The 138516-nt window shown below is 36.9% G+C and overlaps 3 protein-coding genes across 7 annotated transcripts; 2 read left to right on the forward strand and 1 right to left on the reverse strand.

Moving 5' to 3' along the window:
• Nucleotides 1–1864: 1864 nt before the first annotated feature.
• Nucleotides 1865–62795, reverse strand: LOC149804098 (uncharacterized). Of its 5 annotated transcripts, none has more exons than XM_089954062.1 (8): nucleotides 31891–32186; nucleotides 18640–18880; nucleotides 17874–18157; nucleotides 16797–16943; nucleotides 15035–15378; nucleotides 13171–14427; nucleotides 12717–12779; nucleotides 1865–2281 (listed from the first exon to the last, which is right to left on the reverse strand). In XM_089954062.1, exons 1-7 carry the CDS (start codon nucleotides 32077–32079, stop codon nucleotides 12764–12766), a joined length of 2478 nt encoding a protein of 825 aa, XP_089810188.1. In that variant the 5' UTR covers nucleotides 32080–32186; the 3' UTR covers nucleotides 1865–2281; nucleotides 12717–12763. The 5 variants fall into 5 exon arrangements, with proteins under 5 accessions (XP_089810188.1, XP_089810185.1, XP_089810186.1 ...); XM_089954059.1 differs by lacking the exons at nucleotides 1865–2281; nucleotides 12717–12779; nucleotides 31891–32186 and adding exons at nucleotides 9558–11664; nucleotides 12453–12690; nucleotides 62165–62795; XM_089954060.1 differs by lacking the exons at nucleotides 1865–2281; nucleotides 12717–12779; nucleotides 31891–32186 and adding exons at nucleotides 9558–11664; nucleotides 12453–12690; nucleotides 32685–32776.
• LOC149804099 (uncharacterized) lies at nucleotides 40029–47210 on the forward strand. The gene is made up of 2 exons (XM_089951479.1): nucleotides 40029–40218; nucleotides 46600–47210. Exons 1-2 carry the CDS (start codon nucleotides 40103–40105, stop codon nucleotides 46874–46876), a joined length of 393 nt encoding a protein of 130 aa, XP_089807605.1. The 5' UTR covers nucleotides 40029–40102; the 3' UTR covers nucleotides 46877–47210.
• Nucleotides 62796–96709: 33914 nt separating the features above from the next.
• Nucleotides 96710–120367, forward strand: LOC149804100 (uncharacterized). The gene is made up of 12 exons (XM_089954064.1): nucleotides 96710–96958; nucleotides 101340–101478; nucleotides 102076–102144; nucleotides 102685–103004; nucleotides 103274–103414; nucleotides 105230–105430; nucleotides 106196–106308; nucleotides 107541–107772; nucleotides 110881–111097; nucleotides 112795–113524; nucleotides 113854–114151; nucleotides 114775–120367. Exons 1-12 carry the CDS (start codon nucleotides 96755–96757, stop codon nucleotides 115168–115170), a joined length of 3060 nt encoding a protein of 1019 aa, XP_089810190.1. The 5' UTR covers nucleotides 96710–96754; the 3' UTR covers nucleotides 115171–120367.
• Nucleotides 120368–138516: the final 18149 nt, after the last annotated feature.

Raw genomic sequence — 138516 nt, forward strand, 5'->3', positions numbered from 1 at the left:
TTGAGTATTCGTTTCGGATTCTGTCTTGTATTTTGATATCGTATTCAGGGATGACTACGGATGCTCCTGTTCTATTTAACAATTTTGATTTGGAACCGTCCATATATATTTTAACATGTGTTGGATACGTTTCCGAAATAATCTTTTTGACTTCCGCTAAGATGCCTATTGGATTATGATATTTGGATCCAAGTTTTTGTACTGTTAGAATGATGTTTGGGGTGTTGTTTTTCCATGGGGTAGTATAAGTTAGCTGGAGTTGTTCAGCTTGTATTCCCCTTTGACCTATTTCGGCACATACTGTGTGTACCTTACTAGCTGCGGGGGGATTCGGGACAAATTTTGTCCTAAATGGTTTCTGGCATTTGTCAATTATAATTTTAGTAGGGTTACTATAGCGCAAATGATGGACGCTTGACTTTATAATTGTCAAGCACGGACGTGAAGGAAAACATACTTTACGCCAACTCATGCAAACACACTTCAGATATTATCTACTATCCACACAGAATAGAAGGGTGAAAAACCCAAATATGCTATCAAAAACCACAATATGTACTATCCACACAAACTTACGCCAACTCACACCAACCCAAAATCTACTTGCCACACACGGGAAAAAAACCCACCACAATATCTACTATCCACACACGAGAAGGAGAAAAAACAAACCCAATATCTACTATCCACACACGGGAAGAAAACAACAAAAAACAAAAATATACTATCCACACACAGGAAGAAGAAAAACTATTATATACTATCCACAAACCCAAAATCTACTATCCACACACGGGAAGTAGAAAAAACACCACAATATCTACTATCCACACAAACGTACGCCAACTCATACAAAAACACATTGCACTATCCACTCAAAAGGAAAGGGAAAAACCACACACTTTACTTACCACATACACTTACCCTAACACACACAGAAACACAATAATACACACACACACACACACACACACACACACACAAAACTCACAAATACATACAAACACACACACCACAGAAGGGAGAAGAAAAACAAACCCAACATATTCTATCCACACAGAAGGGAAGGGTAAAAAAAAAAACAAATTTCTACAAACTAATATACCCCAATATTTACTATAAAAAAATATCTACTATCTACACAAACGTACGCGCACTGATACAAACACAATATCTACTATCCACACAAACGTACACACACACAAATACACACACACCCCTAAGAGGGAAGAAGAAAAAACAAACCCAAATCGTACTATCGACACAGAAGGGAGGGAAGACAAACCCCAAATATACTATCCACACACGGGAAAGAGAAAAGAAAAACCCCATACCTACTATCCACACAGAGGCAAGAAACAAAAGACCCAATATACACTATCGACTCAGAGGGAAGAAGAAAAAAACATAATATACTAACCATACAGAGTGAAGAAGAAAACCTTTATATACTATCCACACAGAGTGAAGAAATAACTCATTATACATACTATCCACACAGGGTGAAGAAATAACTCATTATATATACTCTCAACACAGAGTGAAGAAAATAATCCATTATATACATCAACACAGAGTGAAGAAAATAACTCATTATACATACTATCCACACAGGCTCAAGAAATAACTCTTTCTATATACTATCAACACAGAGTGAAGAAAATAACCCATTATATACTATCAACACAGAGTGAAGAAGAAAAAGGTTTTTGAAAGCACCTAAACCCTCACATACAATGACCAACACTACCAATCACCCACACCCACACATGCACATGCACACAGTCCAAAACCAATTTAACCCGTTATTCTATGGCGTCAGTGTGTGATTTTAGAAAAATCAAGACACAAAATGATGGATGAACAGACTGACTATTTTTCACCCACTTGCATGCCTAATGTGCGTGCGTGAAGGAACACATCCATTCCATTTCAGTTCTAACTAAAACATCACCCAGAGGGATAGAGAGAGGTGAAAGAGCACATATTCATGCAGTGTCAATCAAAACAAAGTACACCATCCTTATTATAAAAAGTCAAGACCAAGAGACACATGCGTTTTCTTTCTGGTCTATTCTCTTTTAGAAGGTAGCATGAAATTTCACATCAGGGCCAACGCATTGGCTCAAATTGTCAATTTTTCCATTTCCATCTCTTCACTGGCACATGTTCTTCCTCATCATCAATTTCTTCTTCTTCTTCTAAACTCCGCTCCACATTCTCCTCTTGTTTCTGTGTCTTCTTCTTTCTCTTGGGGCACTCTGAAGCCGTGTCCTTTCTCCTGAAAACGATAACAGGTATTTTGACTTTTGTCTCTTTTCTTTGACGAAGTAGGTATTCTGGAGACTTGTTGTTGTGGGGTTTAACGCCATTTTTCAGCACGATAGGCTATACATGGCGGCCAGTATTAATGGTGGAGGAAGAACCCGGAAAACCCCGGAAAGAACCACCGACCCACGAGAAGCTACTGGCAGGCTTTCTCACATGCCCACATTGGCTGAATCTTAGACTCGAACCGCCGCAGACAGAGGTGAGGTGGCAGTGATCCGTAACGAAGAGCGCTTTAGACCACTCGGCCACTCGGGGCCCCATTCTGGAGACAATTACTCATTTACCTTGCAGATATAGCAAAGTTCATCAGCACTTATACACTTTCGTATGACTCTCATCAAATCAACGACCAGAAGAGTAAATTTTGTTGACACTTTCGCCTGTGAATTATGCCTTCTTATGACTCTTAGCAAATCTTTGACCATTAGGTCTATCTGTGCTGACTATTCCATCTTCTTGATCGTTTGAGTTGAATGAATACTCTAAATCTAAGACAGTCTGCCTATATACAGGGACCTACTGCGTATGAAACCTAGTCAAATGAAATTTTGCAATAAGATGGTATTTGTTCCGTTTGAAGATACCTCTCCAAAACTGTGATCAGTATTTACCATAAATAAGTGAACTGTTCCGGTTGTCATGTATTGTTTTCTCCAAAACTTACACCCTAACAATTGTAGAAGGATGTTTCTCTTCTATCAGTAAATAGTTAGATGAAATAAAATCTTGAGTTGACAATCTTGTACATTTCAGGTATCTTAGCTTTATCTTTATTTTGTCACTGCAATGTGTCACGGTAAAAGTTCATAATATAAGATCTCCCGTTTTTATTTTCAGAAAGGCAACAAACACACTGCTTTTTTCAAGAAAGACGCGAGTGGCATTTCACTGTATAACCCTGCCTATGGTTAACTCTGACTTGTAAAGCAAAACATGCGTTCAGAAAATGTTCTTTTTCTTTTTTTTTTTGGAGGGTGCTCTCACCTGTTTGATCTTCTCAGACCAGTTAGGGAGGTCCTCATGCCCTACTTGTAAATGTTTGCTCTATTGTATATTTGATTGTGTGGTAAATGTTTGCTCTATTGTATATTTGATTGTGTGGTAAATGTTTGCTCTTTTGTATATTTGATTGTGTGGTAAATGTTTGCTCTATTGTATATTTGATTGTGTGGTAAATGTTTGCTCTATTGTATATTTGATTGTGTGGTAAATGTTTGCTCTATTGTATATTTGATTGTGTGGTAAATGTTTGCTCTATTGTATATTTGATTGTGTGGTAAATGTTTGCTCTATTGTATATTTGATTGTGTGGTATATTTTTTATATTTATTTTTTTTCTCGTATTTTTCTAAATAATGTTTTTGTTTTATAATTTTTGTTTTCAAACTAAACATTCATCTTTTTGTAGAAAAAGAAACATTCTTCTGCCATCCTTGCGTTTTCTTCCTCTATCTGCTTTCTTCTTTTCTCTTTCCTCCTAATTATGTCCTTTTCTCTTTTTGTGGTCTGAAGTTACTGTAATTGCCGTTGTTGATAATTCGGGTGTCTGCTCTTTCCTATTTTGTTCGCCTTGTGCCATTCTCTTTGATAATTGTCTTTCTGCATCTTGGTCCTGTGCACTAGTATGTTGCTTTTATTTAACTATATCTCTACTCTCTGTCATTTGTCCTGTCGATTTTATTGATACTGTTGGTTCAAAGTTTGATTTCCTTGCTGTTCCAGTCTCTATTGTTGTTGTTGTTTTTGGGGCTTGTACCTTTTGTTGTTTCTATTGTTCCCATTGTTGGTCATTTTGTCTCGTTTGCTGTTGTTGCTGTTGGTTCCCTTGTTGTTATTGTTGTGAGTGATGTATTTGATGTATTTGATCCCTCTGTCTGGTTGGTGTTTCTTGCTCTGGTTGTAATCAGGTTGTTGTTGGTGTAATGGATTTATTGTTTGTAGTAACCCTCGATTTTCCTCTCGTGCTGGTTGTATTTGTTCTGAGATTATTATTGATGGTTGGGCTTGTAAAGATTTTTCTTTTCTTTTTTGCTGGTGCTGTTGACATTGTTGTTTTGGATATTGGAAATTTTGCAGTTTTGCTGTTGCTTGTTGTTCTTGTCTTTCTTGACTTTCTTTGGATTGTTCCTGTTGCCGTTCTACTTGTTGTTGTTGTGGTTTCCATTGTTGGCGGTTTGGTTCTTTTATTTGATCTTCTTGTTGTCTTTGTTGTTGCTGTTGTACCTTCTGCCTTTGATTTGAAGTTGTTTGTTCTTGCTGCTGTTGGATTTGTACTGTCTGTTCAGTGTGGATTTGTTTCTCTTTTCGTTGGTGTTTCTCTTTTCGTTGGTAGCTTTGTTGTTGTTGTTGTTGTTGTTTTGGTCTGTGCATTTCCTCTATTTGTTCGTCTATGGATATTTGTTGTTTTTGTTGTCGTCTTTGTATTCCCTGTTCATTTATCCTTGTCGTAGTCTCTTGGTTTTGGGGGCATTTGTGTGTTGTATGTCCAGTTTGTTGGCATCTAACAATGTTCGATCTATTTTCTCTATGTTTAAACTGTCGATAGAACAAGGCGCCTTGTGGTGCTGCTTTTGTTCCCCTGCCCTTAGATTTGTAAAAACTTTGCAACATTTTTGGTAGCGTAAGCGAAACACATGACATCTCTTAAATTTAGGATATATAGCAAAATGTTAAGCAGTCAGTCGACAATACATATCACACTACCCTTTGTATATGATTGATGAATGAATGAATGAAAACAATGATTATTTCTTACACAGAATGTGTGGTTGTCTTAATTATCTTTGTCATATAGTACCGCAAAAAATAACAACCTAAAATGGTGTCCTACGTTGTTTTTTTTTACCATTCTTTCTTTCTCTCTCTAATATAATGTTAAGTCTCTCAGCCAATCTCTAAAAACACTCAAGGTTAAAGTACTGCCCGTTCTATTGTCACCCAATGTAGTAACAATTGTGTGCGTGTGCGTGTGCGTATGTGTGTGTGTGCTTTCGCTTACACACATGTCGTTTGCACAAAAATTAAAATACGAAGATATAGCAACCATTGACGTAAACCATTTAATTTAATCGTGTAGATCGCTAGCACAAACCTCTACCAAATCGGTTTTAAAGGTGTTGTGTGACACGGATCGCCATAGTCGCTTGGTGTCTGCGTTCTCCATGGAAAATAGATCGTTTTGTCTAGATTATAAAAAATTAATTTGACTAAGCTTTACACACTACTTGAACTCTTTTTATTTTATGGAAGTTCATTTCTGCGTTTCTCAAATGTGGTAATATGTTTAATGGACCTTATGAATTTCTTTTGGCGTGAATCAGGACTCTTGGTTTTGTGACATAAATGGAGAGCGTTGATTCAAGCTCACTTATGTTGTCTTCGAAATCGCTGATACGGATTTGAGCTAACACTTCAGCTTTTGTGTGAGGCGACACGGCACGTCGTTGCCTCTTACTTTCTCAGTAAAATCGTTTCTTCTTATTGCAAAATTTTATTTGACTAGGTTTCATACGCAGCAGGTCCCTGTATATAGGGAGACTCTCTTAGAGTCAGAGTATTCATTCAACTCTCTAACGATCAAGAAGATGGAAGAGTCAGCACAGATCGACCTGATGGTCAAAGATTTGCTAAGAGTTATACGAAAGCTTAATTTACAGACGAAAGTGGCCAGAAAACATACTCTTTTGGTCGTTGATTTGATGAGAGTCATACGAAAGTGTATAAGTGCTGATGAACTTTGCTATATCTGCAAGGAAAATGGGTATTTGTCTCCAGAATACCTGCTTCATCCACGAAAGAGAAACAAACGGCAAGATGTTATTGTTGTCAGGAGAAAGGACACGGCTTCAAAGTGCCTTAAGAGAAAGGAGAAGAAACAAAAACAAGAAGAGAAAGTGGAGAGGGGTTAAGACGAAGAAGAAGAAATTGATGATGAGGAAGAACTTGTGCCAGTGAAGAGATGGAAATGGAAATATTGACAATATGAGCCAATGCGTTGTCCCTGATGTGAAATTTTATGCTAACTTCTAAAAGAGAATAGGCCAGAAAGAAAACGTAAGTGTCTCTTGGTCTTGACATTTTATAATAAAAATGATGTGTTTGATTTTGATTGACACTGCATGAATATGTGCTCTTTCATCTCTCTCTCTCTCTCTCTCTCTCTCTCTCTCTACTCCTCTGGGTCATTTTTAGTTAGAATTGAAATGGAATGGATGTGTTTCTTCACGCACGTGCTTTAGGCATGCAAGTGGGTAAAAACTAGTCAGTCTGTTCATCCATCATTTTGTGTCTTGATTTTTCTAAACTCACACACTGACGCCATAGAAGAACGGGTCAAATGCGTTTTGGAGTGTGTGTATGTGTACGTGTGGGTGTGGGTGATTGGTAGAGTTGGTCATTGTAGGTGAAGGTTGAGGTGCTTTCAAAAAACTTTTTCTTCTTTACTCTATGTTGATAGTGTATATATAATGGGTTATTTTCTTCACTCTGTGTTGATAGTATATATAATGGGTTATTTTCTTCACTCTGTGTTGATAGTATATATAATGAGTTATTTCTTCACTCTGTGTTGATAGTATATATAATGGGTTATTTCTTTACTCTCTGTTGATAGTATATATAATGAGTTATTTCTTCACTCTGTGTTGATAGTATATATAATGGGTTATTTCTTTACTCTGTGCGTATAGTATATAATGGTTTTCTTTTCCTTCTGTGTGGTCAGTATATTATGTTTTTTTTGTTTCTCTTCCCTCTGTTTGAATAGTATATATTGGGTTATTTTTTCTTCGTCCCTCTGTGTGTGGATAGTATATATGGGGTTTGTTTTTTTCCTTTTTCCCGTGTGTGGATAGTATATTTTGGGTTTGTTTTCCCTCCCTTCTGTGTGGATAGCATACTTTGGGTTTGCTTCTTCTTCTTCCCGCTGTGGTGTGTGTGTGTGTGTATTTATGTGTGTGTATTCGTGTGTTTGTATGCGTTCGCTAGGGTTTGTGTGGATAGTAGATATTGTATTTGTATGCGTGCGTGTACGTTTGTGTGGATAGTATATATTGTTTTTTTTTTTAGAGTAACTACTGGCTTATTTTTGATGGTAGATATTGGGTTTTTACCCTTCCCTTCTGTGTCGATAGTATATTTTGGGTATGTTTTTTCTTCTTCTCTCTGTGGTGTGTGTGTGTGTGTGTGTGTGTGTGTGTGTGTGTGTGTAATTGTGTCTTTGAATGCGTTCGCGTACGTTTGTGTGGATAGTAGATTTTGTGTTTGTATGCGTGCGCGTACGTTGTGTGGGTAGTATATATTGGGGTATTTTTCATAGTAGATATTGGGTTTTGCCCTTCCCTTCTGTGTGGATACTATATTTGGTTTGTTTTTTCTTCTTCCCTTTGGTGTGTGTGTTTCTTTGTGTGTGTGTGTGTGTGTGTGTTCGGGTACGTTTGTGTGGATAGTAGAGTTTGTGTTTTCTTCCCTTTCCTTCTGTGTAGATAGTACAGTGTGTGTTTGTATGAGTTGGCTTATGTTTGTGTGGATAGTAGATATTTTGGTGTTTTTTCTTCTTCCCGTGTGTGGGTAGTAGCTTTTGGGTTTGTGGTTAGTATATAATAGTTTTTCTTCTTCCCGTGTGTGGATAGTATATTTTTTTGTTTCTCTTTTCCTGTATGGATAGTAGATATTATGGTTGGGTTTTTTCTTCTCTTCCCGTCTTTGGAAAGTAGATTTTGTGTTTGTGAGTTGGCGTAAATTTGTGTGGATAGTAGATATTGTGGATTTTGATAATATATTTGGATTTTTCACCCTTCCCTTCTGGGTGGATAGTAGATAATATCGGAAGTGTGTGTTTGTATTAGTTGGCGTAAGGGATGTTTTTCTTCACATCCATGCTTGACAAATATAAAATCAAGCGTCCGTCATTCGCGCCATTCAACATTGAATAAACCAAGATGGCAAGTAACTACCCTGAGAAAATGAAGAACCTGCAACATGTTGTGGATAATTGGGGCATGATTGAAGAAATGCTGGTCAATCCTAATGACAATTTTTACCCTTATAGTCCCCATTGAGTCAAGATGGAAATCAACAACTTGGGAAAGTCAAAGGACATGTTAAAGGAGAGGATGAAATAAGAAAATGAGGAGAAGGAGGATGAAGAGAATAGAATAAGAATGAGGGCATAGAATAAAAAGATCGAAAAGGAAGAGAAGAATGAGAAGAGGAAGAAAGAGGAAGAGGAGAAGGAAAACAGGAGGAGGAGAAAGAAGAGAAGAAAAAGAAGAAAACAACAATAATGAAACTCAGAAGATGGTGGAAGAAAAGAAGAAATTAGAAGAACAAGAAGAAGAAACACAAAGGCCCTTTTCAGGCCACTCGTATGCCTCGAAAATATTTGCTTTCTTGCCTAATTTGTTTTAGTCGGTTGTATAGTTGTTTGTGTCATAGACTGATGTTCATCAATCTACGTCTGTATGTTGTATGCGTTATATATGTATTTTTCTCTGTCTGTCTTTACTGTATGATCCGCCAGTCCCGCCCCCGCCAAGCGCTGTTTTATTGGTATTGATATGAACTAGCTCAACATACCCGTCAAACCGTACCCGCTATCCGTTGAACTAGCTGAACCTACCCGACACCAGCTGAACTAGCTTAACTTGCCCGCTAACCTCTGTTACTGTTTGCTGTTCGAACCGATTGAATTCAGTCCCTTCCAGCATTGTTACCAATTTTGAGTACCGTGACGTCACCTGAGCTGTTCCATTCCTATTGTCCCTATACAACAACCCTACTTTCACTTGTCCGCATACAGTTCCAATATTCCCCATGTTAAATTCCCGTTGTCCGTATATCGTCAGGGCGTGTGTGTGTCTGAAAAATCTTGACCGTATATCGACCCAGGGGGGGTCTTGTAATGTATTTTTCCGATGTCCGTATATAGTCCCATATTACTACTACTAGTATATATATATATATATATATATATATATATATATATATATATATATATATATATATATATATATATATATATATATATATATATATATATATCCATTGAATTAATGCCTGAAAAAGAAATTTGGGTCAAGAATAAATCATTTCAGTTTGAGTCACCCATGACGAACACTTTGATGGCGTATAATTTGCTCTTCACAAAAATGGCTCTTAAAGTGCTTTTATGTATAGCACTTGTTGTGAACGAGTTTGGATTATGAAAAAGCTATGTACACAACATGTTTACTTGTATTACTGAATACCATTTATTTAAGATGACTAGAGTCATACGGGTGTAAGCACTTACTACGTAACTTTCTGTATGTAATTTAAAAGTAATTAATATTGTTAGCACTGTCCGGGTTAGCACTGTACGTTCGTAATCAACACAGCATTGATTATAATAACAGTACTTTGTACAGGTTTCCTTAAGTACATTATGATTATAAACATGTCCTGAAATGTAATTATAAACACATATTAGACCTTCTTTCAACCTACATAAACATGTACCTTTTCACCCAGGCAAACCAGTATCCTTTTAAAAAATTTTTTAACCACTTTGCGTAACTTCACAATCTGATTAAAATCAGATTTTCACTGTTATACATGAAGGTCTGACAGCGACCGCTTAGGGGTCATGTTTCCTTAACGTGTGTTATTACCATAATCGCTAATTTTATCAGCAAATCAGCTGAAGTCTTACATCTTCGCATTTGTAGACTGAGCAGTGTGATGAAGAGCGTGAATGTGTACCGAACGATTTGATTCATTTTCAGATTTTTGAAAGCTGCATTTCCATTGGCTAATTCAAACGTCACCAGGACATGACCCCTAAGCGTTCGTCGTACGAAACGGAAATCTGAATTTAATCAGCTTGTGTAATTCATTCTACATTCCACATGGCTATGTTGTGGATAGATATATCGCACTGATTTATGCAGTAGTTATTATTATGCATTGCACGTCATATTATATTTCTGTAAAATAAATTATAAACTCGTGTCCCAGGCAATTGTTAGACAGTACGCTAATGCATTTACATCTTCTATTTGGATGTGTTGGTGTATGCATGCTGCTTAGAAATTGCAGCTTTTGCAGCCAATCGACTTGAGAGAAAAAAGAATAAATAAGCAATTTACAATAAACACATAGTCATGGTCAGATAATGACCACAAACTTAATCTCGCACAAAATTAGTGATATTCGTCCCTGTAATACTGAAGGGTGATTGTGCATTTTAAATCACTGTTGTACCTTAATATTCATTTAAGATTCATTGTTTCACGAAACCGGACGGTTTCTAGTCCATAGCTTCTTATATAATATAACGGTCAGTTGATCGCATGGCGATTGACCGTGTCAAAACAGCCCTCATGTACAAGCGATCTTTTAAGTTGGAAATGATAATGCTTTAATTATAATACACATAATCCCTTGAACAGTTTACGCAAGGGATCTGGGTTCCGTGTCTGTCTTGCGACTCGGGTTATTATTAAATCTCTCTATCTGACTTGGAAAACCCTAACACAAAACATGATATAGATTCTTAACGTTGATTTGGCTTTCTGTGGTCATCTTAGATAAATTAAAACTGGTGTCTTGCCAGCAGGACAATGACACTAGCTGGTAGGCATAAACAAGACTCTCTTTAAATTTCCGGACATTCAAAGCATATGCGTTATCTCTGCAAAGAACTACTGACATTACACTGCGAAGAAACCATCCAATCCAAGAAAAAACACCATTAAATGTCACTATTATTTGTCCACTCAGATATCAGACTTTCTTGAGAGTGCAATCGAACTACCATACGTTGTAATCATTCAAAATAACTGTGGTCATCAGGATTTATCAAGAAACTTGCTTATCTTGCGATTTGCGCTTAAACGCTCGCAATCGATTTCTGGCAGTCTCATAGTTCTTGAAAGCCTGATCCTCACTCTTAACGTGCGGTATAAAGTCATACACTTCATTTGCAGTCGGACGTCTATCCTCATCACGGAACAAAAGCCTAGATACCATATATAATGTCTCTTTGCTGACAGTATTGCAACGTTTGTCTATCTCAAGCATTGAGGATGCATCCACTTTGCTAATAAATTCGCTCAAAGTCCATTTCTTTTGTGGCCCAAAGACGCCCTGTTCAAAGCTGTTCCGGGCCAGCACTTCCAGAATAAAAAGGCCAAAAGAATACATATCGCTGGAGCTGATGTACAGATCTCCGGTAAGGACCTCTGGTGGTAGATAGACAAAGTCTCCAGCCTGAATAATGTCCCTCTCAAGTGGTAGAGTCGCCAGCCTCGGCAAGCATGCACCTGTAAGTTTGACGTCCCCGTCTTCATCGATCTGAAATTACCCATTAATATAGCGGATATATGGCGTTTTGTTTTGCACAGATAAAAACCTATTGACTGCATTTTTTATTTGTTTTTCAGCCATCATTTGTCCTTGGCTATTTTATATAACATATATGTGTCTAATATATCATTTCTTTTTGCTAAATAACGAATTCAGTAGACAGAAGCAACAAAACAAAATAATAAAAAAATATGTTTTGTCAGCTCATTCTCAGTATTTTGGCATAAGATGACAAAGAAAACTGGTGGGATTCGGTCGGGAAGGTCTGCTGCACTAAATACGTATCATACAAATGCAAATATTATCACCATGCAGTATGTCCTATGCTGATAGTTTGGATATGTAACGTTCCTTTCAGCGTCAAATATAAATATGATCGTCTTAACTAATACATTGAATTTCTTAAGAATATGATAATATGAAGGTATTACACAACTGAAAATGACATGAGTTCAAGTTAACACGTGACGAAATAACAGATTATTGACAATGAACCTGAACATTAAGGAATAATTGACAATCAGCCTTAAAAACCGAAACAATCCAAACAAAATAGTGAATAGTTATTGATTTCAGCTGTAGTCTGTACTTATAGCAAGTGTGGAGGTGATAACATTAATAGTAGTAGTCGTTGTAACTATAACGGAATGAATAGAGATAATAGTAATACATAAAGGATGGGTGGAGAAAAGAATGATAACGAAAGAGAAAATGGAAGTGTGTCTTACATGGAAGTTTATGTATGTTTGAGTACATAGTGCAGCCCTGTTACTAACCGTGACTGTGTCCTGTGTGAGCTCCATATGAACTAGACCTTTCTGATGCAGGTAAATCAGCCCGATGACCGTGCCTATAAGGATGCTTGGAATTATTTCTTTAGGCTTCTGAATAGCGTTAAAAAGGTAGCGACGGACAGACCGAAGAGGACCTCCGTATATATAGGCCGGGACGTTAGAGTCGGAGTGATGTATTCCAAGAAAATTGGCTAGGTTCGTTTCAGATATATTTAAACATCTGGAACAAAAGAACAAAGAGCTTACCATAAGACAAGACGATCTCTCAGCGAAGTATGTACCTGAGCAGGATTCTAAAGTCGGAACATGCTGGAAAAATAGTGGATATTTCAAATATGTGAATAATAAAGGGAAAAATGATCAGGTTAAAGTTCGCACAAATTACAGTTAACAAAATAGGAGAACACAAATACAAGAACGACGCATGGCCTAGTTAGTTTACAAAAATAATACTATTCAAAACGAAATATCTGAGACAGGATGTTTTGTTGCTCCATCTTTGTTGCATTTATCTGAACATTAAATTAGTCTGTGCTTCTTCTAAACTTAAAGATGCCAAGACAAAACAGTTTAAAGATGTTGAAGAATCGATATTCCGATAACTTATTATGTATAATGAATGTCTGTTATGACGACCAGTAGATGGGAAATATGAGAAGCAGATCTTCGTTTTACGCAGATGTAATCAGAGGTAACCTACCTAAGCTTTGCAACTTCTTGGAATGTTTCATGGACACCAGAGGAAGGAAGGTACATTCTGAGCACTATGGCGGTCTCGTATCCTGCTTTACACAAAAAAGCGTTATGGGTGATGGTCCACAGTCCTCCTGGTTCCCTGCCCTTCGACCTGTCTGTTCTTGAAGTACTCTCATGGATAATATCGGAAACCTTGAAAGTCTTGCTTATACTTGCTCCTTCTCTAGTTGTTTCCTTGATAACGATTTCCTCGGTTTTGAAGTCAGCAACAAAAATGTTACCTTCCCCGTAATCCATCAATGTCCGCCTGAGTCTTTCGATTTGTGTCATCATTTCAATGTATTGGCTCTGAAATTTTCTTTCTTCCCTGGTCGATTCCTCAAAGCGTTTAAGCATAAGTTCATTTGCTAGAATCATATTCGGTATCTTTTCTTCCAACCGACGGATGTATTCCTGTGGTCGTTCTAAGAGTTTCTCTGCAAAATGCAGTAATACATCCTCGAAGTGACTATTCTCATTAACTGCGCTTTCTGATTTGAATAATACCTTGAGAAGTTTTTTTGATCTTTCGGTGGCATATTTCGAAGGATTATCTTTGTATTCATTCAGACGATTCTTTTCAAGCATTGCCTGCAGCTTTGGTACAAGTCGGACTGCCATTCTAATGGGAAGCTTTGGTGTGTCAATTCTGTCTCTGATCTTAAATGGTGCAAACGATAAGAGAGATTGTGGTAACAGACTAGATCTTCTAGAGCTGGACAATATATTGCTTCCAGTGGATGAACTATCATCCTGGATATCTCTCTCCAAATCAGCCAATTCATGTTGAAGCGAACTAAGCCGCATCCGAGCGTCTTCAATCATTTTCTCCTCGATCCTTTTTATTACACCATTTTTCTCATCCCACTCTTCGACCAAAGAGCCCATCCTGTCAAAGAACGCGTCGTCAATCTTCTCTTTAATCCATAACCAATTACCGTCCTCCGATGATGGGAGTTCATCTAGTGTCCAACAGGTTGTCAGTCTCATACGTGGTATTGTATCGTTCAAGTACATCCGGATGTTTCCAGATACAGTCTTAGCAGCAATTTCTAGATCTGCCCTCAAAGTCATAATGACGTCATCAGCCCTATTTCGAAGGACTGCAAGTTTATTTCTAGTCTGGGCTGATCTTTCCCTATTTTCACATTCCGATCTGTCTAGACGTCTCACCATCCCACGCAGATGATGAACACATCTTCGAAGAACACTCTCGATCCATCTGCACAAAATAAAGTCCATATTACTATTTGTAGTAGCACATAAAACAGGTGCAAACCGATATGTTTACTTAGTACAGTGTATAGATTGCTTCTGCGATTTCGTTGCGATGGTGGGGTTGTTACATATTTATATCACACTTTTAGTTTTCCTACTTATCGTATCATAACATGAAAAATGTATGCGAGAATAAACAATTGAATTGAATTGATTCGGACACAGAAATATCGATCCTTTACTACACACTAATGCATATGGGTTCACATTTTACGCATGAAGTTATTTGTAATGTAGCTGAAAGATATGCATTTTTTTTCATCATTTGACACTTTTTTGATTTAATCAATTATACCTTCAAACCGAAATCCATACAGTAAAATGATTTTATAAATGAATCATATCGGCATATAATTTGTTTGCTTTAAATTTACTCTAGAAAAGAAGGTTACCGACCATAAATATTTGACTTCTATACATTTGCCAAACTCGACATCTTTTAAGTTTTTAATATCTAAGATGCATAGTTATTCTGTGAATGCCAATTGTGCCGTCGAAAACGTTCTCCAAACGCCTGCAAATGGTCACAAATGGAAATCATCTTCACTTACCGATAAGTGGATTTAATTTTGTTCTCCAGGGCATGTACATACAATTTTCTTAATGTTTCCATCAGCAGTATGTAGTTTTCATTGATATATTCCGGATCTGCTTCAAGATCATCTTGGACTTTCATTGTAGAAAAGAATATAACCTGTGATGGATGCAAGTCTGGCCAACATTTTGAAAGCTGGGATATAACGTGTTGCTTCACCATTTCTCGTTCATCTTCCTTTACTAGGTCAAAGCGATTGCAAACAAATATGGCCGACTTGGGATCGTATTTCATAGTCTCAGAATCAACCGAATTGTCCATTTTGCGATGTTCCAGAACAATCCTCAAGAGATTCATCAACTGAAAGATGATACGGTAAACTTGCTGAAATCCAACAATGCTAGTCTCTTTCTCTCTTTGTTATATACAGATATATATATATATATATATATATATATATATATATATATATATATATATATATATATATATATATATATAGATGGATGGATGGATGGATAGATAGATAGATAGATAGATAGATAGATAGATAGATAGATAGATAGATAGATAAGAAGATAAAATTGTTAATTTTTAACTGGCTCCAGATTACACGGGAAATCGAAAGAAATAATATCGAAATGCATGCTATCAGCACAAATATTTTAGAATGGCGTAAAACTGGAAAATGACGTTTCCGACATCGGAAGGTCTTCCTCGGAGAAAATTAAGATAAGACAAATGCTACGTTTGGAGTAAAATTGCCGATGGACTGACACAGACTTTGGCCACGACAATAAATTCGGATATTAGAAATAAAAAGACATGCTGAAATTGATTTGAATGAACAACTCTAGTCCGAAAAGTGTCCGCTTTAACCCACGGCGGGTACGATTCGTCCCGGTCAGTTTGCATCTCTCTCTCTCTCTCTCTCTCACACACACACACACACACACACACACATATCAATTCAATTTTTGTGTTTGTTAGTATGAATTGTATTACTTTCCCTATTATTATTTCTTTGTCATCAGGTCTTTACATTTGTTCTCTCATCTTGTCGAACATCATGTTTACGCTTATTTTGGAAGAAGTCATCATTTTAAAGTCTTCTGTAATCCTTTACACTTAAAATGTTTATAACATATATTTTATCTTGTAATACGTCGTGTTTAGGTTTCTTTGGAAGGTTTCATCTCCATGGCTTGTTTTTGCATTTATATGTAATATCTTTACGTTTGATCGGCGCCATATGGCCGTTGCTGTGCTGAAGTACGTTGGACGTTGTATATATATACATACGTACCTAGCTAGCTACCTGCCTACCTACCTACTTACCTACCTACCTAACTACCTACCTACCTACATACATACATACGAACGAACGGACGGACGGACGAACAGACAGACAGACAATCACCGTTATCAAGGACATATAAGTTATAGTATTACCAATACCATTAATTACAAGCCTGAATAGTCAATGCCTCGTTTTTACTGTTACTATTGTTATTTCTATTACTATTGTTATTTCTATTACTATTGCTAATGCTGCTGTTAAAGTCATTTCTAGCTCAGCTATTAAAAACGCCGCTGATGGTGCAGCTGCTCCGTGTTTTTTTATGTAGGACCATCATCGCCATCATCATCAGCTGCAACATTACCTCTGCTATCTAGTATGGATGCGCTTGTGGATGCTATTTCTTCTAATATCATATTTGTTTTAAAAAATAATATAACGCTAGTTATATTTTGGTCCGAACAATACAAATACTCACGCGGTCTTCTTGGACACCACCGGCAGCATCAGTTTTTATGACGTACATAAATCCCTGAATTTCAGTCTTGGCTATGTAGTCAATCACTAGGTTTTCGAGAAATTCATTCTCCCCTATACCTGGAGAATCCACCAATACGAGCCCTGCCTTAAAAATAAAGTAAGTACAACATGCATGCAATCCTCACAAGATAGCTATTTGTTGGTACATTTCTTAAAACGTTGTGTTATGGAGAATTTACGCGAATTATAATTAATTTGCTACACAATTGCAGTATCCTGAACCAAAGAAATAGCAGTGAATTGATACAGAAGCCAAGCAATATTTAAGTCCACGGAAATAGCAGTGAGCTGGTACAGAACCCAAGCAATATTAAATGCCAAGGAAATAACAGTGGGTGCTTACAGATGCCTAGCAATAATAGGATCAAGAAGAAAACAGTGAATTGGTATAGACGTCTAGCAATACTAAACTCAAACGAAATATCAGTGAATTGCTACAGAAGCCTAGCTATATTAAAATCCTGTTAAATAAATGTAAGTACCAGCGACTAGGGTAGATTTTTCAAGAGTCCAATTTTCAATCAAACGAGAAATACATCGTACTAGCTCTAATAATAATTATATCAGTTTGTTTTACGGCTACGGCCTGACGCTAGTGCATCTAACTCTTGAATCTTGTGTTTTGAATCCTACTTATGAAATTATAGGTTTGAGTTTATTTCACTTATGTGCTTATCTTTTTAGCAAAGGTACTTCCAACGATTTCTTCGAATTAGTGGGTTTTTTGAAGTTCAAACACTGGTAAATTTTTCTTTTAAGATATATTAGAAACATTGTGTATAGTCAATCTAGAACTTATGTAATACAGAATACTGATCACAATATTGATACTAGCTCAACTTTGACCTATTCAAGCCATGACATTTCAGTCAAGAAACCTTTCGATGATAATAATATCGAATTTCATTCTCCTTCAGCAAGTAAAATGAAACGGATCAATTCGCATTAGAGTCATTTAGTATTGTTTAGTAAGAAGTAGATTACCGCGTTTCCTCAAATATATTGTACAACCTACCTTTGTTAAGGGGATCGGTAAGCTGACCTGTACTTCACTGATGTCGTGTTTTTGCCTTGATGAATCGTCTTCCATGAATGCAACCTCTTTTAGTCTTTTAATTCCATATTCATCGAGAACAGGAATGCTTTCTACTTTTCCAGATTTGTACAGGATTTTTGCGCAATTCCGCCGCCTGTTTCCTATTGTTGTGATTACAGAGGTGGAACTTCTTGTGTCGGTAGGTAGAAGATCGCTCCCCATAAGGAGATTTAAAACTGATGATTTCCCCGCTGATGTTTCGCCTGAAATATTAAGAGAATCTTGTTCTTAATGGAAAAAAAGCAATATACATTCTAGTGTAGTAATTTTTTGGAAACAATGACAAATATTTCCGTTGAAAGAAGATCTTGTCTTTATATCTAATATGAAACCAAAGTGTTGCAATTTCATACCAGTGTACTGTTTACATTGTTAGTGTCCAAGATTAATATTTGTTTATTCTTCTAACTGTAATTATTTATTCCTCGTGGTACCCCAGGCGAAGATTGTAATTTGTATCCTGCATATTCATCAGCATTTTGAGTAATTGGCGAAAACGACAAGAGTTCATCTTTGTTGAAATTCTTTGAGAAAATAGAGATAAATATTTCCTTTCTGAAGTTTCATTTCGTAACGTCTGTTTTAAAATGAAGGATACACTTGTATCGTGTGGTCTTCACTCATCTTGATTTTAATCGAATATCATCACTTTAACCTTTATCACGTGACGCTTAACTTTACTGACCTGAAACAAGAATTGTAAAGTGTCCTTTCTGTAAGTTCTTCATCATATCGTCACAGTCTGTTATAATATTCATAGTGGTCCCTTCTGTCTTGAGGAGATCTTCCACCAAACTGCTGTGCCGATCTCTAGGAAGATCCAGGTTCCCCTCAATGAAACATTTCTTCAGATCGTCAATCATCTCAATCAACTTCATTCGCTTCTTCTCGTTCTCCTTCGCTATCTCTTGGATTGACTTCTCAAACTATTTTTAAAACATGTGATGTTTTAATTTGCCAGGAAGAAATTAAAAAGTACTAATTAGCTATGTCTTACAAAATAATTATAATTATAATGGTATGCCACATTAAATGTTGTTGTGTGTGTGTGTGTGGAGGGGGAACATAACACCAATGACACAAACATGTAACTAACCAGCTCGTAAAATATAATCAGCTCTTTTACATTTCACATGTATACCATACAAAAAGAAAACCGTACTGTATCATGTTTAGTGACTGTTTTGCGTTCATGTTAAAGATGCTATCTTTTCAACATTTGTACTTCTGGAACTCTGCAAAACTAAATGTGTTTTAATATCTTTGCATGCGGCTTCAGGACGAATTTTTTTGTATTATTAGACCTTTATTTAAATATTGATATTTTAATATTTACAAACCCAGTACAATGGTTTTAGCCACAAAAAAACATTCAACTGAATCATTTGGATGTTACTAGGTCTATAACGGTTAAATCCCTTTTTAAAAGCATTATTCCGATGTTATTTGTTTTGAAGATCATTTAGCTTTGCCCTTTGATGTAGACACAATCTTCGAAAAACAAAAAAACAAAATGTGCATACTATCCATTACAAACAATTTTCATGTCGTTTAGCCAAATTTTAATGTTTTCTTTTAATGGACAAAATACTTCCGAGATTTCAAATTTTCAAAACGCATCTAATTTGTTATGTATTATTTGAAAAATAACTCTTTATTGAGACTGAAAATTAGATTGATGAAATTTCTCAAATGTATGACTTTATTAGTTCTTCGATAAAAAATTCCGAGGTATATTACAACATAAAGGTTTTTGTGATGAATGGTACGGATGAAGAAATATCGGCTTGCCGAGATATAAACCAATCACTTCAAAGTAATTATTTATTTAACATGTGAGAAAAACTATCAACCTTAAAATTGATCTACATGAAGACAACACTACATATATAGTATAATCGTTTACATAAGGCCAATTTTTACATGAGCTGCTAACGTTCGTGCGTGCCTAACGACACTGAGTGAATCTAATTATTATATGCTAAGCTTATTATCCATTAACATTGCAGTGTAAGAATGGTGCAGTATTTCGCCATGCTGCACGACACGTGTATCTAAAACAGTATCGTGGGATAAAAGTATTGTTCTTTATATCGTTCTAGTTTTCTGGGGGATTCTTCACGAGTTTTAATACCATTGGTGATATTCATCTGTAAATCTGTGTTACGGTTTATATAATGAATTACAAGCTAATTAATAACAATAATTAAAGCCTACGATACAATAATGTATCAAGTAGGCCTTTCATAGAAAGTTTTCTCTATATTTAAAGCAAGCAGGGTCGAAAAATCAATGAACAGCTTAAAGTAGGGCATAATTTGTTGCACCTATACAATTTCTGCATTCATTAATGTAGCTACCTGTGTGGGTTTAATGTTTTTATATCCGTTTCTGCTTTGTAGTCAGTTCTAGCTGATACGGGTACCTCAATTCTATTACAACAGTTATCAGTAGGCAACACTGATTAATCAATTGCCATTAGAATAAACATATCGTGTTTGTTTTTTTAAGTTTCAAAAACTTCACTGAAAATCAACCAAGTTCCAAACACTGAAATAAGTTTTTGAATTTACTCATTTAAAAGGTTAATTGCACGCAACATCAGTGACCGCTAAGAAATGAATATATAACCAATGAGGGGTTTAAAAATCGTTTCGAAATGTTTTGTATTTTGTCAAGTTTTAGTGAAGTTTTAGATACTACGCAAATACAAAAGATCTGTTATTATTGTGGCAGTTTGTTAAATAGTTTAACCTGTTAATAATTACCATCCTATAAATTTAAGTACTCCATTATCTTAGAATTATTTACAATGTATAATTTCTACCGTGCACATTTGAAGTCCCGTGACCCAAATGCCAATATGGGTATATAACCTTTATTCATCCTTCTATAATTTGTTAAAACCTTCAGCAACTTTATCCAGGGCTTTGTCTTATTTTACCGAACATGCATCGTAAATTCTAACAATAATCCTTTTATCTCCCTTAACAAAGCACGAATAAAGGCATTTTTATCGTGCAATGCATACCACTTTTAGAGGCGCAAATAATGATCAACATTTCATATCATCACAGGTCTACACAGCCAATGGTTGAGCAAGACGATTGCGTGCTGTAGTAACAGCTAAATGGAATGAACTGGATGTAAATAACTATTAATGTAACCACATTTATATATTGGAATACCTTTAACAGATATTACCTATTTCAGAGATAATACCTGCGTTTTCCAACTGCAGTTCGTTTTACATAGTCCATTCAAACTGGTGTGCTCAAGGATAATTTAATATTCTAACAAAAAAGTTATTTCTCTGTTGAAATCGATGAAAAAAGTAGTAACTCTTTTGTAGTCATTATTCCTTAAGAACATTATCAAATTTTATTTACTGAGGCACTCCTTTTGAAAAGATGAAATGAAGATTGCGTCATTTTCTCCATGTGACACTTGACTTAGATAAACTAAATTTAATAAGTAAGTTTTTTTTATTTCGAAGTAACAATTAAATAAAAGCTACAAATACTTTCACATTTCAAAGAAAACGCTATCTTCATTGTGCCTTGCAAAACATACGTGTTTCTTTGTTTAAGTAGATTAGATAAACAGCTCACAACAATGACGTAGTGCAATAGCTGGACTCTATAACCAAAATATTACGTCATCTGCGATGGTAGGCTGTTTGTGATGACATTAGATACGTGACCAGCTTATTTGCACGTGCACGTGGACGTGAATTTACCGCATATACATGAACTTAGGACAAAATAAAAAACAATGATTCACAGTAGTGTACGTTCTTGGAAAACTATGTCTGTACGATACATTTTCTACAAGGTATTTCTTTTCTCTGTTTAAACTCAAACGATCTGACTTTCACTTGGGTACTCTCCTCCATTCACAGAACCTTTTCCTCTTTAAAAGCCCAACAGTGCAGTGCATAGATGCGCGAGTGTGTGTATATATATATATATATATATATATATATATATATATATATATATATATATATATATATATATATATATATATATAAGGTGTTTGACTGGCAGGTAATTGACAAATATATTAAGTACAGTCAGCCTCTTGCCAATTTGTCAAATAACAGCACTACTGTGCAAACATAAAACTACATGAATATTTTGTTAAATTGGTGGAAACTTGAGTGGGTGTCAGTCTTGAATAGTCCTATGTTGATAAAGTACATATTGTCAGTCCGTAGGGATGATTGTAATTACAACATAAATTCAGGAAGTATAATTTTAGTCAGCTTTTGTATTTGTTTCAACAGTCGAACAACGGTAATGTTAAACATGCTGTAGCACGCAGTACGCTTACCTAAGCTGATATGTAATCATTTACTTATACCCACCAGAAGTAAGGTCATATGACCATTTACTTATACCCACCAGAAGTAAGAAATTATCTTTAAATCCAATATTTTAATTTTGTCTTCTCAAATGAACGAAGTTAATAATTTTCATTCTTTGTAGAATCTTGACGTGATTCATAATTTGTTTCTTCTAAATTATAAATGAGACAAAGTCGTATTAATACGATTGATTTCGATGAACGAAATAAATATTTACATTTAGTGGCAGGGTTGCAAAAAGAATAACCTACTAAAATGGTGTAGCTGTGAGCTTTTTGCAGTGCTGTCGACCGTTATTTAGTGTAAACTTCATTGTTGTCTACAACTAAGCTCATTTTTTATTCAAATTCTCCAGATACAGGCCTAATTTTTGCGAGTCAAGTTTTTTTTATATGCATTGATAATTGAAAATATTATCGAAGTTATTTCGATTTGTTTTCACTACCTTTTTGTTTCTGACATTTCTAAACTAGTTATGAAGAAATCCTATGACTAAATGGGAACAACATTAGGTAAGACAGTCTGAATTTGGAAAGCTTTGTTGTGTTCCAACACTAAGCGGGTTGAAAAATGTTTCAACGGTTCAATACGTGTTCTGTATTAGCTTTCTATCAGAGAATACTTACATACGCTTTGTGTCTTGAAATAGTTACGTACTCTTTATGTCAGAGAATATTTATATATGTTTTTGTCACAGAATAATTATACACGCTTTGCATCAGAAAATAATTGTATATGCTTTGTCTATGACAATAATTGTATGCAAGAATGTTGGTTACAAAGCGTGAAGTGAACTTTCTGAAGATACACAAGTCCTTGTCTAGAGGCTATTTTAGAAAAAATTCGAAATGATAGAATTATGCCACAATTACGTTTTTAATACGAAACAGGTACATGCAACACTGGGATTTTAATGAGACGCAGATGCATGCCACATTAACATTTGTAGCGACGTGGATGCCGCAGTGACATTTTTATGAGACGCAGATGAATACTGCATTTACATTTGTAACGATATGGATACCGCGTTGACATTTTTATGCAACGCAGATGAAAGCCGCATTAACATTTGTAATGACGTCGATGCCGCTGTGAGATTTTTATGCGACACAGATGCATGCCGCATTAACATTTTTAGCAACGTGGATGCAGCAGTGAGGTTTTTTATGCGACGCAGATGCACGCCGAATCAACATTTGTAACGATGTGGATGCCGCAGTGACATTTTTATTCGTCGCAGATGAATGCCGCATTAACATTTGTAATGACGTCGATGCCGCTGTGACATTTTTATGCGACACAGATGCATGCCGCATTAACATTTGTAAGGATGTGGATGCTGCAGCGCCATTTTTATGCGACGTAGATGCAACATTAGATACATAGATTGATATGTTGTGATGATTTCTCATAAAATAAATCAGTGCAGTTCAATGATTTAGCTGACTGTCCCAATTTAGTGCTGACAAATTGCTGACAAAATACCATTTCACTACAATAAATATCCAACAATAGAAGACTGCAGGTGCTTTGTTTTAAATTATCTTTCTATTTTTTGCATAGATTTGTGAATTTGAATATGTTGTCAATAAGAAGTAGGTAAATTTGAGGCTATCTATCTTGATTTCTACCTTAACGCTATTAAAATTACACCTGTTCTTTCTACCAAGCAAGTGTTCCCTGACAATCATTTCTTTAACTGTTCATCTTCATTTAATTCAGCGTCGCCTTAAGTCGCTTTTGTGGTGCCGCCAATACTCTAGTATATGCAACTTACATACTGTGAACTTGCAAAGACCTGAGAGCCAGTCTATTTTTCAGTCTCGGCCTATATACCTATCTGTGTGTCCGACTGTCTGTTTGTCGAGTCGGGAGTTTTTAGAACTTGCACCTCGGTGCTATCAAAGATATTATAAGTCTATATTCTTAATTTATTTTCATTTAATAAAAAAATGCAAAAGAACTGTGCATCAAAACATCTTCAGGAATTCACTGATGTATTTCAAATACACGTAGATGGAAGTAGTATTATATTATATTATATTATATTATATTATTAATAGAAAGCATAAGTTATGAATATGATGAACATTACAGATACACAAACTGCTCACACAATTAATTCCAATTAAGTCACTACACCGATGGTTGATCGCCCACGAATTATGAGGTGACAAATCAATACCTACATTATCAAATTCTAATATAAGTACAAAAATAATGGTCATCCATGTGTAATTCGAAAATGAATAAATCGAAAAGGAAGAGCACACACACAGACATTATGGTTGGCATCCATTAGTCTCGAGAGACGATGGAACTGCGTCCATGAGAGATGTCCCGGTTGGTGGTTGTGCAGCGTCTACTGTGACTATGTAGCCCAACACGGAAGTGGCAGTAGCGTAGCTTGTCTTCGCCGACTTTCAGACCAATTATCAGAGCGTGTCGCCAGCTGAACCTGTCAAGAGCAAGCTCTTCCCAGTTGTCGACATCGATGTCAAGGGCTTTCATGTCACGCATGCAGACATCCTTGAGCGGAGATGTGGCAGTCCGATCGACCTTTGGCCAAAGGCAAGTTTCGAATAAAGAATGTCTTTGGGGATCCATCCGTCATCCATCCGACGTGCAGGGCCCAGCCATCTGATGCGACGTTGGCGGAGGAGTGTGACCATGCTGGGAATCTTGGTATGTTCAACCACCTTGTTGTTCGTTACTCGATCGCTCCAGGTAATCTCGAGTATGCGTCGGAGGCATCGCATGTGAAAGGCGCTCCGTTTTTTCTCTTGTGAGGCGTAGTGAGTCCAGGTTTCACTGGCGTTCAGGAGAGTGCTTAGCACGCAGGCACGGTACACGGAGATCTTAGTGTTCAGGATCAGCATGCTGTTGTTCCATACTCTATGCGACAACCTGGAGAGAGTTGTTGATGCCTTTCCATCCGCTTGTTGAGCTCAACATCGAGCGAGAGGTTGTTGTTGATGGTTGAGCCTAGGTACGTGAACTGACAACTGACTACCTCAAGTTCGTAGTTACTGATGATGATGTTTGGAGGGTCCGCGTCCTGAGACATCACGTTTGTTTTCCTTAGGCTGATGGTAGGCCAAAACTTATCGCATTCTTTAGCAAAGCGGTTCATCAGGCGCTGCAGCTCAGATTCTGTGTGAGTGGCTAGAGCAGCATCGTTTGGCGTCAACTCGTTATCCACGAGTAGCGGGTTCGATACCCGCAGAGTCCAGCCTGGCTTGACTGCCTATGTATGTCCTTAGATAGCACTTAGCTAACATTTCCCCTGCGTGATGAAGCCAGCAATACGTTAAAGTAATGTTGAAATCAAGAAAAATAAAATCGAAGAACTGAAGTAATAATTTACAACGGATTTATAGCTGCCCGAATAGTGTATACTTGTGTCATCAAGAAATATGTTTGGAATCTGAGTATTTAAGATGTAGAGGTGAATCATTCTTAAATCATAATAGGGCAGGTCCTAAGATGGAGCCTGGCACGATGCCAGATTTGACAGTTCTAATTGGCTACCAATAGCGACACTCTGCGAATTTTTTGTTGAGAAGAGATTGCGTAATTGTTGAAAATGTACAGCCTGTTCATTTCTTCAACACTATCAACAACAACAACAACAACAACTCCATAAAGATACTATATGTGTAACCAGATGATAGCCATTTGTGCATTAATTAGTCTGGGTATTTTCACGGGAATGATTTTATCTCAATCCAGTTGAGATCGATATAAAATATTATAAGAATTGAGATCTTGAAATAAGTGCTTAAAATGTGTTTCTCAATTATTTTTAAACGACCTGCACGATAGAAACAGGTATATAATTTGATGGATAATTCTTGGGTCAGTCTTTATGAACAGAAAATCGTTTGTTTTGCTACAAGTGTTTTTAAAAAATTAAAAAATCGTAGAAAAGATCAGTGAGACAAGGAGATATAATATGTGCAGAAAACTTAATTAATTCCTTTGCGATTTAGGTGTTTGTGTGTGTGTGATTTGGATTTTTAACGTAGCTTTAATACTTATTCAGTCATATCGCTACGATATCTATAGTGTCTCAGTTTAAAGTGATGTCTAGCACTGGGGCATCATGCCGCGGACATGCAGCATGATGTCCTACCCAGTCACATTATCCTGACACCAGGCCGACCAGTCCTAACACTAACTTCTTAATGCTGAGCGCCAAGCGAGGCAGCTGTTAGTACCATTTTTGTCTTTGATATGACTCGGCCGGGGTTCAAACCCGCGAACCCCCGCATCCGAGGCGGACGCTCTAACAATAAGGCCAAATGAGCGGTAGTTAACGATTTAGGACCTGCCGTGAATATTAGACAGATGGCTCATGCAATATCAATTCAAGTTATTTAGAATAAATAGATTTTAGGAGTGCAAATAAATAACAAGCATCAATGTGCGGATGGAGTAAACAATAATTCAACCACTGAGAATTGAGCAGATCGCAAGAGAGCAATTATGGTGAGGGGGATGGGGCATTTCATATAAATACAGATAACGCCAGGTCCGCGGACAGGATTTGTAGGCCTTAGGCTACTTTCTTATGTAGACCCCTATGAATTACAAAAACATTTTGTATCTCTTCGTCGGTGTAACTCCTGACCGTTGTGGGTCCCTAGTGGTCCGAACTTATCTGCTGCTCTGGATAATCCTAAAGCATTCAATACAATCTAGTATTAGTCATGTTATTCCAAGTCAAGATGAAACTATCTGAACAGGAAATCTGGAATTAGGGGATGTCTTGAGTGACTTAACAAATATTCATTTAGAAATCAAGCAAAGAATCACGTGGTTTCTTGGACGTAAATTAACATCGGTGTTATGGCCTCTGTCTGAAATATTGAAACCTTTTGATAAACCAGTAAACTTCGACGACAGGGCGAACATCTTTTTTGTGAGTTCAAAGAAGCATCTTTTTTGTTTTGCGAGAAAACACTTGCAGAACACAGTCATTTTCTTGAGAGTGTGATTGACACTTTAGAGGTTGAGGGCGGGATTAATTATTCATTCAGAAAGATGGTGTTTAGATAGAGACACTTCTTGAAATCAGGCCTGATGATGATTCCTTGAATCGATTAATGTTGGTGACAGCAGGTGGTAGATCCCACTTGTACAGTAAAATGCATGTCCTTTAACACCCAAAATGCTTTAGCATGGTAGGAAAATGATGATGTGTGTTGTCTTTTTATATAAACCAAACCTTTGCAAAAACTATTGATAAAAAAGAGTGAATCTATTTGTTTAACAAGTCATGGATGTGTTCTTTCCATATATATATATATATATATATATATATATATATATATATATATATATATATATATATATATATATATATATATATATGCGCTACACTGTTCCTACATTTCGTCAGGTAGCCGCGAATGCTCCATGGTAAGCGTGCCAGACTCACAACCAGAAGGGGGCGGGCTCAAATCCGACCATCGGAACCGCCTGTGTCCTTGGGTAAGGCACTTGACTGCGATTACCTGGGCACTAAATAACCTACTACAGACATCAGTGGGTCAAAACACCCAAACAAAACCAAGCCATGCTTTGTTTCCGTATCTATGGTTTCTTCTCTGATTCCTAGTCAGATTAAACGTTTTTTAGTTTTTCGTATTAATTTTGTCACTGTTTATTATTTAGAAATCATTCACATTTAACGACCTCATCATACTTATACGCATGGTTCGTTTGCGGCACAGAGTTTGATTTACGACTCTTGCATTTTTGCTGCACCTTTGTCCAAATGTGATCAACCCTGATCAAAGTTTTTCATAAATTGAACAATTTAAATGGCCAATTAAAGGCACAATTTTCCCTTATTTGAACTAAATACTGCCTTAAGTGTAAACCCAGTCAATATGCGATTTAATAAATACTTGCTCTCAATATATACATACCAACAAAAAGACACACAATTAGACAGACAAACGAATGCATACATTATGGGTTACTTTGGCACCGCATGCATATTTCTTGCAAGAGTTTAACACGTATTGCTAACTAACTATTCTTGTATAAAAATTATTGTATTACAAACTAAACCTCACAAATAAATATGCACATTTATCATACAACTAGAAAGACACGTACGTTGCCATACCATCCATATGAACTTTCCTTTTAACTTGTTTTCATATTTTGTCAAACTCTGTGATGCGATGACTAATTATACCAGACGTACCTTGCAGTGTATATATATATATATATATATATATATATATATATATATATATATATATATATCCGTTATTCACTCGTTTAAAGCAAATATCCTCTCTCTCTCTCTCTCTCTCTATATATATATATATATATATATATATATATATATATAGAGAGAGAGAGAGAGAGAGAGAGAGAGAGAGAGAGAGGGAGCATAAATCTGCTTTTAAATCAATAATCGAACTCAAGAAAAGATACACTAGATGAGCAAATTAACTCAAGCGAGGAGAAACCGTCGAAAATGTTGGCATATTTTGAAACGGGAACCACATTATTGTCAACATGAAATGAAACGTATATCCCCGAAAAACTGGTATAAATACTTTACATGTTTATTGAAGAAGCCTCTGGCCGAGTTATATGACTCTGAAAATATTGTTAATGAAGTACTACCTCAGTTATAGGTTGATGACTTAAATACTCCAATTACAAATGATGGGATTATGAGAAGTTAACGTAAAACGAAAAACAAATCCCCTGGACCTGATATGATATGTACTCGTTTTTCTCAGTACGCGAATGAAACGATCTTAATATTCCTTAACGCTCTATTCAACAAAATCTTTGAATCCGGGTATTTTACTAAACAATAGTATTAGAGCATTATCTGTCCTATACATAAATGCGGTGTCAAGAGCGGTCCAAACAAGCACAGAGGATAATGCTCTACTGATACTTTATGCAAGATCTTTACTGACATAGTGAATAATCGTATAAACACGCAGGCGGAAGACAATGGTCACATAGACAAAGCACAAGCAGTGTTTAGGAACAAAATATACTCCGCATGCGAAAATATGTTTATTACTTCAGGCTTTTGCTCAAAAATATATATCCAAATTAAAAGGTAGATTTTATTGCCCTTTTGTCGATTAAAAACAATCTTTTAATAAAATACAGCATGATACATTATGGTCGTCATTAATACGCATGGGTATGAATGTCAAAACAGTAAACATTTTAATACATATGTACAGAAATATGAAAACTGTGTCCGAACTCCTAAATGTTAAACTGCTTACTTCGAATAAACATTGGGTACAAGGCAAGCTTGTGTTTTAAGCCCTATCATGTTTTCGCTTGTCATTATAGAATTATGATTACATGGCTGAAGCTCGAATGTAACAGAAATATATTTATCTCAGAAGATAATGATGATATTTTTGCAATACTTTACGATGATGGTGTTGCTAATGGCGCCGATACAGTAAATCTACTTTAGAACCAAATAAATGTTATCGAACGTTTCTGCAATAAAACTGAAACTATGGTCAATCTCGAGAAAACAAATCATTGCTTTCAGAACTGGGGGATACCTCAAGCAAAAAGGAGGAATGGGTTTTCAAAGATAGTCGCTTTCAGTGTGTGCCTTGTTTCAAGTACATGGGTCTATTTTTCACTTCAAAGTTGGTTTGGATGAAAGCAAACAAGGCTCTAGCAGCTGAGGCAAAGAAAGCAGCTTCAAGAACTTTGAATTATCAAGAACCATTTGTCTGTTTTATTATAGAGAATGTTTTTCAGATTTTGATTCTGTAATAAATACAATTGCTTGTTATAGGTCCAAAAATTGGAGATATGAATTTAGTAGAGATATTTAAATTGTGAAATACCAAGTTTGCAAACAGTTTGTAGGTGTTCCTAAAACTACGGATAATGCAGTTGTGTTAGAGGAATGCGAAAGATACCCACTTTGTACCTCGTAATTTGTACGATGTATTAAAATACTGACTGAGAATGCCCTCAACTCCCTACCCATACCAATGGTTTTTAATATTGAAAATATTACATGAAACTAACCGTGTCATCTGGGCTACCCACATTAAAGACATGTTATTTCGCTTCCGTTTTGGGAATGTCTGGCTAAATCAACCTGTTGGAGATGAAAAACAATTTTTCTCACTATTTTTGCAAAGGATTAAGGATTCAACATTCCAATACTGGCAAAGTGATCCTAACAATTCACACAAATGTATTTATTATAGCAAATATAAAACCGAATTAGAACCGGAAAAATAACCTCTCATGTTTGTTACCATATTTTCTTAGGAAGTTCCTAAATTTAGGTGTTGAGCGCATACGCTGAAAACAGAGACAGGTAGCCATAGTAGGGGTGAGTGAAATAATAGGTATAGTGAGTTATGCCAGAAAAATAATTTTTATTTTGTAGACGATGAATTTAATTTTGTTTTGTTGTGTTTGTCCAGCTTATGACCATTTAAGAAATAATTACTTTAATGAAGTTTATTATCTCTCTCCGGATGTAGAAAAAATTGTATCCTACATGAGTCATTGTAATATATTAATTATAAAAAATCTTCCTTAGTCGACTAATTAGGATTTTCATCTTAGATAATCTTTGACAACTCATACGAATGCTGAATAATATACTTAGAGGCAGTAACACCTTTATAACATCATTATCATGTACAATTATAGGAATTTATGTATGTATACTCATTAATGAACACCATATTTAACTTCTTTACACCATGGCACACACACTATATTTACTTGTATTGTATTTTGTAATATGGGCCGGTGGCCTAAAATGCTGAATAATAATAATAATAATAATAATAATAACTTATCATTTTGATTTCATTTCGGAATATGATACTTTGCTGCTTTTCAAGATCATGTTTTATCCTGAGTTTTATAAACCTGATGCAATCTCTTCTTAAGAGGACATACATACATACATACAAACATACATACATACATACATACATACTTACAGCCATCCATTCATACATACATACATACATACATACATACATACATACATACATACATACATACATACATAAACAAGTATATAAGTGTTAGAGCGTCCGCCTCGGATGCGTGAGGTCGTGGGTTCGATCCCCGGGCGAGTCATACCAAAGACTTACAAAAATCGTACTAACTGCTGCCTCGCTTGGCGCTCAGCATTAAGAGGTTAGTGTTAGGACTGGTCAGCCTGGTGTCAGGATAATGTGACTGGGTGGGACATAATGCTACATGTCTGCGGCATGATGCCCCAGTGCTAGACATCACTATAAACTGTCACACTGCAGACATCGTAGCGATATGACTGAAAAATTGTTAAAGCTACGTTAAAACACACACACACACACAGACACACACACACACACACACACACACAAATATGTAAGTGCGTATGAACGCAACCCGAAAACAATACATGCACGAAATCTGGCCGAAATCTGCTTACAACAGATTATGACATGAACGACGCAAAGAAGCTAGCGTCTAAGTGTAAGCTTAAGCTAAAATACTTTTTCTTGGAAAAGGTAAGATTCTACTAACCTTGGCTTTTGGTTTAATTCCCTGAAGCTTGTTGTAATGGAGCCATATTCTATCAATATACTCAGCTAAATTTGTTAATTTTGTGTCTGGTATACCATGCTGATCACAAATATCCATAGCCTCGAATATACTACTTATTGCTTTGATAGTCTCTTCACTTAACTCAGTCCGACTTGACTCTCCTTCCATTTTTGCTAAATAATAGTTTTCAATGTGTGAGTTTTTGTATCGCCTGTTCCGCCAAACAATGCGCAGGAGTGTAACGCAAACTGCGATATAGGAAGAAGAATGCCATTATGTACAGTTACCTGGCATACCTTGCAATATGTATAGTATTCAACGCGTAAACCACTATTTACGGATAGTATAAACTTTTGTCACCAGCCGTTGACAACAAAGTGTTACGGTGCGCGCAGTCGCGGTCTGTATTACGTCAATACAAAAGATATTCATAGGCGAGAAACTTGCTATTTAGAAAGACTTACGCTCAAATAACACCTCTTTTCAGATGTTTCCATTTATCTTTAGATCGTGGGTATTTTTAAAAAATATCTTTGGCATAGCATTTTTTTATAAAAAAGTTCCCCCTTTACCTATTCATTATTTCTAGTGAACAATTTCCTGTAATGTGATAGACTTTGAGATGACTAAGATCAAATTAATAATATCTTATGTTACGTGTTTGGCTCGAATAAAGAGTAACACAAGAAAGAGTGAAAACAACATGCTTTGAAAAAATACAATAATTTATTTCCCTGTAAAAATTATGTAAAAATAAAAAAATATGAACTTACGGTTTTATAGAATCAAATCCAAAATAATTCAAGAATAATTCAAGAATACAAATTTAGTAGTCCTAATAATAAAAGGTTCTACTTATTTCAAGTTCGAATCCCGACGAAGAATCCAAGATGGAAGACGATGACGTATGCTGCAGTCTGTATTGTTAAAGTCTACAGTCCCTTGTAGAAACAAGAATTATCTCTCCGATTTTGGAAATCAAACAAAAATTCTTATAGGAACTGTCTTTGATTAAAAATCTCACATGAGCAGATGTATTTTCCAGAAAATAACAGAATTAATCCTTTTGAATCCAAGTAATTTGAAATAACTCCAAACAGCACAACAGCACAACATGCAACTTCCAGTTTAGCAGCCCAGCCTCTGCAGAAAATAACTCTCCAAAACAGAGGTTATATCGTATCCTAAAACGTAAACAAGGGGTCACGCGAAAATCTTCCGGACGTTTATAGAAACTAAGTACTTGTTAAAGATCACGTCTATCAAGTGTGACCCTGACGAAAACCAATAATTTTACTATAAGAAATAAAAAATAACAATTGTTTACATCTTACACCCGAAGTCCCATCATGACCTCGACAACAACCAATCATTATAAAATAAAATAAAACTTGCTTGCTACAAATTTTTAAAGAAGGTCAGAACTTAAATCAACACCTGGTGTTTATGAAAAAAGTATCATCTCTAATAAATAAATTTACATTGCAATATCATGTAATGAAAAATAAAACAATTTAATACTGACAAACAATTAAATTGAAATTAATATATATTAAATCAGATATAATTTAATAATAATAATAATAATAATAATAATAATAATAATAATAATAATAATAATAATAATAATAATAAGAAGAAGAAGAAGAAGAAGAAGAAGAAGAAGAAGAAGAATTCTAGTCATTTAATGAATTATCACAGTACTCATGAGCAAGTAAAAGTCCATATAATTGTGTTTTCGAACATGGCTCAGATAAAATTGTAAAGTCAGAAAATCTTGATTTTTAAAATAAATCGAGTACACCTTACTAGTATGGGAAAAGAAGAGAGACAGCCTTTCACCATTTTACTTAAACATAAGTAGCCGGATAACGGAGCAAAGGCAATCTGGATTAAATAGATAACTATAGTTATAATTGGAAGAGTAAAAAAACAACAACTATTTTCTACATAATTCAACAATGCATATTTTGTATTAACATGCATACGGAATAATCGATAGTCCTGACAATTTCGCGTGAAGGTTAAGGGTTAGAATTTATGAATCATTCAGACCGACCTTAAGCCAGCTGTTTAGGAATCAGTATGCTTTAAACGAGTTTTCTTTCGTAACGTCATTACTTATTTAGGAATCAGTATGCCGTAAACGAGTTTTCCTTCGTAACGTCTTTACTTATTGACAGAGAAACGATCTTACGCACAGGGAAAATGTTTTATTTCTAATTCAGATTTATTTATAAATTGAAAAAGCAAAACTCGCGTAATTATTAATAGAATTAATCCTAAAGGAATTTTTCCACCCATCTTTTTCATGATTTAGTATGTTTAGTTTATCATATATATATATATATATATATATATATATATATATATATATATATATATATATATATATATATATATATATATATATATATATATATATATATATATAGTGGTAAGTGTCGGTGGGTTTGAGAAAATTCATTCCAATCACATTTCTATTCTTCCTAGTGTCTTTGACTATAGTCATTATTCAGTAGTATATTGTAATAACAGATACAGATGTACCCAGCCTGTTTTCTTCCTAAATGCTCTGCCAAGCTGTAAGTGTAAAGGTCTGTTTCTTCATACACTGGTACACTACGCTAGTAGGAAATAAAAACAAGTTTTGGGGCACCTCGAAGACAGAGAACTTACTGTATGTCGGCAAATTATTTTAAATTTGTGAAATGCAGTTTATTTAGGAAATTTATTTCACGGATAGCATGCATGCATAACATTACCTGTATTGTCCTTACCTATGCTTTAAATAATTATAATTAGGTACCTTATACATTTGTTTTCTTCTATTCAAAGCAAAAGGCCAAAGTGCCATGAAATTGAAGTCATGGCAGCCACTGTCATAACTTTAATCCAAATATGTTCACTGTCAACTTTATGTCACAATATAATTAATGCTTTTGTTAAATATATTAATGATTTTGTTATTTATTGCTAAATATATAGCACGGCAAACCAAGATCATATGTTTTTTTCAGAGGTCAAAATTCATCCAAATACTTTAAGCAGCTTAAAAACATTTCATTAAATGTTTGTGACCTTTCTTCTAATATCAACGACGTTTGGTGTCACATCGTCATTGTGCGTGCTAGCTTGAAGAATAATTGCTCTGGTTTTTTTGCTACTCTGAAGCCAATCATAGCAAGCCAGATCAATATTTGTTTTTCATGTTCTAAGGAAGGCAAACAATATATTTTTCCACCTGGTTCATACGGAAGCTACACGCAAAACTAAGAAAATGTTCTAAACAGATGCAGGTTCAACCTACACCATTGTTGATGATCTGATTGTATTGCGATATTAGAAGTAGAATGCTTTACCCGTACATCAACCAGCCTTTACCTGACAAGATAGTTGGTAAAATGGACGGAAGTCAGGTACACTGTATTAAAGTGATGCACATAAAGCAATACACATTTCTTTAAAGTCTATTAAACAAGAAGCATCGTAATCATGTTAAGAATAGCGACAAATTATGACATCATTTTGTTAATCTTTGCGACTGGTCTGGAGGTAACCTGCGTATCCACGAAGCGCATGCGTACTATGAATTTGACTGTATACAAGCCTTTCAAGCAAGTAGCTAAGGAATACTTTTTGAGACCTGCTCAGAATACCTGTGTAACTATTGGCATATAGAACCACAGCAGAGACTAATGCCATACACATGTAGCAAATTAATAAATTAACACCGTATATTAAATTGAAATATACGTGCAAAATACATTAATTGAAAACGCATTCAAATGGAAAAAAAGTCATGCACGTGACAGAAAATTAAACCCATCCATGTTCAGCTTATGAAGCAATTTACACCAATCAATTATTGTGTCCAAAATTGCCTTAAGCATCGAAATGTGTCCCATCTGCACGTTGTCAATAGAAGATTTCGCCCACACTGTCGTGAGAATTAGCGGTTACATTAAAATATCAATACAATTTTGTTTAAGTTAAAATAAAGTAACCTCGGTTCCCTCTGATTTTATATTCCTCTTGCTGTGTGCAATGAACGTTGACACTTTAATATGCCAAGTAACGCAGACACCATAGCTAATCTTTTCTAAGGTGAACCAGTACTGACGTTTATATTCCAGGCACTTTGCAGTTGATATAGGGGGCGGGTTTGTTTAAGATTTAAGGGAGTTGCAAAAAACAACGTTAAATTATTGACGAAATTTTTGTTTTTAGAACAAAACTGATATTGGGTTTCGTTTATTTGTCAAACAAATAGAATCGTTTTGATAATTGTACAAGCTGTATACCTTCATTATGTTTATTAGATTATATATATATATATATATATATATATATATATATATATATATATATATATATATATATATATATATATATATATATATATATATATATATATATATATGGTACCTGTAATTGCCACTGAAAAGTATTTATAATTCTGAGATAATTTTAAAAGATGAAAGTGGCTGACAAAACTAAAGGCAAGCAATAAGTCTAAGCCACGAAAATGGGTAGTGTCGGACAGTGGAAATAACTGTATACGTTCCACTGCATAGGCGATTTCAGAACTTGAAGAAACGGATTACACTGGTGAATTTGGAAGCTGCTATGATGGATAAATCCATAAAAGACATAAGACCAGGGAAAAGGACTAAGGACCGCTGAATAAATGGCTACAAATGCTAAAGAAAGACGTGTGTCCATGAATAGACCAATGCGTGGATAAAGATAACAAACCAAGGACAGAAAATGGATGACCGTATTGAAAATAGAAACTAAATTTTAAGCAACACAAAAATTTGAATACTAAATATACATAAGCATTTCTCTTTTATTATTGATATATCTCCAGACTTAAAAATACAAAAACATATGACAATCTGTTTCTTCTGTCCATTGAACTTACATGCATAATAATGAAATGTATTCAAATATTTCTTGTTACATAAATGTACAATGGTTGGCTATATATTGCATTACTTCAAACTAAAAACAACCTATCAAAATGAAGTCTACTATACTCGATGAACAAATATTAAAACAAGTGAGAAATAAAGGTCACTCACTTGAATACGTTTCTTAACATGAAAAGAATTGAAAAACATGAAAAAGCAAAATGCAGTGATGATTATCATCACATGACTCAGAGATAAATTGAAAATAATTTAAACGAGTATAGATTTTTCAATAACACAGAAACATATTTGAAGAAGATCATCGCGCGAAACATTCCGTTTTTGACTATGAATGCTCCATTAAACCTAATGATCAGACTTAGAAAACAACCTACCTAGAAGGGAGTGTAGGTTCAGAATACACAATTGTTATCACAGTAGAAAACCTCTAAAGATTTTAAATAGAAGCAAATTAGATAGTATTATTACCTATTTATGACAAATTACCATTAAAAGGTACTAACAGCGCAGAAGTAACTTATGCGTAGTTTTATCAGAAGTTAGTTAATGACATAAATGTTTGTCAGGATGTAGAAGACCGCTCCGATGGCTTAAGTGGTTAGAGCGTCTGCCTAGGATGCGGGAGGTCGAGGGTTCAAACCCTGACCAAATCATACCAAAGAATTATAAAAATGGTACTCACAGCTGCCCCGCCAGACGCTCAGCATCAAGAGGTTAATGTTAGAACTTGTCGTCCTTGTGTCAGGATAATGTGACTGGGTGGGACAAGATGCTACATATCTGTGGCATGATGACCCAGTACTTGATATCGCTAAAAACTGCCACACTGCAGATCAAACGACGAGGAGTATTTTTGACATACCATGTATTACATAGCATGATATTTTTCGATTGTTCCAAAATGTTATGTGATTCATAATATCGTATTATTTCAAATGTCTACATGTTTAATTGTTTCCTCGTTTGCGCTGTGTATCTTACCTTGCCATAAAATGATGACTCGTGTTTGCAAGGAAGGACCTTTATATTCTCCCCTTTCAAGTTTTCTAGTTTGAAAAGGACTGAATCACTTAACATAGTTGCCTGATTTTAAATATTTCCTCTGTAAAGTATGAAGGTAGCCCGTGTTGAAATTAATATTGATTGATTGATTGATTGATTGATTGATTGATTGATTGATTAACTTAAAGTTCTGACTCTTTGCTTGATATTAAATTTAGCTGTTCCAAAAGTAACTGTTTTCAACTAACCGATCAGGTGAATTTATATCATTGATATGTTCTCTTACTAGCTTGCTTCAACTGGATTCACTAATGTTAATTCTTGGCGGGTTTTATTGTATTTCTTAATTACCTTCTGTAAAACGTCAATCCATTTGCTGGTATTTTTGCAAAGCAATTGACGTTCTAGGGTTTAGAGTTCTGTTACACATTTCCACTACATTGGTCTGACTAAGTTTAAAAGTATCACATATCTTTATGTCGTAGCAAATCCATAACTTTTTGTGTAAAACAAATTTCTTTCACCAGACTATATCTTTACATGTTTTTGTTCGTTGAAAATGCAGTGTAAAGCATCGAACATTTAAGTTATCTTTGGTTCTCTTTTTCTGCCAAAACACGATGTGTATCCGCTATTGTCTTTATTGTATGTCTGTACCTCAACATTATGCATCTGTCGCAGGTCGTCAACGTGACAGAAAACTATTTTGTAGAGAAATCTTGCACTCGCTTGTCGCTTGATAGTTTAACATGTAGCTATATTCTATATCAAGCCATTCTTTTAATTCAGTGCCCATTAGGTCGTGTTTAATTAGTTTAAACGATTGACATATGCGCAATGATCTGAACTTTCAAAATTATAGCAAATATATTTAAATAATGTTTATGGTAATGCTCTGTTTAGTTTCGTAGTCAGGTGCTTAGATAGAATTAAAAACACATATAATACATACTAAATTGTGTCATACATGTAGGTGTGTTCTTCGGTTAGGCATTCTTTCAGTCTTTAAATGTTCTCGCGAAGCCTACAGGACATCCCTTTATGATACATGTCTGTTTTCAGATTTATTTCAAATTTGGCAACTCGTACGGCCACCCAAACTTTAAACCCCTAATAAATCTCCTCACTTAACGTTTACTGACTGCAAGGTAACAACAATTCGTATGGTTGGATCTAAAACAATTAATTTATATACTTGTCACCATGGGCTGTTTTAAAATTAACATTGTACTCGATAAACTGAATATCCTTTGTTGTTGAATCATTCCAGATGCATCACGTAACATTTTTTTAAAAAAAATTCTTTAAACTATAGATTTAGCAATATATAAATTGACGTATTCACGTAAAGTATTGCATTTTATAATTGTACTGTTTAAATTATTTTTCTATCCGAGTTCAAGATGCTTATTTCAATGATATCCATCGTTTCAAGTAATCTCGATATCAGCCTGTTTTCTAATGCATTGCAATATATGTTTCATTTTAAAATCAACTAATCATCATCTGGTTCTCTATGCTATTCTTTAGCACAACTAGAGTTAACCAAACCTCTTCCCCACCAAACATTTTATCAAATATGCATATCTATTTAATTCCAACGTTGTTGCCTTAATGTTAAATTCAGGAAATACTTTTTTAACCTTTGTGATAATTGTTGGTTTCAATACAGTGCACACTTGGGTACAAAATGTCAGATTAATCTTTGCTAATTTTCTGAAAAATCTGGCTGATGCCGTAATTTTCAATTTTTATTCTTTTGAATTGTGGTAAACAAAACTATAAGATATTTAATGATCTTCGAAGCATATCCATGTCCACTTTAGGTATTGTTCTTCACGTGCAGATTATCATCCGTCTTGCTGATTTAATGACTTTTGTAATCTTAATTTTATTTACAAGTGTTTTCACAACCCTTCTATAGGAGATCTAAATGCAAAAAATGAGTGAGTTAATTTTATCAATTTCCTAACTACTAGCGAAGGCACAGTTTAGAGTCGCTTCCCCAGCTAAAATATTCCTTTGTTTCTACAAAAAAGTAACATAAACTGGGGACATAATACATATGAGGTATCATAAAAATTCGTTTACAAAGTAATTTTACACCTTTCGAACCTCTGTCTAGACTATGTCGATCATTCGTTAGCAGGTGCCCATTAATAACTAGCAGGTCTTTTTTATCATGTAACTGAGGTCATTCTGAATATCCCACTACCCGTCTAGTGAGATCATCGTACCTATACAGTTTAAGCATGGACAAGAACTGTTTCCTCCGAATAGCCTTAACTAGTAAAATGGGGCTGGCCATTGAGGTGTCCGCAACAAAGAAAAGCTGGGACTGTGAGGTATCCAAGAGCCAGAACTGTGGGTAGGTGAAGAATAATTTTTGTTGCTAATGCATGGTTTTAAAATTATTTTTTAAAAATCACGAAGAAAAGTACTTAAAGTTCAAAATCTGAGATATAAAGGATTCAGCAACACGTTTGATGTCTTCTAATTAACAAATTAATAATAATCTTTACTTAGATAAGCTGACTGACACGAGTAATGAAGTAATTAATGTTCGCGGTTTTCTGGGTTTTTCACCACACATGGTGGCCAGTAAATCTGGTGGAGGAAGATCCCTGAAAACCCCAAGAAAAATCATCAACCCACGGGAAGATACTTACAAACTGTCTCACATAACTACGTTAGCAAAGCCTGTAACTCTAATCCATGTGGACAGAGGTGAGATGCCAATGATCTGTGATGGCAATGATCTGTGAAGGCAATGATCTGTGAAGGCGACGATCGCCTTAGACCACACGGCCCGAGTAATTAATGAATATAGACAGAGAGCTGGAAACACTAGCACAAGCTAATTAAATATTTTTTAAAACAATGCATATATAATATGGTAAAGGTATAGGCAGAAGACTGGAATCACTGTTACAAACTAATGTGATATTTCAAGGAAAATGTTATATATATATATATATATATATATATATATATATATATATATATATATATATATATATATATATATATATATATATATATATATATATATATATATATATATATATATATATATATATATATATTGTAAACGTACCAGATGGTAGAAAATAATCATTGATAAAAAAAATGAAATTGCATACAAAATGATAACATACATATGAAATGTCTGTGTCGATCGGAGGCGGGAGGGGGTGGCTATGACGTTTAACTTCATTTCATGAAGTTATTTTGTTGTACCTAATTACGTACCAGTGACATGACATTTACGTGTGAGAGCTAATCTTGCAGGAAATGACAAATATATTGATCACTCCATAAGCACTTTTCCTCAAATAAACTAGTCTGGTTCATGCAAAGTCCACACGTTTCGGGGATGTATACGTGGTTCAGATTAATTTATGATTAAGATGCGGAAGATTCAGACAAATATGGATCAGGCTTGTTAAGGTGCAAATAAACACCAATTTGGTTTTGTTGATTCGAAGTGTGCAAGGCCATATTATACGTTTGTGAAGGAGGATAGCCTTTTTTTAAATACCGAGAATCGACCGAATCACGTGAATGGTATCTTCTGATGCCGTATTGGAAACTATAACAGTACTTTAGTATCAACGTAACGCTCTCTCTCTCTCTCAACCACACACACAGACACACATACACACACACATAAAACACACATACATACACACATGCGCACACACACACTAAACATAACACACACACACACACACACACACACACACAGAGAAACACACACAAACACACAAATTCGCACGCAAAACATTGTCGCATACAAATTGTTAAATATTCGTATCTGCCATATCAAAGACAATTTATTCAAGGTACAGAGCGAATGACAAAACCTTCACAGAATATACGATGAACAATGAGATCTAAAAATCCACTCGTGCATTGTCTGTTGCAAGGAAGTAAAATTCGTTTCTAAAGAAGGTAGGGTAGAGGCGGTCGTCCTCTATAATCATTGGTCTGTAGATTTGAAATGGCTATAGGGGACTTTTTTGTTCGCTTTTGTTAGAAGTCTTTTCATGTTTAAGTGGGCGAGGTTCAGGTGAGGTCGTCGATGTTTGCTTTTAAATAAAATCAATGGTGAAGATCGTTAATAAAGACTTTTGGACGAACCTATATCAGGGCCGTCTTAACAACATTGTAGGCTCTGGGCAAAGCAATGCACTGGGGCCCCCTACCGGCCCTACCCACCCACAGAAATAAAAGGCTAGAAGCGTGAGGCCCTGGGTAACTGCCTAGTATGACCATGCCTTAAGACGGCAAAGGCCTGTATATACATGTGCACCCTTTACAAAAAATGACATATGTAAACAAATTTTTAACTTTTTCTTGTATGCCATTTATGGACAATTTATTTTAGAATTTTGTTTTTCTCCTGCAAAATTTAAAGAATCGTTTACTCTTTAAACTGAAAACTACACGTAGTCATCATTCTGACAAGAAACCATCCGTTTCATGCAAACGATTTACATCGACATGTTAACTTTGTACGTCTCTGGTAAATATGCAAGGGTTTCGTTGTCACAAGCCCATGATTTTTTTTTTTTGGTTTCATTCAAACCTGAACAGAAATATACCCTAATATCCGTATGTACTCGTTTACATGTTCAATCCAACTACATTCTGCATCAACCCAGATCTGCCGTTGCATCATGCGCCGGCAGATATGGATCTATGCTGTTTGTTAGATCTAATCAGTAGATCAGGCAAAATAATCGCTGATTTTCAAATGTATCATGCAATGGTAGATCAGGGTTGATGTTATTTGCTTTTGGGCCAGACCTATAAGGGAGTTAAGATGGTAATTTTCTTCCTAGGAAAAGAAATGTCAGATATATTTGAAAAAGTAATGAAATTAAGATCGAGATTCTATTTTCGACCGTTTAGAAGAATTGTAAGATCGAGATTATATTTTCTATCGTTTAGTAGAATTGTAAGATAAATATATACTTATGGACAGGCGGATATTTTCGAAGCGATATTGATCGCTGTAACTCCTTTCATAAGATGGACTTTAGTACAACCGTATGCAAATTTATCAATCAATTGGAGAGAGAGAGAGAGAGAGAGAGAGAGAGAGAGAGAGAGAGAGAGAGAGAGAGAGAAAATTTCGCAAAGCAGGGTGGGGTGGAAAGGCGACTAAAAGAAACAGGAATGTGAAATTCTACAAACGGAGTGCATAAATATTTTTCAGTCATTCACGGGTCAAGTTGCAACATACATTCAATTGGGTAGGAATCCTTGCAAAACTTAACTCACATTACTTTGATCAGATATACATTGTATAGAAAGCAATGATAGTGCTCTCATGACGCTTTTCGAATATCTTCCCTTCCTATTGTCGTCATTGAATTTGGAAGGACGTCATCCCGCCAAGACCTTTGCGCTTGCTATTCGTAACTGAATTAAATAGCTAACACGTTAAATAAATTAAATATGACTGTCAGCACTAAACTAATCGAGGATGTTTTTTTATACTTATGATGGACAGATCAGAGAATCAACTCAAAACAGATTCTATCTGGCTTGAGGTACATGTTTCCCCTATTTCCAAGGATTTTAAGACAACATTCGTTATCAACTGAAGGGTTCGTAAACGCGCAAATACTTCCAATAATTACTTTCTAATCAACTCATGACCACACTTTTCGAAATTCTCATTTCACACTTGCATAGGTTTCATTTGTTATTTGTTTCTTTGGTTTTATCTTCACATTCGCATGACCCATCAACAAGCCTTTGCATGCCGAAGAGCGGTACTTTACGCCATCCATCACAAAACACGACCCAAACACCTATTACAAAATATTTTTCCTATCTCATATTACTAAATACGTATACATAAGAATGTCCTGATAAATCCTAATGTTAGGAAATCAGGGAGGGTCTAGTTTACGAAACTAATCGATGTTACCATAAATCTTCATGGCTATTGTACATCATAACGTCTGCTCATAGAAGTTAGCAAATTACTCTGTTTGAGAGTTATCTCCCCATACTTAAAAAAATAACTCAACTCTGACATGGTTATAAACGGAAACATGTCATAGATTTATTACAATATGTATCAAATGCATTATCAAAAGTTGAAAAAATGTAAAGGCTTATCTACCAAATATAGGTCTAATTAGAGCTATGTACATATTTTGTACACGAATTCATAGTGTGCATAGATTGGACGAAACTTAGGAACTTAAAAAAAAATAAAATATTTGACCAAAGTATTTGAAAGCACAACATTAGTTAAGTTCAATGCATGAATGGATGGACTGATGGATGGATCCATACCTGCATCACGGCTTAAGTACCATCACAACACGCTAGCCATTTTGAATCAACATTAAAACTACTTCAGCAAAAATATGTTACCAACAGGCGTGTCTGTCTCTGGCGTCTCTGCGTGTTCAAGAAAACCCAAGTAATTTGTCTCATATATTCACTACTTACATAATGTGATATTAAGTCGCTTCATTTTCACTTCTGAGGTCAACATTTAATTTTGTGTCTTGCAAGGACACATATTATTTTCACAAGTTTCTTACTGAAGCCTTAAACTCCGAGGTTGCTTTGCTCAAGGACACTTTCTGTATCATGGGACGCATCAGAGAAACTAGGCAAGTGGATAAGGTTGAACGTTACGCAGTTATTAGTAAAGCTTGCAAATCCGATATTCTTTAATTTTGCTAGTTTCAAGTGTTCTAGATAAAAAAAATACGGAAATGGGGGCAAGAATTGGAAGCAATGGTACAGTCGTTTACTACAGTCAAACTGATGCAATGCACATGTCCATAAAGCACCTGCTTTGCTTTAGGCTGGTTCTGAATTTAAGTACTGTGACATTTTAAGTATGATTGCAAAGGAGAAATTACTCTTACATAATTTACTTGCATTTATAGGTAATGAAATACCTTTAACACACACCATATCTTTCACATCTGCTTATTCAGTCTTGCATTTATATCATGTACTTATTTTGCATATCAAAGAAGTTACCTTAAGTTATCTATATTTTTTAAAACCCCAATTTAAGGATAGGTTTTCCGCATGTGAAACGTGTTCTTGATTAGGCTAAAAATCTCTGCATATGATTCGTCTGTATTCACGAAAAGAAGTCACTACTTATACAAGAAATGTCTTTTATGATAAACAATATTTTGATTGCGATTGACGGAGGTATTAAAATGTAATTACAGAGTTTTTCCAGGCTACAGTTTTAAAAAAAAATACCTAATTATGTCTTGTATTACTATATGACTTTCATCGACTTGAAGGTTCCTTTTCTGATTGATTTAAAAACTTGAAGCTCTTCGATTGGCACACAACGTTAACCTTGACTCAGGCAGGCAGCCTTGGAAGCTACATGAAATTAATTTCTCAACACACATGTGTCTCTCAAGTCAATGTAAAAAAAGTAATTTATATCTTAGGTCAACAGTTCATTTTGTATTTTCGAAGAACAAATGTTTTATTTTTATATGCTTCTGATTGTAGCTTTGAACTTAAAGGTTTCTTTGTTCAATCGCACCACCTCCGTGACGGAAATATTCCCATACAGTATACCTTTTTGGAATCATGTCCAGCATTAAAAAATAAAATAATTTCGTACAAAGTTTTAAAATGTTGGCTAGAAAACAAAGAGCTGATTTCTACCGCTACCTCCGATAAACAGTAAGACAATGAATGTCACACACCGCACACCCCACCCGTCCGGTCGCAAAGTTTCGACGCAATAGTTTTGGGAGTGGGGTCGAGAAAAATGACATTATGGTACAGTTCTAAATTGTAATCAATATGATGCAATAAATATGTACATAAAACACCTAATTAAAACAACTATTTAAAGAAAAACTTATAAGAAAGAACAAACAATGCAGTAAAATGTATGCATTTTACATTGCTTAAATTAGCAGTAAAAAGTCTAAATGACTTTAAATGTTTAAATGTATACGAGAGAATTGGCTGATGCAGCCCGAGTCTTACAATAAAAGAAAGATACAATTTGGATTGTTATCGTAAACAGCAGTTTGATTTTGATTGAGAGAAATATTTTCAAATGTAATTTTAGGATTATTTTCTGAGCTACGTTTACACATAACACATACGGTCTCATCACTATGTTACATTCAGCTGTTCTACATTTTCCCTTTACATTAATGGATGAAACTAAATATATTACTGTGGAGTGTGACCTTATTCTTGAGGCATGAGAAAAAGACCCACATTGAAGCTGACTGATACTTTAGCATCTTTATACTAGTAAACTTGAATTATTATTGTTTTAAGGGCAGTTATACTTGTGCACATGCGCTGCTATTATTTTCAAATCATTTATACTTGGAAACATGGATTATTATTATTTTGAACACATTTATACTTGTTAGCATGCGAAGCTATTGTTACAAAGTATCGAAATAAAATCTCACAATTCTTGTACAAAACTACTTCATTGATGCTAAAAATTAGAAATTCAAAGAATTTTGATAATACTTAGAAATACTGAAACCGAATAAACTAGTATGGTAAATTATTTAACATTAAATTAAGTCTCTGATATAACAGAGTGTCATCTATTAAAGTAATAAGGATTGGATGATGATATTCTTTTTTTAGAAATCATTTTGTATATAACATTCACCGCCTGCCTAAGCCATTAGGGTGATACGGTTGCACTATAATTGCCTACATGATTATATCCGAATATATTTTCCCATGTTTACAGGATGATTACAGACAATTTCTATAGGAGTGTCCATGTTTCCAGGATGATTACCGACAATTTCTATAGAAGTGTCCATGTTTCCAGGATGATTACCGACAATTTCTATAGAAGTGTCCATGTTTCCAGGATGATTACCGACAATTTCTATAGAAGTGTCCATGTTTCCAGAATGATTACCGACAATTTCTATAGAAATGTCCGTGTTTTACAGCACGTAAGCATACCTACCGATCAAATTACAAATCTGGACAATTTGACATTTTCGTGGAAAAGCTAACTCCATACCTTACACCCAGCACATACGTCATGCGGAACAAATGTGATATAAAGTTTCCTTTTCTAAATCAATTATATTGCTTCTTATACGATTGTATAAGATCTCATATGCATCACAATGAAACCAGGATACGGATCTTTACCCTTTGAATATCACGAAATTGTGTTGGCTGATGATTTTTAATAAGCAGGACCTTATAAGAGTGATCGAGGCTTATTCGAGAAATATCGCAAAAGGTAAACAAGTTTTCTTCTCATGTCAATCATTACAAACTGTGAGATGTGCATGTAATAAAATTAAAGTAACTGTAACCAGTTGTATATCGCAGACTAAAATGCGTCATCGTGCTAAACAAGAAATAGACAGTTACTACGTGAATTCTCGAGACGGATGAAAAATGAATAAATAATATATCCAAACGGTGTAAAGGCGAATTTTGGTCATTTGTATTAATTTACAATCTGATAAAAAATCAGATCTCCAGTCATACGTGTGAATCACACAGACAGCGATACAAGTTTATGTTTTGGTCAGCTTTGGAATTCCCTGTAAATTTATTTGTGTAGCCCATCAGATAAATCGTTGAATTTCATATTAGGGAATGTTCTCGTTAGTAACGTAACGCTTTGATTGGTGAGACGACAAGGTCAACAGAACATGACCTTTGATCGGTGTCCATTAGATCTTCACAGGACTGTGGAGATTTGATTTTAATCGGATTCTATTAATTAATTTTTTAAAAGTGAGTACTTGGGTTTTGGTTATTGAAAAGCTGATCGGAAATGTTTCAAATATTATAAATTACACGCACATGTGTCATCCTGACAACGTATTATTTTTTTCACGCTACACTGAACATTTTTCGCTGATTTTCGCCGCAATGCTGTCGTACACGCATCATTTGGATACTGGTTTGTATCAGGCATTGATCGATTAGAAGTGCCACGTACAAGCGCTTCGTTTTTACGTCCGATTTAAACAGATCGTTTGTTTTCACCGAAGGACAACATTATTGTTTTCCAAATTTCTGACTACAGCTGGAACTGTTTGGTTTCTTTGTTATATGTACCGTATGTGTGATGTGACATTTGTCCAACTGGAACGAAATGAAGTACAAAGAAAAGAGCGATAATTCCGTCGGCTCCCAACGAGACATTGAAACTTCATAATATGCGTCCTGATTTTGAATTACTGTATTAATACATGTTAAATATGACTGGAAAAGTGTGTGTGTGTGTGTGTGTGTGTGTGTGTGTGTGTGTGATTTAGATTTTTAATGTAGCTTTAATATTTGTCAGTTGTATTGATACGATGTCTGCAGTAAGCAGTTTATAGTGATGTCTAGCACTGGAACGTCATACCATAGGCATGTAGCATTATCCTGTCACCAAGCCGACCAGTCCTAACGCTAACCACGTAATGCTGAGCGCCTGGCGAGGCAGCTGTTTGTACCATTTTTATAAGTCTTCGATATGACTTGAGTTGACCGGGATCCGGGACCAATGGACCTCTCGCATCCGAGGCGGACGCTCTAACAACTAGGCCACCGGAGCGGTCGACTGGAAGGGAAAAATTGCTCTTACACAAGTTATATATATATATATATATATATATATATATATATATATATATATATATATATATATATATATACATACATACTGGAAAAGAAACACAATTAAATGATAGGTTATCTGCGTTTTTCAATCATGTTAATACCATCATTTCTAATTTTCGTCTGAATGCAAAAAAGCAAATACAATGCTATCAATGTGTGTGTGTGTGTGTGTGTGTGTGTGTGTGTGTGTGTGTGATTAGGATTTTTAACGTAGTTTTAACATTTTTTAGTCATATGGCTACGATTTCTGCAGTGTGGCAGTTTATATTGATGTCTAGCACTGGGGCATCATGCCGCAGACATGTAGCATGATGACCCACCCTGTCACAATATCCCGACACCAAGCCAATCAGTCCTAACACTAACCTCTTAATGACGAGAGCTTAGAGAGGCAGCAGTTAGTACCATTTTTGTTTTTATAAGTCTTTGGTATGACTCGGCCGGGGTTCGAATCCAGTCTAACCACTAGGCCACTGGAGCGGTCAACAATACCATCAAAATTATAAAAGTTACGCTGCTTATGTTAACAGCGAAACTCTAAATTATATATATATGGTGAGAGAACTGTTGAATACACTCGATTCTTACAACAGATACACATTTCAGGTGTTTAACGTAAACAAGAAAGGATGCTGATCAACGACAACAGTGTCAGATGCAGTGTTAGGATAATTTTGTAAGTTACGTCTAAAAAAATTGTATCCATAAAAAATTCACTAACTATATGACCTTCTATTTGAAAACTTCCTTTTCGATTGATGGCTGCACCGGTAGAAATGTGTTTGGTGTAATATATTTTACTGACTCATCAAGTTTAGTGACAGTGGTAATTGACAAAAGGTGATTATGGTACAGTTTTACACTGCAATCAAATTGATGCAATCAGCAAGTACATACAACTTTTGATTTGCATTATAATAGTTTTGAATTATGGCATTACTACATTTCAAATATAATTGGAGAGGAAAACGTGCTAGTAAGCAAGTTACTTGCATTAAGAGGCAATGAAATAGCTGTAATGTTTGTTCAGTCTTTCATTTTAATTACGTATCAAGTTTGCATCTCACGGAAAGTACCTGACAAGTATCAATTTCAGCTCACTTCTACAAAGCAGCGATAACCTAATGCACTACTCCTACCCCACCCTCAGCTTCAACGCCCGCACAGATAAAATCATATGAACAAGTGCACTGTCATTGAATGTCAACCGTTCTTATTTCTAGCAAGATTTGTGGGTTTCTTAGCATATACCTCCAGAAGTGGGGGCTTGAGGGGTATAATTTTACATGTAAATTAGTTGCACTGTCTAGGTTAAAATTTTAATGGGCTTACGTTGGTTTTCTTTGCACACTATAAATACTGTTTTACCTGGAATCGTGAAGTATGGTGAGATGATAGGTTTGGATGCGTTCTACACAATTATCAAAAAAGTATATGATTGCGACTTATATGCGCTAACTTTGTTTATCTATTTTGCTTCCAGTGTATTGTTTTAGGTTCTGTTCATAGTATATGCGTCTCCATTATTAAAAATCTTTACAACGAAAGGTCACTTTGACCTATATTGCACATTTTTACTGACTTAGGTTACGTTTTTGCGTTAGTTCATAACCAAAAAGGGAAACAATACCATGTATGCATATTCTTAAACTAAATATTCATAAAATTTGATCGGGGATGCATTCAATGAATGATACACCCTCATTATAAAATCGGTCACTGTGATCCATATTTCATACTTTATCGACTTTGGTTACAATTTGTACTTTTAGTTTATTTCGCAAGCTCTGATTATCATAAGATCAGAAAAATAGATTTGTATATCTACTTCTATCGTACCTCACACTTATAATAAAAGACGGTCATGGTGACCTACATTTCACGGTTTAATGGCTTAAGAAAAGATTTTGAGTTTAGCTCATAACCAAATTTATTTTCACTATCCCGTATACATATTGGTTTGGCAAGATTATTGAAAATTAGCAAAGGAATGCATCTTCACTAAACTAGGTCACTTTGACCCATTTTTCATGCTTCACTAACGATTGAATGTTAGGCAATACTCATTGAAGAATCATCAAACTAGTTGAATGCATGCATCTCTATTAGAACCACACCCTTAAATCATTTTACAGGCTTATTTTAAAAAATATTTTTTTACGTATTATATAATACCGCTATACATGGGAAAATGAAACTTGGTAAGTGGATGCATTTTGATGAGTACTCTATTCTTATCTTAAACACAGAGCACTGTGACCCACATTTCCCATCTGAATGATCTTAGTTAAATATGATGCTGATTCTGTTCATACACTAATTATTAAGCTATATTACTGTATATATTTCTCTAAAATAGAATACGCATACCAGAAAAAGTCACTGTCGCCTATACATCATATTTTCCCTTAATTAAGTGGTTGCGTCTTTTCATTTAGCCCCTAGCTATTGAGGTTACTGGCATACTCAGACAACATCATCTAGTTACCCAACTAAATGACTTTCATCCAAGTGTCGATTTGCTTTCTTATTGACGGATAAACCTGATGATGTTATATTTACCTGATGATGAGTTCCATTGTTCAAAAATACAGGGCCGTAGAGAGCGATCACGGACCCTGGGGTAAGAAGCACCCGGGCTTCTCATAGTTCTTGTTCAAACAAAAAAAATCTTTTCTAAAATCAAAAAGTGTTGTTCGGCCCGGGCCCCGGGAATATATTCCCGGTTGCCCTCCCCCTCTTGTTTGCCCTGCAAATGTGAGCTTCTCTACTTCCCACTTCTCAATCATCACTGTTCATGTTTTCAAACTTGAGATGCGTGATATGGTATGGATCGTGTGTTCCTCGCTAATTATTAAAGTTGGATTATATAAGTTTTAATGTTCGTTAAAGTTGTGCACACGTATTATTTATACTACGATGATGGATAATCATTTACACAAACTTGAATGCATAAGGGATTCAATAGGTTGAGAATCGCCTCGTCTTCAAACATAATTTATTCAAAATTAGAAGAAAACTATCTATTTTGCTCAATGAAGATCACGTTGATGTCGGCACGCCCAGACACAAGACTGAACTTGAGACATTTATAAGACAGGTTAATTTAAACTTGAAACATTTGCATCTGCTTCAAATTGTTACGTTTTTGTGTTTTTTGTATTATTTAAGTGAAAGGAAGCATACAGTGTGTGATGCTGAATTGAATTTCACAAAACCCGGTCAAGCACTTTAACAAATTGACAGAAAGTATCAGTTTTAATGATTAATTTGCATAGTCGTTGGTGCATTACATCTGATTATAGTGAGTATAGGCAAAATAAATTAAGTGCAATTTGTGGTTAAAGTTATCTATTCTTAAAAAATACTTGTTAAACTCGCGACTGAAAATGCAGCGATTTCATTTACTCGCATTTGCAATTATGCCTAAATATATATATATATATATATATATATATATATATATATATATATATATATATATATATATATATATATATATATATATATATATATATCTGTGTGTGTATGTAATATATGGTTCATTTGGAGATATTAAAATAAATTAGTTGCAGAAAAAGTATTTCGCCACTTCTGTGGTTGGAAAACGATGGATAAATCAGGCGTTTATTAGTGTTGATTGCAACCGAAATTAAGTGACAATCGAAAATTGGATATAGCTTCTACTACCAAGCTAGACTGCAAACGTGCCAAGGACACACAAAAATTACATTTGAATGTAAACAAATAACAAAATGGAGTTCGAAAATCCTTACAAGTAAACTCACAATCAGTAAATTGTTTTGCTTAAAGATGTTAACCGCTCCGGTGGCTTAGGGCTCGGATGCGGGAGGTCGCGGGTTCGAACCACGGCCGAGTAATACCAACACATAAAAATGGTACAAACAGAAAGACACTCAGCATTAAGAGGTTAGTGTTAGGACTGGTCGGCCTGGTGTCAGGATAGTTTGACTGGGTGGGACATGATGATACATGTCTGCGTCATGATGACCCAGTGCTAGACATCACATTAAACTGCCACACTGCAGACACTGTAGCCATATGACTGAAAATGTTTTCTTCAAATCGCAGACACACGCACACACACACAGGCTGCTTAAAGATTTTACCTTCTGATGTCTGTCAGATACAACCACTCTGTTATATTTCTAGGCAACCACGCCATCAGTGAAATGTGTTAATACAAATAAAAAATTAGTACGAATGCTACCATTATTTTGATAAAATCCCCGATTTAATGCATGCTATATACAAGCTAAATTTGTAAAACGCCACTGTCCCAAACATTTTGTAAAACTGAGGAACGTCTTTTTATCGATATAGTAATTCAGCTGCTAATAGCATTGACACAGAATGGAGATAACCCATGTAAATCGAAGCTTTTTGCTTTAAAAATATATAATAAAAATGAAATGTACCTTTTTAAGTACTAGTGAAACTAGTAGAAACATCTCACTTTTTCACGTGTAGCGAAGCCACTCGTGACAATGCAAAGTTTCCGCGTCACTCGTGAAATATTTCAATATATCTACTCAAAAAACATAGATTTATTCTTTTTGCAATTACTTAACTGTTACTCATCTCGTAACACGTTTTAAAATGCGATATTTGATACCTCAGCACTGATTAAGAAGAGTTCCGTCTTCTAAGTGCAAAGCTCTAAAAATAGATCTTACTAATTTTAATAACAATTGGCAGTACAACTGAGATTCTCCTTATGAAACAATTTTTCATCTACGTGTTGGCACGTAAGTGACAAAAATAGATAATTTGTGGTGAGTGATATTACAACGGCTTTGTACTGCATTTGTATAGAATCTCCATTTACTTTATATATTTTGACCTTCGTCACACCAAAGCCTGTTATTTGTGTTATGTTTTATCACTGTCTTAGGTATGGATGAGTCTTGCCTTGGAAAAATACCCCCCCCCCCCCAACTCCACGACAACGTTCCCTTGCCACCTGCAGGTTGATATAGGATGCTGTAATAAACTGTAAACGAAAGTCATAAAATCGAATATCTTATATTTAAATAACGCTATGAGAGTATCAAATTAATGAAAATTAGAAGAATTTTTTTATCACATTATTAATAATTACGTAGAATCATGAAATAATCTTTTATGGGCATGTTTTGAAATTATTACACCAAATAGCAGGATAGTTCTTCAATATTGAAGAGCCGTTCATTAAACACAATTCTAGATATTACTCTGTCATATGAAAACAATATTTATTCTGATAGCTGACCAATTTGCAAAAATACGAGAAGTTGTAAAATTAACTCAGAAGATTTGGCCACGTATTTGGTGCCATTTTCAGGTAATAAGATGTTGGTAAAAAAATAATGCAACACCAAAATGTCCCATTTTCTAAAAATAATACATTTTAGAGCTTTAAGGGATTTTTCTCTGATTCACAAGTGATTACATGTTTTCAGCCCTAAATAATAATAATAATAATAATAATAATAATGAGGACTTTGCATAGCGCCTAATCTTTAGAAGCTCTAAGCGCTTTACAACATTAGACAACACCTATAAGATAAAAAACATAATAATATTATTACAAAAACAAACAACATGAAATTAGAAAAACATTAAAAAATAAAAAAACATGCTGAGAATATTTCAGGTAGGTAACATTATTAGGTCTTTAAGTTTATTCTTGCAGTCGAAATAAGTGAGTTTTGAGAGCCGTCTTGAATGTGATCACTGTGTCTTTGTGTCTAAGTTCAGTGGGCAATTCATTCCACGTTGCTGGGCCCTGGTATGCAAAAGAACGCTGTCCATATGACTTTGTTTTCATACTTGGAATAATGAGTATACGATTGTCAGAAGAGGAGCGTAAGTATCTTGCTGGTGTCTACACATGGGTGAGGTCTGATAGGTATGTTGGACTAGAGTCTGACAGTGAAATGTAGCACAGAGAACAAATTTTGTGTTTGATTCTGGATCGAATGGATAGCCAGTGTAGGGTACAGAGCAGGAGGTGTGCTCTGATCGTGGTGCTCTAAGTATGATCCGAGCAGCTGTGTTTTGAACTTTCTGAAGTTTCTGGAGTGGATATTGAGATGAACCAGACATAACTGAGTTACAATAGTCCAGTCTTGAAAGTACTAATGAACACACAGGTGTTTTAGTGGCATCAACTGAAAGATATTTGCGAACTGAGCTGATGCGTCTCAGCTCAAGATATGCAGCCTTGCAAATGTTTATGACATGTTGGTGCAATGTGAGAGTACTGTCCAGAGAAAGAGCTAGGTTTCATACTGATTGTGTGAATTTAATGTTGGCGTTGCTGATATTTATTGTTTGAGGTAAAGGATGTGAATGAGAAAGTCTTTGTGTTGTCATCAGAATGGCCTCAGTTTTATCATCATTCATCTGCAGCTTGTTACAAGTCATCCATGATTTCACATCAGAAATGCACCTCTCTACACCTTGGATGGTAGCATCAACTTCAGTTGGGTGGCTAGATTTGTATATTTGGGTGTCATCAGCGTACAATTGGTGAGACACTGGATAATGATCTATGACACTTGAGAGCGACTGAGTGTACAGAATGAAGAGAACATGTCCAAGAACAGACCCCTGTGGAACACCACAACATAGATCAACTGGGCTGGAGTGTATTCCATTTGCTGATACAATTTGTGTCCTGTTGACCAAGTAGGACTTGAACCACAGTAAGGCTGTATCATGAATGCCAAATACATGCTGGAGACGGTGAAGTAATATATCATGGTCTATTGTGTCAAATGCTGCAGACAAGTCAAGGAGGGTGAGGACTGTAATCTTTCCGCTATCCAACGCAGAGAGAATGTCATTAACTACTTTTAGAAGAGTAGTTTCAGTACTGTGGCAAGGGCGATATGCAGAGATTGTACATTGCTAAAAAGACTATTTGAATTTAGATGAGATATAAGCTGGGATAGAACAACCTTTTCTAAGATTTTTGAAATGAATGGGAGATTAGAAACTGGGCGGTAGTTCTTTAAATCGTTCTGGTCTAGTGTTGGTTTCTTCAGCAGAGGCTTTACAATGGCAGTTTTTAAAAATGATGGGAATTCCCCAGATGTGAGAGAGGTATTAATAACATCAGTTAGTGAAGGCAATACTGGATCTAAGCACTCAAGCAGCAGTGATGTTGGAATTGGATCAAGTTCACATGGCTTTGGTGCACTCTTCATCACGATTGTACGTACGAAATCCATAGAGACAGGTTCAAATGCTGCTAATGGTTGCCGCTCAAATTTTGTATCCCAACTGTATGGTGACGACGGGTCAATTGAAATTGTGGTGTCAAGCTTATCTCTAATGGTTTGTGCTTTGCCACGGAAGAAATTTGCAAACATGTCCGGAAGGTCGACTGGAGAGAAGGTAGTTGGAAGTGGTGTTGATTTGTTCCTTGACATTAGCTTGTTAGTAATCTCGAAGAGCTCTTTGCAGCTGGAACTTTCCATGATCTTAGTAGTGTAGTGGGCTGATTTCGCTGCATGGACTATATTTGTGACATTCTTCTTAGCGACTTCATAGATTTGCTTACGAATAGTGAGTCTGGTGGAAAGCCAGAGCCTCTCAGCTTTACTGCGGTCTCTTTTAGCAGTGCGAAGCTGGTCCCTAACACTGCTATACCATGGAGAACACTTTTGAATTGATACTCTGCACTTGGTAGCTGGGGCATGTTTGTCAACTAATGAAGGCAGACAGTTATCGAGTTGTTCTGCGGTAGGAGGTAAGCAAGTTGTTAGGCTAGCTTGGATGTCATGCATTAGTTTGGTTCTATTTATCATACGGAGGTTTCTCTTAGTAGCAGATAAAGGTGGAGGGTTAGGGACTGATACGTCAAGATGGCATATAATGCAGAGGTGATCTGATGCAAGGTCATGGGATACCAGGGAGGACCGTAGAATGTTATCATCAGGTCTATGAAGAATCCAGTCTAAAATGTGACCATGTTTATGGGTGGGTTGGTTAACTGACTGTTTGAGGTTGAAAACATTAATGGAATCTATGAGTTTTGATGTATTTGAGTTTCCGGGACAGTCATAGTGAAGGTTCAAATCTCCAAGAATAATCAGGTTGCCGCCTATCGAATTTCCATAGTCCAGGAGATTCGGAAACTGCTCCAAAAAGAGACAGTCAGTCAACTTGTTTTTTCTACTAGGAGGAGGGCGGTATAGGCAGAAAAAATGGACTGACCTTTGCTCCAGTGTGAGTATGGTTTGGACTAGTTCAAACGATGTGTGGTCGAAATTGAATGTTGTGGTATAGTTAAGATGTTTTATCATGGAGTTCTTTGTGATGACAGCAATTCCACCTCCGTGAGAATTACGGGGGAACGACTTGATGGAGTAACCAGTGAGTGTTAGATCCGCACACTTGGGCTCATCGCCTGATGTTTTAGCCATGTTTCTGTCACGTAAAATATGTCAACATTTTGGTCGTTGATAAAATTAACTATTTCTGTGCGCTTTTCCGGTGGTCCTACTGACTGGGCATTGAATAATGCAATGCGCAAAGGCATTTCTTGGATATGGAGACCTTCAGCATGCAGTATTCCAGGAGAATTATGTGGAGCCTATATTGGTATTTATTTACACTGACACCAAGAAAAATATCATAGATGGAGGTATGTAGCCGGTTAAAATTTCTTGCATTCCATCCCACTGTTGTTTTTCACGTGTTACTCTTCAGACACTTTCTATGAAAGGTGATGGAAATGTTCAGTCGTCCAAAGGTTATTATAAACACTTTGGGCAATAATTTCCTTTAATTAACCCATTTGTGTAGCTCACATGAAAGAACAGGCAATTCACCGCGCCTGCACTTCTACGTACTCCTTCAAAGTTACAAATATTGTAACCGGTTTGCAATTTAAAAAAAAAAAAACAACAACATTATTTTCAATCTGTTGTAAAGCCAAAACAAATTATGAAAATGTTTGAAAGGATTGTAGTTATAATTTAAATGTTTTCTTTTTAAAGGTCTCATCAACATCAGTTCTCTTGTTATGCTATAATATGAAATTTGAAAACAAAGTGACACGTATTGTTTAACATTTGTAAGAAATATGTCCTGCCAAATTGTATGAGAGCAGAGTAATAAAACAAATTACTTATATTCCTTTGTCAATGTTATTTTGCATTATTACAACATTAAATTTATTTAAAATTATTTCCTCTGCCAACCTCATGTCTCTGATAATTAGGTTAAAATATGAATTTCCCATACTTTAAAAGTTACAAAATTTGATTTTAGGCGTGTATGGTCTAACTTTACAAATTGTTCTTAATTTGAATGTATGTATAATGATTCGATTATTATTTAAACATACACACACACGTTCGTTTTTATGTGCAGTTTTATATATTGAATACTGTTTTGACTTTTCCTTAAATTGAACAAAGTTGACGGACTCGGTATCATATTATTGTCGCATGTTGACCTCCCCTTCCACTCAACATGTAATATTCTTGAAATCCTTAAGGTAATGACATCTTCCAAGGTCCCTATGATGAACTGATGTTAAACTGTACATAGTAACTCTTAAGTTATCGACCCGGAAAGGTTTTCCAGGCAAACACTCTTCTGATCCATTGGTGGGAATATGCACGTTTTCCTCTTACCCTTTCTCTTCTTTGCACCAAACTTTCAGTGAATAAAACATAAAACAAATTGTTTAGTTGTAGCATTACCACAGGGATGCTGATTCGTATGACTTACCTGGCGCTGGTCTGAACATCTCTTGACCATTTCCCACAGGTTATGAAATAAACCACGGATGTAATTCGTTGTCATCGGTATAAATATTCTGAATTACTTTCATTGACATGTAACAATATGGCGGCGAAAGGAGATAAAATCTCACCTGGAACAATCTCGGCCATTACTGTGGTATCATATGTAGTCGATTCCGCCAGAGGCGAATCACCAAACACATCACATTGATGTATATTCTTACAAGTACTTCATAGGTCTTTTTAAGACTTGAAGGAAATGACCGAGCGGTGTTCCCATCAAATCGGCATATTCAGAAGCAGTACCACAAGGATGCTGATTGATATGGCCTACTCATGGCATGTTGAAGGTCATAGGAATTCCGTACGTTCTTTATCCAAGTATGCTTCATTTTGTTTTCCTATAATCATGCAAATATTCTACATGACATTCATGCATATATATTACATGACATGTTTCTTGCAGATATATTACATGACATTCATGCAGATATATTACATGACATGTTTCTTGCAGATATATTACATGACATTTCATGCAGATATATTACATGACATTTCATGCAGATATATTACATGACATTCATGCAGATATATTACATGACATGTTACTTGCAGATATATTACATGACATGTTTCTTGCAGATATATTACATGACATGTTTCTTGCAGATATATTACATGACATTCATGCAGATATATTACATATGTTTCTTGCAGATATATTACATGACATGTTTCTTGCAGATATATTACATGACATTCATGCAGATATATTACATGACATGTTTCTTGAAGATGTATTACATGACATGTTTCATGCAGATATATTACATGACATTCATGCAGATATATTACATGACATGTTTCTTGCAGATTTACATGGCAGGTTTCATGCATTATCCTACATGGCATGTTTCCTGTTTAAGAGATTAAGGAAAGATATTTCTTGTAAAAAGTGGGTCTTATAGGTCTTTCCCAAAACTCGAGTTGCCTTACCTTGTTTAGCGATTCCTAACAAGTATATTGCGAATGAACATACATGAGCATCATTTTCTGGAAGTACCATTGTGATTATGTAATGGGAAGGAAAGCCACAATAAAATCGAAAAAGAACTATACTGAAACAATTTGGAAATATCGACCAAGCAAAAATATTACTAAATAATAATAATAATAATTATATGGCATTGATTTGTTGTTGATGTAGGGTTTAACACCATTTTGCAGCAAATGACAGAATGAATCAACAGGCATATGTGTGTGTGTGTGTGTGTGTTACCCGTAGAAATGGACTGTAATAATATTCCGATGAAAATATCTCCGTTGATAAAGTCATACCACATTTATTACGAATGTAGTCCGTATCTACCTTAAGTGTATTTGTAACATGATTTCGAAACGCTAGAACGTCTACGGTCTACAAATGGGAAAGTTCATATAACTAGATCAGGGGTGGACAACACCCTTCCCGCGGCCAGATCGGCCCGCTAACGTGTTCTGTCCGGCACTCAGGGCAAATTAAAACAACACAAAAATCTGTCCCGTTAACAGTAATTATATTAAAGAAATTAGTATGTGGGCCCTCGAGTAGTCTTAGAAAATGCAATATGGCCCTTGTCCGGAAAATGTTGTTCTCCCCTGAACTAGATGAAGGATAATTATGAGCCGAGCCTCTGTAGTACTTTCAAGTAGAAGGGCCCGCTTACAGCGCCACTAGCGGGAAAATGAGGTAGGTTAGTGTTGGGGATGGGCTAATAAAAGAGATTAGGTAGCGTAGTACCTGGTACACTTGTTTGGTGGTGTTCGGATATCAGAAGGTATTTTTGTCTGATTATTAATTATATCAGCATCCAGCCGATTCCAATACTTATAATTGATGCTTTGAACTTGTAGTCTGTTCCAATATTTATAATCGATGACTGGAACATGCAATCTGTTCCAATACTTATAATCGATGACTGGAACATATAGCCTGTTCCAATACTTATAATTGATGATTGGAACATTTTGCCTATTCCTATATTTATAATCGATTATATGAACATATAGCCTTCCCAAATCTTTGAAGAGGAAGGACGATCTTGAATAATAGATGACAGAACTACTAAAAGAATTCTCGGTGCGGAAAATTACGTCATATCAAAGATCTTAACAGTGTCTAGAGTTACACACTTAAAACTCCAAAACAAAGACAAATGCTTGATCTGCTGAATCCACTAATATTATATGTCATACATTCGCATATTCTTAAATTAATCTGTATCAACTATCTTTATTGTTTAATTTTGAATATTGAGAATTCATAATATGCAAAGTAAGTGATGTCAGTATTATATACACAGTACACGTGTTACTCTATACCCAGTCAATTATAATGTATTAAATACAAATGACTAAATGCACTTTTAATGCATTTAAGACATTGAAAACATATTATAAACTCTACTCACATACATATTAAAAGTGACCAGAGATCGACATATCTCCTTATTTTCATTATATAATTTGCGTATTATTTACTCGGTATCAGCATTCTCTTGGTTTAATATTGAATTAAAATATAGGAAGTTGAAACTGAACCCAACCTCTATTATCTGGCTGAATTACTTAAGGGTCAAAGATGTTATGTTTTGACAAATTTGCTAAACAACGACAATAAGGACTATAATCTATTCAAAATATCCCATCCTAAAACAAGTTGAAACCCTTTGGCCTCGGACAATACTTTAAACACCCAGTTAGTGCTGAATTTGAATACGCTTTCACATGATGACCACAGAAATTGACAACAACTGACCGTAAATTAAAACCGTTAAGGCCCGAATGCGTTCAATACTTGTAATGCTTAACATTCTTATTTAGACTTGAATAATGTTGCACCTACATTAGTTATTGATCCCATAAATTTCAGGTGTTGATAATTGTTAAACGCTTATCCTGTTAATTTTGTTAAAATTTCTTTGCATTTTAGTTTATTATTTTATTTTGAATTGAATAGATATTTGTTTCGTTGCGAGTTCAAACCAACGAATGCAGACACAAATATTTCTAATTATAATATCTAATTTCGTGCTCTCAGATATTGTACAATTATGAAGGTTTATTTAGCTCTTTAAAATTTTCTTATTTCCAATAACTTTTAAAGTTTGTAATTTCTTCTTGTTTTCAACGAATGAGTCATCCGGATCACTATCGCCGAAAATAGCTAACGTTTGCTCGTGACGTTCGTTCGCTCTCATCCAGTTTAAAGGTAACCGATATAAAATTGCGGTTAGTAAAAATATTCTCCAGCAATGACTTATATTGTAAGGAGAAACCTTAGAGCCTCGAAAAAAAACAGTTGACAGGAGTGGGTTAAAAATAAATTTTACACATAAAGACTTCAGGAAGTTAACTACAGACCGATCAGCAATGACAGTAAGTTGTCATTAAAGTTTTGTTTCATAAACGTCTGAACTAAAATCAAGACTCCAAAATTATGAATCATACTGAAAGTTGTTCTTTCAATGTATGTATGTATGTATGTATGTTTTCCAGTACTTCGAAGGCTATATACAAAGCGGTCAGCATATTTGGTAGAAGAAGAGCTAGGGAAATCCCGGGGAAGAATCACCGACCAAGAGTAAGCTACTGGCATGCTTTCTCACATACCCATGTTGGCAAAGTCAAGACTTGAACCATGGTGGACAGAGATACGAACGATTTGTAGTGGCGAGCGCCTTAGACTACATTGCCACCTGGGTCCCTTCATGACCTTAAACCCGGAAAAGTTTACAGGATTTGTGGTGTCAATGACGAAGTGGAAGTAGTAGGGAAAGTAGCGTTGGGTGGGGGGACAACACCAGCAACATTAGAGGTAGATGTAGTAGTAGTTGTAGTAGTACAGGCGGACGAAAGACTTACCAGCACTTTTGGTGAAGACGCCCAAGTCAATTTTTGATAATGTAACCTCAGCCTATTTTTCACCTCTTCTAAAGTACATAGCTTTTCACACGGCACATGGTGTCTATCGCACAACTCAAAAGCATCAAAGACATCGCATAGGTTGTCGATTTCAGAAATCGTAATCTCTAATTCATCCATCTGTTAATACCTCAGAAAATAATTTCACTTAAGTGCGCAGCTGTTGCCTTAACTCGTAAAAATCACAAGTAGTTTTCAGAATCATATAGTTGACGTGGGTTCTTTCCCTTAAAGATCCAATTTGCACTGGCGACATATATCATTTTTGTATCATCTCCTCACAAATCAGCGGAATTAAGCATTCAGTTCTACAGTCACTTGATTTTCTTTAGGCAAATACCGCTAGTCTTAAATGATCAATGCATCAATATCGAAACAGGTGTAACTTCTTTTATTCAGCCGAGGAATACGGCGTTTCATTAAATTCACACATGGTTTATATCACATTCCTTAGGTGTGGTTGACATATTTATGTTTTCTCGTCACATGGCACACCACGTGTTGTATATGTAGATATGTTTCGTTTCCAAACGAATTTCTTCTCATTATACATTGGAACAATTAAGCCGCTATTAAGAATGCTTCATCGTTTACGTTTATAATTAAGACCCCACTTTGCAAAGGGTTTTCATTTCTACTAAGTGCCGATCTATGGATTGAGTCAGTCATGCAAGAGTAATTCTTCTACAGAACGATGTGATACCCAGTATGCACAGGTATTATTATCGCAAGGATCATTTTTACTTTGAATTACCTTTTTGGGGTCACATTACGGAACGATCGTTTTACGCGTGGATTTACAGATAGATGTGCGACGATGTATTTGTGTCTATTTGCTGTACACAGTAAACATAAAGAAACTCGTCCATATGACCTTGCAATCTGATTAGTAGAAAATTCATTTTGTACTGATTTGTGTAGGTACAAACTCAATAGTGAACCTATCATAATACGTATCACAAAGAGATATTGAAGTAACCCATTTGGTTTGCGACAGGACAAATAGCACCGTATAACCCCGACGCAATCACCTCGGCTATTTACGGGGAAAAAAAGAATGCTTTGAATTATTTTTGTCATTCGCAACTTCTCCCTTAGCCCAACGGTAAATCGAAATGTAAAACTAGCCAAGGCAGTCCACACACACACACACACACACACACACACACACACACACACACACACACACACACACACACATACATACATACATACATACATACATACATACATACATATGTGAGAAAGATTGCCAGTAGCTTCTCGTGGGTCGGTGGATCTTTCCGGAGTTTTCCCGGGTTCTTCCTTCATCAATAATACTGGCCGCCATGGATTGCCTATCGTGTGCTGAAAAATGGTGTTAAACCCTACAACAACATACATACATACATACATACATACATACGTACGTACGTACGCACTTGCACACACACACACACACACACACACACACACACACACACACACATACATACATACCTACATACATATTACAATTAGGTCAACCTTCAAGAACAGTTGACTCATTGTAACCAGAAAAGAGTCCCTCAATTCGTAACGACAACCAATTAAAAAACATAATCTGAATGAGCCTTGTATCCCGAGGGATATTGATCCAGTGTCATGATGGCAGACCAGTGCTAACAGATTAACTTTACACCGTTCTTGCTCCCAACATTATCTAGCGGCGCCTCAACAAGCGTCCCAAGTGAAGGTCTATTAAGTGCTGCCTGCAACATCATGTAAGACAACATATCCAACAAGCGTCCCAAGTGAAGGTTTATTCAGTGCTGCCTGCACCATCATGTAAGACAACATATGTCTACTGGTAGACGTTGTCGAGAGCTCGTTTTTTTGTTGTTGGGAAAGCTAATGCATTCTTCATGCAGCACTAATTTTCGTACTGCATTTGAACATATGAATCTTGCTCTTCATTAGTTAGCGTATAAAGCATTAATCAAGATGTTTACCTGTAGCACTTTGATATTTTGGTAATGCCTCAGTTATTTGAACCCTCACATGTTCGGTGTTTGTTACTTTATAATTAATTTAAATGTCATCAAACCTGCTGAATTTTTTCAAATTATTTTTTTTGAGTATCGAGTCACTATTCGTATTTGTATTCGGCAGAAAAGTTATGGGTCTCTATTCGTATTTGGCCGACAAGTTAAAATAACTATTCGGTACAGCCGTAGAGTATATTATACCCATATGATATCAGTCACTGCTTAATAAGGCCACTGCTTAATTAGGTCACATCTATATAGTAAGAGATACATACCATATTTATATCTGAACGTTTGGTTAAATTATTTTAATATAAAATATTAAAATAAGAAGATTTTTGTTCTACTGATGGAAAGAATGAATCTTCAACTTGAAAATGTAGTGAAGATATATTAATGCATTTATTTTCCTAAACGAATATAACATTGTGGAGAAAAAGATTTAAACACTGAATCTATCCAGTTACACCCCTACCTCCGGTCAAAAAAAATCCATTGAAAACTAACAATTCTTGTTATCGTAAAAGTCTATGACTGAATGCCAGTATCATCTCCAAAAGAGAGCTGTTTGAAAACAGCAACAACAATGGTTGATACGACAACAGTTTTATGAACAAAGGTGACAAACGAAAGAGATCAAACGTGTCAAGAGTTAACTTTAAAAAACGGAAACAAAAGTATTGAAAGTGATTCAAAACGTAGGGAAAAATTAATTTCAAACGTGTTGCACAATTGAAAAAAGGAGTCAAATCTAAATTAAATCTAGGAAAATGATCATTATAAATACTACTTTCCCAATTTAGACTTTGTGATATATGTTTCTATCAATGTACATGTTAAATAAACTCAAAAGAAAAAAGAATACAAAAATAATTTAACTAGTTCGTCTGTGAACATCATTATTTGCTTTAATTTACAAACTTTTGATTTAGTTTTCAAACCTTGGATATTACGAAAATGAATATTATTAGTAACATGAGATTGGAAACCATACAGAGAAGAGTACGAGCAGTTCTGTAATCTAAAAAGACGTCATAGTCTGTGTACAGAAGGTATAAAAAGACGTCCATGTCTGTGTACAGAAGGTACACAAAACGTCATAGTATGTGTACAGAAGATACAAAAAGACGTACAAGTCTGTGTACAGAAGGTACAAAAAGACGTCATAGTCTGTGTACAGAGGGTGCAAAAGACGTCCAAGTCTGTGTACAGAATGAACAAAAAGACGTCCAAGTCTGTGTACAGAAGGTACAAAAAGAAGTCATAGTCTGTGTACAGAAGGTAAAAAAAAGACGTCCAAGTCTGTGTACAGAAGGTACAAAAATACGTCCAAGTCTGTGTAAAGCAGGTACAAAAAGACGTCCTAGTGTGTATACAGAAGGTACAAAAAGACGTACATACCTTTTCTCCTTTCCAGTGGAAGAGTGTAAATAATCGGCAATGCTAAGTTTTCATATCAAAATGATCACTATGTCTAACGTAAACTTAATTGGATGAAATTTTGATAGGTGGAATTAAGCTCAAAACAGAACATAAATACTATCTACAAAGCAGGAACTTGTCGTTACGTATATATGAGAGATGTACCAAATATGAAGTGGAACAAAAAAGGCCAATTGAGGTCTTTCAAAGGACACAAATTAAGAAGGGTACCTGCGTGTAGCCACTCCCCCCCCCCCGAAGAAAAGGAAGAAATGTTTGACTCATAATTTGTATAGAAATTCAACACATTAAGATTATTAAATCAATCAAATGTGTACATGAATATAAAACGTGTCTGTTTACATAACCAAAATGGTATTAGAATTAGGATATATAGACTGCTATTCCAGCATAAATAGTTTCAGAATAGTGGACTAGATTGTTATTCCAGCATAAATGGAGAATATATATATATATATATATATATATATATATATATATATATATATATATATATATATATATATATATATATATATATATATGTATATAGTGCAGGTCGCCACTAAAGACCCAAACCCGGGTAGGGCGGGGCCAATTTTCAATAGGGTCAAACGATTTTTAAGGCAAACAGAAGTAAAGGTAGGCGCCATCTTAGTTCATAGCTGCATTGCAGTCGTGTAGCATAACTGTCGATACACAAACAGAAGTGTTGTATGGCGTCAGGTGAGTCTGTTTTGCAACAGCGTTGCGTGTGATGGGATGAGACATGCGAGTTTGGTTTACCCTCTAAAGACGGTTGCATGATTTTACTTGATAAAGATTCGGACGTAAAAGTACACTGAGATTTTTATCTTAACAGAGCCACCGGAAGATGCCAGTTGCCTGTATTTTTGACACAAAATAGAACGTCGTCTGGTTTATCAAATGTAGGGTTATTTTTTGCCTCTGATAAAAAATGTAACATTAGAAAGCTACAAAGCCACACCTTTTGCAATGACTAACATTTGGTCATGTACTGACCACCCGGGCAGGATGTCAAAGAAGGGGTATAAATGGAATTTAAATCCCAGTAAACAAACTACATAACCCAAACCATAATCTTAATAATATTATATATTAAATTACACTACCATCTGTTTTTTTTTTTTTTTATTAAACCCAAACCCTAACCATAATCTATATTTAGATCTTTAAAATTCCCACATCCTCCTGCTGAAGTTAAATTTGGTTTCTGGTTTATGAAAACCACCACACAACCTCATATGTGTATGAGAGAGTGTGTGTATCTGTGCGTGTATGTGTGGAACACAGAGACAGTGTCGAAGTCCATTTATTTAATAACAAAAGATAATTTATCTCATGGCAAGGCCCCGACCTCTTTTAATGTTAAACTCAAAACCACATCTATAATAACCGTATCCCTTCCATACCCTACTTTTAAAAGCAAAGCTGCCATCCTCATAATCTTTACATATCAATTTCCAATTATCTACTATCCACCACCTAGTAATCTACTATCAAGCACCCACATATACTAACCTCCAGCCAATTAACTACTCCCAACACAAAGTTATATTCTATCCAATAACCCATTATATATTATCTATCATCCGGTTATCCAATATCTAACACCCAATTATATATTATCCAACAGTCAATTATATATTATCAAATAGCCAGTTATCTACTATCAGTATCCAGTTATCTACTCTCCAGCATTCATTTATATAATATCCTCCAACATATTATCTACTATCAACACTAAATTATTATCTAGTATCAACCAACCAGGTACATACTATCCATCAACCAAGTTTTTCAATTACCGTCATAAAGTTTTTCTACTACACACAAAACAAATATCTACTATCTAATATCCAGTTAGCGACTATCCACCAGTCAGTTATATACTACCAAAACTCTTAGAAGCCTCATTATAAAATTAAATCTTTAACACCTTCAATAATATCAAAAAGCCGAACTTATATCCTCCATTAAACCCCCTCCAACGTCTTCATAATCCTTATCTATCAACACAATACATCTAATGATCCTACACCTTTACATGAAAAGAATCAGTAAAAAATGCTAATTATATCCCTTATCAACAAAACTAATTTGATTATCTCCCTTAGAACTCTATAATCCTATCAAAAGTAAAATGCTGTACCGCCATCTAAAATGTCCCTGGCCGCACATTCTCTCCTCCATGCAAATAAAACTGCCTTTCCACGCACAATGGGCAGGATTTAAAAGAAGCGATATAGATACAAACAACTGAACCCAACCTAACCCTTCCCTCTATCTCTCACAAGCCCTCTTATACATTAAGCAAAACGAAAACATCTTGCCTCTTCCAAAATTACCCACAGTTACCTCTCGTTACAATTTTCCTAACTGATACTACTCACCTGTGTGAAACAAATCTATCGTCCCATTCGCGTCTCTCTATTTGTTCCTATCTAGGGAGGAACATATGAGCTTATTTGCAATCTAAATTATTTTACATAGGCTGGCAAAAGCTTGTGTTGTATATTAAATATGTGACAATTCTAATAGCAAGCTTGTGACAGTTCGAAATTTATTATTTTAAATCTAGATAAAGAATATTGTGGTACAAATATAAATCACTGAAATGGATGCTTGGTTTCCTGATGTTAAAAATCAAAAAATTAAAGCGCGTACGAGATTTTGTGTGTCTGTAATGAATAGAGATATCAAGGAATAAAGAGAAACTGATTTATTATTATCATTATTATTATTAATATTAGTATTATTATTATTATTTCGTGATATCAGAGAGGTGCGTGAACAGCCTCACCTTTTTTATCGGAGAGAGAGAGAGAGAGAATTATTTTTTCTTGGTGTGCGAGTAGCGTCATTATGGAAGTTTTGGTATTGTATACTTTTCTTCACAGACTCAAACCCCCATGATATGTTTGCCCATTTTAGCCAACAAGCCGCACACGTCGTGCACCCCGTAAATTATTAGCATTAAATATCCATGAAAGTGAAGAGCCCAAGTTGGAAACATACGATGTCAAAAATTAGCGACCGGCAAAATCGCCTATGACTAATTGATTTTGTTTTTACCCGATTTTAATTGTCTTTAAATCTGCTACGCGGTTTACTTATCTGTGCTGGGGGTGCCGATGATTTTCCGTTTACGCCAACACAATCTCTACTTCAGCCGCGCTAAATATTTGATCTTTGATAGGCACCGAATACAGCTTACTTATTGTCTTGGGACTACCTTGTGCCACTGCAAACATTTCTGAATAGGCACGTATTCGTAAATGTAATCGTATGGAAATTAATTTCCTAGCACCACATAGAGACCAGTTACTATCGATATGGCGCAAAGAATAATGGTTACCGTACTTGCGATTCCAGCCACACCTAGACCAAGGCAGTGGCAAGCACACAAATATAATCTAAAACGAAACACACGCGTTTGTATTTTACGAACAGCGCGGTTCTCTTAGTTATTTCATCTCAAAGCTGTTGTTTACCTTCTTTTATGTTTCTCATATCAGTAACATTTAGGGCCCATTAAAATTCGTCTATTGATAATACAATCGCGTAATACTATTGCACGACTGGCATACCCTTTTCGAACCCATCATGTCCATGTGCGATAAACCACCACACTTCCAACTAAACGGGGCCCCGAGTGGCCGAGTGGTCTAAAGCGCTGTCCGTTACGGATCACTGCCATCTCACCTCTGTCTGCGTGGGTTCGAGTCTCGGATTCAGCCAATGTGGGTATGTGAGAAAGCTTGCCAGTAGCTTCTCGTGGGTGGGTGGTTCTTTCCGGGGTTTTCCAGGGTTCTTCTTCCACCATTAATACTGGCCGCCATGTATAGCCTATCGTGTGCAGAAAAATGGCGTTAAACCCTACAACAACAACAACAACAACAACTTCCAACTAAACACCCTTTTCTACTGGTAAAATAATCATAACACTATATAAATTATATTATTTGGAATAGTTGAATTTCTGGCCTTTGTGCGTTCCTTTGACCCAGTAACCTTTGCATTAAAAAAACAACCCATTATGCCAGTACCTTTTACCTCTGACTATCGCCTTGGCCCAATAACTGCTGCATTGATGAATAACATTAGAGATATTTTTGTCGCACTTGAGTCAATGTAATTGTGTACGAGGAATGAACGTAACCGTGGGTATAAGCAGCGGTGAATTCCACTTCGACGCTGTATAACTGGTGGTGCAGTCAACGTTAGGGTGTTTGCGAGTTGGTAGTGGCACATCCGAATGGTCCCTACAGTCGGTTTCTATTTGGTGCTTAACAAGATTATATTTCACTGTATACGAGGATCTGATAATTCCACTCTGATGCAGGTATTCGTCGACAAGTGGGACAAAAGCAACATCAATGTTAGCATCCTTTGTTAGGTACTTAATCCCTTTGTCTGTAAAGTCCGCAACCTCATCACCACGGTAAGAATACATTATGTATATAGTGGTAAATTTAATCTTAAACACAAACATCAAAGACGGTTAAGCAGCCATCCGGAGAGATATGAAATGCTTCGAACTGAATTTCATCTTTAGCTATCAAAGATATTGAAGTTGTATATATAAAAGATTTTGGAAAAATGGTGTCGGGTTCATTTCATATTATAACTCGATCACCAGACTAATTGTTGATTACTGGTGTTACTTGACTCAATCCACTATAGTAGCCGGCTGTATAAAAAAATACGATTCAGACTTGCGCGGTGATAATATGTTAGATTTAGCTTTATCAAAACCATTTCGACCAGTTGTTATTTTTAATTTAGTTGTTTCCCCATGTTTGCCGGTCAACAGTTTTATGTATGCTGTAAATGAACTTAGTGCACGCGGTGGTGCGGTCACGTTAGAGATTTGTTCATCCACGTATAGTTTTGTTGATGCGTTATTAGTATCGTTGACATACTCATTGATAAACGCAACTGATGATGTCTCTAATTCACCCGTGTTATGTGACCTCGGCAAGGTTTTCTTGCGTCAGCACCTTTCAACTTGACAACAATATCAGACGTTTGCATTGTACCAACCAGATCTTGGAAAATCACAAGCTCGCCTGGTCTACATCAACAACAGCACGAATAGCAAACTTAGCACAACGTCAGGCTGAGCAACATCCTTAAATTTTAAAAAACTCTGTGTAATATTCAACGTACTTTAATGTGAAATTAATAAGGGCTTTTGGGGTTGGTGAAGTAGATTTGGTTCAGGCTAGTGCATGCAACGCTTCGTCATTAAGATAATCACATATTGATATATCCAACCGATTTCGCAACGGTATAGTCGAATAAAACAATGATTGTCATCCAGGCACACAACCGTGGACGCTAGAACCCTTCGTGAAATAATTAAAAACGTCTAGTAGTGCCACAAGTCCATGTGAGTCAAAATACAATCTATGTCGAGGTGTCAAGTCCAGTTGAAATACCGGTTTCATTTCGAATAAAGTCACAACTAAAACGCTTGACTGATTTTACCAAAGCGAGTACTTCAAGACTGGTCAATGGACGAGTCAAAGGTGTGAAATTTCAGCATGTTGTACCGGATAATCGAAGACCTGTTCTTGATGATATTCAACGACTTGTTCCTGGTATTTGAAGGGCATTTCCTTTCTTATTTGTTTATAATGCACTATGCGACCACAAGCCATCTATTTTCAGCACCATTTCTGATGCAGTTCCGACAGCCTCAGACTCTGCAGCCTTTGATACCGCTGGAGCGGTTGCTGCTAACAATGCTGGAATCGCTGCAAGGAAAGAAATTATTCGACAGGTCTTCCGCATTTGTGTCACCTCGGAGTTGGATAATGTTAGCACCTAGCTATTGTGCTGGACTGCATTATTCTGAGCAAGTTGTGTTTGGGCCAACCACACTTCCCGTGGTGTGCCCCATTTCCATATAACATTGCCGATGAAAGTTTCAGTGCAACCACATAATTACTTTTTATTCCTTTTATATCGTTCCCCGTAATTTTTCACTAAGGCCGACGTTAACTTCGTGATAGGACATTATTATTTAGCAATATAACACGTTCAATTATGTATTTTCCACTGTTGCATCGAGGACCATTATTCGGCCACCAACATCCTCCAACAACTGTGTCTTGTCAGAAAGTATCACAGCATAACATCGATAATCACTTGCTGGGTTCCTTTTTTGACGAATCACATTGGTGAGTTTTAATCCTATCGTGCGTGAAATGTCGTTGTTTAATGTTGCCATGACTAATAAAAGTCGTGTTACTCGTTCATAAGACCGCCCTGAGATCCGAATGCTAGCACTCGACTCGAAGTTCCATGCATCCGAGATATCATTAATAATTCCTGTGTGTACTTGTGTCCAAATAATCGTTCCGCGAGTGTGCGATTAAATCGTTCCACAAGGGTTTGATCACAGTGTATATTGACATGTCCAACTCGAACTCGCACATAATGTTTTACCAACAGAGGAGCGACAGATCCGAGAAATTCTTTACCGGGGTTTACTTATAATAATTGTGGCCATGTTAACGGTGAAGGTTCATAGATACGTTCGAGTGCACGTGCAACACTTGCTGAATATTTTGACGTCAATGGCTCGGCCTCTATCTGCTTGCAACATGGACAATGATTAAAGCGTACTTGTATGTGTGCCATCGACCTTGCCGATGATGTACACGAATATGTGGATGAAATGAGATCAGTCTGAAAAACTTCATTAGATATTTTACTTCTAACCACCTAAGTGACATTTTTTTTGGTACTCAAAGAAAATTTGCAACAGTTTTTGTTTGACCAATCATGCTCGAGCAACACCATGAGTGACTTTTACCGTGCCTGCAAACTTTTCTACGGCGGCTTCACCTTTCCGATTACAGACGGTAATATATTAAGTCCGGCTTTTGTATCCATGTTTGCTTGTATTAATATGATTTACTTTTAATCGAAACCAGGAGATGCTTTGTTAAGATGACTTCGTCCACCACCGAAACAATCTGGCTTTCATACAGCCTTTGATGATCCATCTTGCGATTCGTTTTCCGAGTATAGACGTGCACGGATATCGTTTGATGCTTTATAAGAATGGTTACATCGGTTACAGGCAGCATCACATGATTTTCAAGTGTTTCAACGGGCGTTGGCTGGTTGTTAGAATCAAGTTGTTTTACCAGCCTTTTACACCACCCAGAGAAATTGTATCCACGGATGTTTTTCACCAGAGTATTTATTCCGTGGTATCCCCATTAATTTCGTCAATGCTGTGGAGACATTATCACCGACCTATTTAAAAAAAAGGAATATTTAATTACACCAATGAATATGACCTTCATTGCTCCACATAGAACACTATTGCAAACAATGCAGCTCATCCAGTACGTGTTCGAATTCGAATTGGATTTACGGTAATTTTTTTTTAATTTTTTGGTGTCGCATCGCACACAATATAAAGACACGATTGTATTATATACTGTATTATTCAATAGTATCACGAAAACTGAAATTCATAGATGTTTTCAGAATAATAAAAGATTTTACGGTCATTCACTTTTCCTCGCAAGCAACACTTGAAGCATCCATGCATGCTGATATATTTCCATACTTGGATCGTGCAATGATCATTGGTCCTGCTGAACCAGAAAACGATCAACTGTTTTCAAATGTGATTGGGCCGCCAGACGATGATCAACCGTTGTATTATGTTTAAAATGATTTTAGGAAAGCGCTGAGCGACAAACACCGTTCACTAGATTTTGTTTCCACTATCGATGAAACACTTATGACTGACGATTTAGATTCCAACGAAAACAAACAGGTGCTCATGAACACCATGGATTAATTTGTAATGCTATTGACAGTCGAAATAGTGGCAAAAACCTGCACGCGAAGACCTCACATTGAACTTCGAAGAAACATTTGCTCCGCTGATTACACCAAGAAAGGAAATTGTGGCACGTGCCGATGAAATTAAAAAGGCAACAAGCTCAACCGGGCAATAAAAAGTCTCAGCGCTAAGGGAAACAAAAGAACCTGGTCCGATTTGTATAATAGTTACACGTACCAAGGATATCAAGAAAGCAATAAGACCCGAGTACTAATGCAAACGCAAACAGTGGTTGAATTCATTAAAGAATTGGCGCGTGAGATGGTTTTCGAAAGTCCTATTTGTGACGCTCTTGACAGACATCTCAGCTAGAAAGATTACATGATAAACATGTCATCAAATACATGACAAACACATGGATACGGAATGGCTTAAAATGGTATTCAGGGAACTTACTGGAAAGAAACAAGCTACTGGTGAACAATGGGCTCATATTGTAGAAACGCTTAATGTATTTATGGGCAGAAGAACTGAAGAAGGTGAAACTAGAAAGGTCGTTAACGCAATAGCCTACACCTAGATTGTGCACACAGGAAGAATATGATAAATGAACCAAGGAACGAATAGAAAGGTGGTACCAGCAACAACACGAAAAAAGAAGGTCTTGGAGGACTATGCGACCCTAACGATCGCAAGTATCGATTATAATGATTTGTGAGATCAATTTGTGCGGGTAACAGCGCACCAGAGGTCATTAATAGAGCCACAACAATTTGTTAGCAATAACATCATAGACATAAAAACGTATTGCTCGTTCATGCATGAACTTGTTGAAGATGTATATCAGTGATGTATATTACGACACCGATAATGAGTTCTGATGCGGGTTTTGCTCGAAATCTATACTACAATGCAATAGGTTGTTGTAAATACACCCCAAATTGTTATCTCGATGATCGTTATCGCATCAACAAAACCAGAATTCAGTGTGACATTTCTACACCTGTTACCGGTGGGGAATCGCACATACATGATACCGCGTTTGCGTGGTTGCGAGTTTATTATAGTTGGCTCGCATCACAACCGTTTTGATAGTCTGTACGTAAATAACACATTTGTCTTTACACAAGAGCTTAGGATATCTTTGGGTGTGTGTGAATTTCCTAAGGGCGCATACGATATTACATCAATCAATGATCAGGTCCGACGAAGAATTTTGGTGTTGACCGAAAAAGACGAAATTTTATATGGGTGAAGATGAGCCCACACTCAGCTCCGCATCACAACTGAATCTCAGCAATATTTGGTTCACCTGGGGCAGTCGTCGTTGATAAAGTTCTTGGTTGGCCTACATATCCAAAAATAAATAAACAATTTTGCGTGCAGGGCCTTAACGGACTAGCTATCATATACCGTCTGAGAGAATTACCTCAACGAATCGATTGAACAGGTGACGCCATCAGTGTTAATTATGAAAGAAATTCTGAAACAACAGGCTTGGTACCTGAGGTACAGCTTCCCAGGTCATATACAGTTTAGGTTTCCACCCACCATGGAGCTAGTTAATACATATCAATACGCTTGTGGCACCGGTGTATCACCCATGCCATAATAATCATTTTGAACATATTCCTTTAACCTTGTGGATCAAGACGGGCACGTTGAAGATCTCTTAAGTGAAACCTTAACGCTACAAGTACACTTCAGAGATCAACCTATTTAATATAATAACAGTCGTACGTGGACACGTGAAACCCGTGGGTGTTGTTAACGCGAGAAAACCCGATTACGCGTCATAGTATGAAATTGTCCTTGGTGAACTTGTTCGTGAATTGCTGCCAAGCATATCATAGGTCCTCACAGCATTGTCATCGCGCACTGCACCAAACGCTACATAGGTTACGATGTGAGTCGACGATAACATCAAAATCATTGCTGTTGATCGGATGATAAAAAATAAACTGGAATTGCAAGCTGCTTTGGCGATTAGTGACTTGAGCACCACCAATCGCAGTTACAATGCCATCGATACAAAAAGACGGCTCCGGCCAATAACATCGTTAATATAAACGCTTAACAGCGACTGTCAATTCAGTGTTTGAAAATCTAACAACAGGAAGTGGATTACGATTGAGAACTTGAGTGGAAAGACAATGAAAGTTTTGTGGGTAGCTGCTCTGAGTCACTGTATTATTCTTGGTTGAACCACCTCACTTTCATGGATTATTAATGCTATTAGTCAATAACGTGTGTGGCTTGCTTGCCAAAATTGGCACAGGTTATGCTGGATAGTGGCTATGAGTTAGAAAAGTGAAAAATTAATTAATAAAACCTCCCATAATGACACTACTATTTGATGCCAGACATGGGTGGGTGCCACTGAGAAAGAGCTGTAGAGAATCGTTATTATTATTATTGTTAGTATTATTATTATTATAACATTTTTATGACGTGTGCGAGGGGCGCGAGAAGTCTGACTCCCAACATGGGCAAATGTGAGAGAGGTTATTATTATTATTATTATTATTATTATTATTTAGACCATCATAGCAGCAGGGTTCTTTTGCTATCGATGCTGAAGTAAATACATAACCATTGTGTTCACAAACTAAATTACTATTTGGTCGTCTTAAATGAACATGGGAAAGAGAGTCTGGGTTATGAGGATGGATAGGTGTTAAATATGCTTACTAATATTTGTTGGGTATGTGAGAGACTGTAAATTTACAATAACCAACCGTCACTAGCCCCCACCCCACCCCACCCCCCCAAAAAAAAGAAAATAATTCACTTTAAGTCTAGTTCTGTTTGTAACATGTTCATCCTATTTTGGAAGGAAATGTGAGTGACAGTTCAGGTATGTTCAGTACAACAAGAGAACAGGTCTTACCACTTTAAAACCAATGAGCCAAAGATGAGCTCTAGATTCAGGGCTTACGTTCATATATGAACCATTCTCTTGAAAGGTTCCATTACTTTGCAATTTTACCTTGTTACACAGCCTGTATACCGTAAACACTACGTATGTTTTTCTTTTTATACAATGTTATAGAATCCCCAACTTCCTGATCTCAATGGAATGTCCACTCAGGGCTAACAAGAGGGAGTTGGAGAAAACGAAGGATATATGCCATACATTACCGAGGGCCGGGCACGTAAGGGGGCCCGTGAAGAACAACACTTTTTAATGTTATAAAAGAAAACTTTTGTTTGAACAATAACTAGGAGATGCCCGGGTGTTTCTTACCTCAGGGCCCGTGATCGCTCTCTGCCGCCCTGTGTCCACTGGCAATACTATTTGGCTGTCTGCCCATATAAGCTACAGTGTAGCTCAGCGTGCAGTTTTTCAAATTACACAGATTCCCCCGCACTCACCATGATTTTTATACTCACAAGATATATCATTTTAATCAAGAAGTTCAAATTTTTCTTGAATCGAAGAGGTGCTTTCGCTTGGATCAAACCATTGTTCATTTTGAATGACGGTAGCCATTTTGGTCGATAAAAACAACGATCTTAACATAAAAAGCTGAACGAAATAATGCATTAAGAGACATACAATTTAATTTGAGGGTGTGGTGCTGCGATTCTTTTGAAAACATGAGGTACTACTAAACAAAATCCTGACTGGAAGTAAAGTCCCTGCCCCCCCCCCCGCCCCCAGCCCCGCCAAGCCCCAAAAATGAAATGGTCAGTCCTTGGTGATGTAAGCGTTTGGAAATACCATACAGCAACTGGTGGATTTCCATCATAAGTTTGACGAATTTGAATTGTAAATATTAGTTATATTAGTTTTAAGACAGTAGCGAGATTTTTATAAACTTCTATCGGCAGCGCGAGTTACCGCCAGTCCGCTATTTTCATATAGCGATACGGTGTTATACAGCAACATGTTTAAGGGGCCAATTCAGAAGTGCATGTCAATGTGTTGAAGTTAGTCAATAGTTTTATTACTTTAAAAACTATTCTCAAATCGTTTGCCAAGTGGCTGTTTGTTAAATATTGTTATGTATTAGCAACACACTTCTAAATAATGACAAGGTATACTTTCTCTTGTGCGCAATAACAGTCATACGGCCAACATAAAAGATGAAGAGAAAAAAAGCTTTTTAAGTCGTACTTATAACTCCAATATTCGAGCCATTACCAGCAATCATAATGTAGTAGAGACTTGATACACAGACTGATAAGTGCCGATAATGGTTAGCTATTCAAGTGATATTCTATTGTGATTGTATTGATATTTGCACACGATTCTCAGTTTAACTTGTTGTTTCTTCCATTATTAACATCGTCATTCAGCATGAAAGGTTGCCCCAAATATTATCTTTCTTTTTATCATTCAAGCGTAAAAGATTACTAGTTTTTATCCATGCCTCGTCTGAGATAAAATTCCATTAGTTTATATTGTGTTGAAATATATAATAACTCTGTCTGTCTGTCTGTCTGTCTGTCTGTCTCTGTCTGTCTCTCTCTCTCTCTCTCTCTATATATATATATATATATATATTATATATATATATTGCGCACGAAAGAATTTTATGAAGAGATTTATAAAATATAAAAAATTTAAACAAATGAATGAAGAACAAATACATTTCTTTTGCATGACTGACCTTTGATCCCGAGCTGTACTGGAATAACTTCCTTACCATCCTAGCGATTCAGGCCAATCATGAGAAGAATGTATCAAGGGCTTGTCACATATATGCAAAAGAACCCTAAACCAAATCATGCACGCACATTGTACATGCACGTGATCTCTACCGCAAGGTAAGAGAGGCGAGCCAACATTTTTAGAATGATGTGTCTAAGCTTGATACAATTTTATTTCAATACATGAAAAAATATAACAAAGGATTTAGGAAATACAAGCCAAAATATTCAACCAAAACCGTAACGCCAATTTTCCATGACTGTGACATTTGCCCCAAAGCAAAAGCGGTCGAGCAAGCATGTCAAGGAATTATTTGTATTAGCTTCATAATGATATATGCCTAGTAGAATCTAGCACGGGGTTTAGGAAATATATGCGAATAAAAAAGAAACTCGGAGCAAAACCTTAACATTCTTTTGACAATTGTTACCGGCAACGCCAACGCTGAAAATGTTTCTGCTATATATATATATCTTCAAGCTAAAGTGGATTTGAAAAAATATGCGTGTAGCGTTTTATAGAAATATGTATATTTGAATGAACTGATTGGAATATTTTGTGACATTACCGGTCCCACTTGTCCATTTGGTCAACCGTCACAAAGGTCAAGAGACTGAAATTATGAACACTGTTATTTTTCGTTTCGTTATTAATGCTGCTTTCTATTAAATACAAGTAACCGTCTTGCTGGTTAGCAAACTCCAGGAAATATCAGTAAAGAATATTAATGATATTCTTACGTACAAAAATAGGAATTAATAAGTAACAATTTGAGGTATGGGTTATTTGTATATAGCTATCCATTTAAAGGATTTCTTAGATTTTTGTGATTACGTTTTTGAGCATGGGAAGTCGGTGTTGGGGAAATATTCCTCAGCCCGAATAATTAGGAATTTACTAGGGGAAAACCTCACAGAGTGGAGTGTTGATGAGATTACATGATGGCATGGTTTAGTTTTGTAATGAGTTTAGGACAGAGCCGCATAAGTAGACATAGAACCATGTAGTTCCTATTAAAATCGAATCGTGTTGATTGATTGTGTACTATTTGTGGTAGGGACTGATATTTTGTGCCATTATCTGGTGACGCCTTTCATTGCTGCGTTGATGTAAAAAAGTTGTAGAGATACAGGCGAAATGAGACTTAATATCATGATTTGACTGAGCTAGGGTAGAGTAGGAAAATAGTTCCCTGTATTTGGTGTTTGAGTGGTATATTTTCACGGGTTAAAATATTGGCGCTAAGTTACGGAATTGTAATAAAGAGAAACCTTGCAGTTGTGAGGTTGGCATGTGATTGTGAACTTGTGATGCAAAAAATGTGTCGTTGTGATATTCGTGGTCTTGCATTGATTAGAGGAGAATTATGTATAGCCTGGGAGCGTTGGAATTTCCAGTAGACAAAGATAATTGTCGAGAATCCTTGAAAATAACTGGAAACTTCTAGCAGGATTCACGCCAGGGTTGAATTCGCTCGGTGAAGAGACCCCTTTGGCTTATTACAATAAGAAGTGATTGGCTTAATTAGTGTGGCGATAACTCGAGGAGATGACCGATATTGCAAATATCTACAAGAAACAAAGTTCTTCTTCTGCACTGATAGCAACAGTGAACGATTACTGTGATGTTTGTTTGTATTTGCTCACAGCGGTCTAATTCAAGAGTGGTGCGAAGTTACATGGTACAGATGCAAGGTCCAAACACAAAGACTCGCCATATTCGTGACCTAATGAGGTTTCGTTAATGTGTTCGAGACAGAACACATTTTTACAGATAATTTAATATTCCATTTCGAATGGACAGTCTTACTAGGTTTTGGTACAGCTTTCAGTGTTCAAAACAAAAATGTTACCATTATGGGCCGAATTCTCCATCTAAAAACGATCTTAACAGTAACATATCATCACCCTCAAACCTACCATCAAAGATGATAAAGGTAGTTCTAATCTCCCGATAAATGGTGAATATATATCACTTGTGTACATATAAGGTGACGTATAAGAGATTATGATATCCATGGACCATATCAGGCGGTGTAAAACTGCGTAAAAAATTCTTGCTTTAACATTGACATGCACAATTTGAAATTTGATTGAGTGTTATTTTCGCTTTAGCATTGTCAGACGTATGAACATCATTAATGATGAAAATTAAAAATAAATACCCTTCATTTAGAGACAGCAATTTAATACATGATCTGAAATTTTCCGAGTCAATAATATTTGTCACCCCATACAATGCAAGAATCGAATTATGGTGCCAGTGTCTGAAAATAATTACCATAGTCCCATCAAAATTTGAATGAAACCGAGCCACCCAAACGTGTTCTATTCAAACTATAATAATATCCAAAAGCTGAACTCAGTAAACATTTTAGTTTATAGTTGGGTTTTGACGCTACGTTCTAATGAATGCAAGTAACTTTCTTCGCCTGTCCGAAATCTGCAGGAAAAGGGAGAGAATTTTTGTTTTTTTATTGTATGTTTTAAAACAAAACATAAGAACTACAATGGGATTCAGCATCAGCTCATTGGCTCAAATAATGAACCAACAGACCACATAAACTGCAAACTAGAATAAGAAAAATTGATGCCACTGCAGCAAGTGCATTACTTTGTGAGAAGGAACTTTGAGTATTGTATTTAAAACTCATTAGAAAAGAAAATCATAATGTGCCCAATTTACATGACATGTGATGTTTGTATAGAATATCCTTATGTATTCTTTGTCAAACTTTGAAATAACTTAAACATTCGTTCACGATCTCTGCTTTCATTTAATTTTACTGTAATTGGTCACAAATTTCAGAAGATCTTTTTTCCTCAATATTCAGCAGCCGTACTAGATCTCTGTACAAGCACAAATCTGTCAGTCTACTGAAGCAGCGTCAATTGCACAAGATTGTATTGAGCATACATTGTAAAGACTGCACCACACGGTCGGTCGATGGAGGCAATACATTCTTCTTAAACAATTTCTCAATCATCTAATCGACAATACTGGTCATATAAGTTCTGGAATATTTATTTTGGCAACATTTTCTTGCCAAAACACAATAGACAGTGTTACTGAAAACATCATCTTGCCACCACACAATAGTCAAACAGTTGTTCTGGACAAATCACACCACGAAGCAACAGTTAATGTTCCTGGCAAATTAGTTAGCATTCTTGAAGAGAAAAAATAATTATTCGTTTCAGTGTGATTTCTTTAGAACATACTCCAGCTCATTGTTTGGAGGAAAAACGTTTCTTTATACTAGATACATGTGAACATCGTCATGGCTTCCACATCATTGTCGTAGTCTTCAGATTGTGGAAAGATTGGATGACGTCGACCTGGCTCCCACATTATAGTCGTAGTCTTCAGAATGTGGAAAGATTGGATGACTTTGTCATGGTCCCACATTACAATCGTAGGCTTCAGATTGTGGAAAGATTGGATAACGTTGTCATGGCTCCCGCATTATAATTGTAGTCTTTAGATCGTGGAAAGATTGGATGACGTTGTCATGGCTCCCACATTATAATCGTAGTCTTCAGATTGTGGAAAGATTGGATGAGTCGTCACGGCTCCCACATTATAATCGTAATCTTCAGATTGTGGAAAGATTGGATGACGTTGTCATGGCTCCCACATTATAGTCGTAGTCTTCAGATTGTGGAAAGATTGGATGAGTCGTCACGGCTCCCACATTATAATCGTAATCTTCAGATTGTGGAAAGACTGTATAACGTTGTCATGGCTCCCACATTATAATCGTAGCCTTCAGATACTGGAAAGATTGGATGACGTTGTCATGACACCCAAATTATAATTGTAGTCTTCAGATTGTGGAAAGATTGGATGACGTTGTCATGGCTCCCATATTATAATCGTAGTCTTCAGATTGTGGAAAGATTCGATGACGTCGACATGGCTCCCACATTATAATCGCAGTCTTCAGATTGTGGAAATATTGGACGACGTCGACATGGCTCCAACATTAAAGTCGTAGTCTTCAGATTATGGAAAGATTGGATGACGTAGACATGGCTCCCACATTATATTCGTAGTCTTCAGATTATGGAAAGATTGGATGATGTCGTCATGGCTTCCACATTATAGTCGTAGTCTCCAGATTGTGGAAAGACTGGATAAGTTGTCATGGCTCCCACATTATAATCGTAGGCTTCAGATTGTGGAAAGATTGGATAACGTTGGCATGGCTCCCGCATTATAATTGTAGTCTTCAGATTGTGGAAAGATTGGATGACGTCGACATTCCTCCCACATTATAATCGTAGTCTCCAGATTGTGGAAAGATTAGATAACGTTGTCATGGCTCCCACATTATAAACGTAAGCTTCACATTGTGGAAAAATTGGATAACGTTGTCATGGCTCCCGCATTATAATCGTAGTCTTCAGATTGTGGAAAGATTGGATGAGGTCGACATGGCTCCCACATTATAATCGTAGTCTTCAGATTGTGGAAAGATTGGATGACGTCGACATGGCTCCCACATTATAGTCATAGTCTTCAGATTGTGGAAAGATTGGATGACGTCGATATTGCTCCCACATTACATTCGTAGTCTTCAGATTATGGAACGATTGGATGATGTCGTCATGGCTTCCACATTATAGTCGTAGTCTCCAGATTGTGGAAAGATTGGATAACGTTGTCATGGCTCCCAGATTATATTCGTAGGCTTCAGATTGTGGAAAGATTGGATAACGTTGTCATGGCTCCCACATTGTAATTGTAGTCTTCAGATTGTGGAAAGATTGGATGACGTTGTCATCGCTCCCAGATTACAATCGTAGGCTTCAGATTGTGGAAGGATTGGATAACGTTGTCATGGCTCTCATATTATCGTAGTATCCAGATTGTGGAAAGAGTGGATGATGTCATCATGGCTTGGACATTATAATCGTAGTCTCCAGATTGTGGAAAGATTAGATAACGTTGTCATGGCTCCCACATTATAATCGTAAGCTTCACATTGTGGAAAGATTGGATAACGTTGTCATGGCTCCCGCATTATAATCGTAGTCTTCAGATTGTGGAAAGATTGGATGACGTTGTCATGGCTCCCATATTATAATCGTAGTCTTCAGATTGTGGAAAGACTGGATGAGGTCGACATGGCTCCCATATTATAATCGTAGTCTTCAGATTGTGGAAATATTGGATGACGTCGACATGGCTCCCACATTACAGTCGTGGTCTTCAGATTGTGGAAAGATTGGATGACGTCGACATGGCTCCCACATTATAGTCGTGTTCTTCAGATTATGGAATGATTGGATGATGTCGTCATGGCTTCCAAATTATAGTCGTAGTCTTCAGATTGAGGAAAGATTGGATGACGTTGTCATGGCTCCCACATTATAATCGTAGTCTTCAGATTGTGAAAAGATTGGATGACGTCGACATTGTTCCCACATTATATTCGTAGTCTTCATATTATGGAAAGATTTGATGATGTCGTCATGGCTTCCACATTATAGTCGTAGTCTCCAGATTGTGGAAAGATTGGATAACGTTGTCATGGCTCCCACATTATGATCCTAGGCTTCAGATTGTGGAAAGATTGGATAACGTTGTCATGGCTCCCGCATTATAATTGTAGTCTTCAGATTGTGGAAAGATTGGATGACGTTGTCATCGCTCCCACATTACAATCGTAGGCTTCAGATTGTGAAAGGATTGGATAACGTTGTCATGGCTCCCATATTATCGTAGTATCCAGATTGTGGAAAGAATGGATGATGTCATCGTGGCTTCCACATTATAATCGTAGTCTCCAGATTGTGGAAAGATTAGATAACGTTGTCATGGCTCCCACATTATAAACGTAAGCTTCACATTGTGGAAAAATTGGATAACGTTGTCATGGCTCCCGCATTATAATCGTAGTCTTCAGATTGTGGAAAGATTGGATGACGTTGTCATGGCTCCCATATTATAATCGTAGTCTTCAGATTGTGGAAAGATTGGATGAGGTCGACATGGCTCCCACATTATAATCGTAGTCTTCAGATTGTGGAAAGATTGGATGACGTCGACATGGCTCCCACATTATAGTCATAGTCTTCAGATTGTGGAAAGATTGGATGACGTCGATATTGCTCCCACATTACATTCGTAGTCTTCAGATTATGGAATGATTGGATGATGTCGTCATGGCTTCCACATTATATTCGTAGTCTCCAGATTGTGGAAAGATTGGATAACGTTGTCATGGCTCCCAGATTATATTCGTAGGCTTCAGATTGTGGAAAGATTGGATAACGTTGTCATGGCTCCCACATTATAATTGTAGTCTTCAGATTGTGGAAAGATTGGATGACGTTGTCATCGCTCCCAGATTACAATCGCAGGCTTCAGATTGTGGAAGGATTGGATAACGTTGTCATGGCTCCCATATTATCGTAGTATCCAGATTGTGGAAAGAGTGGATGATGTCATCATGGCTTCCACATTATAATCGTAGTCTCCAGATTGTGGAAAGATTGGATAACGTTGTCATGGCTCCCACATTATAATCGTAAGCTTCACATTGTGGAAAGATTGGATAACGTTGTCATGCCTCCGCATTATAATCGTAGTCTTCAGATTGTGGAAAGATTGGATGACGTTGTCATGGCTCCCATATTATAATCGTAGTCTTCAGATTGTGGAAATATTGGATGACGTCGACATGGCTCCCACATTACAGTCGTGGTCTTCAGATTGTGGAAAGATTGGATGACGTCGACATGGCTCCCACATTATAGTCGTGTTCTTCAGATTATGGAATGATTGGATGATGTCGTCATGGCTTCCAAATTGTAGTCGTAGTCATCAGATTGAGGAAAGATTGGATGACGTTGTCATGGCTCCCACATTATAATCGTAGTCTTCAGATTGTGAAAAGATTGGATGATGTCGACATTGTTCCCCCATTATATTCGTAGTCTTCAGATTATGGAAAGATTGGATTACGTCAACATGGCTCCCACATTAAAATCGTAGTCTTCAGATTGTGGAAAGATTGGATGACGTCGACATGGCTCCCACATTATAGTCGTCGTCTTCAGATTGTGGAAAGATTGGATGACGTCGATATTGCTCCCACATTATATTCGTAGTCTTCAGATTATGGAATGATTGGATGATGTCGTCATGGCTTCCACATTATAGTCGTACTCTCCAGATTGTGGAAAGATTGGATAACGTTGTCATGGCTCCCAGATTATATTCGTAGGCTTCTGATTGTGGAAAGATTGGATAACGTTGTCATGGCTCCCGCATTATAATTGTAGTCTTCAGATTGTGGAAAGATTGGATGACGTTGTCATCGCTCCCACATTACAATCGTAGGCTTCAGATTGTGAAAGGATTGGATAACGTTGTCATGGCTCCCATATTATCGTAGTATCCAGATTGTGGAAAGAATGGATGATGTCATCGTGGCTTCCACATTATAATCGTAGTCTCCAGATTGTGGAAAGATTAGATAACGTTGTCATGGCTCCCACATTATAAACGTAAGCTTCACATTGTGGAAAAATTGGATAACGTTGTCATGGCTCCCGCATTATAATTGTAGTCTTCAGATTGTGGAAAGATTGGATGACGTTGTCATGGCTCCCATATTATAATAGTAGTCTTCAGATTGTGGAAAGATTGGATGAGGTCGACATGGCTCCCACATTATAATCCTAGTCTTCAGATTGTGGAAATATTGGATGACGTCGACATGGCTCCCACATTACAGTCGTAGTCTTCAGATTGTGGAAAGATTCGATGACGTCGACATGGCTCCCACATTATAGTCGTGTTCATCAGATTATGGAATGATTGGATGATGTCTTCATGGCTTCCACATTATAGTCGTAGTCTTCAGATTGAGGAAAGATTGGATGACGTTGTCATGGCTCCCACATTATAATCGTAGTCTTCAGATTGTGAAAAGATTGGATGACGTCGACATTGTTCCCCCATTATATTCGTAGTCTTCAGATTATGGAAAGATTGGATGACGTCGACATGGCTCCCACATTAAAATCGTAGTCTTCAGATTGTGGAAAGATTGGATGACGTCGACATGGCTCCCACATTATAGTCGTCGTCTTCAGATTGTGGAAAGATTGGATGACGTCGATATTGCTCCCACATTATATTCGTAGTCTTCAGATTATGGAATGATTGGATGATGTCGTCATGGCTTCCACATTATAGTCGTGCTCTCCAGATTGTGGAAAGATTGGATAACGTTGTCATGGCTCCCAGATTATATTCGTAGGCTTCTGATTGTGGAAAGATTGGATAACGTTGTCATGGCTCCCGCATTATAATTGTAGTCTTCAGATTGTGGAAAGATTGGATGACGTTGTCATCGCTCCCACATTACAATCGTAGGCTTCAGATTGTGAAAGGATTGGATAACGTTGTCATGGCTCCCATATTATCGTAGTATCCAGATTGTGGAAAGAATGGATGATGTCATCGTGGCTTCCACATTATAATCGTAGTCTCCAGATTGTGGAAAGATTAGATAACGTTGTCATGGCTCCCACATTATAAACGTAAGCTTCACATTGTGGAAAAATTGGATAACGTTGTCATGGCTCCCGCATTATAATTGTAGTCTTCAGATTGTGGAAAGATTGGATGACGTTGTCATGGCTCCCATATTATAATCGTAGTCTTCAGATTGTGGAAAGATTGGATGAGGTCGACATGGCTCCCACATTATAATCCTAGTCTTCAGATTGTGGAAATATTGGATGACGTCGACATGGCTCCCACATTACAGTCGTAGTCTTCAGATTGTGGAAAGATTCGATGACGTCGACATGGCTCCCACATTATAGTCGTGTTCATCAGATTATGGAATGATTGGATGATGTCTTCGTGGCTTCCACATTATAGTCATAGTCTTCAGATTGAGGAAAGATTGGATGACGTTGTCATGGCTCCCACATTATAATCGTAGTCTTCAGATTGTGAAAAGATTGGATGACGTCGACATTGTTCCCACATTATATTCGTAGTCTTCAGATTATGGAAAGATTGGATGATGTCGTCATGGCTTCCACATTATAGTCGTAGTCTCCAGATTGTGGAAAGATTGGATAACGTTGTCATGGCTCCCACATTATAATCGTAGTCTTCAGATTGTGGAAAGATTGGATGACGTCGACCTGGCTCCCAGATTATGTTCGTAGTCTTCAGATTATGGAAAGATTGGATGATGTCGTCATGGCTTCCACATTATGGTCGTAGTCTCCAGATTGTGGAAAGATTAGATAACGTTGTCATGGCTCTCACATTATAATCGTAGTCTTCAGATTGTGGAAGGATTGGATGACGTTGTGATGACACCCACATTATAATCGTAGTCTTCAGATTGTGGAAACATTGGATGACGTTGTCATGGCTCCCATATTATAATCGTGGTCTTCAGATTGTGGAAAGGTTGGATGACGTCGACCTGGCTCCCAGATTATATTCGTAGTCTTCAGATTATGGAAAGATTGGATGATGTCGTCATGACTTCCACATTATGGTCGTAGTCTCCAGATTGTGGAAAGATTAGATAACGTTGTCATGGCTCCCACATTATAATCGTAGTCTTCAGATTGTGGAAGGATTGGATGACGTTGTGATGACACCCACATTATAATCGTAGTCTTCAGATTGTGGAAACATTGGATGACGTTGTCATGGCTCCCATATGATAATCGTGGTCTTCAGATTGTGGAAAGATTGGATGACGTCGACATGGCTCCCGCATTATAATCGTAGTCTTCAGATTGTGGAGAGATTGGATGACGTCGACATGGCTCCCACATTATAGTCGTAGTCTTCAGATTGTGGAAAGATTGGATGACGTCGACATGGCTCCCACATTATAGTGTAGTCTTCAGATTGTGGGAAGATTGGATGATGTCGTCATGGCTTCCACATTATAGTCGTAGTCTTTAGTTTGAGGAAAGATTGGATGACGTTGTCATGGCCCCCACATTATAATCGCAGTCTTCAGATTGTGGAAAGATTGGATGACGTCGTCATGGTTCCCACATTATATTCGTAGTCTTCAGATTGTGGAAAGATTGGATAATGTCGTCATGGCTTCCACATTATAGTCGTAGTCTTTAGTTTGAGGAAAGATTGGATGACGTTGTCATGGCCCCCACATTATAATCGCAGTCTTCAGATTGTGGAAAGATTGGATGACGTCGTCATGGTTCCCACATTATAGTCGTAGTCTTCAGATTGTGGAAAGATTGGATGACGTCGACATGACTCCCACATTATAGTCGTAGTCTTCAGATTGTGGAAAGATTGGATGACGTCGACATTGCTCCCACATTATATTCGTATTCTTCAGATTGTGGAAAGATTTAATGATGTCGTCATGGCTTGCACATTATAGTCGTAGTCTCCAGAGTGTGGAAAGTTTGGATAACGTTGTCATGGCTCCCACATTATAATCGTAGGCTTCAGATTGTGGAAAGATTGGATAACGTTGTCATGGCTCCCGCATTATAATTGTAGTCTTCAGATTGTGGAAAGATTGGATGACGTTGTCATGGCTCCCACATTATAATCGTAGGCTTCAGATTGTGGAAGGATTGGATAACGTTGTCTTGGCTCCCGCATTATAATCGTAGTCTCCAGATTGTGGAAAGATTGGATGATGTCGTCATGGCTCCCACATTATAATCGTAGTCTTCAGATTGTGGAAAGATTGGATGACGTCGACCTGGCTCCCACATTATAGTCGTAGTCTTCAGAATGTGGAAAGATTGGATGACTTTGTCATGGTCCCACATTACAATCGTAGGCTTCAGATTGTGGAAAGATTGGATAACGTTGTCATGGCTCCCGCATTATAATTGTAGTCTTTAGATTGTGGAAAGATTGGATGACGTTGTCATGGCTCCCACATTATAATCGTAGTCTTCAGATTGTGGAAAGATTGGATGAGTCGTCACGGCTCCCACATTATAATCGTAATCTTCAGATTGTGGAAAGATTGGATGACGTTGTCATGGCTCCCACATTATAGTCGTAGTCTTCAGATTGTGGAAAGATTGGATGAGTCGTCACGGCTCCCACATTATAATCGTAATCTTCAGATTGTGGAAAGACTGTATAACGTTGTCATGGCTCCCACATTATAATCGTAGCCTTCAGATACTGGAAAGATTGGATGACGTTGTCATGACACCCAAATTATAATTGTAGTCTTCAGATTGTGGAAAGATTGGATGACGTTGTCATGGCTCCCATATTATAATCGTAGTCTTCAGATTGTGGAAAGATTCGATGACGTCGACATGGCTCCCACATTATCATCGCAGTCTTCAGATTGTGGAAATATTGGACGACGTCGACATGGCTCCAACATTAAAGTCGTAGTCTTCAGATTATGGAAAGATTGGATGACGTCGACATGGCTCCCACATTACATTCGTAGTCTTCAGATTATGGTAAGATTGGATGATGTCGTCATGGCTTCCACATTATAGTCGTAGTCTCCAGATTGTGGAAAGACTGGATAAGTTGTCATGGCTCCCACATTATAATCGTAGGCTTCAGATTGTGGAAGGATTGGATAACGTTGGCATGGCTCCCGCATTATAATTGTAGTCTTCAGATTGTGGAAAGATTGGATGACGTCGACATTCCTCCCACATTATATTCGTAGTCTTCAGATTATGGAAAGATTGGATGATATCGTCATGGCTTCCACATTATAGTCGTAGTCTCCAGATTGTAGAAAGACTGGATAAGTTGTCATGGCTCCCACATTTTAATCGTAGGCTTCAGATTGTGGAAAGATTGGATAACGTTGGCATGGCTCCCGCATTATAATTTGTAGTCTTCAGATTGTGGAAAGATTGGATGACGTTGTCATGGCTCCCACATTATAATCGTAGTCTTCAGATTGTGGAAAGATTGGATGAGTCGTCATGGCTCCCACATTATAATCGTAATCTTCAGATTGTGGAAAGACAGGATAACGTTGTCATGGCTCCCACATTATAATCGTAGTCTTCAGATTGTGGAAAGATTGGATGACGTTGTCATGACTCCCATATTATAATTGTAGTCTTCCCATTGTGCAAAGATTGGATGATGTCGACCTGGCTCCCACATTATATTCGTAGTCATCAAATTATGGAAAGATTGGAACATGTCGTCATGGCTTCCACATTATAGTTGTAGTCTCCAGATTATGGAAAGATCGGATAACGTTGTCATGGCTCCCACATTATAATCGTAGTCATCAGATTGTGGAAAGATTGGATGACGTTGTGATTACACCCACATTATAATCGTAGTCTTCAGATTGTGGAAACATTGGATGACGTTGTCATGGCTCCCATATTATAATCGTAGTCTTCAGATTGTGGAAAGATTGGATGACGTCGTCATGGTTCCCACATTATAGTCGTAGTCTTCAGATTGTGGAAAGATTGGATGACGTCGACATGACTCCCACATTATAGTCGTAGTCTTCAGATTGTGGAAAGATTGGATGACGTCGACATTGCTCCCACATTATATTCGTATTCTTCAGATTGTGGAAAGATTTAATGATGTCGTCATGGCTTCCACATTATAATCGTAGTCTCCAGAGTGTGGAAAGTTTGGATAACGTTGTCATGGCTCCCACATTATAATCGTAGGCTTCAGATTGTGGAAAGATTGGATAACGTTGTCATGGCTCCCGCATTATAATTGTAGTCTTCAGATTGTGGAAAGATTGGATGACGTTGTCATGGCTCCCACATTATAATCGTAATCTTCAGATTGTGGAAGGATTGGATAACGTTGTCATGGCTCCCGCATTATAATCGTAGTCTTCAGATTGTGGAAAGATTGGATGATGTCGTCATGGCTTCCACATTAGAGTCGTAGTCTCCAGATTGTTGAAAGATTGGATAAAGTTGTCATGGCTCCCACATTATAATCGTAGTCTTCAGATTGTGGAAAGATTGGATGACGTCGACCTGGCTCCCACATTATAGTCGTAGTCTTCAGAATGTGGAAAGATTGGATGACTTTGTCATGGTCCCACATTACAATCGTAGGCTTCAGATTGTGGAAAGATTGGATAACGTTGTCATGGCTCCCGCATTATAATTGTAGTCTTTAGATTGTGGAAAGATTGGATGACGTTGTCATGGCTCCCACATTATAATCGTAGTCTTCAGATTGTGGAAAGATTGGATGAGTCGTCACGGCTCCCACATTATAATCGTAATCTTCAGATTGTGGAAAGATTGGATGACGTTGTCATGGCTCCCACATTATAGTCGTAGTCTTCAGATTGTGGAAAGATTGGATGAGTCGTCACGGCTCCCACATTGTAATCGTAATCTTCAGATTGTGGAAAGACTGTATAACGTTGTCATGGCTCCCACATTATAATCGTAGCCTTCAGATACTGGAAAGATTGGATGACGTTGTCATGGCTCCCACATTATAATCGTAGTCTTCAGATTGTGGAAAGATTGGATGAGTCGTCACGGCTCCCACATTATAATCGTAATCTTCAGATTGTGGAAAGATTGGATGACGTTGTCATGGCTCCCACATTATAATCGTAGCCTTCAGATACTGGAAAGATTGGATGACGTTGTCATGACACCCAAATTATAATTGTAGTCTTCAGATTGTGGAAAGATTGGATGACGTTGTCATGGCTCCCATATTATAATCGTAGTCTTCAGATTGTGGAAAGATTCGATGACGTCGACATGGCTCCCACATTATAATCGCAGTCTTCAGATTGTGGAAATATTGGACGACGTCGACATGGCTCCAACATTAAAGTCGTAGTCTTCAGATTATGGAAAGATTGGATGACGTCGACATGGCTCCCACATTACATTCGTAGTCTTCAGATTATGGTAAGATTGGATGATGTCGTCATGGCTTCCACATTATAGTCGTAGTCTCCAGATTGTGGAAAGACTGGATAAGTTGTCATGGCTCCCACATTATAATCGTAGGCTTCAGATTGTGGAAAGATTGGATAACGTTGTCATGGCTCCCGCATTATAATTGTAGTCTTCAGATTGTGGAAAGATTGGATGACGTCGACATTCCTCCCACATTATATTCGTAGTCTTCAGATTATGGAAAGATTGGATGATGTCGTCATGGCTTCCACATTATAGTCGTAGTCTCCAGATTGTATAAAGACTGGATAAGTTGTCATGGCTCCCACATTATAATCGTAGGCTTCAGATTGTGGAAAGATTGGATAACGTTGGCATGGCTCCCGCATTATAATTTGTAGTCTTCAGATTGTGGAAAGATTGGATGACGTTGTCATGGCTCCCACATTATAATCGTAGTCTTCAGATTGTGGAAAGATTGGATGAGTCGTCATGGCTCCCACATTATAATCGTAATCTTCAGATTGTGGAAAGACTGGATAACGTTGTCATGGCTCCCACATTATAATCGTAGTCTTCAGATTGTGGAAAGATTGGATGACGTTGTCATGACTCCCATATTATAATCGTAGTCTTCCGATCGTGGAAAGATTGGATGATGTCGACCTGGCTCCCACATTATATTCGTAGTCATCAAATTATGGAAAGATTGGAACATGTCGTCATGGCTTCCACATTATAGTTGTAGTCTCCAGATTATGGAAAGATCGGATAACGTTGTCATGGCTCCCACATTATAATCGTAGTCATCAGATTGTGGAAAGATTGGATGACGTTGTGATTACACCCACATTATAATCGTAGTCTTCAGATTGTGGAAACATTGGATGACGTTGTCATGGCTCCCATATTATAATCGTAGTCTTCAGATTGTGGAAAGATTGGATGACGTCGACATGGCTCCCACATTATAGTCGTAGTCTTCAGATTATGAAAAGATTGGATTACGTCGACATTGCTCCCACATTATATTCATAGTCTTCAGATTATGGAAAGATTGGATGATGTCGACATGGCTTCCACATTATAGTCGTAGTTTCAGTTTGAGGAAAGATTGGATGACGTTGTCATGGCTCCCACATTATAATCGTAGTCTTCAGATTGTGGAAAGATTGGATGACGTCGATATGGCTCCCACATTATAGTCGTAGTCTTCAGATTGTGGAAAGATTGGATGACGTCGATATTGCTCCCACATTATATTCGTTGTCTTCAGATTATGGAATGATTGAATGATGTCGTCATGGCTTCCACATTATAGTCGTAGTCTCCAGATTGCGGAAAGATTGGATAACGTTGTCATGGCTCCCACATTATAATCGTAGGCTTCATTTTGTGGAAAGATTGGATAACGTTGTCATGGCTCCCGCATTATAATTGTAGTCTTCAGATTGTGGAAAGATTGGATGACGTTGTCATGGCTCCCACATTATAATCGTAGGCTTCAGATTGTGGAAGGATTGGATAACGTTGTCATGGCTCCCGCATTATAATCGTAGTCTCCAGATTGTGGAAAGATTGGATGATGTCGTCATGGCTTCCACATTATAGTCGTAGTCTCCAGATTGTGGAAAGATTGGATAACGTTGTCATGACTCCCACATTATAATCGTAGTCTTCAGATTGTGGAAAGATTGGATGACGTTGTCATGACTCCCATATTATAATCGTAGTCTTCCGATCGTGGAAAGATTGGATGATGTCGACCTGGCTCCCACATTATATTCGTAGTCATCAAATTATGGAAAGATTGGAACATGTCGTCATGGCTTCCACATTATAGTTGTAGTCTCCAGATTATGGAAAGATCGGATAACGTTGTCATGGCTCCCACATTATAATCGTAGTCATCAGATTGTGGAAAGATTGGATGACGTTGTGATTACACCCACATTATAATCGTAGTCTTCAGATTGTGGAAAGATTGGGTGACGTCGACATGGCTCCCACATTATAGTCGTAGTCTTCAGATTATGGAAAGATTGGATGATGTTGTCATGGCTCCCAGATTATAATCGTAGTCTTCAGATTGTGGAAAGATTGGATGCTGTCGTCAGGCTTCCATATCATACTTGTGGTCTTCAGTGATTGGGAAGATGGGATGAAGTCATCAGGCTTCCATGTTATATTCATTATTTTCACTATGCTGATAGATTGGATGATGTCTTCATGACCTCCACATTCTATCCAGGGTATCCAGTATGTTTAAAGATTAGATGCTGTCATCAGGCTTCCATGTTATAGTTGTGGTCTTCACCATGTGAAAATATGGGATGATGACCTTTAAACACGGCATGAAACAGCGCCCTCAGTTTTCACTCAGATGCAAGCCAGTCAGTTATTGATATAGAGATGAAGCCATGAAACGTGTAAATGTTGCTAGATGTCAGGATCGTTATGTACAGTTTAGAGTAGAGCTGAGTTCAGTACAGAAAGTGTTGCGTTGCAGAGACCATGATGTGTCTCTACACAATAACGGGTAGTGCATGATAGCAAAATCAAAGACAAGTTAGTATCTAATTTGAGAACCTTGGCGGTAGCACTGATCATATTTTTCATATTAGTATGGAGCCGGCTTTTTCTTATATTCCTTGTAAGTGTTGATCAAATAAAATGCTGAAAATAACTCCTTCTCTGGTGTATTTATGCATAATCCACTGAAGTTTGCACAACAATTGATAATTCTCTCCAGCAGGAAATCCATTTTCTGGTCAGTATGTGCACAATCATTTTTTTTATACCTGGATCATCTTTATCCACACATTTAAAGCTGTTTCACATTTTCTTCTGCACATAGAATGTACTTTGAGTTTTTAGTCAACTTTTGCACACATATTAGATTCAAGTGCTACACCAACACTGGCAATAGGTTCATTCCAGTGTAATTAAGTGACGTATAAAGTTTTACATTTTGTGCTGGCTTTACAAACTCACCAGGTGTAAATTACACTCAGCACCACAGGCATGCAAATACCCATCTCATCAATGTTTGGATTGCGTTGCATGATAGCTTATATTATTCCAGGGACTTTCAGCATAACGCAGTAAGTGGTTAATCAATGTATATCACGCAACATAACATTGTCACTGGAGCCTGAAATTACATCTGACGCTTTGATATTACAGTGTTGTGGAGTGTATCTACAAAGGCAATTATCAAAAATTACAAACAACATGATGCATACTGTATTACTGATCATATACTGCACTTGTTCAAGCAGTAATTAGATTAATCCATGGACCATTCTTTACTAGAGCTAAAATAATGGCCTTGACCTTTCCCAAGCAGCAAGATGCCTCTAAGGTTATTTATATATATATATATATATATATATATATATATATATATATATATATATATATATATATATATATATATATGACCACTAGACTAAAGCAGACGACAAATATTGCAAAGCCTGATTTTGGTGTCAACCCCTACATTAATTATTTCCTCATCAACTGGTTTTTAAGGAGAAAAAAACAGGAATTATTAATGAATTATATTCCATCACATCAACGATCTGCTTGACTTGAAAGCATTAAAATACCGTTTTTAACATAATAACGCTTTTGAAGTGTATGGTAACATGTTATAAAGTCATTAATCCGTCACGTGACGTCCCGATACAACCAGACTGAGACAGGAGAAACCTACATGGCTACTGTAGTACCTCGGTAAATACGTCAATATCATATTTCAAGCAATATCTCGAGGTGTGATGGGATTCAGGATAAAATCCGATCTTTCCCTCCCTTTATGTAAAACTTTAACGTGGTCGAACTGACCCTTTCATTTTGTGAGACTCGCAAAAGATGCGATAGTTGATTTTTCTGTACATTTGTTTCTAAATAACCTCTCATGTCTAACTCTCTGTATGCTTGGGCTCACCCAACACAGAAAGACACGTATGGTTTCCATGTCATTATTCACTTCATGGTTGTGTCGAAATACGGTAAATGTTATTTGCACCCTATCTGACGAAATATAAACCTGAACGTAACCTTTCAACTTGTCAGTGTTTCGGACAGGATATTACAACCTGATACATTACTTCTAACAAGAAAACGTTTTGCAGAAATACTTTTCCCCTCTTTAAATGTTCTAGTTGCAGTACTACGAAATGTGAAAATAACGGTATAACGAGTTTTCTGTGAAAATGTGTCCATTATGTAGACAACAAACTTAAATTTCAGCAACATTTGGTCACTTAATATTAAGCAAGAGAAAATACATTTACCTTTATCGAAAAAAGAGCGCAACGATGTTGCATATCAAAATATAAATGTTTTTTCCTTTTCTTTAAGAAAGAAAGACAAAACTAAAATCGTTCGTCATATTCTTCTTTACATATTTAAGTTAAGCTGAACTCAAGTGTTATATTTACATTTCATTACTCAAATAGAACCTACATTTCATACTAAGTATACAATAGTTTAGCTGAGTTAGCTTTCAATATCATCTATAAATCAACACTTTTCTTGTCTGTACTGAATGTCAGCTGCTTCCTATTTCACAATGAACCGATTGGCTAAGCTCAAATGTCGGCCTTCTCGGTGTATACCTCGTTACGAGTGAATGGTTTAAGATTATCCTTCATCTTTCAGCAATGTTAGCAGTCGTGCCAAAGAAATACAGATTATAGACTGGAAATCATGCATGGGATACGGACTAGGGAAGCTGCTGAATATGCCATCGAAAAAATTGAGGATATCATGAGAATACCCGACTTAAGAGTTGCCTTCAGTCTTCTGAAAAAGTTTGATTTGAGTACTAGGAACGTACAGTCATTAGAAGAAGCCAAACAACGTCTACTGGAATATTTTCAGACAGATGCGGAAGGTGCAAAACAAGGCCTGGTGGGTATATAAACTGTTTGGTTGGTTAGTGGGTAGATACGGATAATCACTAGTATATATATATATATATATATATATATATATATATATATATATATATATATATATATATATATATGATTGTGATCGTGAGGAGGTGGAGGTTGAGGTGGATTGATATCACTGGACAACAAATTTTTACAAAAGTCATGTTACTGAAATAAAATTAGTCAATTCTTATCAATTTTTATGTGCTGAACACGAATATGACAGTCAAATTGCAAAATTGGCTCTAGTTTTTTTGTAATCTGCAAGAAATTAATGTTTACATAACGAAATGCATTCCAATAGTAAAAGGTCAACTGTAATAGCCTAGCTATAAAAAATCAAGTCATTGACTACATCTTAGATTTCTTCGCCTGTCTCTTGTACACCTGTTCGGGAGCATCTCTGAGGAGTGTCCAGCAGTAGTCAGCCAGCATTGTAGTGGACCATTTTCCCTGGTATCTTTGTTCCATTGTTGCGATATCTTGATGAAAACGTTCGCCGTGTTCATCACTAACAATACCACAGTTGCTAGGAAAGAAATCCAAATGGGAATGAAGGAAGTGAATCTTTAGAGACATATTGCAGCCAAGTTTCTTATACTTCATCAACATGTCTTCTACTAGTTCCTTATAGTTTTCTGCCCTAACATTTCCGAGGAAGTTTGTAGAAACTAGGCGAAAAGCATTCCATGCTTGTTTCGCGTCACCTTCCAGCAAGTTGTTGAACCGGTCATCTTTGAAAAGCTCTCGAATCTGAGGACCCACAAAAACTCCCTCTTTAATCTTTGCTTCGCTGAGTCGAGGGAATTTTTCATGCAGGTATCGGAATGCTGGCAAAGTCCGGTCAATGGCTTTCACGAAGTTCTTCATCAAACCTAGTTTGATGTGAAGGGGTGGTAGCAAGATTTTCTGAGCCTCAACCAGAGCTGGGTGTTGGATATTCTTCTCTCCAATGGCTACATTCTGCCTGTGAGTCCATTCCTTCCTCATGTAGTGCATTTCCCTTGCTCGGCTATCCCACTCGGATAAGAAACACATGTATTTTGTATATCCTTGCTGCAGTCCCATTAAAAGGGCAACTACCTTCAAATCACCACAGAGGTGCCAGCTGTACTTGTTATACTCAATGGAATTCAGTAGCTGCCTTAAGTTATCGTATGTCTCTTTCATGTGGACAGCATACGCTACTGGAATAGATGGAAGAATGTTTCCATTGTGCAAAAGCACAGCCTTGAGACTCAGTTTCGAAGAGTCCACAAATAGTCTCCATTCTTGTGGGTCATGAGTGATTTTTAAAGCATTCATGAGGCCCTCAATATCGGAACAGAATATCAGATTACTTTCCTTTCTGAAGAAAGGCTCCAATTGCTGGTGGCGCTTTCGATATGCAGTAATTGTGACATCTTCTTCTAGAAGATTCCATTGTTGGAGTCTTGATCCTAGCAATTCTGCCTTGTTCTTTGATAAGTCCAAATCACGAATCAGGTCATTTAGTTCTTCCTGTGTTATTCTGTGTGGGGTTGATGATGCACCACAGTGAAAATCTGGATCACTGCATGCTGATGGACCAGGAGAAGAACAGGTCGACTCACCTTTGTCTTCGTCAGATGAATCAAGAGAATATTCTGCTGGAGGTTCTGGAATAGGAAGTCCCTCACCATGTGGAACTGGTCTCAATGCAGACGGAATGTTTGGGTAGACTATTCTCGACTTCTTTCGCTTCGTTATTCCGCCGGAAAGAGGAGGAACCAAGCAGAAGTAACAGTCATTTAAGTGGTTGCTTGGCTCTCTCCACACCATTGGGACTGCAAACGGCATTGATGACCTTTTGCAATTCAACCACTGTGAAAGCTGTGTTGTACATGTAGCACAGCATATATGCGGAGCCCAAGGCTTGTCTTGGTCACCAACCTTGCATCCGAAGTAAAGATGATATGCCTTCTTCACTTGAGAATTGATACTTTTCTTCTGGTTGGCAAATGTCACTTCCCCACAAATATAGCAAAAATTGTCCGCGGTATTAACACACTTTCGAGGCATTACTGTTCTTTATTGTACGTAAATGGATAAAATAATAAGTTTTATGTAACAGTAGCTTGAACTGTCTCGCACAACGTCTAAAATATTTTAAATGCTGAACCTATCTGATTGGGCTTTATATAGTACACTGCTTACGTCAGCTTCAGCAGCCGCCTGGCATTAGTATAATAGGCCTACACATGTATAGTACACTGCTGACGTCAACTTACTTCAGCAGCCGCATGGCATTAGTATTGCATTGCATCAGAAAATGATGCAATCAGCTGTGGATGATGTGAGCATGATGGTATTATGCAATGTTACATCATTATTCCGGATGTTGCTGCAGTCCTACTGGAGAAATTTACACAGTGAAACATAGAAAATGAGGTATATGAATATCTTCAAAACGAGAGCCAATACAAATTTTTCACGGTTATATTCGTGTTCGGCACACCAAAATACTACAGATTAGGGCCTTTTCAAGTCAGTAATGATTTCACTGTTGACCAGTGTATTAGTAGTAGTTAATGTTGTTGTCGTTCTTGTTTTAATTGGGGGATTGCTGTTTCAAGTATCGATAATTAGTTATAAATTCTGCCTCTTGCGACCTCCTTAATATCATTAGAATAGACACGATGTTGTGTAATGTAACGTCGGGGCCTCACATATATCAATTAACATAATGGAGTGGTTGGGGGATGGGAATAAAGGGATATGCCCTTTCTTGATAAGAAGACCAGATCCTATTGGATGAGATAGATCTAACAGGAAGCGCATCGTGACACTTTCTATCACAGCGCAGTTTGCAATGTTACGGATGAACTACCTGCTTAATAGGTCTGGGTCAGGTGTTTGAAAATAATATTAGACGGGTTTTTATTGTTGTAAAGGTTTCCTTCTTAATATTTTGAATCTACAAGGTGTGTGTGACATGAGGTGGGTATGGAATAAAGCGTATATGCCCTTCACTGGTAAGAAAGTCTAAGAACCGCTTCCTGATTTGACCCTATTGGATAAGATAGCAATTTCCAATTTTACGGATCAGTAATGTACTTAACAGGCTTGGACTTGAAGAATGTATGTTGCCGTATATATACCTTTATCAGTAGAGATATAATTTGTTTACACGAATAGGCAATTTATTTAATAAAATTACCAGCATGTTTTATTTCAATTGATACTGTATTGATTTAGTGCACCTAAGGTAACAGAAAGAAAATTCTTTTTTCTATAAATTTTGAATCTACAAGCACTACCTCTAAATATGAAATATTAAATTAATTATATCCATACATACGGCTAATATTTCGTAGCATATTTTGATAGGGATAGAAAACAAGACATTTATGTAAAATAGGTAAATGTCGTACAGTTTGGTTTTAGCACGTTTTGTACAAAAATAGAATTTGTTCATCGAACTTGTGGAATCAAAGAGTAAGGTTGTGAAAACTTGCAAGTATTCTAATATCTCCTGCGAGTAATAATGCAAGTATGAACACCATTATTTCTTATATATATATATATATATATATATATATATATATATATATATATATATATATATATATATATATATATATATATATATATATATACTGACGTGGAACAGTGCAAATCTAGCTTTTAAGTAGCTTATGTGCTTTACATGATTATATACAATGGAAGTACAGTTTCAAGATGTTTCGCATAGTTCACTTCATCTTGACTGATGATCGAAATTACTTGGTCTTGGCACATGAAAAGGTAGTTGATACAGCGACGTCTATTTTTAATGTAAATTTGTGAAACCGCAAATTAAATCCCAGACATTCAATGGGTTCTTTAATGCGAGCAATGACCGTAAAAATAATAACACCAGGATAAACTGCAAAAACGGTAGTAATAACGGGTGAGTGTTTGAGTAATGAGCCGAATGTATGAATTATTTAACTGAAAAGTAGTGACTTTAAACAGGAAAACCAAGTGAATTAAACCACGAAGAATAAAGACAGGTCAACCACAGGCAGATAAAACTATATATATATATATATATATATATATATATATATATATATATATATATATATATATATATATATATATATATATGTGTGTGTGTGTGTGTGTGTGTGTGTGTCTGTGTGTGTCTGTGTGTCTGTATGCGTGTGTATGTATTAAATTATTATAAATTTTATTAAATTTCACACCACAATTATTAAAAGTCAAAATCATTGAAAAGATATCAACATAAATACAAACCTTTTTCCAGTGACTTTCATACGTAAAGCTTGTCAATTTGATCATGCTATGTCAAATAAGTGCTGTTTTTATTGTCCCTCTAACGTCCTTTTTAGACATTTGGCTGGTTGAAAAAGGCATTGGAAGAGGATCGCGTCAAGAGGGAGAAATTGATCGAATTTTGCCGAAAAGTAGAGGATTTTTTCTTCAGACTTCCAAGGAATTTTCAGCAAAACCTGAGTCAGATCTTTACAGGTTAATAAATAAGTACATGTCTCCTATCAAATTGGAAACACATTTAAATCTATAAAGGCACTGGAAGCAAACAAAGAAATCTATTGTCGAATTATGTGGCTAAAGGCTTATATATATAATTTAGCGATAAATAAATCAGTTTTGATTGTACACATCGATATGAATTCTTTTTCCAAACATAATATTATTTCATGGATTTATTTTTGTTCATAACCTATTTATGAGCGATGGTGTGATCTTAAAAACAACTCTTACAAACATTCAAGGAAAGACCGAATGACAGGAGTATGTCTGGGATGATAATCTGAATTCGAGATACACAATTATCTATCATCTGTTTCTTCCTCTTCTGTGCTAATGCACAATGGTTTGAGCGTATGAATGAGACTTTTTTTGGTTTGCCAATGATATTAAAACATTTGGAGGGATATGAGAAGAGATTTATCAGCCATAGCTATTCATCTGTCATTTGCAGACATACTTTGTTTATTTCATTTTACGGGTAAGTTTCATCATCAATTATGTGAGACAGTTATCCATGACCGCTTAAGGCTTCTTAAAGAAATGTGCTCGCTCGAATTTTTTTTTCTTCTTCAGATATTAATAGTTCTTTTGCAAGCAGAGCAGCTGAACTGAGGACACAAGAATGTACAATTCTTGTGGCAGGTATTCTTAAAATCTATTCAGTTGTTGCTGTTTTTTCTGTTGAATTAGTCTGTATTTAGTGTATGGATATATGTGAAAAAACACATGAAAACATGTGTCTTAAAAAGGAACCTGTACATTTATGTAGCAAATACAATGTAACTCTATTTCGTTAGTAAACACTAAAATTTTACCTCATTTAATAATATGGGATCTACTAATATATAACAATGTAATTCCAATTCCCTCGCAATGTTAGTATATTTTCTTGTAGTGAATATAAAAATAATTAGTTAAAAGAAGTCTATAATAAGCTATGTTGTAATGATTTTCATTTATTCGTCAATGGTTTCTGCACGCATGCGCTAATGCTATGCCGAATCTGACTGGAATGTGCTTCTGCTTTACCAGCCCATCTCCTTCCCGTTGTTGCCTGATCTCAAAGCAAACATGTCAGTAGTGCGTTTCCCAAAGAAACTCAGTTGTTCGCGCCGAACCTACCAGTGTTTTCAAGTCTTCTGTTATTGCGACTGTTTCAAATTATTAAAGTATTTGTTGCAGGAGAGACCACAGCTGGGAAGAGCACCTTAATTAATCTCCTTCTCGGAATGGACCTTTTGCCGACCAGTCAGCTATCCTGTACAGCAACTATCTGTGAGATAAGAACAAGTACAACTGGGAGCAAGGAGGCCGTTGCATACTTTAAGTCGGTATATGAAGATGGCCACAAGCTTGGCAAGCGACCGCCAGTCAGGGTGGATCTTGGTGACAGTCAAGGCAGAGGAATTAAAGAGTTGAAGCAATTTCTAATGGAGACTGACACCTACGGGGAATCCCCATATTCCAAAGTTGAGATTTATTGGCCAATTCCTCTATTAGAGGTAGTATATTCGCGCTCAATGGCCCTTGTACTTGCAGCAAAACTTTATCTTATAAAGAATTATGTTTAATACTGAATGGATGAAATAAATATAAGTAATGCTAGTTTGACTGACCATTCAGCAGGAGGGTAAGAGTACTTTATCACCTCGATCTTAAAATCCATATTTTATGTTTGCTTCAATTAAAAGTAAAAGTACATCATTCGTTTCTATTATATGCATTCGACTGCAAAGTAGGGACTTATATTTGCTTTCTGCATTGTTTCTAGGAAGGCATGGTCATTGTTGACACGCCAGGAATCGGAGGGATAGGGCGGATGACCAAATACGTATCGCACTACCTAGAGAAGTCTTTTGGTTTTATCTACGTTGTAAATAGCTCCAATGCTGGAGGGATCCAGAAAGGCAGGGTTAGTCACTGGTTCATTTACTCAGAGTTAATATAATTATTCTTCGAATGGACAAATGAATATGGCGTCAATCACAATAAAAAAATATATAAGTTTTATGTCCGGAATCTGCATTCCTTTCCGGCCTGGATTGAATATAAAAATTGTTTTAACATTAATTTTAGCATGGGATCAATTCTTCATTAATTTACGTAGATCCAAACTGTATGCAAAACTTTGCAAAAACAGAGGTAACCACTACGACGATGACGACGGTGATACAACTTCATCTGCTATAATAATAAACTACTACTACTGCGTATTAATGTTTTCCCTTTATATAATTTTTTAGAATCTTTTATTACGCTAAACACATAACAGTGGTAAAGTTTGTGGTCTTGGATCAAATAATGATTTAATATGAATGAAATATGTTCATCCTTGAATATAAAGGTATTTTTAAAAGACTGAAAAACATTGAGCACTTTTCCTCTTAATAAAAATATCGTGTGCCTCTAGGAGAGATAGCCTTAATTGCAGTCCTGACATCGAATAATACATAAACATCGAGTTATGAGTCTCTCTTTCCATCAATTTATCTAACTACGTATCTACATACATAATTAACTAACGTATGTATCTACATACATAATTAACTAACGTATTAATATATATCTACATGCATAATTAACTAACGTATTAATATATCTAGATACATAATTATCTAACGTATCAGTATGTATCTACTTTTCGTTCAATGTGTACATGAAAACACGATGTCTAGATAATTAAAATGTAAGAGTCTACAGCCATCTTATCTCAAATGCACAATATATTTGGGATATTTCCACAAATAAATTACCAAAACTATCTCTTTCAAAAATTGTTAATCATTTTGAGTATTTGAGTGGGTATTGTACATTTGTATCGATATTTATATGAAATTTTTTTACGTTGATTCCATTAGCGTTTAAAAACCACAGATAATATATAAAATTACATTGAACCTAAACTTATTACAGAAATCATCAAAATGGATTTATGATCTATTTTAGTTTACTGAATGGTTTATTATAAATTTCCTTTTTCAACCGAATGGTTTTAAATTCATGGAATTTTTCCCTATCAATATTGGGATTTACCGATATTGTGTTTGAGGATCTCGTTTGTATTGTTTTGTGTCGTAAACCAATTATGCAACTCGACATATCTTAAAGAAAGTTATCCATAATATATTTAGATATATATTCATTCAGTCTATTACAAAAGGATAAAATACTAAATATTTGAGAATAAAATAACTAACATGTGCTACTTCTTTGATGTTGTATTCAGATGTATCATACTTCAAATCTACCCATCAAACGTATGGATCAGCAGTTTTAACGCCACCTTCATCATAATCATTAATAACGACTTTTCGTTTAAATTTGTTTATTGCCAATCTCCAAACACATATAACAAGAGACCTTAGCTATTGAAAAACATTGTGAATGTTTTTTGTTGTCAAACTCAGTAATTCATAAATAAATTTTGGTAACACCAATAATTTCATGACACTAAAGCTGTCTAAGATATTAGCAACCGTTTTAACAGCAAGAAGACAAATAATAATAATAATAATAATAATAATAATAATAATAATAATAATTTAAATAACAGTATTATAAATGTAAGTGAAATTGATATATTCGTTACTTTGGTTTTGTTCAAACTCTGTACGCCTTGTTTTCTTCAGAGCGCTGCTTGCAAGACCTAGAATAAGACAAGAAAGTAAATTGTACTTACCCACCACAATGAAAGTATTGCTCTTTTGTCTTTCATTGTTTCCTATAGCTTCAGGACTTCCTTCGAACAGTAGTGAGCTCTGCTGGCGAAGAAGGTTTTAATCCAGAGGCTTCTTTGTTTGTTGTTAACAAATGGGATGTGATCCCTCAAACGGACAAAGATGTCTTGAAAACTGATATTGTCACCAAGTTGAAAAAGATTTACTCAGGATTCAAAGAGGACCAGATTTGTTATATTTCGATGACAGAGGTAAGATATATTCGAAGATGAATGTGTGTTTCAAACCTTATAGGATAGAATTGTTAACAAATTTTATAAATGATCAGCAATAATAATAATGATAATAATAGCAGCAATAATAACAATACTATTGTTATTATTATTGTTATCATTATTATTATTATTATTATTATTATTATTGCATTGCTGCTGTTGTTGTTTTATATTGTATTGTTTCCGCATTATGAACCTCAAGTCCTGACTCATTACTAGCACAGGCAAATTTATAGAGCGTGATTATGTACATGAAATCTAGTGCAAATGTGTATGAACATTTCAAATGCATGATACGTACAATTTAAAGTAGTAAAACAATTAAAAGACACCTTAATGTACTTATATCTGTTTAGGAGAGAACCAATCAATTTAGTAACTCCGTATAAAAATGCGTGATTGTAATCAGCAGGAATAACTTCATACGCAATTGATCGAGTCAGTACGGATACAGACGCGACGAGCCGGAAGGATTTATATTCATTAGTTAAATATTTATTATTGCATTTTCCTACTTTGATTTTTAATGTTTTACTTATTACTAACGTATTGTTGTTTCAAATTTCTTAAAATAAAAAGGAAAAGTGGACATCGTTCTGCGCTTTCATGTGTGTACATCCATTAATTAGCCATTTGTGTAAATGATGTAATTTCCACAATAATAAGTCAAAACAATGTTTACGAAGTAGGAAGATTTAGCGAAGAACAATAAATCGCTCACAATCATTTGTCATGTTTTAGGCCATTCGAGCACTCCAATACCATACGCAGACAGAAGAGCACAAAGACTTATCTACGGCCATCAGTCATCTGCTGCCAGATAGCCTTATCAACAGACTGAACACACACTATCGGTAAAATTTTCGTAAATAAAGAAATTTGCGACATTTAATCTACCATGGCGAATAACACATATGCTAATATTTTGGGTGGAAATTGTAACGTATTCGTACAATATGTATTTGTACATAATGCAAAACTTTATATAGCTTTATCAGAGAAAACCAAATAGACCAGTATAATAAAGAACTTCAAATTCGTTTACAGGAACGAAAGGCAAAAGTCTGTATCTAATCAGATGTTTCAGAGTATAGACCCCCTAAATATGTAAAAGCTGGCAAACCCTGAATCTACCGCCTGCCCACTGAGCCCACATTTCTTACCTCTTCTATCCTGTTCTTAACCTTTGTAAGAGTACATCTTCGTAAATTGTTTCTGTTTTAGTGACAAATTAAAATTGAAAGCGTATATTGGATTATGTGCACGACTTTGTTATTATACGTGTGTATTTGAAATGCACGTACAAGCTGGGATTCTGATTACTGGATTTCATCGTTTTATCCGGGGAGTTAGATTTGTATTGTGATGAGATCTAGAGGTAGGTAGTATACATAATAGCACAACCAATATTGGTTTCTAATCCTTCTGAAGGAGCTACATCCAGGAACTAAGATATGAACGGAACAATTATTTTCAGGAGCAAGAGATTTATACATAAAGTAATTAGATATTAAATTGTAATGAAGTGCCTCAAGGTTACATCGGGTTACATCAAGGTTATATCAATGTATAAGACTGCCATGAGAACATGAACCCAACGATGAATAGTTTATATATATGAAACGAAATATACATCGTGTCATTCCTTTTTATGGCAAAGGAAATATTCCATCTTAGACTACCATCGTTACTGGTCCTTTATTGACCACTCCGGTGGTCTGGTCGTCAGATCGTCCGCCTTGGATGCGGGAGGTCGTGGGATCGATCCCTGGCCGAGTCATACCAAAGACTTATACAAATGGTACTCACAACTGCATCGCTAGGCGTTCATCATTAAGAGGTTAGTGTTATGACTGGTCGGCCTGGTGTCAGGATAATGTGACTGGGTGGGACATCATGCTACATGTCTGCCTCATGATTATCCAGTGCTAGACATCACTATAAACTGCCACAATGCAGACATCGTAGCGATATGTTTGAACGATTGTTAAAGCTATGTTAAAAATCCAAATCACACACACACACACACACACACACACACACACACAGAGGTTCTTTATTATCTAGACGTTAATCAACTTTGCAGTTGGCTCTCAGCCGTGTTGAAAAGGTCGATGTATTCTCTAAAGGTCTCCAGGGTAATGACAGATCAGACTCGAACTAAGATACAGGAAAAGCTTCAGCAGGTTCGTCGACAGATGGACGTCATAGAGAGGAATACAGAGGAAAATGTGGCCCATATGAAGAGATACATCGCTAGTGATACTGATCTTATCACAAAGAAAATTATCGATGCATTGAGATCGCGTGATATGCAGGTCTGTATCATCGCAATTAGAAAGTCTTTATGTTCCTTCGTATGTTCGATGCTTTTATTGATGCTGGGTTATTCGAAATATACACGCCTATCTAACCAGTTAAAATCAAGGCTGCAGAACTGACTTATAAAATAGAGGCACTATTTATAGGTACAGGTGAAATCCCCCTTGGCTTTCTTTGTTTGTGTAAGGAATGCGCTTTTGTCTTATGTAAAATATTATTGTATTTTATTATTATTTAACATATATTTAAAGTCATGAATAATTGTAGGAAAAGTTCACTTTCGTTGTTTTTTTTATATCCTGGAATTTTTTATTTCCGTAAGAAATGCATCATAAAAGCCAACTTCAGAAAATCGAGACAGAAGATCTTTCAAATGGATCTCGGTGCAGATGATAATGCATCAATATAAGAGCTTTCTTGGAGAATCGAACCTAGGACTCCACCTCGTTGTGCTTTCTGTTAGTAGAATGAGTTCAAGATCAAAATGAATTAATTTTACCGAATTTTTCAAGGTCTGTGAAATGTAAATATAGGTGTTATTGTGTCATATTTAGTATTATGGATTGCCCCTTATTTTATTATTAATTTATCATTTTCGTCCTCTTATTTGATTAGAAGATAGGCGTTTTCATTCTAATTTTATGACCACATCCATTAGAAAACGGGAATTTATTAATTTGTTATTATTTTTAATGGCATCGTATTTGATGCGAAAGAGATCTTTTTGTGTCCATTTAAGCTTTCCAACAAATTTCCAAAAGATGTGGAACATGCATCGAATCCCATCAAAATATGAAATCCCTCAACTTTTAAGTCATGCGTCTTGCTTTAAAAACAGTCAACATGATACAAAATATATTACAGTTTTATTTCTTAAATTCACCGTCAGAGGCAAATGCTTTATTCAGGGGTTGCCACGATTTACCGTAATCTACCACAATCCACCACAATCTAATACAATCTATCACAATCTACTATGAAAATACTGCAACCGAAATAACCATCTTGAATTAAGCTTGAAAATACCACAATCGACCAGTATTTATGCCACAGTCTACTACAATACCATAAACCACTACAATCCACCACAGCTGAATATGAAAATACCACAATCTACCACAATCCACTACAAACGATGTATATACCGACAATAGTTAATAAACATTCATAAACTAATTACTTAAAAATAATTATATATATATATATATATATATATATATATATATATATATATATATATATATATCTTTGTTGTAAAGAAACTTTTTCCCCAATGAAAATGTTCTACCGATGCTCACCCGCCCTTCTTTAGATGATAAAAAGCCCTTCAAGTTTAGCTTTTGTTCGTTAGTGTAGCATATTACCGGGAATAAGGAATTATCTCTAAAATTAATTAATACATACGGCTGCTTTTTGAATTAGAGATAAATCAATGTGCCTTATTATGCATGCTTTAACTTGGACTAAATTTAAATTCTTTTTGCATACGACATTTGTTGGTTCCATGATTATTAAATGCGCTTTAGTTTGATTCACGTAATGTTGTTACAAAGGTGCAGAGAAACACGGCCAAAATGGCTGCCGGAACACATAATAACTCCCGGAAAGCACATCGACATTTTAAAAAAACAACATTACAGAGTATTGCACCCTGCCGACATATGATAAAACAGCACAACCTATGACACGTTGTGATTTGGGACCTGTATTTCAAATCTTCAGATTACACGGGACATTACTAAACCTTGTGACATTTTAATTTTGGATCCTGAATTTCACATCTGCAAGTTACCTTGGACGTTTTACCACATCTAAGTAACATGATATATTTATAAAATAAAAATTACATGAAAATTCATATGTAGCACTATGCCATATATTGAAGTGCCAAATTATGTTATAATATAATATTAGTATGTTATACTATCCACGTGATGGTCAAATCGACCAATTATCAGAAATCTAATAGCAATAATTACAATAATTTATAACGCTAATAGACTCGTTTGCATCATGCATACTGCACTCTTAGATAAAGCTATTTATGCGAGTTAGGAAACGTTATTTGTAACAACAACAACAACAACAATACTACTACTACTACTACTAATAATAATAAGAAGAAGAAGAAGAATAGATTATTTGTTAAACATTAAATATATACTGGTCGATTATGCACTATCCTTGTTTGATTGTGCAAGCTTACATTATCTTGCGGTATATCGTAGTGGATTCTGATATATATATATATATATATATATATATATATATATATATATATATATATATATATATATATATATATATAAACAATCAGACAGTCGTGGTTAACAGTCAAAACGTAAATAATTTAAAAAATACTGGTCTCTTGTGGCTTTTTCACGCTTGACAGTAGTAGACTGAAATATTGTTGTTGATCGTGGTAGATTGTAGTAGATTTTGGAAGTTTGTGGTATATATATATATATATATATATATATATATATATATATATATATATATATATATATATATACGGGTCTATAATGGTATTTTCACGTTTAATTGTACACAATTGTGGTCGATTGAAGTATTTTCTTAGTTTGTTGTGGTAAATTTTAGTGGATTGTACTAGATTGTGTTAAATTGTAGTGGATTGTACTAGATTGTGTTAAATTGTAGTGGATTGTGCTAGATTGTGGTAAATCGTATTTCCGCAAGGGAATATATTAATGAATCAATTTATTTTGGTAAAGAAAATTAGTATTTTAAAATGACACGTGTTCTTTTGAGGTTAAATTATTTTTTTCAGAGATCTTATGAATAAGTCATATGATTACAAGACATTTGTACAGTGAAAGTTTTGATTTTGTGAATGTTGTGTTCACATTTGTTGCATGTGCTATAAGGGTAATATTTAGGTCTCTCATGATACATCACACATTAAATATATCCAGATATAAAACCTTTTCTAACAGCTATTATACTGTTTATACTCTTTTCATATTTCCTTTTATTGTCAGTTATTTTATAGATGACATGACGGTGCATACATATGTTCTCGCTATCACGAATTATTCTGCAAATGTCACACAACTCTTTCAATATTTTCTGCATTATTGAAGACGAAGTTGATAGAATGGCATCCACACCAGTGCCCGACGGTGTCGGACTGGAAACAGTTCCTGAAAGAAGCAGAGAATACGATAGCCAATCGAGTTGCCCTCGTTGTCAACAAGTGGGACCGAGAGAATGGCATCGTTGCCGGATTTAAGGAAAAGATAATCAAAACGTTTAAGAGAGAGTTTGAACTCATGGAAGACCAAATTACAAAGTGTGAAGGTATGCTGTTACGAGTTGTGCCCAATTTAAACTCCACCTTAATATATATATATATATATATATATATATATATATATATATATATATATATATATATATATATATATATATATATATATAAGACTTTGCCATACGTATCAGACAGTAGATGAAACTACAGTTAGGGTTTAGGAGCTATAAAAATGCAAATGACAATGCAACTTGCCTTACATAGGAATAGCAATACAAGAAAAGAATCTAAAAGAGATCCTCTTCCTCTGCGCTACTGAATTGTTTTATGGTTTAAAGCAGACAATGACAATAACAATGCAGATATAATAAATATCATAACTGACGATAACGAGCAAGAAAAAGGTAATGATTGACAGATTTCTTAAAGTGCAAAATGAGCGCATGGAAACAGATGATGTAATAGAGACCACAATTATGGTATAGCAGAGGATGTTAAAGAGAAAACAAGAGAAAATCCACAACAGGTAAAGGTGAAATGAGTGGTTAAACACACACACACACACACACACACACACACACACACACACACACACATATATATATATATATATATATATATATATATATATATATATATATATATATATTCTGACGTATCGTTAGCCGATATTATTTCCTACTAGCAAAATTCGAGCCCATTGACTATTAGAAAAAGAAGAAAGAAAGTTTTCAGTAAATTAATTTACAATAATAATATTGTCATAAGTCTGGCGGATAGTGGATCCGATGCTGTGGTCATTAACAAATATGATACCTCAAAATGATGGAAACGATGCCTAAAAAGAAATAAAGTAAGATGTTACGGAGAGAAGTTAGAAAAACAAGTCAAATTATTCATGAAAATGTACAGGGAATGAACAATAGGGACGGATATGCAACAATATTTGATGGCCAAAATATTCCTTCCGGCAATCTCCAGCTGCAGAAAGAAGGAAATACGTGAAATACTTGGAGTGTAATATCAGGAACATCGTGTATACTGTTTCTAAACCATGCTATATGACGTTGAGACAAATGAAAAGTTACAAGAAAGAATCAGATAACATATGCAAAGATGTAAGGCTAATTCAGAACAAAACAATGGTTTACCATTTTAAAGGAAATAATCACAATGAAAATAGAATCAAAGTAAACATATGTGTGAAATAATCACAGAAAATGAATGGATAGATACATTAAAACTACTGACTAATTTAAATTGAATCATAATGTTCTAATAATACTGCAATAATGCATCATCATACCATTGCTATAATAATGTTAATACACGTATAATGTCATGTAATATAAAATATCATGAAAAATAAAGTTCAAAATGGATTTTTGTGATAAAGTTGAAGATGTGAGAAAAATGTGATTGGGAAAAGGTTGTAATATACCTGATGAAGGAATGTCAGGGTCGTTATAAGGACGAATGAACTTTGAAACAAATACATGTAATACAAATTTTGTGCCGTTTTACCAAGGACCTAAGACTTGCTGGTAGCGCTCATTTTCATAATTTATTAAATTCATGCAAATTACCTGAAAAAGTTAGGTATAAGTTTGACATGAGAAAGGATAAACTTATTATTAAAGTAGTTTTTGTAGTATTAGTAGTAGTAGTAGCAGTAGTAGCAGCAGCAGCAGTAGTGTTAATACTTGTGGAGGTAGAGGTTGCTGTTGTTATTCTTCTTGTTTTACAGGTCTTCTTTTGGACGGTGAAAATCTAGTGGTGACGGATCTACATAAATCTATTAAAACACAGATGCAAGTTAAGGATATTTTCAAAGAACGGGTGTTTGGGCAGGGAAGTGAAGATGAACATATGTACAAAGGTCTGGGTGGAGTCATAAGTAACCTTGGCTACCTAGAACAGACGAAGTCAAGAAAGAATGGTGGATTAATGTTCAGTTCCTCAAAGAAAATACCGGTTGAAGAACGTATGAAAGAAGCGACTGAACTTTTCATAAACAATATCCTCCAGAACAAGAGTCTGGGAACGGACGTCGGCAAGTTCTTTAAGAAATATATAAAAGGAGTTGATGCTATTGCAAAAATGATTCCGAACTTTCTGAGGGCAGACAAGCAACTAATGGAAGACCTTTCTCAGGAAATGAGGGGACACGAGAAGAATCTAGAGATCTTGTTCCCTCAGCTAATCTCAGAATGCTACACCATTCAAGGAAAACTTGATTTATTCTTTATCAACAACATCATGAAATATGATTACATGATGGAGGACCTCGTATGGAATCCCGAGGAAAAGCCTTTAGGGAGCGGCAGTTTTGCCGACGTATATAGAGGCAAAATTAGGAGGATTAACAGACAGCCAAATCAGGCAGAGAGACAAATTACAGTGGCACTCAAAGTGACTAAGGATCCACTCCGAGAGTCAACCGTCTCTGATATACTTCTTGAAGACCGCACACTACGGTATTCCTCTTTCTTTCTTTCTTTCTTTCTTTCTTTCTGTCTTTCTTACTTTCTTTCTTTATATCTGATGTATTGTCAGGTAAGTAGGTTCACCTATGCAGATCCCTATTGGCAAATATAATAAAATAAATGTCAAAGTTTCTATATTAAATACATTGGTATTGTTAATCATGCAAAGATTACACAATCGTAAGGAATCATATACTTTCTTAATAAAAAGGTACAGCCACATAAACATATTTTCTTTGTTTCCTACCTTTATAATCCCGAGAAATCCTGAAATGATACTTCAAAACCTATACAAACATCATAACTTATTATTGTTACAGAGATCTCAGCCATGAGAATATTGTCAAGTACTATGGTGCTACCTACGCGATGCTTCAGAGGAACAAGAGACATTCCTTAGAACCTCACTGGATCATGATCCTAGAGATGTGTCAGCACTCTCTGAAAGAAGAATACATAGGGGAGGCAAGCAGTGCCCCTGGAAAGGTGGCTAACACCAGCTCAAGGTTCCGAGCCATGCACAACATGTCCAGACACGCGCTGCAGATTTGCACTGGTCTGGACTATCTTCATCAAAAGGGATTTGTTCATAGAGATCTTAAACTGGAGAATGTACTGGTGAGAAACAAACCACAATTATTGCACATAAAATAAGTTGAATCTAGGGTCAATATTTGCTTATTAGGGTATCTTATTTGATTTATTCATGTTTTCAGATTTGTGTGGAAAAACCGCAAGCCTAAAAAATATATTTGAATATAAGGCCTTTTAGAAATCGTTTATGTTTGGTTAACAGCAAAACTCCTCAGACCTATTAGTGAATAAAGATACCATTATATTTCCATCTATATGGTGATTTCAAAGTTTAATACACTTTGCATGGCGCTTGAATTTATGATAATAATACGACCAAAATGTATCTAACTGCAGTTTATGATGTGGATTTCAGTTTGCAATCTGACACGTGCTTTCTCCATCACTTATTTCCCATAGCTGAAATATTGTATATACAATCAGTTTTAGACATTTGTGCTACTTCCATTCGCATTATATCAGCATCCACGAGGTGACACAGTCGCACCAGCATTTATTATCAAAGAAATTCCTGAGCAGTTATTCTTTTGTGCATTGTGGAATGGAGGCAACATCAGAATAGACAATAAAGGTCTCCAATGGCTTCAATGAAATATTAACATTATTTCTGTATATGATGGAATATTATTATTTCTTTTTGTGCGCAGGTTAGTCAAGATGGTGTCGCAAAGTTGACAGATGTTGGTGTGGCCAAAGCAAAGATCTATATTGCTTTCACTAAGGCAGGTTCCCCTGTTTACATGGCGCCCGAGGTTCTCATTAGCGACCGCAACCATGACTGCCGAGCTGATATTTACAGTCTTGCGATAATGTTGTGGGAGATGTGGTACGGTCTAGACGTGGCTGATCATATCAGCCCCTTGGTTGCAACTACACTCGAGAAAGAAGTCAAGAAGGGGCTTAGACCATCCTTGTCTTTGGTACACAAACCTCCTTTGGATTTGGAAAATTTGATTTGTTGTTCATGGGGAGATGAACCAAGCAAAAGACCAGAGCTGTCGATTCATATCAGTGTTTTTCAGCGTTTCCTCATGAATCCTTGATCACAAAGTAGGACTGCCCTTGTTTTCTCTACCCCATACTTTTCTCTTATCACACTATACCGTTTTAGGTGAGAAATGAGATAAATAGATCGGTAGGTATGTATATGGAAAACAATTATTGCTGTTTGAAACGTAAAGTACTGAGCGATGATTCCAACACAACTGCCTTCCACAAAGAATCTTTCTAGATACACCTGACAAACATATTAAATACTGTAAGACAGAAGTTACCATCGACTTGGTTGGGTTTAGATTATGTTGCTATTATTGAAGAAAGGCTATTATATTTTAATTTTCGCTCACAAGAAAGAGTCATGGCACAAGGGGCGAAAATGTGTACAAAGGACGTTGATATTTAAATTATTTGACATGCTGACCAGATCATAGTTTCTAATGAAAAGTAAGCATTGATCTTGTCCTGTCTAGTTTCGATTTAGGTAAAGTAAGCATTAATCTTGTTCTGTCTAGTTTCGATTAAGGTAAAGGGTGTCATTATCATATTAATATGTTCTTAAACATTTGTTTTTCACCTATGAAAATCTGTAGAGCATTTTGTGTATGTGTTTAATCATTAGACGAGATTTCCATGCATTTCTACTTATTAAAATCTGAATAACCTTTAATATGTGTAAAACTTACAAGATGTTTATGTTTTCCACCTGCGAAAATTTAAATAACATCGTTCATATGTCTGTAATGATTTATGTCTGTACGAAATTAGAAAGCCTGGTCTGTGTACAAAAATCATCTTGATAATCATACAAATATGTACTGATTTATGTCTGTACGGAACAAGAAGAAATGGTTTATGTACAAAGATCATCTTAGTATTCATACAAATCTGTACTGATCTATGTCTATACAGAACTAGAAAACGTGGTCTGTGTAAAAAATCGTCTTAGTTATTATATAAATTTGGACTCATTTATGTCTATACGGAACTAGAAAACGTGGTCTGTGTAAAAAATCGTCTTAGTTATTATATAAATTTGGACTCATTTATGTCTATACGGAACTAGAAAACGTGGTCTGTGTAAAAAATCGTCTTAGTTATTATATAAATTTGGACTCATTTATGTCTATACGGAACTAGAAAACGTGGTATGTGTAAAAAATCGTCTTACTATTCATACAGATCTGTACTGATTTATGTCTATACGGAACTAGAAAACATGGCCTATATAGACAAGTCTTCTTGATATAAAGATTTATGTACATACGGGACCGTGGAAACATGGTCTATATGCATATGGTATCTTTATATTCGGATACCTCTGTTTTGATTTATCCAAATAGTGGACCTAGGAAACCTGGCGTATATGTACAGGTCGGTTTTATAATCACATAAATTGTTGTTGTTGTTGTTGTACGGTTTAACGCCGTTTCACAGCACTCGATAGGTTATGCATGGCGGCTAGTATTAATGGTTTAGGAACAAACCGGAAAAACACCGAAAAGATCCACCGACCCACGAGAAGCTACTGGCAAGCTTTCTCACATACCCACATTAGCCGAATCCGAGACTCGAACCCACGCAGACAGAGGTGAAATGGTAGTGATCCGTAACGGAGAGCGCTTTAGACCACTCGGCCACTCGGGGCCCCTATAATCACATAAATCTGTGCTTGATTTATATGCCTACTGGACATATAAAACATGGTCTATCTTTACAGGCCGTCTTTGTATTGAGATGCATTTGCACCGATTTGTGTACATACAGGACCTAGGAAACTGGGCCTATCTGCACAGGTCCTTTTGATATTCTAATAAATGTGTACAGAGTTATATACATATGGGACCCATGAGACATGGTCTGTGTACACGGGTCTTCATACTGAGACAAATCTGTATATATTCATGTACATACGGGCCTATGAAACCTTACACACACACACACACACACACACACACACACATATATATATATATATATATATATATATATATATATATATATATAATTGATTTATGTGATATGAGACTGCGGAAATATTGTCTATATATATGCACAGGTCATCTCTATATCTCTATATTCAGATAAATCGGTACTGATTTTAGAACATATTTAATCCAGCAATCCTGATCTATTTATACAGGTCATCTTTGCTTTAAGATATATTTTATTGACCTATCTAAATACAGGACCTAGGAAGCCTAGTCATCTTCGTATATAGATATAAATGTAGAGAGTCATGTACATAGGATCCAGGTAGTCACTGACGATACACACAGGTCATCTTTAGATTTACATGAATTTGTGCCGAGTTATGTACATACAAGACCTAGAAAAAACGATCTATATAAACAGGGCTTCTTTATATGCAGATGGTCACCACAACAATCTCGGCACTACATGTATTTCTACCTGGCCTGCTGTTGATTGTTCACCACATCCACATTGTATCCAATTACTTGATTATACAAGCGGTATACACAGCTACAGACGAGACAATGCTATGATTCCAGATACCCTGCCCCAGTGAACATCTAGTATATAAATGGACATTGCAACCTGTACAAGGCATGATGCTATCTGGCAGTGTATTGGCGTGTACAATTGCATTATTTTTTGTCCGTCAAGCACACTTATTATTTATCCAATTAATCTTACATATTGCGTTCGATATTGATAATCTGTGATTCCGTCTCGCACATTCTATATCGCACACCTAAAATTTCCGAATCGCACACCCTGCCTAGAATTATTTTACATCTGTAAATATTCATTAATAGTCCACTTAAAATATATCGAGGTTGATTTGTTGCTATGCACTTTAAAGTATTGTTGGTATTTTGAAGAAATGCGCTCGCTGAGGCACATGGATAGAAACGTGTGTTTTTATTGTTTAGAATTCTCTTGTTAAAATATATCCGAATTGGATGTTAAATATCTAGTCCGCGTGTTAGAAGGAAAACTGAATCTTCAATGTCTTAGAACTATATGCTTAAATTATGACTTTAGGTTGAATGCATCCATTATTTTGGAAGTATTCTACGTCAATAAGCTTTCTGTAATAAGTGAATGCATTTAATTAATATTAGTCAGTGAAATGTGACCTGAAATTTGCCTGCTAGTCGTTTGTCTATTCAGTAAGTAAAGTCCAAGAAAAATGGTCACTGACTGGTCCATAACTTATGTTTCATTTGTCTCTGACTACAGATTAAATCCATTCATATGCTTACACAACATGTTTCAACATTTAAAGCTAAATAGTGAATGCATATCTGCAATGCAGACAGACCGATGACTAAACTGTACAGTATATATCTAGAACAACAGTATCCCCTGTTACAAATATGAGGGATTTTTCATAAAGCGCCAAATGCCTAATTCATTGTTTTTAAAACTATATATTATAAATATAAAAAATTGTGTGAATATTAAATTGATATGTAATAAATGCATACCATGATTTGGTCCGAGTTGGGTAAAGAAGTTGTTCGATAGAAACATACGTGTTAGCCTGATGGTCTCGATATTACTATGCCGTATCGAACTCGTTCTTTCCGCATATTCGGAACAAAACAAATATATGTGGTTTTTGTCTTTATATCGTCCATTTCGCCTCCAGTAGGCAAAAGGTTTACTTCACATAACACATTTGATCGCAGTCGACAAGAGTGGCTTTTGCCAGTAATAATGTACACATGGTCTTTTCTGTAAGCGACCATAATTAAATTATAGAGGAATGTGGCAGGTTCCCAAACTAAACTGGTCGTTTAGAGAGGGCCGCAATTTTGGGGAAGAATGTTTGCATTCACTACTTGATATTGAAATAGAGAAGATAGTTAAATTCGTGGTCGTCCAGATCATGGCAAACCTGTAACCCTGCAAACATGTAGGCCCTGGATTTTTATATGCTGCATGAACTATCCATGTTATCTTTTAACACGACGAACATGTAGGCACAGGATTTTTCTATTCTGCATGAACTATCCATGTTATCTTTTAACACGACAAACATGTAGGCACAGGATTTTTATATGCTGCATGAACTATCCATGTTATCTTTTAACACGACCAACATGTAGGCCCAGGATTTTTCTATGCTGCATGAACTAACCTTGCTATATATATCAACACGTTCAAACTGAATGACTACACAATTTAACACAGCTGCATAAAACACTATTTTACTGTTTGGAACCTTTCAGATAGAACAATAAGAAGTTGGCATGGAAACATCTCTTAGTTTTGCCCCAGATATATAGCATGGGCCTACATGCCAAGCATAGGGCACCTTTACAAAGAAGAAACTAATAGATTTTAATATGGCTTTGTGCAACAATGCTATTTAACAAAAAATAATACACATGAATGAACAGTTCGAACAGATTTTGATTTCTCTAAAACATTTGTCTTGCATTAAATAATTAGCAAAGGGGGCGGAAAATTTAAAAAAATAAGACGGTAGTAAGAATATATACATATCATTTACTTCAATTATAAGTACATTTATCTATCTTAAATTGATACGTATTAATGACATACACTTTTGTTATTGTAATAACTCTTTTCATTTTTTTTACACCAATTCCAGCTTTCGCTAACGCATCAATATATTAATATGTTAAATACCACAAACCCAGCCAGATCTCTCATATACAATATCAAACTGAAACTGCCAATGTGTAAACTAAAAAGGTTTAAAGAAAAAACTCGTAAATAACCCAGCTTCTGTAAAATCCACCTCTCTCCACCCCATAAATATGCAGTTTCTTATCCTAAGTCTTATGATTTAAAATTAAGAACTTTCAGAAATAATGTCTGTATACAGTCCACACTGACACCTGCAATGGTGAGACACCGTATCAACGGAATGGTTGTCAACCTAGACGATGCCATGGGCCATAACGTCATATACATGTCAGCAAGCTGCACAAAAAAATCATGGATTCATGAATTCAACATGAATTCCTGAATTTAACAAACATCCTGGATTCATGAATGTATACCTCTTCATATCATTAATATATAAAAAGATACTAACCAATATTCTCATCTAACCAAGGTGTCGTTTTTTTACATATCTTTTTCCGATAGCTTCCCACAATATTTATTTAACCATACAACTTTTCTGATTAACGTTGTAGTTTATTTTGTTTTTCAAATGTGACATTATTTGCGATTTATTAAAGGAATCGTCTTCTATAAATAAATTGCCTCATTTGCGTATTAAATAAATTAATAATATAATCAGCGTGTTTTTTTGTATATTTATTCCCAGTATAAATCTGCTTTGTAAGACTAAATTATGATGTATGATGATGCCCACCTTTTAACCAGTTGAAAATAGGGGTAATACGTGTGCTTGTAAAACAGTGCCAGAACATATAAGACACAAACGCTACTCCATTTCAACAAATATCACGTACACTGCAAGAATATTTCCTATATCACTGAGAATTTTAGTTGTGAACAAAAATTTTATGCAGATTTTTAAACTGCAGCCATCGCAAACCTTCACATTTTGTTACATTAAATGGTAAATAAATATATTTAGGTCGTATATCGTGTTGTATGCTTCCAAATATAGAACTCCATTTGATCTTGCACGTTTTTGTAAACCAGTTTAAGTCAACAATTTTAACACAGTTAATGAAACATGAGATGTAGGTTGCAGATTCGTATTTGGAAAAAGTATATAGTACTTACGTGGATGCATCCTCGCACCAGGTTTCATTCTAGTTAGTATATTTTGCATAAACCATATCCAAAAATCACATAGTCATGCACTTAATTAATGTCGGCAAAGGATGCATAAAAACGTCATAGGAAACCTTTTTACTGGTAAGGGTGTGCTAATGGTATAGGTTCAAATCAACATCAATTTCGCAATTCCAGCATAAACAATACCTTAAAAGTGAACACACAACATTTAACCCTAGTCAATTAAGTGTAAAACTCTGTATAGGTTAATTAGTACTTAATATGGTACTCATAAAAGTGTATCTCCTCACCAACTTTCATCCTTCAAGATAAGATAGTATGAACATAGGATGCAAAAAGCAAACTCGAGCTTGAGCGAATCGCACCAACGTCACTTTAGACAGAAAATCAGATGTAGATAGGTCGCATTGACCTCTTTTAAGGCGTGGTATTAATAGAGCTGTATACAATGATCTAGTTTCATGAATCAATCATATACAGTTAAAACACAGATAAAGAAGTCACTGGAATATGAAATATGGGCCATTGTGACATACTTCGTGACGTGGAATTGTTACTTTTCAAGATACATCAGCTCTGCAAGATTCATGAATACATGTATAAGAGGTACAAGACAGTATTTATCAGAATGCAAAAATCGCATGTGGTCATGATTTTCTTGCAAATATTTAACCTAAGCTAGTGTGTGTGTGTGTGTGTGTGTGTGTGTGTGTGTGTGTGCAAACCGAAATTTTGTCAGGAGATAAATGTAAAAAAACCGCATGACATTAAGATACGAAATGAAGATGACGGTGACATTGCTTTGTTTTAAGTGTGTGGTACTAAAAGAAATGCATGCAATCATCGACTTTCTGATTCTAGTATGAAAAAGGTTTAAGAAAACAAAACTTAAAACCAAACCTGAGCCTAAGTCAGGGAACCGTGAAATATTTGCCACAGTGGCCAACGTTCATAATTATAGTATGGTACTAATGCAGATGCATTTTCTCAAAATGTTTCTTGATTCTTGATTCAAGATACAACAATGTGTATATAGTGGGTAAAAGAATTGAGCTAAAAGTTTGGCCAAGAATGTATAACTAAATGTGTATGTATATTCAAAGTTAACCTACGTATCCATTTTCAAATAAAGATGATATGAAACCCACTACAAACATCTGTATAGGACCTGAGAAGAAACACTACCTGATAAAGTGAGTTTGTGGAGATGTGTTAAACCGAACAATATATAGGACATTATGTTAAATCTACAAGAGTGTCTAGCACACAATGACATACTATTTAAATTTGGTAAAATGCATACACATTTCTTTAAGACGGGACAAAATACGACTCTCTTAGCTTGTATATGCCACTATGTTACGGCCACTGATAGGCCTTATCGACTTGTGGGTTGTCAACCTGGCTGACGGAACCATTTCCTACCCTACCATGCCATAATTTTTGGTTGCCCTCTATGTACGCCCCGGACATAAAGACAGTAGTTGGCAAACACGCCAAATGATTAACAAAATAGAATAATAAAACTCAGCTGAGTAAGACAAAGAACATAAGGAAGAAGAATAATATATTTGATAACCTGGATAGAGTGGATATACATATATACGGTAACATAATACCCTTTCACATCTATTATAAATGTATTTATTCATCCCTCGAATGATGATTCAGTATTTACAAAACCTGTATAAAACAAGAGCATAATAAACAGAAGAGAATAATGCCATACACGTTATGCGGCTCACCAAAATCCAGAAACATGCCATGGCCTGAACGTCTAGCCTAACCCCGATCTTTAATAATGAGAATTTTTATCTGACTAGAAATTAATTAGATAAAACAGTTATAACATCAGAATTGGGGTTCATCCGTGTAGGCATACATACTATGTACAGATGCTAATCTCAGCAATGAGGTTTATCCGTGTGGGCGTACATACTACGTACATATGCTAACCTCAGCATTGAAGTTTATCCGTGTGGGCGTACATACTATGTACATATGCTAACCTCGGCATTGAGGTTTATCCGTGTGGGCGTACATGCTATGTACATGTGCTAACCTCGGCATTGAGGTTTATCCGTGTGGGCGTACATGCTATGTACATATGCTAACCTTAGCATTGAGGTTTATCTATGTGAGTAGTAAATGGGGATACCGTAGGGACTAGGGGACTTATCATTAAAAACATGGGTTTTGTACCGTAGGGACTATAGGAAAAAATCCGTTGTACTATAGGGACAACATAATGTTATTTTCCCATAGTCCCTAGAGTACAAATAACTTTACAAAAAATCATAGGTATTATAGGGACAAGGAAATTGAACATGGGGGGACAATAACATTAGTTTCCCATTGTGGCTCTACAGTCCCAAGGGAATGGAACATGGATGGGTTTGTACATAGGGACAATGGAAATGTAACATAGGAATACAGGTCCGGTACTTGGTGGACAATGGGACTGTAACATGGTGGGTTTGTCTAGGGACAATGGGACTTTAACATGGTGGGGCTATAAAGAGACAAAAGGTATTAGGACTGTCTAGGGACAATGGTAAAAATCACGCTAGAAACAAAACAAACTCTTGCTTTACTATTCACAAGCCCCTAACCAGGATGTATTGCCTATGTTAAATTTCCCCTTGTCGCCAGGGACTGTATAGCGACAATGGGAATTTAACATGGGAATTTGAACAGGGATGGGTCTGTATAGCGAGAAGGGAAAATGAACATGGGAATATATCTTGGGTTTGTATAGCGTCAAGGGAAAATGAACATGGGAGATGGAAATAACACAGACAAGAGACAAACACTGAGTTGACAAGCCAAATCTAACTCCAAGCTCTGTTATCCACACAGAAGGGGAAGGTTAAATAACCACACACTCTACTATCCACACAAACGTACGTGAGGGCATACAAAACCCAATCATATACTATCAACACAAACGTACGTGAAGGCATACAAAACCCAATCCTATACTTTCCACACACGCTAATCAGCCAAATCAAACCTTTATCTACGATCCACACACGCTAAGCAGCCAAATCAAACCCCAATATATTATTCACACGCTGACAAGCTAAAAACATAACCACAATCTACGGGCAGGGTTATACAGTGCAATGTCACTCGCGTCATTCTTCAACATTGTTACAATTTTTTTTCCGAACGTGTGTTTTGGTTTTAGATTTCAGAGTTAACCATAGGCAGGGTTATACAGCGCAATGTCACTCGCGTCATTCTTCAAAAAAGCCTTGTGTTTGTTTCCTTTGTTGAAAAAACGGTAGATCTAAGGTTAGAATTTTTACGTGACACATTGCAGTGTCAAAATAAAGAGAAAGCTACGATACCTGAATTGTACAAGCTCGTCCACTCCAGATTTTATTTCATCCACCGATTTACTGATTTACAATTTGTAAGGATGTAAGTGTTTCAACAAAAAAAAAAATTACATGACAAACGGAACATTTCACAGAAATAGGGTGACTACTGGTCACAATTTTGGAGAGATATCTTCACACGGGAACAGATACCTTTAAGATTTCAAACAACACTACTATGACGGAGAGAGAGAGAGAGAGAGTTATTCCTACTGTAGAACATATCAAGACACTTACGTTTGTTTTTACAGTCTATTTTCGTGAAGAAAGATTCAAAGAAACACTCATTCCACTCAGATAATCACAGCCATAGAAAAATTTCACCATTATTAAATATCACCAGAGTGAACTGCAGATTTAGGCAACTAAAATTCCCTCCTTTTTTGATAACGTGGATGTAAAGTTCTCACAGAATAGTTCATCCAAAATATGCTGTGATGTATTTGACTATAAAACTGATACAATTTCTGCGGGATCGCCCAGGGTACGATTGTTCTTGCGTTAGTTTTACTTTTTTTTTAATTATTTTATTAATCGACTAGCAGTGAGACACAACTTATCTCGACACTGTGTGAAGAGATACTGAAGTCAATTCGTAGTGAACGCGGTCAGAAAATAAGTCTAGCCAATGAAATCGTTTATGATGAGCGATGCATTGTTTTGTTCGAAGTTAGTGTGGCAAAATAATGCCTACGCTCTTGCATTGTTACCATTGCAGTGCAGACAGACTGAATATGAACTTGAATCGCTCTGTTGTGTATTGTACCATTTCTTCTAACCGTATCAACTGCTGAAAGGTCACAGTACTGGTTCACTTTTCTGAAATTGTCAATTTCTTTTTTACCTCACTTAAACATTTTGACATACACACTCACATAGGTGGAGTCAGAAGTGTACTGAGTGGCATGTTTGTTTTTTTTTTTAAAAATTGTGAATCTGGGGTTTTTATGAAGTAAATAAACTAAAGTATAGTGAACCTCAAGGATGGTGACCCAAGCTGTCTATTGATGCGTGTATTTACTTCAGAAGAAATAGGACTTCTAAAATAACAAAGATATACAGCAAGCATGATTAGAATGAACACATCGGCAGCTAACTGTAGGAACAAAGGGGGTGTTTTCCTTCACGTCCGTGTAACTTAGAGTTTCAATCCTCTTTCAAGACAAACTTGTATCCTTTTGTAGGGCTTGAAATAAAAAACTGAACAAACGTAAGCATTTTGCTCTAGATATTTCCATTTTGCAGCAACAGACTATATAGCATAAATACTGTTACAACAATAGAAAGCCTGAAATCTTCTAGCAAAAAAGTAATCTCGACTTTCACACATTGGTAAATGGAATACTGTTTCTTTTCTAGGGTTTTAGTTAGCCCCTATGTTCTTATTCTACAACAAAGAGACACTTACGTTTTATGCCAGGTCTATTCTGATCTAGTGAGAGTGAAATGAATAGTGGACCGTAAGACACACACCCTTTATATAGGCGCTTGGTCTGCCATGGATATAAAGTAGCCCATGGTGTTTAAACTTTAGTCATTTGACGTTTTGCTATCAAGATGAAACGATTGAATCATTTCGAGAAGAAAGAAGAAGGAGAAAGAAAGAGTCAGAAACGTGATCCATCGCCTCGTACCATCGCTGAAGTCTTGGCACAAATTCATGCCAGTGATTTTGAAGATGATATGAGTGAACCAGAATCGAACCCCAGTGAGTCTGCACCTAACCCAAGTTCACCAGTCAACCCTGAAAAGTACTATCACATTCGAGAGACGGAAAAGCGACCCTCTAGAAAATTTAGAACCACGACTTACAAATACACGGTGAAGTTTAAAGATTTCAAGTCCGACGTACCGTTAGAGAAAGCAGAAGGGTTCGTCACCGAGGTGTGGGATTCTTTGCTCACCACACTCAAGCGAAAATGTCAACCCAAAGAAGACGATCGCTTTGGACTATCCATATATCACGACGGCTTGAAATCCCGTTTGGATCGAGTTTATCAGACCCGCAGAACTAACCCCTTCCAAAGTCATGGACAAGATACAACAGGTGCAACAATCCAACGACCAGTTTGACATCACCGATGGAAAAGTCACAGTGAAAATGACCCACACCTCTCTTCCTCAAGGGAGTGGTCGCAAAAAGGTCTTTATGGTGAACGGCCTTCGTAGTATTAAGCGTAGCCTCGTCCAAATTCACAACCCTCAAGACCAGATGTGTTTAGCCAGGGCTATCGTGGTGGGACGAGCGTATGCCGACAAGAACGACACGGCAGAATGGAAAAGAGCCTGGGAGAACATTCGAAAATTGAACCGATCCAAATAACGAAACGAAGCAGAACTCCTGTTACAACAAGCCGGCCTGTCCAAAGACACACCCTGTGGCATTCCTGAAATGCAAAACTTGCAAGATGTCCTAGCTCCACGCTACACCTTGAAAGTGCACCCTCAAGAAGTGCGTGGGCCTCTGTTGTTTCGAGGCCAAGATTTTAAAGATGGAAAATACATTCACCTTTATCATCACGAAGAACATTTCGATACCATTACCACCATCACTGCATTCCTAGGATACGGTTATTATTGTGAGAAATGTGACTATGGCTATAACAATCGAGAGCAACACAAGCATTGTGGATTGAAATGCTCAGGATGTTTGGCCTCTCAACCCTGTCTGAGCGAAGGGCAAGAACCAGTGCATTGTCCTGCTTGTCTGCGCACGTTTGTCAGCCCTGCCTGTTACCAACAACATCTGAAGACGCAAGTTTTCACAGAAGAAAAGCGCTTGTCAACTCCTGAGATTGTGCCCTACGTGTGGACAAGGCATACGTACCAATAGTACCAAGGCACACGTATGTTCAGGAAAGAAAAAATGTCACATTTGTCATCACATCGTGGACTTGGAACATCAATGCTACATGCAAAAATACCAACCCCAACAAGAGGAAGATGACAGAAACAAAGGCAATTTCATCTTTTTCGATTTCGAATGCATGCAAGAGACCGGCACTCACATTCCTAATTTCTGCGTGGCTCATCGAGCGTGCGAAAAGTGCATTCAAGAACCTATCGTGAGTCATCGCCCTCACTGCAGTAAGATTCCTGGAGGGCGTGAAAAAATCTTTCGAGGACCCAAGACACTAGAAGATTTTGCCCAATGGGTCTTAGACCCCATCGACGAAACGTGGAGCCAAGAGGACATCGAAAAGTTATGGTAATTGTCATCGTCACGCCACAGCGATGGCTCAAAATTTCTCCGGATACGATGGACAGTTTCTTCTTAGATACTATACAGAACATGGCACCGAACGTCCTAAAGTCACTTTGAACGGAGCCAAAATCATTTTCATGCAAGTAGGACAAGTACAGTTTAAAGATTCAATGAGCTATATGGCCATGCCTTTGAGTCGAATGCCTAAAACGTTTGGAATGACAGAAATGGCTAAAGGGTACTTTCCACAATTTTTCAATACCAAAGCCAATCAACACGCCGTTCTACCCCATTTGCCTAAGGCTCACTATTACGACCCCGACAACATGCATACCGAAAAACGAGAAGCTTTCTACGGTTGGTACCAGGCTCACGCCTCCGACCCTTTTGACTTTCAGGAAGAAATGTTAAAGTATTGTCGTTCCGACGTGGACATTTTACGGAGTTGCAGTGGAAAATTTCGAGAACTGTTCATGGAACACGGAGGGGTCGATCCTTTGAAAGAAGCTTGCACCATTGCCAAAGCGTGTTCCTTAGTATATCGGCAACGATTCATGCCTGAAATCACCGTTGCTGTCATAAGTCCTCAAACGACCAACTATGTCAAACGTCAATACTCGGTCAAAGCCCTGCCGTGGTTACATTACTTGTGCGATAAAGAAGACAAATGGATTCAACATGCCCGCAACGGAGGAGGCGAAAAGACCATCGGAAATTGTTCCGTGGATGGATGGGACTTAGAAAACCCCAAGATCGTGTACGAGTTTAACGGTTGCTTATTTCACTGATGTCCCGTCTGTTACCCTGACCGTGGCACTAAAAATCAGTTTTTACAACGAACCATGGAAGACTTGTAGCAGGACACTTGTCAGCGACGCCTAAATTTAGAACAGCAAGGATACCAAGTGGTGCAAATGTGGGAACACGAATACGATCGCCGTTTGAAAACCGATCCCGAGTTTTAACGTGTCGTGGAAAGTTACAAGCTGATGGACCCCCTGAACCCGGGGGATAGTTTGTACGGAGGAAGGACCAATGCCACCTGTTTGCTGTACCAAGTCGACGAAGAGAAAGGAGAAGAAATCAAATACTTGGACGTGTGTTCGCTGTATCCCTACGTGTGCAAATATTGTCACTTTCCTGCAGGGCACCCACAATTGTTGACGGAACACATCGAGCTGGCCAACATTCGACAATACGAAGGCTTGATCAAGTGCAAAGTTTTGCCTCCCACCGACTTGTACCATCCCGTCTTACCTCACCATGGCCAAGACAAACTGATGTTTCCTTTGTGTCGTACATGTGCCGAAACGTGCAACCAAGACCAACCTTGTCATCACACCCAGGAAGAACGAGCCTTGACGGGAACCTGGGTCAGCGTATAATTGTTCAAAGCTCTGGACATGGGGTACCAACTGTTAGAAGTGTACAAAATTTGCCACTTTCCCAAGACACAACAATACCACAAGGGTGACCCCACGCAGAAAGGCATTTTCGCAGACTACGTGGATGCCTTTTTAAAACTGAAGCAAGAAGCCAGCGGCTGTCCTTCCTGGTGTCACACTGCCGAAGACCAAATAAAATTCAAAGAGAAATACTGGGAACAAGAAGGCATCCCTTTAGACCACATCGAGAAAAATGAAGGCAGGCGATCGTTTGCCAAAGTGATGTTAAATTGCTTGTGGGGCAAAATGGCACAACGACCGTGTTTACCCAAGACGGAATATTTGACAGAACCTTTCCGGTACTTCCAGACGATTCACGACAAAACGAAATTCATCAAAGACGTGGACGTCGTTCGTAAGGATTTGATCTTAGCCAATTACGAAGAAGATCTGAACTTTGTACAAGATGATCCATTTGGAAATGTCATCATTGCGGCTTACGTGACAGCCCATGCTCGCTTAAAATTGTACGAAGCTTTAGAACAGTTAGGGGATCGAGTCCTGTACTTTGACACGGAGAGTTGCATCTACATCCATCGCCCGGGTCAGCAACACCCTAACATCGAAGGAGACCGATTAGGAGCCTGGACAGACGAACATCCTGATGACAAGATTCTAAGTTTCGAGAGTGGCGGTCCTAAAAATTACGGCTACGAATACCGTGACAAACAATGAGAAGTGTACACGAAGTGTAAAGTGAAAGGATTGACTCTGAATTATCGTACCAGTCGAGTGGTGAACTTTGGCGTATTGAAAGAAGCCTTGCAGTCTGGAGATGGTGAAAATTTTAAAGTGGCCACCCACCAACCGAAGAAGATTGTACATTTACCCACTCACCACATTCTCAGTCGACCCTTGGAAAAAGTCTATCAAATCGTGTACCAGAAGCGAGTGCGTCTTCCCAACCACTTTACTTTGCCGTACGGTCACATCGATATCAGACTGTATATCAAAAGGAATCATATGCAAGGCCAATAGTAAATGGTCAAGTGTCAGAAGAACCCGTTACCGAGGACAACCATTCCCTTCAGGACAGGACTGTCGTTTACATTCCCAAAAGACCCTTTCGGGAGGACACTTGTGTGACAATACCTCATGTAAAGACTGTCAGAACATTACACTCTGTCCCTAAGACATCTTAGTGACCAAACATATGTTTTACAGAGACTTGTTTCTATTTCACTTTGATCTTTTTCATGTGCCTTTTATCGTTGTACATAACTATTTGACTTTGATGTATTTTAGTCTTTCGTGTTTATTTTTGAAACCTCAATAAACGTGTCCTGAAAAAGTATATAAACTCTTGTCTTGTCTGTTTTCGTGTCACAAGTGACATTCCTGACACTATGGCTACATCTGCTGTCTCTGCTCCCTCTTCCTCCACTTTCAAAGTCATCGACAACACTTAGATCGTGCCAGTTGGAAGGCTTTGTATCTTCGCCATCCCTTTAACATGCTCATTGCTGGATCTAGCGGTTCGGGCAAAACCGAATTCGTCAAACGTTTGATCGAACATAAACATCATTTGATCGATCGACCACCTCAACACATCGTGTGGTGTTACAAAGAGTGGCAATCGGTGTACAGTCTCTTGCGAGAAAGTCAAGGTGATTCCATCGTGTTTGTGGAAGGCATTCCTAAAGAAGACGACGGAATCGTCTCTGACTCCCGTCAAACCCATTTGGTCATTTTCGACGACATGTTAGGAGAAGACGAAGAAGAAATTAAACTGGTTTACGCGCAAAAGGCATCACCGTAATGCCAGTGTCGTTTACATCACTCAAAATTTGTTTCAACAAAGTAAAACCCATCGTACCATCAGTCTCAATGCTCATTACGTGGTCTTGTTTAAAAGCCCTCGAGATAAATCACAAGTGCAAGTCTTAGCCAAACAATTAGGAACGCCTTGGCTGACTCAGGCGTACGACGATGCCACTCAAACTCCACATGCCTATTTACTCGTCGATTTGAAACCCACTACCCCCGATGACTTGCGATTTCGTACCCATTTGTTTCACCACTGGTGTCAAGACGGAGGGCCTGTTCTCTACACGTCCCCGTTCTCGACTTAACTTCACTCAAAAAAAAAATCTATAAAAACCTCAGACACTTTTTGTCAGTCTCACACAGCGTCAACATGATGTCCCTTCAGTCTCATCTTCCCGTCAAATTGATTCGTGCATTGTATGGCATCAGTCGAGTAAAAAATCCACAAATACGTGCTCGTGTCTTAGAAGCCAGTCTTAAAGAAGTCTTACGATGGTTCACGGTGACAGCACGTCAATTACTACAAGGGATCATTCAGATTCCTCATCAAACCAAACGCTTTTTTGATACAAACAAGGTCGCTTTGACCCAACTGGCCGATCCCCGCATCGACACTTCAACCCAAAAACCAAATCATTGTGAAACCTGGAGGGAGCGGTACTCTAGGTGGGGTCATCATTCGCTCCCTCTTAAGATGGGATCCTAATGCTCCAAAAGTTCTCCCCAAGAAAAATGCCAAACGAAGCCCCAAGAAGAAAAAGAGCCACGGTGTCAAGACCAGGTCACCACCCCAGAAAAAGAAAAGCCCACAGAAAACACGCAAGAGAGGCATTTCAGCTAGGACGCAACCATACATTCGCAAACGACGACCTGCAAGGGCGGTGACCGCGTCTCCCGTAGCCTAAGGTTCATCCACTTCTTCGTTGATGACACCACGGAAGCCCGTGTCTCTAAGAACTTCTCCTCCAGTGGTGACACCCTCCTCCTCTTCCTTAGTGCCAGTGGCCGCTGCTCACAAAGTACCTGCTCCCAAAATCAAAGTCCAAGAGAGATCGGGCATGTTAGAGAGTTTACTGGATTTGTCCAAGCCAGAACTGACTCGATTTAGTCCGTTGCGAACCCCTCCACGACGTGTGATGCCTGTCCTCAAGTTGATACGAAGTAAAGACAATCAGTGGCGACGCGTTCCAGTATAAAAATGACCTGGGACAAAGCCTGGGTATCAGTGTTTTTGTGCTCCTGAAGAACCAAAGCTGTCACCCCCCAGAAAACATCCCTCTTCTAAACCCCAAGGAAAGAAAAGGAAAGGACTACCTCCTCATTTAGTCAAACATGGGGACATGTTGTCTGTCCTGTCCAAAGCTTCTCCATCTCTACGAAAAAACTCATTCAATCAGCCTCCAAAAAGGTCATCGATACCGTGTGCGAATGTTGTTTGAACGTCTTGAAAGGCACGATTCCTTTGTCCAAACACCAGAAACAATGCTTAGGCAAACATCGTCACGTTCTTCGCCAAATGGTTCAAAAGAAAATTCCCATTGGACAAAAGAAGAAGATGTTGGTGCAACGTGGAGGAATTTTACCCCTCTTGTTAGGCCCATTGCTGAAAGGAATCTTGGGAACCATGTTGGGAGGACTGGTGGGAGCAAGATAAAAAGGACCTCTGAAGTCCCAAGATCTCAGAATTGATCCTTGACATGGAATGGAAGGACGAAAACTAGCTTTAGTGCCTTACAAACGATGGATGGAATACCATCGTTGGCAGGAACAACGCACCCCGCATTTACCTCCCAATCCCCATTTGAGCGAGATGTCCCAGTTACAACACGAATTGCAGTCGTTAATGGATCGCCACGATTTGTCCGAAACAGAAAAATCGCAAAAGTATGGTCAACTCTTGCAACGACTGCAACTCTTTCACCAAAAAGCTTTAGACGAAACATCTCTACCCACTCTGAAAGATTTTAAGACCTTGATGAAAAGTCCATCCCAAACGCCACTACCACCACCAGTACCACCACCATCCCCAGGGATCGTGAGAGACGCTACCCCACGAAGGCCGGAGGAAGAAGAGATACGAGAAGTCTTTCAAACACCGTCAGCAGCTCCCATTTCTAGTAAGATTGCAACGTCCTTGTTGACCCCATCCTCCACACCCCAACGAGAATAAATGAAAGCCTGGGTTAAAAAGATGATGTCCACTCCTCCTTCGACAGAAGTGAAAAAGAAAGAAGGGAAACCAGAAGTGAAACAAGAAAAGAAGGCCAAAGCCATTCCATTACCACCTCCACCACTACCTTCGACTTCTACTCCCGTAGCCCATCGGACACGTAAATCCGTTTCCAAACCATCCTTTCGGCCCGCCCACAGTTGCATCACCGAAGAGCGGGTGACTTATTAACACACACACAAAAATGGAGAAGGTGTTAGCCAGCATTTACTACGATCCATCCCATCCTGCAGGTTACGGAGGAGTTCAGAAATTGTATCTTGCTTCCAAAACTCGACTGAAAAGTCTCCGTTTACCTCAAGTGCAACGATGGTTACAAGAACAAGCTACCTACACTTTGCACAAACCCATTCGACGCAAGTTTTCTAGAAGTCGCACCCTACTGGAAGGCATCGATCATCAATGGCAAGCCGATTTAGCCGATGTCTCTCATTTGGCCAGCTACAATCGTGGCTACAAATATTTATTTTGTGCCATCGACGTCTTTTCCAAATTCGCCTGGGTTGTACCATTAACTTCCAAATCGAGCAGCGAGTTAGTGCGAGCCCTGCAACAAGTGTTAAAACAAAGCGGTCGTCACCCTCTTTGATGGCAAACGGACAAAGGCACCGAATTTCTGAACCAAGCTTTCCAAAAAGAATTAAAGAAACGTGACATTCACTTTTTCACCACCGAGAATCCCGAAACCAAAGCCAGCATCGTGGAACGTTTTCAACGCAATTTGAAAGAACGCATGTGGAAATATTTTACGCATCACCACACTCTGAAGTACATCGATATCTTACCGCACTTGGTGCAAGCGTACAACCAATCTTACCATCGAAGCATTGGACGTGCCCCGCAAGAGATTACTCCCGACAACGAAGTGCTGGTTTCTGATCGCCTGTTTGGTAGGTCCCCGACGGTGGTTGTCCCCAAGAAAGGTGAAGTGTTAGCCGTAGGAGATTGGGTGCGCATTGGCAAAACCAAACGCACTTTTGACAAAGGTTACTTACCTAACTGGACGACCGAATTGTTTCGTGTCACTGGACGAGTGCATGGCCGTCATCCTGCCGTCTATAAATTGGAAGACATGAACGGAGAAGTGCTCAAAGGAACGTTTTATTTGCCCGAGTTACAACGTGTCACCAAAAAAGAAGACGACGTGTACGACATCGAAAGCATTCTCGAACGCAGAACCCGTAAAGTGGGCAAACGACGTGTCAAAGAAGTCAAAGTACGTTGGAAACGATATCCACCCAGTTTTGATTCTTGGATCGACGCTTCGCAAGTCATCGACTATAAAAAGAAGTGACCATCATGCCCTTTCACACAGACTCACTACTGCGACCACTCCTTCACCCAGTTCTTCTCTGCAAGATTTACAAAAACAACCCTTGTGGGTGTGGTGTGGAGAACGTGTGCCTAAAACGCAAATCGTCTTTTTCTGCCAAATCTTCGTGGTGTATTGTGTCATCGGTGCAGCTATTGCCAATTTGAGTTTGCAACAAGGAGACAAACAATTGTGGACTATTTTATTGAGCAGTTGCATCAGTTACCTGCTTCCCAATCCCTCCCTGAAATTCTTCTCGAACGGGAACAACGGGAACCTTGTGTCCAGTGCTAGTGCCAGTCACCACTCTAAGAACAACAATAACCCCATTTTGGGCAGAGACACTCCTCTGACTTCCAGTAACCCCTCGGACAGTCACAGAACTCTGGAATTATGAGTCACCCTAACCAATTTTACTTAACCTTACCCAGTGACAGTTCTATGGAGGTATTTCCCAACAACACTTTGTGCTGTTACACGGCCAAATTACCTCAGGCCATCCAATTAGATCACGAAGCCCATTGGGAAGTGGCTTTAGTGGAAATCATTCACCCGACCCAAGTCCTCAATGTCCTTCCCAATCAAAATTTTTTTACGGTGGAAGTTCATGACGAGCAAATGCAAAGGTACTTGAATACCCATGTCAAATACGACAATAAAACCTATGATGACAAAACTCAAAAGTGGACCTACCACTTGTTGGTTCCCCCAGGTTATTATTTTAGTGGTCATCATTTGGTCAGCACCATAGCCTCCAGGTTTAATAGCGTGTTTCTTAAAGCTTTGGAGAGTGTCAGAAAAAGTGTCACCCTGGAGTACCACAAAGTAGCTTGTCGCTTCCTGGTGAAATTTGAGGGAGGTAAAACGATGTCTATTTTATTTTGTCCTGAATTGTTTGGCATGTTGGGCGGGGACATGAGATGAGAAAGAAATTTGAGCAAAAAGGTGAGCTAGCAGTCATTTCCGACAACGATTCTTTTAGCAAGTTATTTCGTTCCCCGGTAGAAATGAACCAAAGACTGAATTTGATCTTTGTGTACTCCGATATGGTGGAGTACAATGTGGTGGGACACACCTCCGCACCGTTACTGCGTGTCATTCCTTTCAAAGTGGATTCTGCCACGATCGCTGACGAGGAAGGTGGAAACACTTATCACGTTCACCGCGAATTTGTACATCCTCATTATTTGCCCGTCAGTAAGTCGTATTTGGACACTGTCAACATTGCTATAAAAGGAGATCTGGGACAAAATATTCCATTCACCAAAGGAAAAGTCACGGTGAAACTTCATTTTCGAAAACGGTTCTGTCACGACTCGTAAGTCATGTATCCAGTGTACCGAGGGGTTGCTCGACAGCGAGGACACGGTTTAGGAGATATGTTAAAATCGGCCTTTCATTCGGTGGCTCCCGTCTTGAAACCGATGGTGACACGAGGATTGCACGCCTTGAAAGATGCCGCACTGACGTAAGGCAAAGAATTTCTCCAAAATGTCATCATCGACAAACAAAACCCTAAAGAAGCCTTCTTGAGGGCAGGCAAAAATGTCTTGCTGAAATCGGGCAAAGACATTTTGGGTCGACGAGAAACACCTATAAATGCCATGAACGCTACCGATTCAGGCATTCCCGCTTCCCTGACTCCACAGCAAGGACACGGCAGAAAAAGGCAACGAAGAAAACACCCCTTCACCAGTCTTCACACTTCTAAAGCTAGAAAGACAAAGAAAAGAAGAACCGTTCGAGACTTAGACGTTTTTGATTACTAAAAATTATTGAGACACAGTAAAATGATGCACCGAGAGTCTTGTGCCTGTTCCAAGTCGGAACTAGATCTCTTTGCCATGCCCCCTACCATGATGACGATGCAAGAATCCCAGTGGGTCGAATTTCATCCCGTCTCCTCTTTGACAATCAGCTCCCATTGAGTTTGATATCAAAAGTCAACCCGAAGATTACATCGATCTGAATAGCAGTTACCTGTACTTGAAAGTCAAAGTGATCAAAACGGACAACGCCAATCCAGGAGCCGATGCTAGAGTAGTTCCCGTCAACAATTTCATGCATTCCTTGTTCAGCGAAGTGGACTTGTACTTGAATAACAAACTGGTCAGCAGCAGCATGGATACTTACCCTTATCGAGCCTACCTGGAAAATCTCTTGACGTACGGAAAAGAAGTCAAGAATACTCATCTGGATGCTTGCGTGGTATGGAAACCTGACACAGCGGGTGAGAACACGTTTAACGACACAGTCCTGACAGCAGATGACGATCCTCACAATGTGGGGTTTAAAGTCCGTCGTAAGAAAATTCTGCAAGGGCGAAGTTTAGAACTGATGGATCGTTTGCATTTGGACATGTGGTTACAAGAAAAGTATTTGCTAAACGGAGTGGATGTCCGCCTGAGACTGAATCGTAGCAGTGCCGCTTTCCATTTGATGGCCCATGCCAACGAATACAAAACTATCATCCAAGAAGCTAGGCTCTACGTGCGTCGTGTGGAAGTGTTACCTAAAGTTGGAACCGACATCAGTCACACTTTGAGCAGAACCACCGCCAAGTATCCGATACGAAGAGTGGAAGTGAAAACGTTCACTATTCCTGCTGGACAGCGATCCATGATCGAAGATCATCTCTTCCAAGGACAATTACCCAAACGTTTGATCGTTGGTATCGTCAAGAATTCAGCCTTCAATGGACTTCACGACGAAAACCCTTTCCAGTTTCAACATTACAACGTAGCCAAAATCGAAGTCAGTCGCGATGGCAAGACCTTGTGTACCAGACCCTTCGAACCTAAGTTTGGTGACAGGAATTATTTGAGATCGTACTTGTCCCTGTACGAAGCCACTGGTCAGTTAGGAATCAACACCAGTCACGGTATTACGTACGAGGATTATGCAGGAGGCTATGCTTTGTGGGCTTTTGATTTCACTCCAGACCAAGGCAGCGACGAGGGACATTTCCACCCTATAAAATCCGGCCAGATTCGTGGGGAACTTCAGTTTGCAGATTCACCTCCAGATCACACAGAGAACGTCATCCTGTATGCCGAATTTGACAATACCCTGGAAATCAACAGTTTGAGAGAAGTCATTCTAGACTATTAGAAGCATGGAAGACTGTTCTCCCTCTTTACCTAGTGGAGAAGCTTTGAAGATGGAATGTGAGGAGACCGTGGAAGGAGAATCCCAAGACAAAGACGAAACGGACATCGTGATCAAGTCGAGATGTCCAGAACAAGAACAGCAATTGGTCTCCTACTGTGCTACATATCTGGCAGACACAATTACGATATGGATGAAGCATGATTACTATGGATGTCAAAACATCAGTCAAGAAGAAAAATTCAACGAATATCTGGACGAAGCTTGGAGTCTGTTTAAAAAAGACGTGTTACGTTGGTGGTATAAAGACTTGCGTGAACATTTCTGTCCTCCATTAACAACTCAAGAAATCCATTACATCAAAGCCCTCTTTGACAAATTCAAAGAGAAAGTCGAGATCGAAATTGATCACTTATTCTCAGCAAAAGAACATTTAGTGACTTATTTTGATCGTGATTTTTCTAGAAACGATGAGAAAGTAAATCGTTGATTTTGTGACTAGTATGCATATTTTGTTGTCTTCAGCTAGGAAACGTAGTATCCATCCATGACCAATGACTTGCAACAGTGGAAATCTCAATTTCATTCACCATGTTGTCTACGTAAAAGAGTGTGAAAAAATGTTTGTTATTGAATTGAACGATTATTGTTGAAAAAATGTTTATTGTTAAATTGAATGATTATTGTTGAAAAAAAATTGTGAATTGTTAGTGTTAAGTGATTTGAATAAAAATGTTGTGTTTTGAAAAAATGCCTTTGTCGTTTGTTTTGCTATGGGTATCATGATTCATGCTCTTTGACTTCTCTCTATCCCTCCCATGTCACTAATTTAGCGTTCCGACTCGATCTGTTGCTGCATAAGGAAATATCTAGAGCAAAGTGCTTACGATTGTTCACTTTTTTTTTTCAAGCCCTACAAAAGGATACAAGTTTGTCTTGAAAGAGGATTGAAACTCTAAGTTACACGGACGTGAAGGAAAACACCCCCTTTGTTCCTACAGTTAGCTGCCGATGTGTTCATTCTAATCATGCTTGCCGTATATCTTTGTTATTTTAGAAGTCCTATTTCTTCTGAAGTAAATACACGCATCAATAGACAGACAGCTTGGGTCACCATCCTTGAGGTTCACTATACTTTAGTTTATTTTCTTCATGTAAACCCAGATTCACAATTTAAAAAAAAAAACAAACATGCCACTCAGTACACTTCTGACTCCACCTATGT

Source organism: Sinohyriopsis cumingii, chromosome 3 (genome assembly GCF_028554795.1).
Source record: "Sinohyriopsis cumingii isolate HCF-2022 chromosome 3, ASM2855479v2, whole genome shotgun sequence".
Classification (NCBI taxonomy): Eukaryota; Metazoa; Mollusca; class Bivalvia; order Unionida; family Unionidae; genus Sinohyriopsis; species Sinohyriopsis cumingii.

What these genes read in the sequence shown, in the direction of transcription:
- LOC149804099 (XM_089951479.1), top strand. Translation starts at nt 40,103, where the DNA reads ATGGACAAGAACTGTTTCCTCCGAATAGCCTTAACTAGTAAAATGGGG. An exon ending in TCCAAGAGCCAGAACTGTGG is followed by an intron (nt 40,219 to 46,599) that starts GTAGGTGAAGAA and finishes CCATGTTTACAG; the next exon opens with GATGATTACAGACAATTTCT.
- LOC149804100 (XM_089954064.1), top strand. Translation starts at nt 96,755, where the DNA reads ATGCATGGGATACGGACTAGGGAAGCTGCTGAATATGCCATCGAAAAA. An exon ending in GGCCAATTCCTCTATTAGAG is followed by an intron (nt 103,005 to 103,273) that starts GTAGTATATTCG and finishes CATTGTTTCTAG; the next exon opens with GAAGGCATGGTCATTGTTGA. An exon ending in TGAGATCGCGTGATATGCAG is followed by an intron (nt 107,773 to 110,880) that starts GTCTGTATCATC and finishes GCATTATTGAAG; the next exon opens with ACGAAGTTGATAGAATGGCA.
- LOC149804098 (XM_089954058.1), bottom strand. Translation starts at nt 32,079, where the DNA reads ATGGAAGGAGAGTCAAGTCGGACTGAGTTAAGTGAAGAGACTATCAAA. An exon ending in AAAATTAAATCCACTTATCG is followed by an intron (nt 14,428 to 15,034) that starts GTAAGTGAAGAT and finishes TATTTTGTGCAG; the next exon opens with ATGGATCGAGAGTGTTCTTC. An exon ending in TCACACAGGACACAGTCACG is followed by an intron (nt 11,665 to 12,452) that starts GTTAGTAACAGG and finishes GGGTAATTTCAG; the next exon opens with ATCGATGAAGACGGGGACGT.